This window comes from Haemaphysalis longicornis, unplaced genomic scaffold, assembly GCF_048455015.1.
Source record: "Haemaphysalis longicornis isolate Haplotype H1 unplaced genomic scaffold, Haemaphysalis longicornis Haplotype H1 scaffold_7, whole genome shotgun sequence".
NCBI classification, from domain to species: Eukaryota; Metazoa; Arthropoda; class Arachnida; order Ixodida; family Ixodidae; genus Haemaphysalis; species Haemaphysalis longicornis.
The window spans coordinates 59,098,139-59,242,317 of NW_027526422.1; the positions used below are offsets into that span (position 1 = coordinate 59,098,139).

The 144,179-nt window shown below is 47.4% G+C and overlaps 2 protein-coding genes across 3 annotated transcripts; both read right to left on the bottom strand.

Moving 5' to 3' along the window:
• Window positions 1–3,881: 3,881 nt before the first annotated feature.
• Window positions 3,882–61,396, bottom strand: LOC144146302 (uncharacterized). The gene is made up of 10 exons (XM_077678264.1): window positions 61,336–61,396; window positions 56,307–56,369; window positions 41,658–41,861; window positions 28,474–28,720; window positions 15,666–15,831; window positions 14,958–15,097; window positions 14,360–14,498; window positions 10,205–10,366; window positions 6,822–6,953; window positions 3,882–4,276 (listed from the first exon to the last, which is right to left on the bottom strand). Exons 2-10 carry the CDS (start codon window positions 56,353–56,355, stop codon window positions 4,058–4,060), a joined length of 1,458 nt encoding a protein of 485 aa, XP_077534390.1. The 5' UTR covers window positions 56,356–56,369; window positions 61,336–61,396; the 3' UTR covers window positions 3,882–4,057.
• Window positions 61,397–100,723: 39,327 nt separating this feature from the next.
• Window positions 100,724–124,306, bottom strand: LOC144144354 (uncharacterized). 2 transcript variants are annotated; one of them, XM_077675768.1, is made up of 7 exons: window positions 124,250–124,306; window positions 122,175–122,306; window positions 117,767–117,817; window positions 114,486–114,542; window positions 114,045–114,119; window positions 102,538–102,626; window positions 100,724–101,061 (listed from the first exon to the last, which is right to left on the bottom strand). In XM_077675768.1, the coding sequence occupies exons 4-7, from the start codon at window positions 114,521–114,523 to the stop codon at window positions 100,877–100,879; spliced, it is 387 nt and encodes a 128-aa protein (XP_077531894.1). In that variant the 5' UTR covers window positions 114,524–114,542; window positions 117,767–117,817; window positions 122,175–122,306; window positions 124,250–124,306; the 3' UTR covers window positions 100,724–100,876. The 2 variants fall into 2 exon arrangements, 1 of the variants encoding a protein (XP_077531894.1); XR_013317225.1 differs by lacking the exons at window positions 117,767–117,817; window positions 122,175–122,306; window positions 124,250–124,306 and adding an exon at window positions 111,214–111,276 and having other exon boundaries at window positions 101,015–101,061; window positions 114,486–114,544.
• Window positions 124,307–144,179: the final 19,873 nt, after the last annotated feature.

The following is a 144,179-nucleotide window of genomic DNA, read 5'->3' on the forward strand; positions in this document are numbered from 1 at the left end:
GCACAGCGGTCAGCAGCACGACCACGCATCTGCGAACGCTTTTCCGTCTAAGAAATGCAATTGCTAGACGTGAGATATTGTGGAAATTCGGGGGACGCTTACTGCACGAGCGCTATACAACAAATAGTCCCCTAAGGTGCTTGAAATGCTGTAACTAAATAAAAGTGTAAACTGGTTATACATTATATACCTTATATTTCCAACGCTGGCAGCGCTGGCCCGTGGCTTTTTTTCTAACCTTGATGTGTGCCACGTGAAATAACGCGTGAGTAAGGCGGGATGTGCATCTCTTTCTAAGTCAGTAAATAAAAAAAAAGCCCGTGGCAGAGTGGTTTGGAGCACTGGTATGTTATTTTGCAAGTCACAAGTTAAAATCCACGAGGGTATGTTCTTTTTTTTTTGTAAGTTGACTTTTTCGTTTTCGGCCGATGTTTTCTATACTGAGTTCACCATTTTTGGGCCGTAACGTTCACTGCTCCACGAACTAGTTCACAGAACGCGCGCAGGCTGACACTTACGTGCTAGCGAGTTCTCGTGGGCGTGCTGTTGCCATAAGCACAGACTGCTTGTGGGCAGTGGGCACAGGCCAGAATCAAGATACTCTTGGACTGGTGCGAACACGCTTTTTACGATATAGGCATGAGTGAGGCAAGCTCCAAATATGGGGGAAAAGGGCATGGCATTTTAGCGTCTGCGGGGACCCGGAGGGCGTTCATCCACTGCGTAGGCCTCGGCTAGTGATTGCTAAGATTCCAAGCCGTCTTGTAAGGAATGCCGACAACATGGCAGAAGCGTGGGACGACGATTACTGAGATATCGAGAATGCCCACCCAACAATGCCGTCGGATGTCAAGCATGTTGTTTTACAGAACCGAAACCGAAACTTGTTTGAATGCTACTCTTGGACAACGTTCAATCACAGTGCATCTCCTCCCGTCGTCACATCCTTTAGTTGGTGCCACCGCCGCAGACTGCGCATGGTAGTTTTTCTTCTTTCGCGCTTTATAAAATAATTACCGACTTATCAACCAGATAAATGATGAAAAGTGTGTTAACTTGAGCCAGTCTACGCAGTGCAACCAAAAACGGGAGCTTGACAAATTCACTTCTGTCTCCCTTTAAGATCATCCTGCCACTCCTCCTCTCTCAGCACCCCTGTTTAGCTTTCAAGATGTACTAACTTACTACAAGGACACTAGACACATTATCCACACCCGAACAGCTCACTCACTCGATACCAAGCGACCGTATTACGGCAAATCCAGACCAACACCCTCTCTTCCGTAGCACTGTGCAGCAGAATACACCCTACCTTATACAGCCCTCTCTGTCTTTCTTGCGTAGTCTGGGTCAACACGCAACAATTTTATTCCCGACGAATCAGACTGGGAGGCTCCACTGTTCAGCCCCAAGAAGGACATCCAAACGGTTCTCGTGGCTCTGGCTATCCTTGCGTGTTCTCCAGTGCTTCAGTGAGACCGTCCACATCATTCACCTCCATGAACGGCCTGGCCACAGGCGCCGCCGTCGGGTCCAAGCAAGACTCGGCCGCCGACCCTGTGAGAAACTATCGGGCCACTGAATAATGTTTCTTTTCTCTTTCTCTTTCCTCGCAGTGGTTACGACTAGCGGCATTACGAGCTGCTGTCGCCTCTTCCGCCTGGGCGTATTTTCTCGCGCTCTTTCCCACCCGCGACTGGGGCCTGGTGCGTCGTCACCCATAGCAATATGCAACGAAGATGTGGCGACGTTTCAACAGCGGAACTGTTGTAGAAGCCGTAAGTTCGCGTTGCAGGAAAACATACCAAGCACATGCGAACGCTCGTGAGTCCCCGGCTCGCGCAGTGGCTTCAGAAAAAACACCACCACCACCACCAACAACAAAAAAAACTCCAGCGCTGTCATTAGGTGCTACCGCGTATGTGAAAAAAAAGAACTACTCCAGCGCTTAAGCTAAAGGTGAAAAGACACCATGCTTGGGAGAGACCACCGCAGCCGCTGCATTCACTAGAAGCAAGCAATTATGGATAATCGGAGACATGGCTACGTGTGTGCCACTCGTTCCGGAGACGACTTGCAGATCCCGCCACCGGTGCCTGGACTCAATTAAGAAGAGCTGGTCGAAGACTACTATGCTGAGGATGACTTTAAATCCACCACTAGCCGAGAAGACGACGACGACCTCCTCGATGCATATGACGACGATTACTAGCACCGCAACCATGAAAATAAACAATGATACTAAAAAGTAACTATATGTCTGTAAATGCTCACCTGCAACAGCTTCGCCATTCAAGTCTTGCGCGTGAATGCAAGCTTCCCCGATTGGATTATGACGTTTAACGCGCCGACGCTACGCAGGCGATGAGGCTCGCTGTTGTGAAGGGCTCCGGATTAATTTTGCCCACCTGGGGATCTTTAACGTGCGCAAGCTTCCCTGATTTTTTTTTAAGTGATCCAGCACGCTTTACGGTTAGTCGCCCTTTAAAGCTAACGAGAAGGACGTAGGACATAGAAAATGTCTTAAACAGTGCCACTTTTGTACGGAACATTATTTATGGATATTTTAAGCACAAATCTGACGCATTGAAGGACCATGGAATATAGACTTGGCGCTCTTTGGTCGTAAATACCATTGCGCCAATAAACACGAACACACTACTACTACGGAACATTGTCTTTCGTTTTTTATGGATTCATAAAAGGCAAAAAGGCACAAAAATGTAGGGGCGGCCTCAGCGAAATTCTGGGTGTTCCAGTGTCAAATTAACTTGTTTTAAATTTAACCATTCGTCAATTGAAATACAAGATTGATCGTCTGACTCTGATTGAAATCATGAACAAGTTATCGCAATCAGCCTTTATATCTAGACATGGTCAATCCCCCTCTTCGCGGGTGCGCTACTCATTTTTTAGTCCGCGAGATCAACTTTTCTGGAACCATCACCTATACATTAGGGATATGTGAAGTCAGCACTGACATCTCACGCTGTAGAAAAAAATTAGTTTTCAGTCGGAGAAATCTGGAGGACACTAAAGGCAGAAGGAATACGTAATAATGTCAAATTCAGATACCTTTGAAACCAAATGTACGACTTCCGCAATTGTGTGATTTTTTCCTACATATATATATTTTTATCCCGTAGTCGTAAGGCTTTTGAGATAATGCTTCTCTATTATTACGCATTGTGAACATTTTAAACTTTCTTGGAGATATCCGCAACTTTCTTCAAACCTGACCCGGACACAAATAACGAAATCTGCACGCTCATCATACGGACACAACGCTGCAGGTGTCCACCTTAGTTAAATGAACTGTGCGAGCTCTTGACGAGCAAGCTTTTTATCAGAGCTAGCGAACGGGCCTGTACTAACCGCAGAAGAACGTTGACTGAAACTTTGACACAGCAAGCTTTCAGGGCAAGAGCCGTATCCGCCTACCTCACTTAGTCTTAACCACGTGGCCGCTGACGACATCTGTTAAAGAACACCGATCCGTTCAGGAACTTGAGACAATAGGTCACATTTGTTTGGCTACATTGGCTGCAGTGTTTCGGTGGCTACAACGGGATGTCAGCTCGCCGGGAAAAGGCGGCGGCGCAAAACGCGTGCAACCCAATTTCCTAGCGGTAATTGGCCCTTATTTAGTATCTAAGGCGGCTGCCAGAAGCGGAATTTGGGCATCGTTTCGCCCTCTCCAATCTGCATACAAAATATTTGGAGCGTATAAGAGACCTTTATTATCACAAAATTGTAGAGTAACCATAAATACACAAGCGCAGTCTAGTAATCGACAAATACACACCAACAGCGTGCCACCACAAATACATATCGAGGTGTGTAAAAACTCAAGTTGCACACCTGTTCAGAAGCCTGCGAAAGTTCTTTCCCTGCACGTGTAATTACAGTTTGTTGCGAGGTGTCCAGATGTCTCCGCATGCACTACGAGTTCGTTCCAATCATGGACAGTTTAGCACACAGCTGCGCAAAATGTCTTGCGCTTCATTTTTTGCGCTAATCATTAAAATCTACGCCTTGGGGGGTGCACGTTGAACAATCACGTGCATGATACGGCTCCGTTGATCATTTCGGAAGCCAAGGAGTGGTAGTATTTGGCGCTTCTGTCAAACCGGGCGTGACCACGGAGTTCCGCCACCGAGGAGTCGTTGCCGCCGCGGCTCACGGAGACGCACTCTTCGCTCCAGTCCTCGCACTCAATATCGAACATGGCGAGGGCGATGTCCAAGGTGTAGAATTCTTTCATGATTAGGCATATCTGAAGACAGGTTAACAATAACAACAACAAAAAAGAAAGAGTTCGTGTAAGTAGCATGCAAATACCAGGAACCGAGGGGGCGGGGTTTTGCGAAGCTCGCCTCCTAAATCACCCTACCCAATTCCAGTCGACTTGGTCTGGACCACGGCCCACGCTGTGGTGGGAGGCAATGAGGCGGCCCACCAAGCAACACGAGAACTTAGTAGCCATGCTGGGCTCACTCCCGATCCCAACGGTGGTGCTCGGTCAGCTAGCTGTCGACTGCTCTCGTACCAAGAGGTAACTGAGCATTACCGTCTCTCCCGCCGCCGCTATCCCCCTGCCCACATATACCCCACCAGCGCTCAGAAGCGCCTACGGCGACTCCTCCATGCCAATTTCTTCGCCAGTCGCTGCCTCCTCCACAAGATCTACTCATCTCACTTTCCTTACTCCAACTGTCCCCGCAGTGACTCCCTTGACACTTTCACTCATACCATGTAGGCCTGTCCTTTCAACCCATTCCTCCTTCTCCAGCACCGAGCAGTGGGAGGACTCGCTAGGAAGCCGGCCACCAGGTGGGCAACTATACTTCTGGTTGACCAAGCCGCCATCTTCACCGCTAGCTTTTGGCTGGTGCATACCATGTGTTCCTAAGCGAACTTGGTTGCAAAATCAAGCGATTTATCCCTCTCTTTCTCCCCCAACCTCCGCCAGTTGAAAATCGCTGAAATCGACGAAAAACGCCGCATGAGTGGTAATTGGTATAATCAATCAATCAATCAATCAATCAATCAATCAATCAATCAATCAATCAATCAATCAATCAATCAATCAATCAATCAATCAATCAATCAATCAATCAATCAATCAATCAATCAATCAATCAATCAATGAGTTTTATTACATTTTACGAGAATATGAGGAGTTTAGACAAAAGCTGTTCTAATAGCTTGACGGAGGCCCTGAACTCCTGATGTGCGCTGGTTCAGCACAGCAGCGGTGGAGTTGGAATTTGATACAATTTGAACACATTTTCAATACCAAGTAAGCGAGAAGGCTGGTCTGGTGAAACTATTGCCATTATGGCGATCCGTCCGTAGCTATGCTAGCCTTGGTGGTTGTTATGATAGTAAAGCCGCGGTTGTTGTTATCACTGTCACAGACACACAAGCCGAGGTAGCCATTAGACACTATAGCACTTTCTCACCGAGCTGCTTCCTGACGCAGTTTTGGTCTGCCGCGCGAAGATGTGTAGTCGGGTTGGCAACTTTTCAATGCTGATTGAGCGTCAAATGCCATACAAATATCGGCCCACCAAGCTTTTCAATACCCTTCCGTAACTTTCACCGCAATCGCGCACCTCTCGCCCTGTACACTGTACCTGTTTCCCAGCATGACACTAAGATTTCTTGATGATAGGGCTACGGATTTAAGTGTTTGTAATTACTCGAGTCATGCCATCGGTAGCGCGACACATCTCAGTTTCGTTAGTATTTTTAAAGCGGAGCTCTTTTACACTATCTTAGAGGAACTCGATGAGGGCGTTGACCGAGCACATAGACCAGAAAGCCTCGTGGTGTCTACACAGCTACAGCTGCGGCGCACATTTTCGAGTCACCACCTGCGCGTCGTCAGGGTGCCATTCACAGCTTCGGCGTACCCTTCCCTTGTCACTGGTGTGTATAGTCCACAGATGGCGCCACAACCAAACCTACGCACAAACGAAATAATAAACCATAGATAAAACTTGAAATTGACGATTCGTGTCTCCATGGCTAGTGACGCCATGAACTGCATAGCTCCGCTGGCGATCCTTCACAAGGGGGAATGACACTGATTTGTTAATGATTTGCCTGTGCGCGCGCGCGCCGGTTTTCTGGCATTGCTGAGTCCCGGATTCATTCTTTCTCATCACAAATGAGTCGTCCATCTTGTGCACCTAATTACCACTGCGTGGGTCAAATCTGGGTTCGTCGTATTTATGAATATTACTTTACGATCAAGGAACTAATTATTCTAAAGTTCCTTGTTGTGCTTCCTGCAAAGTTTTGCAGGACAGCTTGTATTGAAATTAAATTTTGCTCTGTGATCAATATCAGGTGCGAGAGAAGGTTCGCTAGCTTTTAGGGGTATGGAAGCCATACGGCCTAACTCTATGGTTCAGCAACTTCTTATGTCTAATTGCCCAAAGCATTCGGAGATTCCTACAGCGTAATCTTGCGGAGTTAGCATTGAGGTAGTATTGATGTATGCCGAAAACCACTTTTACAAAAGTGTTCTCCTAATAGGAGCTCCTAATGTGCGAAATAGCCGATTATGTGTGCACCATGCAAAAAATAACGCGCGAAAGAGGCATGAAAAAAAAATGAGTACACACAACCGGAGCTTGCCCTGAGTTTTTTTTTTTTTTGTAACAACGCAGGGAGAACCATCTGTTCTTCCGTGACCACGCTTCTTGAGCTGCTCATGACAAGAACCAATTTGTTCATTTCCACACCTCGAAGATGAAATCGCAATCGCTGTTTAGATGTTGCGTATCCATCGTAAAAAAAATGTTCCTCACCTTTTTTGATATAGACATGTACATTTCAAAGGTGGCCAAAAGTGACTTGCTTCCCAAAGCTTTAGAAACCATCGTGATCTGCTCTTGGTCGACTTTTGTGTCTGCATATACGTCGAAACGGTTCTTGCAAAACTGCAAGGAGATCAGAGTGGAAAATGAGGCATGATAAGCGCGAAGCAACGTGTGGGTTAGCCACCATATGGTGGTGAGGTCTTAAGGGGAGAACACGATATTAAGTCATTAGTGCATACAGCCTAGCCCGCCTATGACCGCTCCACTTACGTCAAACGAAGGTCAAGTGACCGTCTGTGTACTATAGCGGTTTAAGGTCATCGAATTTCACAGATTGCAAACTTCAGTTTCTGACGAATAGACCCGACACGGCAGGTAAACCTGAGCGTGCTGGAAAATGCGCGCGAAAAATCCAAAATAACACAATGTATAATATGCGTGACCATGCAGGATTTGATCCGAACACTTTACTGCAATTACGGTTCCTTTCTTCTTTTTTGTAACGTTAACTAAGTGAGTCTTCAATATAACGAGTTGTATATACTTCTCAGGATTCGCGCACTGCCTTGCAATCCATGCCCTGGGAATTTATACAACCATCGGAGCGCTAAGAGGCTACAGCATAAAACTAAATTTTGGCAAATCAGACGTAGTTGTCAGCCGCACAAGTATAGCTTGCATCGCTTATGAATAGATGCGCAATACAGTTTTTTCGTTCCACTATATGCCTTAACGACGATAAATCGAAGGTGACGTTTAGAAGCGATGTCTGCCTCAACTGCTTACGTCATCTTTCACTCTGCATCAACTGGACTAGTTTCGCTCACAGAATGAGGCTACCAGTGTAGTCCAAGTTTCAAGGGCCTAACAACTATCACGTTTTCTTGGCGGTAGTTTTATTAGGCGGCTGCCAATCACGCAAGGAAGTCCCTATGACGTCATATCGCCCGGCAATAAAATGGAAGGTATGCCGCCATTGCAAAGGAAAGTTTGACATCCACCTGAATGCAGCCGTACGGCTACAAAGGAAAGCTATACAGCTTCCTCAGAAACTTCGCAGTTGAAGAAAAAGGTCCAGGACGAATTTTTCTTCAACTGGGAAATTTCTGATGAAGCTATATAGCTTTCCTTTGTAGCCGTACGGCTGCATTTAGGTGGATGTCAAACTTTCCTTTGCAGAAAATTACTCCACCTTGGGGATTTCCCATAAATCTGGTCGATTAAGCCGCCATTGCTTTGCCTGTTTATCCTAATAAGCTTTTTTGTTGAAAGTTGCACTTATAGTTAGAATCATTGTTATTGGGTCACTGCAACCTTTTGAAGAAACTGAACGTGTATTTTGTCTTCACGGCAGCTTTACAGTGAGGTTTTTATGAATATCCCCGCATCACGCAGATAATGTGATTTGGGCACGTGTTGGCTTGTTTGCAGTCCACCGTGCCTTCCCAACTCAATGACAAAACGAGCGAGACTGAGGATGAAAACTAACCGTTAGACGGTTGCGCACAGCCTCTTAACAGAATGACTACTCCGCGCACGTTGCAGAGAATTGAGGCCCAGCGCCTAAAAACGATAAACCAGATCACACATTAGCGCATCTAAGTTAAGTTACGGGAATCTTTTCCCGGTAAAATGTGTGGGATTGTTTTGTTCTCGGCGAACGGCATCGGTGCTACTGCCTGTTTTCTATTCTGGTATGGGTACTACACTACAACTACTACTACTACTGCACACTGTTTGGCATTCGTCAAACATCCACTTTACTGTACACTACACTCAAACGCGTAGAGGTAATTCAAGATGATCAATAACCTAGCATTTTCTTTTCAACTCAAGGTCGCTCTCAAATTATGCTGGGAAAATTCTGAAAAGTTTTCATTACGGTAGGGCATCTTACCGTAAGGAGCGTCACCTATATTACAATTCGTCGGAACAACTCTGTGACGTCACAGCAAGTTGAACATCCGCCATGGAAGAAGATTCACGAATAAATTGCAATCGTCTGCTCCGAGGAGCAAAACGCAGACGACGCGTCCCGAAGCTAATTTCTTCCGCGAGTGTTCAGCGCGTTCTGATTGGTTGTTTCACACTGCCCAAATAACTCCAAGTAGCGCCCTCGCAGTACACAGTTTCTCAGTGGCTAAGGCGTTGTTCAGCTAGCCCAAGGACGCGGGTTTAATCCCTGCCGCGGAGGCTGATACCCTGGCGAACGCGAAAAGCAGAAATGCCTGCGTGTCGAGATTTCGGCGCACGTTAAAGATCAATAGGTAGTCAAAAATATTCCGGAGCACTCCACTACGGCGCTGCTCATAGCCCAGGGGTATCTTCGGGGCGTTAAACCACAGTATCAATCAATCAACAATTGCAGTACAATGTATACACGAAGAAAAAAAAAAAGGCCGGGTTTCTGCTTGCTTCGCTGCAACTGTTGTCGAAAGACGATAGCATTCTGACTCCCCTTCCGCGTAACTCTTTCGCTCATCTCTTCCCTTCCCACCTCTCAAGCTCTTGCCCTACTCTCTCGCACACCCGATGGCGAATGAGATTGGCGCTTACTCAATTCAATCAAATTTCCCACGTTTGCACTGCTCGTGCACCATCTGCCAGGGGCCTTTTGTTTCTGCTCGTGAAACCGCTCGAGCCCACGTTCTCTTCTCTCTTCTGTTTGACATTATTTCTGTTTGACGTCTCTCTTTTACACCGCTATAACATGTTTTTTTATTTGCCATCGTAAAGCCAATCCAGCGTCTATTTTTAACTAAAAGAACACTGAAACTCGTAATTATGTATTTATATTTAGCCCCAGTATACGCGAGGTTACCCATGCGCTGAATAAAATGTGAACATGTTTCAGCCATGGCAGCAGGTTTAGTAGTTTGGGACGGTTTCACTTCGTGCTCACGTAATCTTTCACCTGTTTTTTTGGGCGTGGTGGTTGTGACAGACAGGCAGACAGACAGACAGACAGAAAGACAGACAGACAGACAGACAGACAGACAGCGAGCTAGCAAGCCAGTTAGCCGCCAGCCAACCAGACGGACGGAAGGACGGACGGACGGTCAGGCAGGCAGGCAGACAGACAGACAGACAGACAGACAGACAGACAGACAGACAGACAGACAGACAGACAGACAGACAGACAGACAGACAGACAAAAATTTTCGTGCTTAGGTATCCCAAGAAAGACTATCGTCCCACACGGAGCTGTTCTAGGACAGTTCTAGTGCAGTTCGAATTGACAGATCGAGTACACCAATTGCTGCATGCTTTGTGCAGCTTGCAGCCAAGAGCTCCCCACGAAAAGCTTGTTCGAAGGAGTACGCAAGGGTGGCGGCCCCATGCTATTTATTCCCAGCCCCGTCGAGACCCACCTCGGCCGTGGTGCTAGGCGGCTGGTGGTGATCCAGGCACGGCGCGTACAGTTCCCTCAGCGAGGCCGTCATGTACAGTCGGGTGCACATGGTGACGGACACGGCCAGTGTCGGGATCCGATTCCACTTGGTCATGCCGCTTACCGCCTCCATGGTCTTCCTCTGAGTCGTTGCATACGAGTGTCGAAAGAGGACACAGGGTTCAGTAGGTTGCGTTTGAGTGCCATAACCTCAATCCTCCGCGAGAACACATATGAAATACGTCGGGCATAAGCCACTTTCGAATCTATAGAAGTCTACGGAAAGCAACTGGGATACCACGTCGGAATTAATGTACTCGAGAGCGCAACAATAATCGTAGAACGGCCGCGCAGTACACTTGCGAACAATATAAGCAACTATTTCCACCATGTATAGGTTGCATTCACTGGCGGGGTGCGGATGCGGGCAACCATGCGTGTGTGTTGCCACGCCCGTGCCCACGCGTCCCCGTTGCTGAGGCGACGGTCGTAAGCTGGGCCACTTGCCGATAGATGTCGCTAGTCTCTCAGCTAACAAGGTACTCGCTGCGTCGCTATCATTGTATCTCAATCGGCGTGTGTGAAAGTTCAAAATGGCTCTGGTAATATTAGGTGGCCCTTGCACTGATCGAGACATCCGTGTCTGCAGGTAACTGCCCCGCAGCGAATGCATTTCGTGCGTTGGTTGCGCTTTTGTGCTTCGTGCAGCGATGCCGCTTCCGGAACCGGGGTACCGCGACTCCATTCTCCGGTGCTGATGCGGAGTTCTCAAGGGCAAGTGGAGCTGAACACGCAATGTCACTGTGGATTACTCATATCTGTTGACGCCCCTACACAGAATCGGGTAATTACGGCGCTGGCGCCGGACGCCGGGACCTGCACTTTTTTGGTTTAGCGAGATGCGGACGTATGCGCATACACGGCAGACACTGTCATGGCGGTTTTCAGTGTTGCCAAGAGCAGAAATTACCCATAAGCCTTAATGTGAATACCATCTATACCGACCGCAACTCCTTCATAGACGCCCATTCGTCGTTGTTTGCAGTAAACCCGCCCGCGAAGTTCTGAAGCTCATGACCCTCTCCTACATTTTGCGATATATACAGGTTATACGCAATGCGTCCGGAGGTTATCTGAAAATTTTAAATTATTTTACTTAAGGTCTCGCTTCCTTTGAAAGCAGTATGTTTGGGAGCGCACGCCCTGTGGAACTTGTGTCCCTTAAGACGAGTCGGTCTTGGGCTACCCAAACGCGAACGTTTCGGTGAAGGAAAGAGGAGTGCACAGAAGAGGAAGAGAAGGAGCAATAGTGGGATAACGAGAGTGAGTGGATAAGGGCGAGGGAGGGAAGTGAGGATGAGACAAAGAGTGCAGAAGGAAGGAAGCAGGAAGGGGAGGACTCGGAAAGGAATGAGGAAGTGGAGGGGGTGGGGTGCGATTGGAGTGGGGATGATATGGGGAGGAAGAAAATGAGAATTAATGGGGGTGATGTTATTGGAGGAAGGGGAGAGAGAGAAAAAGAGACGCTGAACGAAAGCGGAGAGCGGAGGTGTGACGGTGGGATAGAGAGAGAATTTAATGAAAAAAGAACTTGAAAGGGTGTAGTCAAGGGAGGGAGAGGATGATGAGAAAAACATTAGCGGGAAATGGATAGAGAAATAGCAATCGAAAGAGATTGAATTGGAGGGAGAGAAGAACGATTGTAGGGGGAGAATGTGATGGGAGGAGAAGTGTGAAGAGGAGGAAAGTTGGGGATGGTGATGGATTAGAAAAGAGAGAGCAGGAGGGGAGCTGTGCGTTGGAAGGAAAGGAAGAGTGGGTTATAGAGGGAGGGAGATGAGGGTGAAAAAACTCTGGCGGGACAGGATGCGGTCGGGAGAAGAGAATGGTGAGGGGAACGTGGACAGGTAGGAACGTATAAGACAATATAACGATAAGGAGGAAGGAAACAGAAAGAGGTGGAGAGCAAGAGGAAGTAGAATAATGCCAAGTGCGAGGAGCTGAGAATGAAGAACGTCAATAGAAGAGGGCGTACGGAATATGAGGCCCAGGTAAGGGATTACTGCACAAAGGGGAAGGGCGAAAAACGAGGGGGGAAAAGGATACTCAGCCCTTCAGGAGATTGACGATCGAGGTTGGATATGGTAAAGGTACGGGTGAGATGGGGTTAGACGAAGTGAAGTGGCCAGGGAAAAGCAAACCGCGAGGGTGGAAAGAGGGAAAGGAGTGATGCGCGAGGCGGAGGGAAAATTTAGGAGGATTGGAGGAGTGCAGGGCGGGAAATGTAGGATTGAGTCAAGGGTAGTAAACACAGGCGGGAAAAGGGTCAGAATGGAGGTGATTAGGAGGAGGTTGTGGAAGATTTTTTCCACGGCATTTGCATTGAAGTGAGCAGATACGCGGCCAATTTTCTCTTCTGGAAGAACACTGCAAATCCCGCTTTTCTGCAGCCCTTAGATGATGGCTTGGCGTTGTTTTTAGTCCCTCAAATCTCTTGCCTTTCAATTGTATCTAGCTTTGTAACCATACCTGTTAAAACCAAAATCCTTGGTAATGCCAGAACCGCCGCAAAAACACTCCTTATTAGCAGTCTTGTGCAACTTGTCGGTCCGACATCACTTAGAGGTAGATGGGAAGGAACGTGACCACAACTCGCCTCATGCCCACACCATGCTTTAGAATTTCAGAAGCAACAATTCGTGGGGTACAGAGTTCTTCATTTTCCAGACTTCTCACAACAGGCAGCAAATTGCTATTCTTTGCGGCCGTCCCTGAGCTGACGGTTATCAGAATTTTGTCTGCCTTTCGTTTACTGAACTTTATACGAAAACTTTACGCGACTAGCCAGAATTTCCATCGACTAGTGTCCGAGGCGAACGCAGAACTGAGCTAATGCATGCATGTACACCAAATGTGCACGCATTCTAAATACTAAGTTGGGCCGTGTTTTCCTGTCGAGAAATCAGACGAAGACTAGAACAAAAACGAAAACTCAAGCATGTGCAATGGAATGCAGAGAAATGAGGTTGAACGCCGAGAAACGGTATTTCGATGTGCGAAATAATTCGGACAAGGCCATATTTAGCAGAAATTGGGAGAATTAAACGTTAACTGAACTGCGAATGGCTGATGGCAAGCAAAGCTAACCAATAACAACTTTTGCAGTATGACGCAGAAATAAGTTCGATGTCGGAAATGGCACTTTAGGGGCCATACCTTCCGCACTTCCTGGATGTCGCCATATTACCATGACAACCCAATGACGTATCTGATTGGTTTTTAGTTTCCATGGCGGAATCAGAAACCAATCAGAACGTAACTCTGGAATGCCACCAGGAATAGTCAAGAGAAGGCCCCTGGTCCTGATATTTGGGGACAGAACTCAGAAGAAGTGAAAGCGGGATAATCCGAATTCGGACACTGAAATAAATATTGTAATAAATAATTAATGAGATATTTTGCTGAAAATGGCATACATGAAAATGCTCCATCATTCCTCAAACATATTTAGGTTGACCCTAAAATACCTCTAGGTTACATATTCGTCCCGCCGTACGGTGTGCGTGATCTAATCTCGGGAAGCGAAGTTCCTGACGATTGTCCACGAGCTAAATCTAGAGGGCGTTGCAAGAGAAGACAGGGATCATGATCATGTGCGAGATTACAAGGGAAAACTAAAATAATTGCACTAATGAGGGTGAGTTGCTTCTTGAAGCCGGGCGGGCTGCACGCGAACATAGACGCTTCTCCGTGAACAGGCACAGAAAAAAGAACCGTGAAGAGAGACCAGTAGCCATGCGACATTTTCCAAAGAAGTGGAATGGCCTCAGTCCTCAAGGAGAAGTGCGTCCTTATAGAAAGACGCGTGCAGCTTGTGAAAGCTCTGGGCATTACGCGTACGGGAAAAGTAAATTGCAGAGGGCCAGGGGTTATTATAAGGAGATTATGTTGTTGGTGGGGAAAAATGCGGAGAAGAAACCACACAGGCAGAAATCGGAGGAAAGCATAAAATGGAGGCAAAACATTTTTAAGGCGATGTGAAGGTACAGCGGCTTCTTAACAAACGGGAAGTCACGAAACATCACGATAATCTTTTCCCTTACAGTAACGAGCGCATGGTGACGTAAGCACTCACCATGCCCACCAGTGTAACCTGGTAGTTGGGCAACACCTCGTACGGTGCGGGACCCGTGATCAGGCACTCAGGGTAGTGAGCTTCGAACTCGTCCTCCGATATGTGGGTACGCGGAATCACGCCGTCCACCATAAATTCCCTGCAGAGAAAAGCGCACAAGTTGGCCGCTCAGTTGTAACGTACGAGGTGGACCAGCGGCCATCCTCGGCGTGCCAGGGGTCCTTAACATGGATGCGCAGTAGCGACTGGGGAAGGGCAGGGAGAGCTGGAAGGTTGCGGTTGCATGAATATTATCGGCTGACATGACAGGCAATGGTACACAGGCAGCGTTTGCTAACTCTGCGGCCTCCGTGGCACCACTGCTCATGAATAAGAAAGGGCGCAGTGTGCGTCTCTGTGGGCCGCCCGTGGAAATTAGGTGGCGCCGATGCTCCGCCCGTTTTATCGATCTTCTGCACGATAAAGCGTGACGTGGCAGGCCGTACCATTCAACTTTTAATCGAATGGCCGCACACCCTTATCCCCAATTGCCCTCCAAGAAGACAAAAATGTCAAGTCACTCTAACGACACGCAAGACCTGTGAAGCTCCACACTCACTCCAGTGCCGTGCCGATCTCCGAAAGCAGGTCCATCATGTTCTTCGGCCAGACACGGAATCCCAACACTACGAAACCGCGTTGGCCGCCCGGATTCGTTGACTGGTCGTTCTCGATGTCGCGCTGCATGTTCCTGAAAACCTGCCGACGAGATTTCCAATGAGACCGTTGTAAACAAAGCAAAATATTGTTCGGCGGCACTTCACACATTCCTCATCACCGGTGACACTTCACTGAAAGCCTTCTAAGGTAGGCCTTCCAATCACGGCGTGAAGCCTACAGTTACCTATTTCGCGCAGAGCAATGGTATTTGTTTTTTTGGGGGGGCCTCCACCCCATCACAGGCAACCTTAGTACGAGACGACTTGGTCTATCTGGCTGGACATGCGGGCCCACTCCTCCAGTCGTTGCTAGAACGAGGGATGGAGCTGGTCAGCTGCTCCGCCCAGAGCTCATAAGTAGGGTTGGGATACTAAGCTGCATGCATTCCTGGCCTATGGAATCACCTTTATGCCACTCACATCTTAGGCACTTCCCCAACGGAACTCATTATGGATCCCCGGCTCTGATTGGTGGATGAGTCACGCATCAGTGGCGCGGACAGATTTTGCGCCAGAGAACCAACGGCCCAGCCGAGCAAATATTACTGATACGTGCGTATGCATGGTGTTGCTTGAGACATTCTCGCATAGTTGAGCGAATTTCGCACCTTGAGTACGTCGAAGGCCGTCTGTACCAAAATGGGGATTTCATCTTCAGGTCTCGCTTCCAGATCGAGGATGCCATAGTGGTAGACTTTGTTTGTGGTCCAGTATTCTCGAAGCTTTTGAGCGCCTTCCGACGTAGTTAGGTCATGCAGAACGTCCAGGTGTCTCCTGTGGGTCCACAAACAGTTAATCTCTTACCAAGCGCATGAAGTTTCACCTCACAAAAGCAGCATGCAACCTTCACTTCTCCTTCTCCTTCACTTCTTTCTCCTTCACTTTCGCAACCTTCTCCTTCACTTTCTGGGCTATTTATATTTACTAGAAGTGTATCTGACGCTTGAGGGTGGTAGCCAGCGCCACTCTGACTACACGGGGAGAAGGGGACCTTCTTTTCAACCCCCGGGGCGTGACTCGAGCGTCTACAGCCTGTCATGAGCGGGCAACTGGCGGGAAGCCCTCTTATGCTACCTAGGCATCAAGGCTGCCAGAACCGAGACCCTCGCAAGGCTTTCGCAGAATAATATAGTAAGGAAATGAGGGGCTCGTTGAGGAAAATACAGAAAGATAGGGCAGCAGTCTACAACGCCAAAGGAGGCATAGGGGTGTGGTTAGGCGCTTTTCTTTTTCACTACGGTTAATGAAATAAACATTTTTTTTAATATACAGAAGAAAGAAAGAAAGAAAAACACGCGCCCAGAGTGGGGACCGAACCCACGCCTTTCGATTACATGTCGAATGCCTTACCAATTCGGCTATCTGGACGACTGTGTTCTCCTTCACTTTCTGGGCTATTTATATTTACTAGAAGTGTATCTGACGCTTGAGGGTGGTAGCCAGCGCCACTCTGACTACACGGGGAGAAGGGGACCTTCTTTTCAACCCCCGGGGCGTGACTCGAGCGTGACTGCCCTATCTTTCTGTATTTTCCTCAACGAGCCCCTCATTTCCTTACTATATTATTCTGCGAAAGCCTTGCGAGGGTCTCGGTTCTGGCAGCCTTGATGCCTAGGTAGCATAAGAGGGCTTCCCGCCAGCACAGCAAAATCATGTAACTGTACTCTGATGAAGGCAAGTCCCGTTGCCGCTACGTAAGTAAACCTTGTTTGTTATTGTTCTTGCTGTGTATCCGACTCTTTACTTATACTATTTCTGCGCGCTGTGTGAGTTTTATCTTTCTCTAGATTTATATATATATATATATATATATATATATATATATATATATATATATATATATATATATATATATATATATATATATATATATATATATATATATCTACCCGGCGGGAATTTTTTCTCCACTTTCTTCCTGTCTTTCCAAAATTCCTTATCGGTTTCAATTACCTACCACATCCTCCTCTTTGCTTTCCGAGGTTTTCTTGACCGTTAATCCTTATTTCTGTCTTAATTCAACAAGACCCTCAATTCCCATTCTGATTCGCTACATGCATAGCGAGGGCCTCTGTTCTGGCAGTCTTGGTGCCATAGGAAGCTTATGAGGGTTCAACGCTGGTCGACCACTCTCGACATGTCGTAGGCACTCGAGTCACGGCGCGGGGGGTTAAAAAGAAGGTCCCCTTCACCCCGAGTAGTCAGAGTGGCGCTGGCTGACACCCCCAAGCACAGGAAACAAAAATACCTAAACGTAAATACCCCAGAAAGTGGAGGGGAAAATCACCCCGCCGGTGGCGTAGTGGTTATCACACCAGACCGGTATTCTGAAGGTCGTGGGTTCGGATCCCACCTGGCGGGCATTTTTTCTCCACTTTCTTTCTTTCTTTCCAAATTCTTTATCTGTTTCAATGACCTACCACATCCTCCCCTTTACTTTCCGAGGTTTTCTTGACTGCCAACTCTTATTTCTGTATATATATATATATATATATATATATATATATATATATATATATATATATATATATATATATATATATATATATATATATATATATATGTGTGTGTGTGTGTGTGTGTAATACACTGAGCTTCAAATATAAAGCGGAGTATGATATTGAGACTGCGGATTTTGGAAAAAAGCCTCGTCTTATGTTGGAATAAATACGGTAGTTTCTTTTGTGCCACTGCCTTAAGTTCCCGCCAGGCCACTACACGGGAGGAATTCGTTATACAACAAATGCGGAATGACAAGAAAAATATAACGCTGAAAAGTGCAAATCGTAATACATAAAAAAACATACCAACATAAAATTACAAAAACAGCTGAATAAATAACAGTTTTACCACATTTGGCTGGAATAAAACAATCAAGGCTGCGTCGTCTAAAGAGAAAATGGTCTAAACGCGAAGTTTTCTTGCTTCGTAATCCGTGGTGAATCAAAGACTAATGTTGTGAGGAATCGGTTCGCTGTCTTCCGAATTCGGACTTTGATGATGATGATTCCCGTGAAGTGTCTCGTACGTACCACCTTGGGAAATGGGCCAGGTATAAAGTGCTGCCTGCACACATGCAGTCGGTGTGCCTCTGTGGAAACCCGTTCTGTAGGTTGGTTTTCCAGCAGTGCTCATAACAAAGTTGCGGCCACTGACCAAGTCAATTGAAAAATGTATACGTTTCGAATTCCATACGGAATTCTTGATCTCAATGAGGTGAGGCAAGACGTGGCGGTTTTCATGCTTTCAAAAGATGACTTAATGATTGAGCGTAGATACCGGGCATGTTACCCTCGGTCCTGTTGAGGTATCTATGTCGTTTGTATAACAAGCGATTCAACGAGAAGCCTGGTCATCGCGTTTTTTTTTTCGGTGATTGTGGCATTGCCCCAGTCAATGTTGTGGTTATGAGCTTCCATGTGTTAGGGCGAATGGATTTGCGGTGACGTTTTATTTGTTTACATCACGCTGGTGAAATTCCTTCAGGCTTCTCGGGAACTTTCCAGTTTCACCGACGTACACGCAGTCGCAGTCTCCCCACGGTATTTTGTAGACGACACCAGGATATCTTTCTTTTGGGAGCTTGTCCTTCGCGTTCACTAGCTTGCCGCAAAGTTTCGCGCAGGGCACGTGGGCAACCCGCATGCCATGGAAAATAGCCTGGAAAGGGCTTCGCTGACGCCGGTGACGTAAGGATGGCGGCCCGGAAGTGGAATGTTGGGTTCTGTGCAGTGTCAGCCGAAGACAAAATTCGCTGCTCAATTTTCTTAGTGAAGTTCCTCGGATACCCGTTCTGACATAATTCTTGTGGCACCACTTTAGGTTCTCTTGCCAGTTGTTCCTCACCAGTGCAGATGCGCTTGCGCGGGTTCATCATCATCATCATCACCAGCCTATCTACGCCCACTGCAGGGCAAAGGCCTCTCCCATTATTCTCCAATTATCTCGGTCCTGTGCCAACTGTGACCAATTTATCCCCGCAAACTTCTTGATCTCATCTGCCCATCTAACTTTCTGCCGCCCCCTGCAACGCTTGCCTTCTCTAGGGATCCACTCTGTTACCCTTAATGACCAGCGGTTATCTTGCCTTCGCATTACATGCCTTGCCCTCGTCCATTTCTTTTTCTTAATTTCTACTAATATGTCTTTAACACCAGTTTGCTCTCTGACCCACTCCGCTCTCTTCTTGTCCCTTAATGTTACACCTATCATTTTCCGCTCCATTGCCCGCTGAGTCGTTCTCAATTTAAGTTGAACCCTCTTAGTGAGCCTCCAAGTTTCTGCCCCGTAGGTGAGTGCCGGTAAGATGCAGCTGTCATACACTTTCTTCTTCAGCGACAATGGTAGGCTGCTATTCATTATCTGAGAATGTCTGCCATATGCACCCCACCCCATTCTGATCCTTCTAATTATCTCTTCCTCATGGTTCGGATCTGGGGTCACAACTTGGCCTAAGTAGATATATTCGCTTACCACTTCCACTTCCTCGCCACCTATCTCAAACTGCTGTGCTGTCCCGAGGTTATTGATCATTACTTTAGTTTTCTGCATATTAATTTTCAGGCCCACGGTTCTACTCTGTTCGCCCAGTGCGGAAAGCATGCTTTGCAATTCGTCACCCGAGTTACTTAGCAAGGCAACGTCATCAGCAAATCTGAGGTTACTGAGGTATTCTCCATTAACCCTTACCCCCACCTGTTCCCAATCCAACGTTCTGAATACTTCTTGTAAGCATGCTGTGAAGAACATTGGAGAGATTGTGCCTCTTGTCTGACACCCTTCCTTATAGGTATTTTACTGCTCTCCCTCTGGAGGATGATGGTAGCTGTAGACCCATTGTAGATATCCCCTAGTATTCTTGCATAATGCTCATCTACCCCCTGGTTCCGTAATGCCTGAATGACTGCTAGGGTTTCGACCGAGTCAAATGCTTTCTCATAGTCTATGAAGGCTATATATAGGGCTTCAGTATACTCAGCGCACTTCTCTATCACCTGATTGATCGTGTGAATATGGTCCATTGTTGAATAACCTTTACGGAACCCTGCTTGTTCTTTAGGTTGACTGAAATCTAACGTTGCAGAGATTCGGTTAGCGATTACCTTGGTAAATACCTTGTAGACGACTGACAGTAAGCTGATCGGCCTGTAATTTTTCAAGTCCTTCATGTCGCCTTTCGTATGGATTAGGATGATGTTCGCGTTCTTCCAAGATTCCGGTACCATTGCGGTCATTAGGCATTGCGTATACAGGTTTGCCAGTTTTTCAAGTACAATTTCTCCGCCATCCTTCAAGAGGTCTACTGTTATCTGATCCTCACCAGGTGCTTTGCCCCCTTTCATTTCTTTCAAAGCCTTCCTTACTTCTTCGGTCGCTACTGATGGGATGTCTATCTCCTCTGAACTACTGCCTCGTTCGGCATTATCCTGTATGTCCCGGCTACTGTACAGATCCCTAAAGAACTCCTCGGCCACTGTGACTATTTTGCGCGGGTTAAATGGGAGGAAAAACAGATGTCGTGTGGCCAATGGTGTGGCAGGAGGCGAAGTTAAGGTCGTGGGACGTGTGGGTCGCCTTCCTCTACACAGAAAAGGCGAGGCCATTATCTGCGCGCCTCACGAGCACGTCAAGAAAGGGCAGGCAGCCGTTTTATTCCTGTTCAACAGCGAACTGCATACTGGGTTGCTTAGCGTTTGTCCACGGTACTCTAGTGAGCGAAAGAACCTTGAGGAACAATTACTGTGCTTGCACACAAAGACTTCGTCCCAACAAAAGATTTTGGGCTCGTGGGCTGACAACAGGAAACAAAGCCGAGCCGTTAGTGCCCTGCTTATTTTCCTTATTGACTTCTCTCTGGAGTCTCGGCTCTAGATTTCGACAAATTTAAACAGACTGCGGAATAATGTCATATTTTTTATAGGGACGATAGTTCATGTGCTGAAAAATACACTATGATAATCTGATTCAGCGCCCAGTTGTATGTGAGACGTTTATTGGTCTTACTACATAGTTCATTCGTTGGTTTCAATGTCATTAAGTTGATTCCTTTCTCTTTTTGCCCTCCGTACCTTCACACCAGTGGGAAGTAGTAGGCCCAAAATCAGTTTCTCAGGCCGACCTCTTCTTCTTTCCTATAGACATTTACTCTGTCTCTCTCTTTCTCTTTCTCTCGCTCATTCATTTATTCCCATTGGCCCGAGAATCCCCCTCTCGTCTACAGCAAAATCGCCACCTTGCCAATTAGGACGTGCTTCCGCAACACAGATACACTCACGGTGCTCACCCATGCCATGAAAGGCCAGCACCGCCGACTACAAACTCAGTTCCTCCTCACTCCGAGGATAGCTATCCTTTACCACCACCACCACAACCACCATCATCCGCAGCAGCATCATCATATTCATAATCATCAGCCCGCTACACCCACTGCAGGGCAAACGCCTCTCGCACAGATCTCCAATTATCCCGGTCCTGTGCTAACTCCGACCAATCTACCCCCGCAAACTTCTTGATCTCATTTGCCCACATAACTTTCTGCCGCCCGTGCCGTGGCTGCCTTCTCCTGGGACATCCTACGGGCACGCCCATCTACCCCCTCTACGAGTATGCGCCTTCACCCCTTCATCAGCGGCATCAGGTAAACCTTTTCATAGGAGGCCTCAGGACCTGATCCAGCTCCCTGCCTACTAGGGTGGCTGGATGTACCTTCTCAGGCACACTATCCGATGACATATCCCAACTAGAACTGTGCCGTCTGGCGGAAAACATCTAATTGCCCCAGTGCGATGCGCTTCATCGACCATGAATACTGACCCAGAGACCCTTGCGCAGTGGGCGATTTCGTGTAAAGCTTCTGGGCTGGTATTTCCTGGGACGCCGCCACCGTGCTGCGGCCAAGTGATAAGAAGGCGAGGTGGATGCAACTCCTGGATCTCATCTTTCGTTACGTGGTAAGAGGCGGGAAACATAAAAAATTCCTGGGAAGCTCCTATCCTACCGCAGTTACTTGATAGCCGCGCGGTGCAGACATCAGGACTTCCTAGGGTGTGTCTGTCCTCCTTTAAAAGGGTCGAAAGTTGGGCGAGTTGGTATTGACGCATCTTAAAAATCCAACTGCGCGCAAATTAACGAGGACGTGAACACACTGAAGACACCACAAGCGCAGACTCACAACTGGTTTATTGTTACAAAAATCAGAACACTAAATACCCAGGCGCCCACATACGTCACATTCTCAGCGCTATCGGCTGCACAAAAAATAAAAATAAAAAACTCAGAAGCACACGAATGACAGATAATTCCGCGGCGATAACACCATCACACATGAAATATCCTCCCCCTCTTCACCACGCATGCCCTGAAGAGGCTTCAAATTCTTGTTTAGTGCCCATCTATGTAGGCGACTTCGCGACTAAGCAAGGCAATAGATGGGTGACTAATACAATCTGAACCAGCTTTTAAAATGTGTCTGGCTTCGACAATTTCTCTTGTCTGCTGATTCTTATGCCTGAATAAAATGGTTGTGCGCTCAAACAAAGGGGTACATTCCGGGGTACATTCAGGAACGCATGCGCGGCAATGGGAAGACATGTGGCTCAGGTCCCGTTTTTCTTTCGAATAGTTATGTTCCTTAAGTCTTGTATTTAAACAACGCCCGGTTTGACCAATGTATACCCTACCACATACAAGTGGTATGGAATAAACAACCCCCGTAGCACATTGGACGAACTTCTTTTTGTGATTAATACCACATGCTCCTTGTCGTTTTCCTGCCCTTTTGTTCACTTTTGGGCAGATCTTACTTAACTTATTAGGAGCTGAAAACACTATTTGTACGTCATACCGCCCGGCTACTCGTTTTATACCGTGTGACATCTTGTGAACATAGGGCACCACAGCAAAGTTTTTCGGCTTTTCTTTTGGTGGTATGGCCTCCCTATCCGACTTTACCCACTTTACCAGCTTTTCACTTGCTCTAGAAATAACATGATCAGGGTACCCGGATTTTTTTAGCTTCTCCACCTGCTGTAAGACACTATCGGGCATTGAATGCTCACACGATTTTGAAATGGCCGACTTCAAGCAGGAAAGTGTAATACCCTGCTTCACCACTTTCGAGTGCGCCGACTCAAAGCTTAAAAGGGCTTTTACAGACCTGGGAGCGTACGCGTAGCACATGTGCCCTTCTCCGAAAGTCATACTTAAATCCAAAAACTGGAGCATTCTATCTCTAGGTAATTCGAAGGTAAATCGAAGACCCTGACCGCACTCTTTGAAAACCTTTAGTACATCGGGGCAAATTCTGCAGGAGGGCCTGTCTACCACCACCAGAAAATCATCCACATACCGGAACACTTTTACAACAAGCCCCTCAAGCTTCTCATTCAGACACCTATCCACACCTCCCAAAAAGATATTGCTGAGAACAGGGGCCACTCGGGACCCTATGCACACGCCACTCCTCTGAATAAATGCTCCTCCTTTCCACTCGACCACAGTGGAGGCCAGGTAGAAGGACAACAGTTCTAAAAAGGAATTCAGCGACATCCCGCACCTACCAATGAATGCACATGAATGCGAGTGGCCCCTGTTCTCAGCAATATCTTTTTGGGAGGTGTGGATAGGTGTCTGAATGAGAAGCTTGAGGGGCTTGTTGTAAAAGTGTTCCGGTATGTGGATGATTTTCTGGTGGTGGTAGACAGGCCCTCCTGCAGAATTTGCCCCGATGTACTAAAGGTTTTCAAAGAGTGCGGTCAGGGTCTTCGATTTACCTTCGAATTACCTAGAGATAGAATGCTCCAGTTTTTGGATTTAAGTATGACTTTCGGAGAAGGGCACATGTGCTACGCGTACGCTCCCAGGTCTGTAAAAGCCCTTTTAAGCTTTGAGTCGGCGCACTCGAAAGTGGTGAAGCAGGGTATTGCACTTTCCTGCTTGAAGTCGGCCATTTCAAAATCGTGTGAGCATTCAATGCCCGATAGTGTCTTACAGCAGGTGGAGAAGCTAAAAAAATCCGGGTACCCTGATCATGTTATTTCTAGAGCAAGTGAAAAGCTGGTAAAGTGGGTAAAGTCGGATAGGGAGGCCATACCACCAAAAGAAAAGCCGAAAAACTTTGCTGTGGTGCCCTATGTTCACAAGATGTCACACGGTATAAAACGAGTAGCCGGGCGGTATGACGTACAAATAGTGTTTTCAGCTCCTAATAAGTTAAGTAAGATCTGCCCAAAAGTGAACAAAAGGGCAGGAAAACGACAAGGAGCATGTGGTATTAATCACAAAAAGAAGTTCGTCCAATGTGCTACGGGGGTTGTTTATTCCATACCACTTGTATGTGGTAGGGTATACATTGGTCAAACCGGGCGTTGTTTAAATACAAGACTTAAGGAACATAACTATTCGAAAGAAAAACGGGACCTGAGCCACATGTCTTCCCATTGCCGCGCATGCGTTCCTGAATGTACCCCGGAATGTACCCCTTTGTTTGAGCGCACAACCATTTTATTCAGGCATAAGAATCAGCAGACAAGAGAAATTGTCGAAGCCAGACACATTTTAAAAGCTGGTTCAGATTGTATTAGTCACCCATCTATTGCCTTGCTTAGTCGCGAAGTCGCCTACATAGATGGGCACTAAACAAGAATTTGAAACCTCTTCAGGGCATGCGTGGTGAAGAGGGGGAGGATATTTCATGTGTGATGGTGTTATCGCCGCGGAATTATCTGTCATTCGTGTGCTTCTGAGTTTTTTATTTTTATTTTTTGTGCAGCCGATAGCGCTGAGAATGTGACGTATGTGGGCGCCTGGGTATTTAGTGTTCTGATTTTTGTAACAATAAACCAGTCGTGAGTCTGCGCTTGTGGTGTCTTCAGTGTGTTCACGTCCTCGTTAATTTGCGCGCAGTTGGATTTTTAAAGGGGTCCTGAAATACCTTCCGCCGATGCATGGATGTACATGCACCCAAATAAAGCAATGTATTTGCAATCTCCTCCCGCAAGAATTTTGTTAAAGCGATGAGTATTAGCTGAGAAATCGTAAATAAAAAACCGCGCATTATCGTCGCTCCGAGTTTCCTCCTCCTTTCGACTTACTTTCCGCTGTTGACGGCGCGCGAGCCTTGCCTCCCATGATGCTGCGCTCCGCAGCGGTGACGTACTTCCGCTATTGCGCTGCTCAGACCGTCGTCTGCTACGGGCAAGCTTTGTTGACACCATGAATCCCGCACGCACTCCGCTCAAGGCTGGAAAAGCGAACGAAAAATCTGGCCGCATGTATGCGGCGGCCTGGCCTTGCCCTTTCGCGGTGTACGTTGCTGGCGGCACATGACTTTTTATCGGCGGCGAACTCGCAGCCGCACGGGGAGGGTCGTGCGCTCGTTCCCTTGATGCACCGCGCACTGTTTATCCAAAAAGCGCCGTATCAGATGTGGCCCCGCTGGTGCCGGGTCTTATTTTGCGGCGGTGGTAATTCCTGCCGGCACAATGTGAAAAAGACATTTTGAACCGATACAGAACCCGTGCACAAAACGCTTCAATCATGTGACCAGTTCAGCTTGGGGCGACGCGTGGTGGAGAGCGGCAACGTTGGCAAAACATTCTCCGCCGCGGCTCTGAGCTTTCTAGCGCTGGAGCGAGCGCCATTTCTTTGACAATCTCAAACATCGGTTGCCTTGGCAACAAGGCACAAACCGCTCCAGAAGTCAGTTACGGTTCCGTGATCCCGGTTCAGCTTGGGGCCCCACCTCGCGACATGTGGGCACTGCAGGCGTACCACCCACTCCTATTGGGAAGTGCGAGATGCGTTTGGCATTACAGGAGGCGATGGTGTGTGTGTTGTGGACGCCTTTGTTTCGCGATGAAATGCGACGTTGTGCTTCTGCGGGTGGATAGTTCTTCCCATGGTCTGGATAATCTTTCTCGAGCGACGTACGACTCAACCTCGCATGGGGTATGTGCAGTGTGCGTGGCTAAAAGCCATCGGCTTGTGCGCCAGAGTTAAGTGACTTGCTGTTCGTCCCCGCAAACCGCGCGCGAGGTGAGTACCGAATTTACGACGGGCAGGAGGCAACCCATCCTCTGTCAATCGTGGTTCAGACTTTCAACGCATGTTGTGACGTTTTATTCGTTAGAAACGCATCTCTGGATTGTTTTGAAGCTGAATAAAATGTATGCGTCAAACCCGGGCATTCAGCTCAGGGCGTTCTCTGCGATTGCACGAAAGAAGTGCCACGGGGCTTGAACGCTTTCTTTATGGAACGTACTCAGGTAAGAGAATATCGATGTCGTGTTATGGCCGTGTTGCATTCAATACAAACGGTTAAGCGTTTGTTTTACACTTGTTTCGTTTGTCGTAAAATGCCCAAGCACTCCGGCACTCCGCTGGCAGATCAGCCGGTGAGCCGACGCTGAGCAGACGACTCATCTCTTTGCCGGAAGTGCGTGAAAAAGCCGCCCAATAGCAGGATGTCTAGCTCATGACGAACATCTGGGAATCGATGATGTAGACATGTGAAGATGGCGGCGTCCAAAAACACGAAGGAAAGGGTGAGAAAAAAGCGACAAACTTTGCAACAAAAGTGTGAGCTTTCCGCTGCGCGTAAAAGAGTAATACTTGGCACAGAGGACGTTGACGACCCAATCTAACGGTTGCGCTAGTTCATTTAGTGTGCTCAAAATGCCTTTCAGGGCCCCTTTAAGATGTGTCCTCCTTTAGCTACGTGAGGGGTTTCGGAGCGGATATTCTGGGTGATCGCACTTGCGGCTAACGCTGATAAGGGATGTAGTAGATAGTTCAGGCATAGCGGCTATCGTACGCTGCACTATGGCGGGGGTGGGTAGCAGGACCCGACTGCGCATGCGCACGCTGTCACGACGGACGGCCGCCCGTCGCCGAAACGAATGCGCGCATGCGCACTCGGGTCCCGATGCCCACCACCGCTATAGCGTAGCGTACGCAAGCCGCTATGCTAGAACTCTATTATTACGACATTACTATCACCTGACGGAGCACCTCAGCACTCATTAAGGCATTGCGGAATCAGGGTGTAGACGAGCATTACGTAAGAATACTAGAGGGTATCTACAACGGGTCCACCGTTACCATCTTCCTCCGTAAAGAGAGCAGTAAAATACCTATAAGGGCGTCAGACGAGGAGAAATTATCGCCAATGTTATTCACAGCAGGTTTCAAGGGTTATTCAGAATATTGGATTTTGAGCAGGTGGGTATAAGGGTTAATCGAGAATACCTGATTAATCTCAGATTTGATGATGACATTGCCTTGCTAAGTAACTCGGGGGACGAATTGCAAAGCGTGGTTACCGCGCTGGACGAGCAGATTAGAATCATCATCATCATCATCATCATCACCAGCCTATCTACGCCCACTGCAGGGCAAAGGCCTCTCCCATTATTCTCCAATTGCCTCGGTCCTGTGCCAACTGTGACCAATTTATCCCCGCAAACTTCTTTATCTCATCTGCCCATCTAACTTTCTGCCGCCCCCTGCAACGCTTGCCTTCTCTAGGAATCCACTCTGTTACCCTTAATGACCAGCGGTTATCTTGCCTTCGCATTACATGTCCTGCCCACGTCCATTTCTTCTTCTTAATTTCTACTAATATGTCTTTAACACCAGTTTGCTCCCTGACCCACTCCGCTCTCTTCCTGTCCCTTAATGTTACACCTATCATTTTCCGCTCCATTGCCCGCTGAGTTGTTCTCAATTTAAGTTGAACCCTCTTAGTGAGCCTGAATAGATAGTGAGTGAGTAGATTAGAATAGTGGGCCTGAAAATTTATATGCAGAAAACTACAGTAAAGCTCAAAAGCCTCAAGAGAACACAGCGGTTTGAGATAGGTGGCTAGGCAGTGGACGTGGTAAGCTAAAGTATCTACTAAGGCAAAGTAGTGACCCCGGGTCCAAACCATGAGGCAGAAATAAACAGAAGAATAAGAATGGGGTGGGGTGGGGTGGAGCTGCATCTTACCGGTACTCACTTACGGGGCAGAAACTTGGAGGATCAGTAAAAGGGTTCAACTTAAATTGATGACGACTCAACAAACAACATAACGGAAGATGATACGTGTAACGTTAAGGGACAACGCGAGAGCAGAGTGAGTCAGGGAATAATCGCGTGTTAAGGACATACTAGTAGAAGATAACAGTGAGTCGTTAAAGTTAACAGAGTGGACCCCTAGAGAAGGCAAGCGTGTCAGGGGAAGGCAGAAATTTCGATGGGCAGATGCGATCAAGAAGATTGCGGAGGTAACTTGTTCACGGTTAGCACGGGACCGGGGTAATTTGAGATCTATGGGAGAGGCCTTTGCCGTGCAGTGGGTATAGATAGGGAGATTATGATGAGGCAGCAACCACTCTTGCGACACGCACAGGGTCGGCAGACAGCGCGTGCACTTGCCGGTGGGGCACGTTGATGGCGTAGAAAGTCTGGTGCGCCCCGGCTGCCTTCGCAAGCATCTTCTGGGTTGTTGAGTGGGCGTCGTTCAGAAAGGTGTCCTCGTTGGTATGCACGTAGAACGGCATGAAGGCGTAGTCGCACACTCCGTCGATGTTTACCTTGTCCAGGTCCTGCTGGAAAGTGCCGAATGTGCAGAACAAGGGGTTTCTGCCCATCGGCCTCTCACGGATCGTCTCACGGATCGTCTCTGAAAGAGGGAGGGGAGGAGGAGTCGCTTTAATTTTATTCACTAAAGCTCACCCCCAAATTTCGGGTACGTGCTTGTGCGAACACATTATAATGAGAAGAATTAAAATATAAAATGCATATAGACGTTCCACACGGAATAGTTGAGAAATCAAAGTCGTACTTTTCTACTCCGCAAGGGCTCCGTCAAGTTAGCGCATGGATTAAAGGAAACTCCCGCGAAGTATCAGGGTTGACCTATAATAGAGCATTTACAAGGATATTAAGTGGCATTAAGCCGACGTTACAGCCTTTCAGAGCACATCGTGAAATGCCGAAATATGTTTTCCAGCCTCCTACGAGGAGTCCATGGTAGAAAAAAGTTCGCAAATGTGCCACGCTAGTTTGGGGAGGAAAACAACAAAACCTCCCAAGTGTGTAATCTGCTGACACGGCGGAGCTGTGGTTCTCTTCTGTCGGCTCGAACGCAAACGGGCACTCGCCCTAGAACGGCAGCGCCATTGCCGCGCAATGTCTATGGTTCGTGCTAGCGTCGCTAGGTGTGGCATCAGAGTACCGTCATTGAGGCACGCAAGTCAACAACGGCGACCTTTTTGGTGTTTATCGGTGATGCGAGATTGCCGCTTCTACGGTTTCGCCGCTCACTTCGACCGGGTGATTTGTTAACAAAACTGCCTAAGGTGCAGCAAAACAGCATCTTCGGACACAATTCAGGGGTGCTATTCCAGAAGGCCCGAGATTAAGCGAAACTCGGGAAACACGAGCTCTAGCGACGCCCACATAACGTAATGATAATATTTCGAGCCGGAGTTCAAGCGCTTTAAAAATGCAATTCACGCTATTTGCTGATATTTTGGGGTGGCGTAACCGGTCCACGGCAGCGCGTTCCAAGGGGGCGCGACTAGGGCGTGGCGCGTTTTTCACTGCTGTGTCTCGTTCCACTGCTGCACTGGTGGCTAGTGGGGGCAAGCAAATCCAACTACATTACTTTATCGCGTTTTTATTTGATTAATATGTATTTCACTAGAGGCGTTCTGATGAGCTTTTTGGTTTGAAATTCGCCGCCCTAAGAAGCAGTTTCTGCCCATTTATGCCGTAGTTGGCAGACAATGCAATCACGTGACTAAGGCCGACTGGAAAAAAAAAGAAAGCGCGTCGTGGAAACGCGCCACAATCAAAGTAATTGCTGCTCGATGTTATCGAAACGCTCCGCCCGCTTTCAGATACGCAATTTCCTAGAAGCACTTCAGCCTACTAACGTGATTTGAAGGCGAAAGCTTGGCGATTCTTAATAACGACTGATACATTGTACTTGCGATACTTATTAACAACTGATGATTGTACTTGCGATAATTCTTAACTGATATATTGCACTTGCGTATGTTTCCTCGCTTTTATTTCTTAGTCTTTCGGCATGAATTTTGGCATTACTTCGGGCTACTTCTTTTCTGCTATACTGTGTTTCCGTCAGTTTCTTCTCTTTCATTTCGTAGTGAACTCGACAGGAAGAAGACTGCCACAGTGCAGCCTCCCTACGATCGTGGTTCTGCGCGGCTGGTGTGCACCTGTCATTCTCATGTGCCATCATGTTCACGTGGCACGCATTATTCTACGACTTTTACTTTTCCAATTTACAGTTTTGTAAATTTTCGAAACCGAGCCCACTCGCTCTTCTCAATTGCGGGCAAGTCAGCTTTTGAAATTTGTTTCCTTTATTTCATTCTGCTCTTCACAGCTCTTGTGCGACGAAGCTATCCAGTCTTTCGTTTTTTTTATAAGCGACCCCAAACCATCCACCGCCGGCGTCGGCGGCGGCGGCGTCGGCGTCCGCAGTGCTCCTCTATAAAGAAACAGCATCCGGCGCCAGGTTTCGATCCGCGGACTTTGCGGCCGCAGCGCGACGCTCTACCGACCAAGCCACGGACGCGACGTGATATCAGCGTTAGTGACGCGCCTTATATCTTTAACGCATTCAAACTACGTCGTCAGCGGCGTGCGTTGGTGACTCAGCGGCGTTATAGCGGCTTGATAACTGCGTGGTGTACACGTAATACTACAAACCCGATGGAAGAGATGGAAGAGAAGGCGGCGAGGCGGTGGGCTGCGGGGGCCGAGCGCAAGCGCCGCAAGCGGGCCGACAACCGTGCATTCGCACTTTCACATTCTCCCCCTCGGGGAAATGCGGGGGAATTTTTTAGATGCGGAGCATCTCATGCTCGGGGCTGTGTCCCTCCCTTCCTTGTCGTCCGCCGTCTGCACTCTACTGCGCATGCGCGTCTCTTCAGCCCCGTCAGTGTTGGGGCTGACGTCAGCGCAGTCCACTATAAAAAGAAATAGTAAGGCGGCGCCGGGTTTCGATCCCACGACTCTCTGGCCGCAACGAGAGGTACGTGGCACTCTTCCCACTGCGCTACTAAAAACCATGACGGGAGCATGTGCTACGAACGCGCCTTATGTATTACACTCATTCAAACTACGTCAAGAAGCTGCTGATACAACGAAGGCACGCGAAGCTGAACGTCACCGGAAACGACGAATTGAAAACTAATGGGAACTTCAGTCGATCCCATGGCTGCTTCGCGTACTACTCAGGGTTACCCTACGGGAAGATGGTGTAATTTTTTTATGGACTCTATACCTTCACCCTCCATCTCGCGTCGCGCTATTTGTTACGGTCTCAATGTTCCCTTCAAAAATTTTGCATGATCCGCTTCCTGCCAGACTACAAAGACTCTTGACAACACCCGTTGAAATGCGTAAAGATCGCCTCTGGTAATAGGCACACGCCGTTGATTATATACTATCCAGTGACTAAAGTTTTCGAAAGAATGGTGCGACACGAAGCGCCCGAACAGAAACCGTCTGCCGATAAATGAAGCGCTCGGTCGTGCAACGCCACATTGGAAAGTTTTGCTAGCAGAAGATAACTGAAGCACGGCCACTCGATGGAAACCTTTATTCCATCGAGTAGTCGCGACTGAACGGTACGGTCTGGCTGCAGACGGATAAACGCATGGTAGAACCTGCTGAAGCCATGTACGGTTAGCCATCTAAAAAAAAGGCGAAAAACTTGTCTGCAGTAATCCTATTGCGCACACATTGGCTGACTGTCGACTGAGGGCGGTCGCTTGTGCGGTCGCTACCAATGCTTCCGTGGAAGGTGTCCGTCGTGTAAAACCGCAGCGCACGCAACACTCGCTCCTTGGCAGCCATGAAGCTAAAGCCGCCTCAAAGTCGTCGCAAAGGGGTTCGGGCCTCAGATGGCTGCACAGCCAATGCATAGTACTTTCGAGAGCCGAAAAAGGGCTTGAAATTCCTCCTCCGCTAAAGAAAAAACTGCCGGGATAGATATATGGTGGTACGGCGACTGTGAACAATGAACAACGCCGCAGCAGCCGCCAACACGAGCGTCACGAGTTCAACTCGGCCATGCAATATATCTCCCGAGTTTCGTCCGAGTTCTCGTGTCAATCACACACACCCAGCCCATTCGTGGGCGCGGCGTAGCGACCGAAGCCCCACCCAACTATGGCTGCCATGGCGTCCATATCGCCGGTGGGGTAGCGTCGGAGCCACGAAGTAACTTGCAATTGATGCTCCGTCAGCAAAGCTTAGCAGAAAACAATGAACGAATGAAGTCCTCAGGCCACCATCAGCAAAATACTTCGCCAGTCGCAGGGGCGAGGGAGGGGGGGGGGGGGGGGGGGGGGGGGTGAAAGTTCGGTAAGAACTAAGTGCTCGCTCTAGTCCGGACGATAGGAGCGGCCAAGACGACAACATTTTCCCACGGCAGCCGTATTCATACACAGAAAAAACACAATCGACGACAGATGACACACCTTGGACGTCTAAAACGCATTCGTAAGATGTTGAAACAAGCTTATGACACGCTAAATTGGGGCGATGTCTGATTCTACGCCTGCCGTCCGCACGTAAACAAAGCCGGTCACGTTTGACAGTCGGGAGAAGGGCGCGTTCCTTTCGCTACAGTGAAGTGCTTCGCTTATTTGGTTTGGGCTTGCACTGAGCTGCACTGGAGCCACCCTCAAACCCCGTAGCACAGGCGGGTAAAGCTGGCTTAAAAATGTGTCTAAACACGAATGCCGCCATGATGCCACGCTGTAGTTGCCAGATCAGTAGTTTAAGATATGGCTAACAATTTTTATTAAAAATGAGGCACAAATTTAGGGCCCTAAGCTAAAATTAGGCAACTTTTATGGCAATAACTGAGTTTCTTTACGAGTTTGTATGCTTTTATTAGTTTTCTTGAAGTATTCATGCTTGACGAACAAAAATAAATGAAATTATAAGCAAAAAGAAGACGTCGGGCTGAGGCGCCAAATTCAGTTTCGGGGCGTCAGTCGTGTGGGGCTAATTTACAAAGGTTGACTCCAACACGCCTTAGTGTCTGCTGTGTCACTTCGTTGCTTGCGAAGACACGCTTGCGAAGACTGCCGACGATACGGAATAAAGCCGCCGCTGCCTATCTTCAAGGACACCTTCTCTACATGTCCGACTCCGTAGTGGCTGCTGCCGATTTGAACTCGCCGTCAGCCGGTCATATCATGTTACGCGAAACATGTCGGGGCAGATCGGCTCCTTTTAATCGTATATGATTCGTAAATTAAAAACAAACAAATGTACGAACCATTTTACCACGCCTAGCGATAACTAGGCTCTTGTTTACGGGTGCTGTTATACTTTCACTGAACGGTTTTTTACTTGAGTCAGATAAAACAACCGCCAACTAATAATAATAATGGTAACTTTATTTGCACGATAAGGTGGTTTTCTAGAGGAGGACAAGGCGAAGCCGAAAGATAATCCCGAATGTAGGTTCAGAAATCTCCTGTATGGGTGTGTGCGATTGGTGCATGCTCCTTCGATCGCTGAAACACGCAATCTGAAATTTTCGAGAATATATTTGATGCTTTGCATGACACATTTCTCAAATTCGGCGGATCAGCGACGTTGTTTAATTACGTATACTTGCACCTCTGCTCTCATATGGCCCATGTATATACCTGCACAGAGGAGGTGGGGGAGGAGTAAACTTCGTTCATGTGAGATGGGCACCCGTGTTGTGGGGGGTTAAGAAAAATTATTCTGTCCTTCCCTGGGTGCCTTCGCCAATGAACGGAAACGGCCACTTCTGTTCACGCCCAATTATCAGGACCACCCCGCCTGCAGGCGGTTTTGCCTGAAATGCCTGCGGGTTCGGCCGGAAATCTGTCTGTCAACAGAGACCGCCTAGGAAGCATGTTGAGGTACACACATATGCGCTTTCTTGGGTCGCGATGGGACCCTCATGTATTTTGTGCAAGGCGAAGTCGACGAAGGATATACGTCTCCCTTGAAAAGTAAATTAATTTGAGTGCACCTATAAATTGTTATTGCCGCTCATTAGTTCAATCATAGTGGTTAATTTTGAAACAGCTGCCAAGCATAACTATAGCAGGTGAATCAGACTGCCTAGCATGAGACTATCAATCGCTAATATAGAGTATTCAGACACTTAGGGCCGTATTCTGAGTTCCTCCTCCACTCTATTTGCTCCCTCCAGTCGGCTGAGAGGATTCCGGCAGTGCTTATGCATGGGGAAATCGATTTCAAGGCTCTCCTCCACTGAAGGCTCGAGTGGAGGAAGGACTCAGAATACCAGAGTTAATGTGCATTCCATATGGCAGTCATTAAGAAAGCCGACAATAAATTGAACTCTCAATTTTATTATTTGCGACAGTTACATCTGCACGTATCGGTTCAGCCAGGGCCATCTGGAGACTTTCTTCAGCTGTATACACTAGATAAAAGGAAGGAATGTGATATGCGAATGCGATACGCAATAGAACGAAGGAATTCGATATGTGTAGCACAGCCTTCTCATTTATGCCAACATCAAACCGGTGGCCACAAAGGGGCCACACCAGACCTTGTAGAATTTCCACGCTTCCATTCCAGCGTGCTCACAGCAACAAGTATGATGACGAAGTTGCATTACCGAAGCTGGGTTCCAGTAATGCTGTAGCTGATTATGAAAGTTCTGGCTAATGCTCATTCAGATTGTGGTCATCAGCATTCTTATTTTCATAAAAAATAATGGACCATCGCAATGCCATCAGTCCGTGTATCAGAAGCAAAAATAAACACAGAAAAAGCAAGAGGGTCATATGAACAAGCAATTCTCATCCAACAAATTTTATTTCACCACCAGTAATACCACCAGACCTCTAGGGAAGTTTGTGATGGTAAGAGCAAGGCTAAGATGACCTAATGTGCGACTTCAAAGAAAGGAAGAAACTGTAGAAGAAAGCTAGGGAGGTTAACCAAGGAAAGAAGAAGAACTGTCCAGCTGGCTGTGCTACATGTGGAAATGGGAACAGTAAACTTGAAACGAAAGGACTGGCATAAAATAAAGGATAAAAATTTCGGGAGAAAAAAAAAAAACATGGCGAGGAAATGGCCAGTACAAAGACAGCACCATGGGCGAAAAAAAGATAGGCATAAAAGAAGCAGGCAAAATGACAAAATGGGCAAACGAAGGATGCTGCATGCTGGTAACACCCCTACACAACCTGTGACTGTTTTTCTCTCTTAATCACTGAAATCTGCTTCTTCAAGGCAAGAACTGATTTGGCTACTTCAGCTCCATCTTGTCTAAAACCACTGAAATATGTCTGATTTTCTGTGTACATAATGTAAATAGGGTACATAATTTCTAATTTTTTAAAATTTCTCCTGAAGTGTCTGCTCCTTCGTGGAAGCTTTCGTGACTAACTGCCTCGTAGAATTGCATTTGCTTTGTTGATTTTTTGCTCTTTTATGCTGCCTCTGCTTGTATTTGTTTATTTCGTTCTTCTCCTCGTCCACAGTGCTTAGGTTTTTTATCATGAAATTGTTTTTTCTTCAAAAAGGTTTTTTGGCTTTTAACCCTTTAAACCTGCCATAGCTTTGCTGGAAATAGTTCCTCACACAATTTTCCTCTTTCTTTATTCTGGGAGAGGGGGCATGAAATTTTAAAAGGTAAAGAGCCCTGCAGTGACTAATGAACACTTGCACTACTTTCTTTGTAGTTGGAAGTACTGAAAGCTATAGTTCCACAAACCCAGAATGGAAATGCGCGTTCTACATGATATCTTCTAGTCTCTGGTTTGCTTTTGTCGAGATTTTGTTTAAGCTGCTATTAAATAGAATTATTGCGACCTAATGTAACCTGACAATATTAATCATGTACCTTGTGTGACGTCCCCAAGTATACAATCAATGACAAATCCTCTAAGCGTACCTAGAAAAACGGAAAATCTCTTGAGAGAGTTTCAGTAATATTAGGCTTGGGTATTTCTAAGCTAATGCAAGGGCCACTACCTAAAAGCATTTTAACTGGAGAAAAAAGTTGACACACGTGCTGCAGGGGCCTAGTAAACAGGCACAGGAACAGGCACAGAAAGAATGTTTGTTTAGCATAAAGTGCAGTCACAAATACGATTTCCATTTACATGCATTTCTTGGAAGCGTTGTCCAGTTCGAACTTCCATTCGCTAGAAAAACAAGTAGTTGTGAAGAGCACCTCAATAGATTGCGAAAACAATCAGCTGGCGCATACAGGGGGGGGGGGGGGAGGAGGCGTGTGAAACATGTTAAAATAGCGCTGTACAGACGGGACAACAAAGAAAAGACTACACAGGACTAGCGCTGCATATCAACTGAACTCGTTTAGCACACAAAATGATATATACAGAAACAGCGCATGCGCGAATACAGGGGAAGCCACCAGGAAAAAAATCAGGGGAAAAAAGCAATCAGGGGGAAGTGATTTCTTTTTAAAGGAAGCAGGGAAATAAATGGACTGGGGATATTATTAAGCTCTCATGGGAGCTCACCTGCATTTAACACAGTCCGCAAGCGGGAATAGTTGGGGAAATAGGATAGGAGAAAGAAAAGTAAAGATTAGAAAGGTGAGGAAAGAGTAGCGAAGAGTAGTTCCACTGTGGTCGATTCCGTCGCACACAACACACCACAAACACTGTTGGCTGGCGTAATGCTGCGTCCGGGAGACGAGAAACGTCGAAGGGAACAGTGAAGCGTGGAGGCGAGCATGGTGCGATGAAGAGCGAAGTCTGCGGCGGTCCCGACCGCTTTGGAGACGGGTACTGGGAAGGGGGGGGGTGGCGGGAGCTGGCACTCGACCGCCCACACCAGCAGAGCGAAAGCCAGGCGACGTCCAACGGCCCGCGCTTGCAACGGGCCGCCGAAATGAAGCCCCTCCGAAGCACAGGAGCACGAAAAAACACGTCCGCTCAACTCCGAAGCGACGACCGAACTCCCGTGACGCACCCGCAAAAGCTACCTCTCCGACCGTACGAAGTACCCGCTAATCTAGGCGCTACCCTTCTCAGTTGCGGAGAATGCAAAACTGCATCTAACGCGGCAGCATGGCACAAAAGTTCGCTACCTACCACAGGAAAAACTTCACACAACGTTTCTGCACAGCAAAGTTTTCACGGCGCACTCACAGCAACGGTGGCTGCCATGATGGAATGCGTTGGTTACTAGGTGAATACCGACTACTGCCGCCAACTCTAGTAGGCAAAAAGGCAGCGGGCAACGCTGTGAGGGTGGCATCATGTCAGCGCCCGGGTGTAGCACGGTTTCAATGCACGGGCTGGCCGGGCAGCTTTTGCTCTAGAGTCAGTAGTATTAACTCTATGCCGTAGCAAACACATTTCAGTGGAAGAACACAACACCGAGGAAATCAGAGCTGCCCCGCGCCGCTTTTAGAGGGCGGAGCTTGTAAAGAAGGCTGGGGCCAGGCCGGAGTTTTTAAAGGAATAGCTGGGTTATCTACTTTGCATAACGGAGGGCATATTGCAACTCGATTCAAGACAGCGCTGCACGCGCATGTTCGTACAAGCCGTGCTTTTTCAACGTGAGCGGCCTCAACTGGGCGCGCTGATAATACCAAGCGGGCGCCGCGCGTTTGCGCCGGTGTCGTTTGGGGTTTATCGGATGCTGTACTATCACTACTTTGTTTGCTCGAGCAGCTGGAAACTCGGGACCGAGCTATCTCGGGCCTTCTGTAATAGCGCTACTGCTGCTGAAATGCTGCTACACGCGTTATCTTTGATTCGCGTTCGGAGCGACGTCATTCGCGCGCAGCCGCAGAGCAGGGAGGACAAGCTACGTCTACCGCAGTTGACAGACTAAATCGCATAAACAAAAAATTGCGGGGCCCATGAACCGTCGCCGTGTAAGTAACTGTCACGTGATGCGAACTGACCAATGATCATGGCCGCGGTACGCAACAATGGGATAAAAGAGTGCCGATACTCTGTAACCTAATCTAGTGACACTAGTTCGCGCCAAGGAATAGGAAGCTAAACGTCAGCTGCGGGAGGACACCACCCGTCTCGCTCCCATATCGGAGGGAGAGGAACCTGGAACTGCGAGACCAATGCGCGCTCTATAGGTGGGTCTGGGAACCAGTATTCGCGAGGCCGTCTGTGTCATAGAGTTTCATACTAATATACACTAGAGGGAAATGTGGCGCCACCGTCTAGGGGAGCCGCGCTTCGGCGAGCGTGCCGTCATGTACCGGGCAGGCACGTTCCACTTGTCCTTGGCATGGCTCACGAACAGGCTGAAAAGTTGGCTTTGGCTGCAAAAATGCAACAATATTACTGCAGAAAATTAATCGAATTTGTTCTGTTATCAAAAAATAATAGCTCCATAAAGATTGATTTGCCAGGGATTATTTAGAAGCTTTGTGAAAGATGAACAGAAAAACAATGTTACCCCTTTTGGCTTCAAGACGAAAAAGAAGCCATGTGGCTAACCAAGCCAAGGAGGCGAGGAACGTCGCTAGCTGCAATGGCGCCACCCACGGCGGCACGCGAATGCAGCGCCAGATTTCCCTCTAGTATATATTAGTATGAAACTCTATGGTCTGTGTGACGCGCGACCTACAGCAGACTTACGAAAAGGCTGGACGAAAAGGGGAATAAGATGATGTTCTGTTCACTGCGAGAGTTATTCGCTACATCATGATGTAGCGTATCGCTCACATGCATGTGAGCGATTCGCTGTAACACTCCGCATAGCGTGCAGTGTTAATAATTATTGTATATTTTATACATACGAAAAATAACCTGCCGCGGGCCCACCCATGTCGCGACATCAAGCTAAGTGACGGCTCCAGTTTTTATTTCCCTACCTTTATTCCCCAATATTGGTACTCATTCAGCAATTGTTGTTCCAGATAAACATTTGTCGCCATATTCAGCCTGCATTCGGTGACAAATTTTGACAGCTTGGTGCCCTTGACGTGTTAGAAAATTGGTCGCCGCTCGGTGATTCCCCTGGTACGGATTCCTTGATGCACTAGCCACGTTGCACTAGCCACGTTGTAGATGGCGTCCAAAAACAAAAAAACAAAAAAAAAAAACAAGACGCCCCTAAGCACTTTCTGCACTGACCTAACGTATTGCGATGTGTTTTTGGAGCCCGCCCGGCCCAACTGCTTTCTGCCAGAAGAGCCGCAGCTCCAACATTTTCATGTATTCGAAAGCTCTCCTGTCGACAGCAATAGAAAATGTTGTGAAACTCTCGGCTGTTTATATATGCAGTGCCTTGAGATCAGCTAAAGGTCGCACTCCTAGAACGCGCGCCTATAGCGTCGACGCATTAAACCCTACAATCAATGAAAGCGCTCGAACAGCGCGCAGTTGCTTCGGGAAGGACGCACATTCAGCGCCCTGTTCCATACAGAGAATATTAACCCACGATAGTACGCTGTGTGCCCGCAAGGCACGAACAGTCAGACAAGGTCAAGTCACGAGCCAGTGTGTTTGCGCGAAAAGAGTTTTCGAACGCCGAAATCGACTATTACGCGCAGTACTGCACTATGTTACAAGAACATTGGTAGTCCTACCTGTAGCAATAGTTAAGAGAAATGCGGTCACTGTACCCTACGCGTGAGTGGGACCCATTACTGATGCATTTTTGTGCCCGGCGTGGGCAACAAGTACGAATGGATGGTCAAGGTGAGGAAACAGTATCCAAAAGACCATTGATTTCAGCCCGTATCACTTGGACTGGGGCTACAGCACGGTCGACGCGCAATGTACTGCATCGTAGGAGACCGGCTAAGCGTCCTGCCTCACTCTCGTCAACTGACGTGGAGTACCCCACAAGGCGCGGACAGCGCAAAAGGATACTGTCGTGGAACTCGTGTAGGCAGACCCGGACCTTGTGAGAGAGTGGCAACGTTGCAATGATCTCCGACCACTGCCCCGTATAAATGCAATATTCTGTGGCCAAGTTGATATTGGACGCAAGCTTCAGGAAACGCAAGAGTTGAAAATGAGCGGTTGACCAGCGCGCCTCTCGTACTGCTACCACTCAGTACGAGACATCACTTGGCATCACTGCAGTCTTGTTTACAGGGCCTCGATAGAGCCGCATATTCGCGACCGAGAGCAGCGAAGCTTACAAAAGAACGAACCAAGCTTCACTGTGGGTCGCAGCTGAAAGATACAACTAACTGGTCAGCTTGGGCTCCAGCGCCACCCGGAATCTCCCCGGCTGTCTCTGCCTTCTCGTACGTCACGATTTTGGACGATACAGGGGTTGCAAAGAGCCGCGTTATCCTCCTTAGACATGCAGACACCATCGGACACTTTATGCGTGTGCCGGCGAATAGTTAGCTTTGCTGAAACACGAGTTTTAACCCATCCTACTCTAATGGTACTACTCTGACCTCAGTTACCACTCTGACCCCAGAGCCACCGCTAGACGAGTGTTCAAGAATTCTTTGGGAGTCTGAAAAGGTCCCTATCCATGACCTTTCTCGTGCAGCCCAAGCGCTCATCGATGACGTGTTGGTCAAGTCGCCTGCTTACGTGCCGAAATGCCACCGGCATGCCGACCATGCGGGACCCAACGGCCTCCACCTGTCATCACCTTTACTTACTGACGCACACCGGTTAGTCCGATGGCGCATACTATGCTGTCAGAGTGTCTGAGATTACAGGCACAACGTCTGAAGTGTCTTCCGTCTGGATTCCCGCGACTTTGTGATCGTCCCGCTCCTATTCAAGCCGGAGCTGTGCGGCAGACTCTCCGAGTTCGCGCTTCGCAGGCGTTGACAAGTTTTAACCCATGTTTTAATGTACATCAACATGTTTACATGTTGATCAACAGGCTTCAACATGTACATCATGTACATCAACAGGCGTCAAAATGTTTTGAGTTAACCCATGTTTTAATGTACATGTTTTAACCCGTAACGTGTCCCGTCCCCATGAGTCCGATGTGTCGCTTCGTTACTCATAAAGCTATAATGTTCGTTGTGCAACAATCTTTCGTTCGAATTCTGTGGCTGCAGAGGGTTTGGCCTTGCACCACGTGTTCACCTTTATACCGTCCCTACAATTAGGCATCATTTCCACGCAGATGCTTCGGAACTGTTTCGAGATGATCGATGATGATGATGGTGTCTGTGGTAGTGGTGATGAGAATTATGTATTTAAAGCTTTACGAGGCCGATAATGTTTCTGAAGCTTAAAACTACCGTTTAATCGCTACAGCTTTTCGGTGCTCAGATTTTATGCAAGTCAGCCATCCGTCGTTTTGCATTCGGTGGTTCTAGAAGCCAGAGTGCTTCTTTTTTGGCGCCCGAATCGATTTTCCCAGAGGCAGATCAGTTCTTCCAACAGAGACTTGGAAGAAGTTGGCTTTACTAACTGACCCTTTCATCAAACCCATTGTATTTTAAATATAAGCTTTTTATCCACCCCAAATATGGTACATAGTCACTTGTTTTCAAACTATGTCTTGTGTACTCTTGCCAATATCAGTGGGGCTGGGCCCCTTCGTTTTCGTAACAGCAGGGGCTCGAGCTCCCCCTGACCCCGCTATTCCACCACCCCTCTTTCCACGCATACCGTATGTGGGAATGGTATCTCGGACGTCCGGTGTATCAGTTACGACCGGTGGGCTGGTTTCTGTTGGCGTGGTGTCGTCACCGTCTCCGTCAGTTGTGGTCGAGGGCGTCGTGGAAATTTCCGGCGATGGCAGGTCGACAACAATAACAGAAGGACATGAAGTGCACTTGCTGCCGCCCTGTTGTCTTCCTGGCGTCGGTGGCCCTGACAGTCGAAATAGGCGATAAAAATACAACCCTCTTAACCTTAGTGTGCTCCGGTCAAAGCTCCAACGTACTGGCATTATTGAGCGAAATTGTGACTATTGTTACAGCTGCCGGTTACAGTTACGCGGGCCTTACAAATCATCGTAGCGTTTGGGATCAATTAATCCTTCGCGATACATTACGTGACTTCGACTAAAGTTCGACCTGAAAGGTGCGAAATGTTCCTCTAGCTTCGACGCATAACGCAAAAATGTCAGTCAAGTCTCTGAAGGAGGGATTGCAAGCCACCACGCTTAGCAGAGACCCACACAAGGAAAATTCTAGTCATTTTATTACTTTGGTCAAGGAAATGTTAGTTGCGAAACACGCCAGTCCTGCAAGCTTCTTTCAGCAGAGCTGCAACTGGAATCGACAGTTCCGTAGCGGGTCAGTTGCAGTACGGTTACTGAACGTAGACCCCCCCCCCCCCCCTTGCATTTCACAAATGTGCAGTCTACAGCAGTTATAGAGTTAGGAGGGAAGGTCCATGTATCATTTATAATAGTTCAACCTATCCCGATAAGCTCCGGGTGACTGTGACAAAGAAACTCCTGCAAAAGCAACAAGCAGACCTGTGTGATTAGCAAGAGAGGATTCAATAAACACTTGCAGAGATGGGGTAAATGTGCATGCGAACGTTTGATATTCGTTAAGTCAGTCATAAAACTTCGCAGTTAGGAGTAATAACCTCTGTGCATAGATCTAGTTTACGCATAAAAATTACTAGTTTCAAAGAAGGCATTGGATTTCAGAAGTGTTGCATAATATATAATATAATGACTAATTCGAAATGTCGAAGGGGCCACAAGAAATATTGTGGGTTTTTGGAACAATATAATGCGTAAGTCGAAATGTAGAAATACACAACAAAGTTTGTAGGTTTTTGAATGCGGCGCGTGGGATGCGAGCGTAGTTTACGGTGCTCTTTTTTACGTCTGAGCCTTGACATCAATAAAAGAGGGGCCGCAAGAGGGCGTTGAAAAACAAAAAGCCCCTTCCGTGCACCGAGCACGCGTCTTGAGTGCATACCGAACGCGCGCCTTCCGATGCCTTTCCTCAACTTCGGAAGTCGTGGGTTCGGTCCCCAGCGTGCACGCGTGTTTACCTCCACTCTTTCCTATCATAAAATAAAAAAAGGTTAACTCCAGGAACCATATAAATAAAGGCAGAAAAAATTCTGCGGAAATTCACAAAATTATCTACTAATGCGTAGCATTGTTATGCCGCCTGTGTAGAGTGTGAGTTTTGTGCATCCAATTTTTTTGTTTTTTTGTTCTGAATCCTGTCCGACCGAGTAACTGCAATTAGGCTATTACAGGTAAACCTGGATATAAGGAAGTTGACAAATGTTCCCAATGTATCGTTACATGCAGGTTTTCGCTACATAGGTTTCGAGTTAAGACATGACTGAAGCAGAAAGGGAACTAAGATGCCATACATAAGTGATGGTAAACTCACCTTTAAATGATTTTGTTTCACAGCGAAAAACCGCGTGATTTTTCTCACGAACTTAGTCACTACTCGGCCTTTCAAAGGAGCAAGGTCTTTTAGCCCCGTATGCTGACTATCGCATTCACCTTTTCACATTTTTCTTTGCTTACTTGAACGCAGTATCAAGGAACAAACTTATGCTGAAATGTGCCTTTTTTGCGAACTTGACGCTTTTTGCCAACCTCAGAATTGTTGAGAGAGTGCCAAATGGGACACAGTACTGGGGGGCGACGTTATCCGTTTTCGCAGCCGAGACGGCAGTTAAAATGGCGAGCTTGTCTTGAAAAGACAAAACTTTTCGTTTTCTGGCAGGAGAACGCATCGCCGACGGACCGACACCACACATGTCAGTGGAGACGCGCGAGTAGACGCCGACAAGCAAGCCTCGCACCTAACCGACACCGCACCCACACGTGCTGTAAACGCGCGGCAACTTGCCGTGCGGGCGAAGGTTTCGTGTCTTCCTCCAGCCGATGTTTCAGAAGGTGTGTAAAATAAATGTGGTTGATCTTTCTTTCATAGGCATCGGTAAAACATGAAATTGAAATGTGCCTTCACGTGAGCATTTGAATGCTTATGGTGCATCGATAAGAACTTGCACATCGCTATTTATATTTCGTCGGTATGGCACCGTTAGACGCATCAACATTATACACTGGATTACACTCGCCGGATTATTGCGTAAATCCGATTGACACCCCAGGCGCTCGCAAACCATGCGAACGAAACCGAACGGGTTGTCAGCGAATCGTTTGGCGAAGTCACAGTACGCTACAGCGAAAGGAGCATGATTTGCGGGTCGGCAGCTGTCTTGTGGGTGTGCTTGGTGAGCGACGTCTTGCTGGTGGGTTCCTAATGCGAAGGTGGGACCACATTGGTCCTGCTCCGTGGCGTGTACACCAGACGCTTGGGTTGCGACGACGTCAGCTTGTAGAACACGGCGGCGGCGTTCCACAAGCTGAGCGGCGTTCCACATAGACGCCGGACGGATAAACACAGCAGCTTCCGCTGCTACAGGCTACCGTATCGATACACCAACTATCGGTGCTCATTAGTGTCGTGACGCACTACTTCGCTTCCCTCTCCTAGACGGCAGCACCATCTTAATGGATAAGTCACAGGGAAGGACATAAGTCGTGTTCGTACAGCCATGCGGGCATGACTTCAAGGCTCAGTCGGTCGAGCCTTTCACACCTCCCGTTGCGGCCAGATTGGTCGTGGGCTTGAAATCCAGCGCCGTATTAACACTTTCTGGTTAATACAATGGCTCATGAGAGTAGCGAATTCGTTACATCGAGGTTAACCTTCGCAGCGCCTTCGTTACATAGAGGTCGCAAATACATGGGTTCCAATGGGGCTGGAAATGGGGAATTGAAAAACTTTGTTAAATACAGAAATTCGTTACAGAGATGTTCGTTACATCCAGGTTCAACTGTATAGCGATTGCAGGTGAAACGTTTGCCAAACCTTCATTATTTGGTAAATGAGGGCGTTACACCGATCGCCATTTTCTGTAATTTTATTATATTTTTCTTATTTTTCTAGTTTTTCAAAATTAAGTACGACCAATTCTGTCCATGTACGTTATTACAACGATTACAGGTGGACCTTTCCCCAAATCTGCATTAGGGGGAGAATGCCCTGCGGTATACGTTTAGAAATTTCCCGTAATTATTTTATAGTTTATTCTTTTTTATTTTTCCGCAATTTCGTTCGACCAATTATCTGCATTTAGATTATTACAATGATTACACCTGGAACATTTGCGAAATCTGCATTATTGTGGAAAGGCGGGGCGTTGCACGGTTCGCCATTTTGCGCAATTAAATTATATTTTCCTATTTTTTTAGATTTTCAAAATGTCGTTCGGTCAATTATGTCCATTTACGCTATTATAACCACTACAGGTGGAACTTTCCCGAAATCTGCATGATTGTGGAAATGGCATGCGGTATAGGTTTTGACATCCTCCGTATTTTAATAATATTTTTATTATGTTTTAGTTTTTCAAAATAATCGTTCAACCAATTATCTCCATTTACGTTATTACAACAATTACATTTGCGACTTTCGCGAAATCTGCAGTATTGTGGAAATGCAGGGCGTTACATGGCTAACAATTTCTCGTAATTATAATATATTTTTCTTATTTTTTTAGTTTCTCAAAATTTTCTTTGACCAATTAGGTCAATTTACGCTATTGTGGCGATTACAGGTAGAACTTTCGCGAGAACTGCATCATTGTGGGAATGCAAGGTGTTACACGTTTCGCCATTTTCGTACTTTTTATATATTTTTTAGTTTTTGCAAATTTCGTGCAGCCTGTTATCTCCATTTATGCCATTATACCGATTACAGGCGGACCTTCCGCGGTATCTGCATTTTGGTAGAAATGCAGGGCGATACACGGTCCTGGCTGGGGGGTACTCGCGAAAAAATGCTACGCATTAAAATACAGTCCAGCTAATCCTCTATGCTTTCCTTGGTTTTCTATAAACCGCTGGCTTGATCTCCTGAATTTATTCCCCCCTTTCCCTTCCCCCCTCGGACCCCTTTTTAGCCAGCGTGACTTACTTTTAAATAAATTATTTTACGACAGCAACAAGCTTAACTAATTATATCTTAAGTATTCAGAATGTAGCTATACGGTGTGATGGTGTGTACCCCTGGTTAATTAATAACATTTGCTTCATTCGTGGCAGAATCCACAATTGAACGTTCTATTCGTGTAGTCGTTCGAGCTACGCGAAGTCAAAAGAGTAGAGCGGAAGGAAAAGGCACGCGGCTCACTCGTCAAAAATTTGAAGAAGACGAAAGAGAGCACGGCCAGCACGACGACGAGGAATAGGAACAGTGACGCCAGCACGATCCGGGCTTGCCTGCAGAAGAACAAAAAAATGGCCGCGTATCTCCAAAAACGGTTTTGCACGTTGTTGCGAATGTCCCGGTGTACTTTTCTTGCCCACCTTTATTTTGCACGTATAATGTAGCGCCTGGTGATGAGACTTATGATTACCGCCTATGCAAAGAGTATAAACAATACCTGAAAAAAAATACCGGGTTTTTGGGCCAGATTGGAAACCTAAAAGAACAGTCCACCCCATATAGCACGTGACATTTGGAGAGATTGGAAGTTGACTCATGTAGGACAACACACGGACTACAAATGTTAGAAATTGTTCTTCATGCATTGCTTCAGGAAAAGATCGAACCCGGGAAGATTACTTTCAGGAAACTTCGCGCGTATTTTAGCAACTAAAAAAGGAAACAGAGAAACCGCCTCACTAACACTGTCTTTTTGCTACGATATGTATGCACCTCTAGCTGTATAACTTTTATCTATATAACTCTCGTCAGAGTGAAACTGTCTTTCTGAACGAAAAATTTGTGTACCTAGCTCTGTTACCTGCATAATTTGTTGTGAACTGTTTGTTATGATGTTATGTATATGTGTGTGATGATGCTTCGACACATGTGGCTTGTATTCCCGAGTTTTGTAATGCCATACTGTTAAATATGAATGTGTTGCTTCACTTTATGTCAGCCCATTTTTCATTCGAGTGCGTTTTATATTGTTTATACTTTTTATGTACTATTTTATGACTTCATTGACCCCTGCCTCAAGTCGCCAATGCGGGGGACTGCGGCCTTATCAAGCTGCCTTTATGACAGCTTTTTACGAGGGCCTCCAGCGTCATATATGTGTTATGTGATGCAAATAAAGGCTTAATAATAATAATAATATTATCCCAGATGGCGCCGAGCACGGAAGCATGTTCCCTCTTCTCGCAGTGCTTCTGCGGAAACGAAAGTTTCCTCGTTGCGCTGACTGTCGGAAACGTGTTCATGTGAAGTGTGTTACCTGGCCCGATGAAGTATGGGGAGCGGCAGTTTACCTGCAATAAGTGTGAGTGTGCCGCCGCTTCGCCTAGGCCTACCTGCGACATCGTCTTGACAGACGGAGCGGAAACAGAAAAAATGGTCCCGGAAAAAATGGTCCCAGCGACCATTTAGGAAAAAATGGTTCCATGGCCCAGTGAACGTGTTTCTCTTCAAGTTAGTCGGATGTGAACTTTTTGCGGTTTTATTTTGTCCCTTTGCGTTTTAGCTAAAGGGTTGATAAAGAGATGAAATGCTTTAATATTCCCATAAGGGGCCGAAATTAACGCCTTTGGAGGCTAAAATCTAACAAAGAAAATTGGGCAGACAGACATACGGACGGACGGATGGTTTGACGAATGGATGGATGGATGGATGGATGGATGGATGGATGGATGGATGGATGGATGGATGGATGGATGGATGGATGGATGGATGGATGGATGGATGGATGGATGGATGGATGGATGGATGGATGGGCTGAGCATGGATTAAAAATTTTAGTGGAAGTAATTGGATTAAAACCGCACAAACATCTGCGTGGCCTGGAACCGTCCATACACGCTTTAGCAAAATTTAAGAGAGATAGAAGCTGCATCTGTCTTTAAAAAGGCCCATTCTTCCATCACGACGATATTCTAGACTCAGTAAGAAAAAGCTGCCGACAACAGTATTTGCAAGTTTATTTTAGCGTCACAGCGCTGCCGGCATGAAACACTTCATATTTTCTGAATTTTGGGAGCAACAGAATGTTTGTAAAGGTGCTGTCTTGCGATAGTGGGAGTGTGCCTTTTATTTAAAGAAAATTACTTGCAAAATACATCGTAAACATCGGCTGATTTCCTTAGCTGATGTGCATGCGCCAAAAAAGAGCGAATCTATATTAGAAAGTGCTGTAATAAATAAAAGGGCCTGCGAAAGGATTTAATTAGATGGCTACGTAATAAATGTTTCCTGAACAAGTTATAAACAGAAATATTAAAATGCTCAATTTATTCAAATAACTGGCGCCAATAAAAATGGCATCAATGTAAATGTGCAAGCACTGCAGTAGATTATTGGGCTCCATAACCCAAGTTACGCGGAAATATTGAATGACTGTTTAAAACAAATAAGCACCAGATAATTCGTTTCCCGGAAATCTTGCGCACCGAAACTTGCATGCGCCCAAATGTCCGTACACCGAACTGTCCGCGCACCGAACGTCCCAGACCCGAGCTGAGAGGAATCGAGGAAGGGGGGGGGGGGGGGGGGGGGGAGAACGTTTACCGCCATCGCACTTTGAACCCTCATGTAAATTTTCGCAGCTAACGTAAGAAGGAATAACGCCCCAGTGCTACTTCGGGAAAGCGGCAGACCCAATCTCCTTTTTGAGAAAATAGTCCAACCTTACTTTACTCTAATTACAAAAATTATACTCACTGAAAAGAAAATGAGGCGCCATAATATCACCCCGGGAGAATGCGTCGGGGAAACTGGCATCGTGGCAAATGGCACGCGGGGATACTGCACGCGGGGCAAATTAGCGTTACTAAATAAGCTACGCTTAAGAGTACCGCCACTTCGTGCACCCGGAAGCGTCTCGGGGCCATTTTGTTTCTGGCTTGCAGTGTTGCCATGTCTCCCAACGAAACCGCCACCGGTTGTGACGGGCAAGGTGGGACCGGCCACTCTGCAGTGTCCGTGCAGCAGAGAGCGAGAGAGAGAGAGAGAGGAGGGAAGAGGCACATAGAAACAAAATGGCTGCGCACATAAGTAAACAAATATCACGCGGTGCCGACCAACCAATGAAAAACCTGGCGGCACATAACAATGAGATAAAAGAGTGCCGATACTCTAAAAACCTTTATTTAGTGACGCTAGGGCAAAGGAGGCCCGGGGCCTGTCGTCGCGGCATATTTCCCAGCTGTCGGCATATTTTTCCAGCGCGGCTATCGCACCGTTAGTATGCAAACGACTGAAAACCAAGTATGAATCCTGCGCCTCCTTTTACGTTACAGTTGACGACGAAACTTTTTGGAAGCTGCAGGACCTGGGCCTATGGCCGACAAACTGCCTCTTTAAACCCTTTCGGAGAATTCTGCGTGATCGTTATCTGCACGCATCTGAGACAGAAAATGAACAGGTCACTTACGAATAGTTCTCTTAGCGTTTTGTATCAAAATGTTCGTGGTTTAAGGACTAAAACATATGAGTTTTTTACAATGTATCTTCTTGAATTTTCTCTTTGGTTGTTCTTACGGAGACCTGGTTCTTACCCAGTATCTCGCCAAAGTTTATTTTACGTCTTCTACAACGTGTTCCGCAGTGAGTGTAACACACCTGGGCTTAAACGCACGGGAGGGGGAGCTTTGATAGCCGTCAATAACTCATTCAGATGCGTGAGGCGCGCAGACCTGGAGACAGAAGATGAGTCTGTCTGATTTGAGTTGTATTGCATCGGTGGCGAACGCGTCCTGCTTGGAGCATTTTACTTAGCTCCTAACATTGCTGCGGGTTCTTGTCAAAATTGTTTAACATATAGTATTTCTCATTACAATACCTACGTTGTTCAAAAGGCCTCAGCCTTACTGGACTTCATTTCATTTACTTGTCTTGAACAGTGCAAGCACGTTGTGAACTCTGCTGGGAGCTTACATGACCTTTGCTTTTCAAACATCGAGAAGTTCAGTGTAAACACAAGCCCTACTGGTTTGGTTACCCCGGGCAATTACCACATTTATTTATAGTACTACCTATTCAAAGTGATATGCAAAAGGCCAAACCACGTGTTTTCGAATTCCCCAACTATTATTTTGCTGCAGATGACTACATCAGTTTTTACCAGTACTTTTAGAATTTTGATTGGTCGGCGATCCTCATGTCACATGACCCAAATTATCAGGCCAATGAATTAACCTAAATACTTCAAGAAGGTGGGCGCAGAAGCTTCGAAGTACCCTTTCTGGTTCTCAAGTGAAATCCGGTCAGCACTAAAAGGCAAAGAGTGTGCCCACAGAAAGCTCATAAGAGTGGGGAGACAAAATTGAGGTTAAAGTTTAAAGAATACCGCTCAATCTGTAAAAAACAGTATGATCGTGATCGGGTTGCATACATTACGTCCATAGAAAGCAATCTTAAAAGGAGCCCCAAAGACTTAAGGACATATGTCCGCAGTAGATCATCCCAGCATAAAACTGAATGCATTAATCTTTTTTACTCTGAAGGAGTAATCATCGACAACGTCCCTGCCGCATTCGCTGAGCAGTTTAAAACGGTGTATAGAGATACCTGCGAAGGTTCCGTCAGCTCCCATCCCCAATTGTCGCACCGAGCACGGCATTTGTAATGGAGGAGAGAGTGATGAAAAGCCTCCGAGACGCGAAGCCCTCGCTAGCGTGTCGTCCAGATGGCATTCCCATGGCTCTACTCAAGGCTTTCACTCCTATCCCCGCTCCAGTGCTTGTATGAGTGTTTAATAACTGTATCGGTACTGGCACGTTTCCTGACTGCTGAAAAATTGCTAAAGATGTACCTGTACACAAATGCGGGTCAAAACATATGTAAAAAATTATGGACCAATTTCCCTTCTATGCAGTGCATCAAAAATTTTTGAATCTATCATTAATTCCGTCGTTACATCCAGAGTAAGAAATAAAATTATTCCAAATGAACATGTTTTTATGCGGGGTCGCCTTCGACAACTACAATCTTAATTGCTTTTATGGAACTCGTGTCAAAGGCAGTCGAAGACCGAGGTCCACTTGACGTGGTTTACTGTGACTTTAGCAAGGCGTTCAATGTGGTTTCCACTCCATTGTTGTGTAAAAACTTTCCCACCTTGACATTCCTGATCCGTTGCTTGATGTGCTTCGTGACTACCTTACCAATCGTCACTGCTACGTTCACTGTAGTGGGCAAGCACTCCGGCACGTACTCGGCCACCAGCGGTGTGCCTCAAGGCTCCGTCCTTGGACCTCTTTTGTTTTCACTCTTTGTCAATGATGTTTCGACAGTACTTCAGTACTCATTTTTCTTGCTATACGCAGATGATATTAGAATATTCAGTGGTTGGCAACATCTCAGACTGTGCACAACTGCAATGTGATATCGCCGCGTTTTCTGACAGGTGCAACAAAAATAAGTTGATACTTAACAGTGCAGAAGCCAAATTGGTGTCGATACCCGTAAAACAGGTGCCATCAATTCCACCTATCGTATATGTGAAGAAGATCTGAATCGGGTGTGTCTAATAAGAGTCTAGGGAGTTTTGGTTGACTCTAATTTAACAGTTACAGCCCATAGTAATGAGATTACCCGTCGTGCTTGGCGAACAATAGGTGCAACTTGTCGTGTCTCCAGAGAATTCAACTATCCAGACAGATTTCTTAAGCTCTATACTTCTATGTGTCGCCCTGTATTGGAATACGCACCCGTGGTCTGGAATGCAACGTGTTGGTCCAACGCGGCGGGCATTGAGCGAGTGCAAACTAAATTTTCCTCAATACTAAAACATAGGTACGCTACGGCGAAGGGTAAAGATAATTTTGGTGTTGCCGCCAGCTTGCTTGTAATGAACCCATTACACAGCCGGAGGGCCAAGGCTCACCTACTATTCTTGTACAAACTGGTCCACAGCCTGATTGACTGTTCAGAGTTGTTTGGTTCCATCAATTTAAGAACCCCGACAGGCAACACCATAGTGCCTAGACCGTTTCATGTCTCCGCATGTGCCAATAGTCCCATGGGACGCATTCAGCATCTGTACAATATGCTCGTAGAAAGGTTGAACGTATTTCATCGTCCCTTTCCAGCTTTTTGTAAGAAACTGCGTAGCTTGAGAAATCAGAAGTAGCTTGCTTGCCCTAGTATGTAACTTCCATTCACACACTTTATGCTGGCAGGGTTAGTTTTATCTAGATGTGCTAATTGTGTCGATGATTCGCTTGCGTATGCAAGTTTTATGCCTTCATTGTGGCGTGATTTTAAATGCGAAGCATCTCATGCTCGGGGCTGGGTCCCTCCCTCCCTTGTCCACCGTCCGCACTCTACTGCGCATGCTCGACTCGTCTCGTGCCGGCCCAGGAAGACACCGGCAACACTGTCGCTGAAGGAGCCCTGTCCGCGCTCCATTGCGCATGCTCGGCTCGTCTCGTGCCGGCCCAGAAAGACACCAGCAGCACTGTCGCTCCAGGAGCCTTCTCATGGTCGGGGCTATGCCCCTCCCTTGTTGTTGCGCCGTCCACACCCCCACTGCGCATGCGCGTCTCTCCTCCATTTTCCTCTCCTCCAGCTGTATAAAAGCAGGTGCGCGCGCTGCGCGGCGTTCAGTCTGCTCCGAGACACCGCCTGCGCCGGTTCTGCTCCGGTGTGGAACCTACTCGGAACCCCCACGATGCTTCGCATCCTCCTCATGGTTTCCCACGGGAAGATGGCGTAACTTTTTAGCAAAAATATTTTTACAATTTACATGGTTCAGTGTACAGTGGTTTAAATCGTGCCTTGTTGTCTTGAATTGTAGTCTCCAGAGTAGTCTGCCGTGCCTTGTTGCTATGCAGTGTTTGCAATGCCTTGTTTGCATATGTGTGTGGGTCAGGTGTGTGTGTGTCGGTGTGTGTGTATTTCAAAGTGTCTCATTCTCGTTCAGGCTAACCAATGCAATTTTCTATATTTCTCGGAGATATGCACTTTTCTTTTCTGTCCGCGCCAGCACATAGCTCTTGGACACACTAATAAACAATTGATTGATCCATTTATTCATCATTATTATTATTTCTGCGATTTGTTGGTCTGACCATTTATGTCTATAGTCCTTGCATTGTTTCTTTTGATATTTTTCTGTCAAAATTTTGCTATTTTTGTTATGTAGTCTCGACAAGATGGGGCATCGCGAAAGCATCGCTCGTTGCTTTTCGGTAATTCTTTATATCAGTGTAAATTTTCAAAAACCCAAACTATCGTTTGTATGTATTCTCTGTCTCGATCATGTGCATTGTGTATTTTTATGTACACTTCTTTTTTCTCAAGTGCCTCGAACATTTCGCTGGTCGAGTGCAAATGTCCTCGAAATCTTCTGCCCTCGAGCCGCGTAAAACCCTCTCCTTTCTACCCCTCTCATTCCTCACACTGTTCATGTCCTCTCCCTCTTCTCTGATGCTTAACGGAATAGAGGTTCGTTCAAATAAGGAAAACCCAAGCCCGTGTTTATTTTCGAATAAAAGAACGCTGCTTGGGTCAGCTAAATGTACTACGTTCGGCTTCAAATAAACTTATGTTTTCGTTCGCTGAACAACATCGACAGTTTTATTAGTTTGAAAAGTTTTGGTGCATATATGTTTCTTGCACAGGCATTCTATCAATTCTTGAACGTCCGGCTAAATCGAGTGACAGACAGACAGAGAAAGAGAGACCAAAATTTTGGCGTTTAGGTAGCCCTTCAAAAAATTATCGTCTTTGAAACGAGGTTATGAGAGGAACCGGGTGACAAAGGTAGCAAACCGCGACGGCTCATGTTGTGAAGGTAGAAGGGGTGGGGGGCGAAATTCTCGTAACCCTATCGAAAATGGACGCTTCGGTATAGAAGCGTGATTAAACAAATTTTCTTCAAGTTGCAGTCTCGGACCCACCCCAGAAGTAGTCCGGCATTCGTTTTTCACCTATATTTCTGTGGCGTGGGAAATCCTCGGACTACCCACGGGCTATATTTGTGCTGAGTCGGAGACTATAAATCGAATAGCGGCAGTAAGTAATCCAGTCGAATTGCCTCTGCCCTAGGACTTCGCATTCATCTGGAGATGCTTCAGGAGGAGGCTGATCCATACACACATGCCGCGCTGGATACCATTCTGGGTGGGGGCGAACTATTTTAAGCGAAGCTTACAGGCTATATGGTTACATACATATTCCATATCTGCAAAGAACACGATATTCCATATCTGCAAAGAACAAGTCACATGTCTTCGAAGCGCCAGGCGTTGAAAAACGAACGTCGTAATCTTTGGGCTATTAGTCACGCAGCATTCGAATCAATGATTTGAACGTCGAGCTTATACACCTCTTTACTTTGGTATGTATTTCGAGTAGATTAGTTAATAACAGGCACCATTTTCAAAATGTAGATGTTTTAGACAGTTTGAGTATATTGCTTTACAAAAGGCGCCATCTTTCTTTGTTTTCTGAAGACAATGCGCCTCTGCAGTAGCCTGTTCTAGTACGCGTACAGCATAAATTGTAGACTTTTCTTGCATTATGAGGTGTAACGGATGCCGCAGACAAAGATGGCTGATCGAGTCCGTCAGTGTACGCCATAGTTAGTTGGGAACGAAGCACTAAATTAAGAACAAAAGGAAAACATGGCTTTCAAATTAAACGGTACCGAATTTAATTGTGGAATGAAAACACCCTCTTCTAAGTGGAGCTGTAAAGCATCTATCGACCATCCGTCTGTGTCTGCAAAAAGCAACCCTGGTGTTGCTCGTACCACCTGCACGCCGTGGTCTGCGTCATACGCAAATGGCTAGGACGTGTTTATGTCGCTGTAAAGTAAGAAAATACTGTTTTTCCCGTGATTTTCTTCTCAGCTGTTCCGTTTACAATCCTTTTTTTTTCTGGAATGTTTGATACTTACATATCCACATCAGCTAAAAAAAGACAGGAGTAGATAGCACACATGCGTTATTACATCAGTTACACGGCACTCACGCAACAACATTCGAGTGCTCTATGTGGCTTAACTTCGTAGCAAACACGCGATGTCCTGACCCCCGACCAAGCTGTTCTCGCACACCCTGTAGTCTAAAATCTTTGAACTAGCTCTTAGGACGTCTCCATAAATTTTCTGTAAGCAATTATGTGAGTACGTAAGCACCCTTTATAGTGTAGGGATTGCAGTAGCATGAGTGTCGAATTGCTGAATGTGTACTCTCATTGTTACCATCAACATCATCTTTCATTCATGCTTCCTTTCATCTTCCTTTCTTCTTTACCATGCTCAAATTATTCATGCGGACCTCACTGCATGTCCCTCCAAGCGTTTCTTATTTAAATGCTACGACGCGTTTACTAGGTCCAACTTTAGCCAACCAGAGTCACCGAGCTGTCGGGGTGTATGGTATACGTGACCTAGCAATCCGTAGGTGGTTGCTTGAGATCTTTCCCCAGACCTAAATTGACCCAATTTTCTTTGCAATCGAGTCACTTACTTAACCTTGCTTACAGGAGCTTCCCCGAGAAATTTTGCTTGAATATGAACATTGCTTTATATGTTTTTCATTATTTGAGCGGGAGACCATTTTGTATGCTGTCTGTGGGCCGGGGATTTTCTATCTGCCAAGTTAACTAATGCGTTTGCCTTAAAGAAAAGTGTATAGCGGTCTCTGACTAAACGATGGTCCACCAAAACTGACCCTCGTTTGATCGAAGAAGCAAAACAATCTAATGGGAATGACAATCTTTTTCTGATCAGGGATTTGCCATGACACTGATTCCTCCTAAAGGTGAAGAGTGGATTGGTGAGAGTTGCCTGACTTTTTTTCGGCCTACATGCCACAGTCTTGTAGGAGTACGACCACCGGAGCTTCCTACAGTACCATCTAAAGAGTAATCTGGCGCCGAAATCGTGTGCCATCACGGCAATCATACGTGGTGTGTGAATCAGATTGAGAGCTAGTGGTTTCTTGTTCTGAAATCTTACTTCTCCACGCTGAACTGTTTCTTAGTTCAGTCTTCGGGCTGCGCCCGCTTTGCATAAGCTGTGGTACACTAGCGAAATGCAGTAGCGACAGGGCGAGAGGCTAATTCCGACGAACGTACCAGTCGCAGCTTCGCCGTAAGCAGACCCTTAGTGAGCTAGCTCAAGAGGTGTTATATCACCGCGCTTTTTCCAGCTCTACACAACCGAGGCAATAAAACCAAAGACTCAGCGAAAAAATACGCTTTCATTTTTTTGTCTTGCTTAACTGAATACCTCAACAAGCGGGCAATTGGTATATATAAATACGAAAGGATTAGCTGCTCGGCAAAAAAAAAAAAAACAGGATGAAATTAAGTTGCATACCTCTTCCTCTTTGTAAGTCAAGAGTTGGCATGCGGACTGTTGTATACATAGTCGTATCCCGGGCTGAAAATGAAGGTACAGTTGCAAGCTTTATATTGAAACCTGCTTACACATTACACATTTGGGTTACACTTTGCAGGTTACGGATCTGGGTTACACATCATCTAGGAAGACCATACTGCAAGGCTCCGCGTTTAAAACAAGAGAACAATCCTCGCTTTAGAGAACGCCAGCGTGCGAAGCAAAGTTTGCAGAACAGCGGAAAGAACCAATGTTTCTATGTTGAGATGAGAGAAAATGACACAAGTGGAAGCAGTTACACTCAACGGGAAAGCTGTCAAGTGCGGAGCAGGGATTCGTTAGGGGGGCTGCGGCGCCGTTCTGGGCTCATTAATATTACCCCTCACGCATTTCCCTGCGTCTTCTCATTCTTCTCTTAAAGATTTGGACAGAGGCGTGTACAATGCGATTCAATCGTCCTGCCTTCGTAGTAGTGCTCGCGCGCCTTCTCCTTGGACAGCTCGCATCCTTTAATTTATCTTTCCTTGCTTGCTCTCCCTGAAACAGCACGAGCGCGAGTTCTGTTCGTTTTATGCTTGCTTTCATCTCGCACATGGTGGAGTCTTTCCGCGGCATTTTGAATACGTCGCATCTAGGACCGAAGCACCTTAGGGGCGCTGGCTGTAGGCGTCTCATGTAATCGCGGTACTAAAACACTGGGACACTCGTTTTCCAAGGCCTCCAGCTAGAACGTTTCATCTCCATGGGAAAAAAACGCGCACTAAAATAACACACCGGGCAATTTGTTTTTCAACCCGTCGCGCTAGAACGCACAGTGCTTTTAACACGCGAAACGTTTTACAGCAGAGCTGTATTCCTACGCCCCCAACGGTTCCATTTTCGTGTGCAAAACCGCCAAGGAGCCAAGGCCTAAGACGCTGAGCGCAAAGCCTCGAAAACACCTATACACTTCATCATACCTTCGAAACCGCATCATACATCGAAACCGAATAGTCGAAACCGCGTCATCGAAACAACATCATACACAAATACACTGGATGCTTCGCCCCTTTCCAGGTTTCACGTTAGTGGATATAGCCGTTTTTTTCTTCCGCGGCCACTTTTTTTGTGCTTACTATAGCAAAAACCAACGCAACGAGTATTCCTGTCTAAATGAACACGGGTACTTCCGCTAAGTACATAGATTTTGCCTCAAATATACCTGCAGCTTTCTTTGCGCCCAATAATGGCCAGCGGTTCCAACAGTTTCGAATGGTTCTGCCAATATAAACATCTTGTTTAAGTATCCTCTTAGCCTATGGCCGGAAAATGCCGAATCGAGGGACAAGCGGGTATCTTCGGAAGAGTCTGATTGGGTGCATGACTTCGTGTGACTGTGGTGGCTAGATAGCGTTACCATGGCAGAGCTACAACGAAACTCCGGGCTCCTGAAGTGCTCCGCACTTAGAACAGTGGCGCAATTGAATCACGTGGGGTTGGTAGTCTCGTGGCGGGCCCCTTCGGCCAGCTTCCCCGCACGGACGCGCGGCTGTAGCCATCACGTCCGCTCTGCCAGGGGAAAGATGTGGTTTAAGCCAGAATCGGTTTTAAAGAACATGGTATTTCGCGGACTTAAACTCGAAAATATTGGTCTGTCTGTTTGTATATCCGTCTGTATGCGTGTCTGTCTGTCCCTCGATTGAGCCATTCACCTAAAAGTTGATTGTTGAACAAGAAATTTGTATAACCAAAACTTTTGGAAATTGCCAAATCTGGAGACGCACTTCACAATTATGGAGCGAAATGAGAACAGTAGGCATGTTTGAGGGATAACATCAATGCAGAACTACAACTGACCGTGTTCTTTTAATTGAACATAAATGTGTATAGGATAGTTGTTATTGCAAACAAAAATACGCGTTGAAAAAAATATTCTAACTAAAAATTCAGCGAATGCAGTCTAATCGAAGACATTTCCCATCTGTTTTGTGATCAGCGAGCTTAATAGTGCCCGAACGTGCGGCGACCTGCTGCCCGGCAATCCACTGGAGTGTCGAACTATCTCCATCTCCTAGTGCTTTTAACAGTGAAGCTGCACAGGTCGAGCCTTTCGTCTGTCTGCTGAAGGTCGTGCGTGACGCATGGGGTTGCAGCATGTTCCCAGACCCGCTGGCGGCTTCGCAGAAAGGGGTTACCAGACCAGCCCATAGAGGGCGCAGTGGTCTCGCTGGTGTGGGAAGGGAGTAAGTCTCTTGTCGCTGACGTTTAGCTTCTGATTCCTTTGCCCGAACTGTAAAATTTGCGCCGCGACGGCACTGCCGTTCTCAGGCGAGCGCCCGTTGACGTTCCAGCTAACACAAGAGAACCCCAGCTCGGCTTCTACAGTCGATTCCAGACTAGGCGGAACCGGGTTTAGTTTTTTATGCATCACTATCACGCTACCGTTTCAGCCTACGAATGTATACGCAGTATCTTTGATTTCACGCCCAATATACGCTGCCCGCTTTATTTGACCCTGTCGCGTCCTGCCTCCTTTACCGCCTTGAACAACGAACCTGCCGCGCTTAGTGCACACACGGCATATTTGCTCTGCGCGGATGACCGCATAGCAGGACTAACGAATGGGAATAACCGCTTCGCAACTCCACGCCACATTTAAGCGACCACCTAAAAGAGCATAGGCCCCGCCAGCTCACCTTTGTGAAGCATTCGCTTTCAATCGTACAACGGGTGCGTTTTGAGGCTGCTGGGGCTATGTAGCGAGTTCCGTTTAGGGTTGTTGAATGCAACAAAAATTTTCGCATAAGTGCCCGCTTCCATGTTAGAAAGCATTAGGGTCGGAAGCGATACCAGCCACCACTGTAAGCTAAACAGACAGACTTAAGAGAGGTGGCAGGACTGCTGCCTGTTTAGTGCCCGAACAACATCACAAGCTATACGACTAGCCCAGCAACAAGTTCTTCAGACACATCGACACCTGCCATCAGTAGCCGTCAGTGTTCGGAATAGGGTTATGCAGCGAGGTTGATAATGTAAATTTCAGCCACATTCCCAGAAACTATCGCTGATAGAAAAAAATTGCCGCCGTACCGCACTGCGAAGCGGATGTCCAGCGAAGCTTTTGTAATTAGCCGAGTATTGGTTTGAGCGAGTTGGTACATAGCGAAGTATCGAAGCTGTGTATCGAAGTATCGAAGACAGAAACACTGAAGCCGACACATAGATCGTTCTGTCTGTCGTCTTCAGTGTTTCTGTCCCTCGTCTTGGGCTGCGCTGCGATACTTCGTTTTGAAATTAGCCAGTACACATGCTGATGCGGGAGGGTATGAAATGTTCCCCGTCGTCTCGGGAAAAAGGGGGGGGGGGGTTATGTTACATCGTCTCGCCTTCTCTATGGCACAACTTGGCACAAGCTCTCGCCCTCCTTTTCGCGAGCAGCTGCAGACCTAGCCTTTACCAAGAACACATAGGGGGCCACGTGCTCACGGGTGCCTTATCAGAAAAGGTGCGGTGCTTGCATTGTGTGTTTTTAAAGGAATACTGAACTCTAAGCTGTATGCCTGATTGCAAAGAAACATTGCCCTGGGATTCTCTGGCAGCAAATGTTGGGTTCTGTATAGACCCCGAGCAAGCGCTCGGCGTATTGGTCAAGAACTGATCCTGCCTGATATTTTTGTTTACGACACGAAATTTTCCGACCAACGAAAGGCTAACAGCTTCACTCTAAAATATATGTAAGCGCATATGTTCAGGGAATATCCGCAGAAAGAAAAAAAATGGCTCACGATTAGAATACTTTCTAATGCGAAATTTGAACGCAGCGGGAACTGTAGTCCTCGGCGGAGGTGCATAGCTTCTGCGTCTCACGTTACCGCTTCATCGGTGAACGCATGACGGCGCGCGCTTCTCTGGCGGTATTTCGCAGCGCGACGCCGCCGCAGAGCATGCCTCGGCCTCGGCATACAGCCCTCTATCTCGCACTCTCGCCATACTTCAATCCTCCGATTTCCTGCTCGCTCTATCGCACCTATCTCCACTGTTGTCTTTGCTCGCTCGGTTGCAATGAGGCGGACAGCGACGCGAAACCACAGGAGCGGGCGCTTAGGCGGGACTCACCTGATTACATTCCTGTGGGGATAACCAATTCATGCCCATGCGCTTAAAAACATCGTGTACCAATACGAAATGTTTTGCGTAGCATGTAAATGTTCATAACGGCCTAATTTGCTTCGTTTAGAAATATACGACATCTTCGCTGAGATCAAAAGTAAACAAGAAACGCATTTTAGTTTGTTCAATTTTCGCTATACGGCACTAGTTGTCTAGCAAGCAGGACTACTATTTTCTATTTCAGTAAAGAGGTGCTGCAGCTCTAAAATATCCAAACGAGGCCGCTGTGAACGTTGATATGTATTTGTAAAACGTTTCGTATTGTTGCACGATGGTTTTTAATACCGTGGGCCATGAAGTAGTGATTCTCATAGGAATGCTAAATCAGCGCAAATACCCAGAAACTTTCTAGTCGAATGTACGTCGCGCGGAATCGTACTGTGAACGCCTACTAACACGGCAAAGATACTTCGGAAAACGCGCTGGAATTGGGCCATCCTCATCAGCTGGAGGCAGTTACACCTGATGCCTCTGTGTTCCTCGGAATACCGTACTCGCATACTTCAAACCTGATAGAGAGGACGAGGCACGCTAAACCTTTCATAGCATCTAAGCGGAACCGCTACCCGAAATAAGCGAAAATGTCCAATAGCTTTTGAGTGTTTCGTCGTGAGAGTCGTTTTATGTATTTAAACGCTACAGTCGAAGGCTACTCCTCTGTGGTGTTCCCAATGTGATGCACGCATCCTCGCCTTTTGGTGCCTAAGCGTTGACCGCGACTTCGGGGACGAGAGCGACAACCCTACAAAAGCCTAGACTCTTGAGATTATCGGCGACTTCCTCAAGGATATGTAAGATAAACGGAACGACTAAAGAAAACAAGTGAATCGTGAACAAGCCGAGATAAAAGTAGACTCACGAGAGCCGGGCCTCGATCGTGAATGACTGCGAGACGATCGTGAGGACTCCGACCGAGTCCTTCTGGAGCTTCCACCTGTTGAAAGAAACCGAAGTACCAATGACATATCATGGAGAGCGAGAAAGAGAGAGAAAAAGGGCGAGAGAGAGAAAGAGAGGAAAGAGAGAGAGAGACATAGATAGAGACATGGAGAGAGATGGATGAATGGACATGACAGACAGGGGTCGATAAGCAGATGACGACAGCTTTTAGCGCGATATCGCGGCAGCCAAGATTAACAATATTTCTTTCGTGCTCTGCAACGTATTCCGCGAAAGTAACCTGCTTACAGCCGGGAGATTTGTCTTGTGCTTTTTTCTGGCTATCTCTTTATTTTTAACCTGTTTACTGTCTCGAGATTTGTCTTGTGCTTTTTTGTGGCTATCTCTTTATCTATAGGAGAAATTACAAAAAGCAATACATAGTACGACATGAGGTTCGCACAAACTTATACATTCCACGGAAATAACAGCGTATTTCATTAACATCGGGGCTGTCATTTCACCTTACCATGCCGCTTGTGCCGGTGTCGGCTGTGCTCGCGCCGTTTCCGTTCCCCCGACCCGTCTGTATGAACAAGAAAAGAAAAAGTGAGATTTATGGGAAAAATTGGAGGATGTATCGCGATGTTTTTACGCATGCGCAAATTATAGCTAGTTGTGTTTTTCTGCATGACACGCAACAGGAACTTAGCCGTAGCCTGCAGCATGCGCCCCGTCGAGGCGCCGACACAGTGCCTTGTTGGTCACGAGACTGGCGTCGCAGGCGTTAAATGCACCATTCCGCATCTTGGGCCGGCTCGCCTGCTCGCATGCCATTGTTTTACAGATCGCTTTACGAACCCGGAGGTTCAACTTCACCAGTTAGATACGAGTATTTAGCCACTAAATACAAATATATTGACAAAAATATTTACCCATTTTTAATACGAAAACGGAAATTTACCAATTTCTCAACCATGTTTCAGAAACCAGCATGACTTCTCAAACACGACGACATTGTAGAAAAAGGTGACATGTAACCACTTAGTTCAGTTGGAGTGCCCACTCGTCAATGTGCCACCACATGACACGCCATGCCCAACGTGATGATGGGATCATAATTCAGCTCCCTATCACACTAGATGACACGATATCACTGCCCTTTGTGAGCGGAGTGATCGCGATTCCGCTCCGTCAGAGGCCGCTACGTTGTACTCTTTGCTCAATGACTCATCCGCCGCTGTCTCCCAATGAGCAGCGGTTCCAAACGGCCCAGCTGCTCCTCCATTCGCCGAAGTGCGGGATAGCTCCTCACCTGCTCCACAACCTGAGACACAGTGGCGGATCAGTAGGCAGTAGATATCACCGACACGATGACGGCGGTGAGGCTTTAACGCACGTCCAGTTTTCGTCGAATTTTTTTAGGCTAAGTTTAAGGTCTCTGCGTGGGCCACAGAGAAGTGAAAGGACAAGCTCAACGTTCGAGTCTGACCTAAGCACTTCCTGACAGTAAGAACTGTGCTTTCGCCAGCTTGGGGCATAAACAATTTAGTCTCACTCCTCGAGAGGTCAGCCTGTGTAGTTTGAATTCTTTGTGGCCTAATAAGGCTTGACGTGGCCTAGAAACTTTTGACAAAGAGTGTATGTATGAGACTGTACAAGGTTTTGTTTGTGGCAAGGCATACATCGTGTTATGTGGTCAAGGTGGGATCGTGTTGCGTGGTAAATGCGGGTCGACTTAGAATCATGTGAATACAGTACCAGGACGGCGCTCTTTTATTTGACCTCGATCAAAAATGACCGACAAAATTCACAAATAAGTTTGGATATTTATATTGTGGTAGTAATTTTCTGGCTGACTAATACTTCTTTGTTCCGCCTTTAAATGATACCGCGTGGTTTCTGAGCATAATATCTGCATTAAGTGGGCCAGAACGGAGGCAACTACTCTAGTGGTGGTCCAGCGAAGCTTGCAGAAAATTGTACAGGTAGACAAGCTGCTGTCAGCAGTCTCGCGTATTCGAAGGGGCGTTATACGACCGGAGATGCCAAGCATGCTTGTAACTCGGCGGCCGAAAACCAGAGTTTCTCACCTTTGCTACGCGATACTGAGGGCCATGATCGTGATCGTGAACGGGATGGGCCTGCAAGTGCAGTGAATATCATCTGTGAAAATCGACTTTTTATTTTCGCAGGAGTGCGTGGGCATTTAGGCAGTGACGTAAGCAGGATCTCATTTAGAAATCAGCAAAATATGTTCAGCTCGTTGAGATGGCTTATTGGTTTTCGCATACAAAGGTTACCCATACACATCCCCCAAAATCGTATTAAAATATGTTGACCTAACAAACCTGTAAAAGGACGAGTAGGATTTTTGAAATTAAAATCTTGAGGATGCAAACTCGGGTAAGTTTCTATATCAACGCCCAGCCTAAAGCACTGAGCCTAAACTTTTAAAATTGTGGAATGATATTCCTAATATGGCGTACTTCTATGAAGGTTCATTTTGTCTGCACTTTAAAAAAGTAAAAAGAGGCTACCACTACAGATTGAGAGCTTCAGAGCTTTCGCGCAAAACCCTTTGTGGGTACTTTATTTTGCGAAAGCCGTGCACGATAGCGCTCCTGAGGTGAGGCGTGCAGTTTGTCTGTAAAAGGTTCAAATATTCTTTCAGGAATTATGCATCATCCTGGTTCATTAACAACACTTTTTCTCATACGTGTAAAGCTTAGAAATGTCTATAAAAATATTTCAGGTTTTGTCCCAAATATTACGCAAAAAGGCGAATTTCGGATTTGAGGCAAATATGAGCTGCACGGTTGACTCAATATGCGTTATACTCGTTGTGTTACTAACACAGCCGGGCATCACCAGGCACTACCGGCATAGTTCGAAACTAAAACAAGAAGTTCAGGACGCTGCGGGAGTGTCTACACAATCTTCCAACTGTTTCATTTCCTTTGGTTAAACATTATGAGATTGGTGAAGTTACCGATCGTTCTTGTAAGAGTTGATGTGAAAAGTCTGCAAGTTTGCTATATCGATAGCTGGCTAGACAGTAATAATCTGGCGTTGTTTTGTGAAAGGAGGCAGAGTTAATAACCTCATCCGTTCTCTCCTTCCCAAGCATCCCCATAACTTCGCGATGATTGTTGTGAACCCTTAAAAGTTCCTAACACATTGTGCACGCAAACGGCACGGTGTTATTGCGAAAAAAATTCATGGAAGTTCACACTGTCGCTGTCCCCCTATAAGAAGCGGCTTCAAACGGCCCAGCTGCTTTTCTTTTGGTGGAGGGGCGGTATTGCTCCTCTTCTGCTCCCCACCATGAGACAAAGTGACGGATCTGTAGGGAAGTGTATTACACCGACACGATGACGGCGGTGAGTCTTTGACGCACGTCCAGTTTTCGTCGAATTTTTTTAGGCTACGTTTAAGGTCTCTGCGTGGGCCACAGAGAAGTGAAAGGACAAGCTCAACGTTCGAGTCTGACCTAAGCACTTTCTGACAGTAAGAACTGTGCTTTCCCCAGCTTGCGGGCATAAACATTTCAGTCTCGCTCCTTTAGAGGTAAGCCAATGTAGTTGGAATTCTTTGTGGCCTAATAAGTCTTGACTTGGCCTAGAAACGTTTAACAAAGAGTGTATGTATTTGACTGTACAAGGTTTTGTTTGTGGCAAGGCATACATCGTATTACGTGCTCAACTCGGGATAGTGTTGCGTGGTAAATGCGGGTCCACATAGAATCGTGTGAATAAAGTACCAGGACTGCGATTTTATTTGACGGCCATCAAATATGACCGCCAAAATTCCCAAATTAAGTTTGGATATTTTTCTTGTGGTAGTAATTTTGTTGCTGACTTTTAATTCTTTATTTCGCCTTTAAATTATTCCGTGTGGTTTCTGAGCATAATATCTGCATTAAGTGGGCCAGAACGGAGGCAACTACTCTAGTGGTGGTCCAGGGAAGCTTGCAGAAAAGTGTAAAGGCAGAATAGCGCCTGTCAGCAGTCCCACTTATTCGAAGGGACGTTATACGACCGGAGATGCCAAGAATGCTTGTAGCTCGGCCCCCGAAAACCAGTGTTTCTCACCTTTTCTAGGCGATACTGAGGGCCATGATCGGGATCGTGAACGGGATGGGCCTGCAAGTGCAGTGAATATTGTTTGTGAAAACCGACTGTTTAGTTGCGTGGGAGTGCATGAGCACTGAGGCAGGGACGTACGCAGGACCTCATTTAAGAAATCAGCAAAATATGTTCAGCTCGTTGAGATGGCTTATTTATTTTCGCACACACATTCCCCAAAACGTATTAAAATATATTCACCTAACAAACCTCTAAAAGGACGAGTAGGGGTTTTTAAATTACAATCCTAAGGAGCAAACTCAGAGAAGTTTCTATATCAACGCCCAGCCTAAAGCACTAGGCCTAACTTTTATAATTGTGGAATGATATTCATAATATGGCGTAGCTCTATGAAGGTTCATTTTATCTGCACTTTAAAAAAGGTGAAAAAAAGGCTACCATTACAGATTGAGAGCTTCACAGCTTTCGCGAGAAAGTGGGCTTTGTCGCAAAACGCTTTTTGGGTACTTTATTTTCGATAGCACCCCTGAGATGAGGCGTGCAGTTTGTCTGTAAATGGTTGAAATGTTCTTTCAGAAATATACATCATCCTGGTTCATTAAACACACTTTTTTCCCATACGTGTAAAGCTTAGCAATGTCTATAAAACATTTCAGGGTTTGTCCCAAATATTACCCAAAAAGGCGAATTTCAGATTTGGGGCAAATATGAGCTGCATGGTTGACTCAATATGCGTTATACTCGTTGTGTTACTAACACAGCCGGGCATCACCAAGTACTACCGGTATAGTTCGAAACTAAAACAAACAAAGTATGCAAAATTATTAAAGAAAAATTGTTGAGGCAAATAAAAATTACCGGTGACTGCAGTTGTTAGCGCTCTAACTTTTTCACTTTCCAGTGCCTGAAAGATGTGTGCATTGTGATTGCTTTGTTTCTTGTTTTGTTGGTTCCGATTTCAGTTGTGTGCTCACATTTTGTTCTGGCATGATTACGCCAGTGCGCACCTTTTATTTTATTTTGGCGAACGGATGTAACTCGCTTTTTGTATTTTTTTTGTTTGATTATTTTTGTTATCTTCTTTCTCTAATTGTTGTTCCTTGTGATCCCGCTGCTCCTCTGATTGTTACGGGTGGCAGGGCTCCGTCAGGCAGTTTTGTTTGCCTTTTGCCATGCCATCCAAGGCAGTTTTGAATTGTCTAAAATAAACGGATGCAACAACAACAACAACAACAACAGAAGTTCAGCACGTTGTGGGAGTGTCTACACAATCTTCCAACGGTTTCATTTCTTTTGGTCAAACATCATGAGATTGGTGAAGTTACCGATCGTTCTTGTAGGAATTGATGTGAAAAGTTTACAAGCTTGCTACATCGATAGCTGGCTAGACAGTCATTAAATGGCGCTGTTTTTTAAAGGAGGCAGAGTGAATAACCTCATCCGTTCTCTCCTTCCCAAGCAACCCCATAACGTCGCGATAATTGTTAAAACCCCTTAAAACCCCCCAACACATTGCTCACGCTGACTGCACGGTATTATTGCGAAAGAAATTCAGGGGAGTTGACGCACTCGAGAAATACTTGAATGGCGAAGCTGTTGTGGGTAATCATTGACGGACACAAAACTGAATTTTAGTGTCGTGGTGGTGTCGAGGTTGACGTCGGTGGCATTGCATTTCAGTGACCTTATATTAAGCAAGGCCACAGTGATCTCGTCGTTTTGGACGGTGGGCCTGTACGCCACTCTGAAAACGCGACTTTTCGTCCCTAGCGGATGATTTTCACCCCGAGCCTCTCGAAGCGCGGCGGCCTCGTCCTCAGCCGTGCGAGCTATTCGGGGCCGGGCCATGTGGAGTCAATGACCAGCAACAGCAGCTTCGACATTCAAGTCGCGGCTCTTATATGGCATTCAGCGCAAGCGCACGACAGCACGAGGACGAACTAACGTGGTGCGTATGCTGTGGCGTATCTTTCTCGTTCCGAGCAAGTGTTGTGTTATTATACCGTGAACTACAGCGAATTTTTCGGCCAATATTGGCTAATCTCCCTAAGTGGGTATGCTTAGCTTAACGAACGTACGCTCAAGGCACACGTTCGTGAAATGTTGAAAATGTTGTAATTTTAACTGCGGGCAGCATACACAAACTATTTGCCCAATAGCTTCCCTGTTAGGGAAAGGGTGCCTTGGTGTCATTTCAATGACAGAATACATAGGTTGGAAAAGACGCATGTCCGCACACTTCTCGTACTCCGAGTACCGGTTTGTCTGCCGGGAAATTCCCGGATTGGCTGCTCTCACGTGTGTCTAAGATAGATATTGCCGCGCCGCGTTGGAAACCAGATTTCTCAAACTCACATGTGTCTGCTGCTTCACACTGCACATTTTTCGCACAGCAACACATACAACTGCCGTACGTAACATATCACTGGGGCGATGCCGTCCATGTGGGAAGCACTGTATATCACCTTCGTTCGGTTATATATAGAGGCGGAAACGCATACTGCTTGCCTTCCTTTTGCAGTGCGGCTCCGATTGTATTTCGATGTCAACCTCACCTACGCTGATCGGGGCGACGTTATGTAGGAGTACATGCAGCACAGACGGTATTTATTGCGCGGCCAGCAATACAATCATTGGGCGTAGCCCAAGAGCATGCCACTCTTCACCTCTGCTGTGCTCCCGCGGTGACTTGGGCTTGTATTTGGAGCGCGATGACTTAGTCTTGGATTTCGAGCGCGATGACTTGGTGTTGGACTTGGAGCGCGACGACTTGGTCTTGGATTTTGAAGGCGATGAACCTGGAAGTACATAGGGAAGATCTCAGAATGCTTAAAATGCGTGCAAAAATTCGAAACAAATGTTTGTACTGCCGTGATTGCGTTTTACCTTAGACGCACTGCAGCATTTGAAGCAAATATACTCTGTACTGCGTAGCTGGTGAGATATATACTTATGAGGTCGTGAATGTGGGATGCTCTCAGCTTTCTTTCAGCTTTCTGCTAGCTCCTGTAGACGTCGCGAGGCCATGGCTGGACAACGAGGACCTCACCCTGTAGACACGTTTTGCTGCAGCGATTTCACTGCTACTTATTCGCGATTGTTCTACACACGTAACGGGTGCGCCTAGCCATGTCCAAAGGCCTGTATTGTACTTCAGCACTACTATATTCTTTGCCGTCACCTTGATACCTGGATTAATATTCTCTCCCTTTTTTCGCTCTCAACATTTTGCTCTACCCCCTGACACGAGGTACGTTGAGCAACGAGACTTTCAAAAGACATACTCGAAAATATATGTCTGTGTTGCAGTCTTCCAGTCTCGGTCCGTTCGTCCTACTGTCTGTCTGTCTGTCTGTCTGTCTGTCTGTCTGTCTGTCTGTCTGTCTGTCTGTCTGTCTGTCGGTCCGTCCGTCCGTCCGTCCGTCCGTCCGTCCGTCCGTCCGTCCGTCCGTCCGTCCGTCTGTCTTTCTGTCTGTCTGTCTGTCTGTCTGTCTGTCTGTCTGTCTGTCTGTCTGTCTGTCTGTCTGTCTATCTGTCTGTCTGTCTGTCTGTCTGTCTACTGTCTGGTGAAACAATTTCACTCGGGAATGTTTAGGTGTTGACATTGAAACTCGAAGAAAAAACACACCAAGACAGACTGCGTATCGCATCCGCCGATGCGGAAAGGTTTGTCTAATTTTCTATTTTCTGAGTCCTTAACGATCATAGACGACAGCTGTCGCATCTTGGTGTGTGTTCCTGAGCATTCAAACAGCGCAGTTCAACAAACGTGTTCCCTGAAGCTTATCCGTAGAAAAAACGGCACCCATGAAACTGAGCTATCCGAAAGAATCTCGTGAGCCAGTTGCCCGTACCGATAAAAAGGGACGGAAAACGCCGAACGTGTTTCCACAAAGAAACAAAACACTAACAAGTAAGCGACATATGAATGGCAAATGCTAGATTCAGAGGCAGGTATTCTGCGGTCACCAACACTGTGTCGCCTAGATAAAAAGGGAGCAACAAATTAACGCTAGGCCCTCAAAAACCAAGGCAAGACTGTAGTATAAGCAGAAACGAAGAAAAATGTGCCCATTTGAAAAATTGGCCGCGTATCTGCTCCTTTTGTTGCAAATGTCAAAAGACGATAGTCTTTATCGACATTTTCCAAGTAAATGCCTCCCTTCGCTTTCCCGCTCACCTCTCATGTTGTTCCTCTTGCGTCGCACTCCTCCCAAGGTAAAGACGGCAAAGGTTTGTTTAAATCATTATAAATTTCCTGCGTTCCACTGCTCCAAGCCCGGTGCCTCGATGCCAACGCTGCCGTACGGCGAGGAGGCGCGTGAATCGAGGCGCCCTACTTCAACGTTTATGGAACCGCGTTTTCCTACTCCACGTGCGTTGTAAGCAGAACGTGGAACCTATCTAATGGAACCTTTCGTAACTGTTGCAGGTTGATTTCTTAAAATGGCGCCAGAAGCTATAGTGGCATCTCAAAATGCGGTGTTAGGCCTACTGTCCTCCGGCTAACAGCCTCACGGCATGTTGAGCTCTGTCATGGTCATCGTACATCGAGCCACGTCCACGGGATTTGGAGGACGCTGTGGCCGTGGTCTAGCAGTGGTTAACGGCTGTCGACGCTCAGCTCAGAACGGGACGTTAGGCATACTATATTCCTCGTGCCGTCGCCTGCCTGCGTCACCTCCTGCCTGTGCTTCACATGCAACCTTTAGCAGAGGGGGCCTAACGGAGCTGTAGCCAAGCTTTCGTAGGGAAGCATTTTTATTTTTCGAATTTTTCTCACTCGAATTGCGCCTCCTAAAAATAAAGTTTTAACGTACATTATTGTATTTTGCTACTATGTTATTATTATTCGCCCGTAAAACTTGTGAAATTATGTTTTCAATAATGAAATGATGAGCGGTATCAACAATTTTTCGAGGAGGAAATAGTGACGATGCTGTTTGAAGAAGGATGGTGCCTTCAAGCCTGCACGTGAATTTCGATCTTGAACCCTTGCATTCTGTAGTCTGCGCACATCCCACGTGACCTATACGCCTCGAGCGCGGCCTGTCTGGGCACCACTGAAATCCCCCGAGCGGCCCATTTCGAAAGCAGCCACGGGAGTCCGCGCCCCGCTCCCCAGTGCCAACGCTGCTTTTGCGGCACGTTCACGACTGAGATTAGAGAGTTTTAGTATAGCGGAAAGCACCACTTTAACGCGCCCATAGCGTTAGCGGGCACGCTAACCGTAGCATAACGAGGCGCTATCCGTTCGCGATTGCGGCCCGCAAAACGTTAACGCTACAGCTAAAACGCTATACTAAAACTCCCTATTTACTGTTTGCGGGCGTTTGAAATCCATGTTTATGTGGATCAGTCACTCTGTTCGCAAATGGGGTGTGTTTACGAGAGTTTAAATGTTTCTGACGCGATCTTAGTGGGGTATATTCGGTCCGTATAAGCACCAGGTGTGTGTCACAGGGCAGCGTCGCGGAACCGGCGTATGATGGAGCCGATTGTAGTTACACTGATCTGAATTTACTAGCCGTGTCTCCGTAACCACCGGTTCCTAAGATGTTCTTGCTACGGCTATACACTACGATTTAAATCGGTTTTGTGCGCCTACATATTCAGCGGAGCACTCATACCTGACCGCACGCCAATTACGTTTGCCAATATTATACCTCAGATATTGACCACCACCATTTACAAGCTAGTCTGTGTTAATTTCGGGAATATTCAACAAAAGTACGATGAACAATGCATAATTATGCTCGGGGATCAGCAAACGACAGAGTCGTCTGTCGTGGCCCGGGTGAGCGCCCGCAAACATTCATCTGCTACATATATCCTCTGCGAGCAGCGCGCAGACGGGCTTACAATTTAATCCGCGTCCGCGACTAAGTGCTGCTTCGAAATATCATCATATGGCACAGGGAGCCTGCAGAATCAAGCAGAAACTGAAATCAGAAGGCCTTATCACATACCACACTCTTCCAACGACACCTTTCATCGCTTGTTGAACAGCAGCCCACCCTGTATACTTACAAAAATGCGTCCGCCATACGATCAGCTCTTTGTTGAAGTAGAAAAACAAAAGGAAAGTGAACGCGAAATTTCTGTGTGGGATTACTAAAACGTTCGTTGTTTGATTCCGCGCCGCATTTGTATACAGCGTGCCCCCCCCCCACCGATGTCTCGCGAAATAGCAGTGCATTTCGCGTATAGTTGGTCTAGTGAACCCTACCTGGCTTAAGTTTTGACGAACGTCTTTAGCATGTCAGAAGCTACACTGTTTTTTTTTTCATTTCCGTTAGAGCTATTTTCCTAATTCCTCACTTGCACAGCATTTATTTTTCCGTGGTTTCGTTAACTTGCCTTGGTTCTTGCTATATGGCGTGTGTGGGCACATATTGAACGACGCACAGGCCTGGAATATACTTAAAATTTTCGCATGGTTTATATTCTTATAAAAGGCATAAGTTATTGTCCGGGTTTGGGTAATCACATCCCCGAAACATATTTTTTTTTGCGACGTATATATTCGAAACGAAGCCGCATTCGTTGTCCACGCTGCAAAATGAAGCCAACCTCTCATTGTGCCAGTATCAGGTCTAAACGAGGCTACAGTAGAATTCATTTGCGCCTGATGTTTTGGAGATGACATGGCTGATATGTTGCTGCCGCCGCCGACGCCCGGAAGAGCGGCGACGAAGCGCGCAGAACCGCGTCCCCGGGTAGCTCTTGCAGGCGATCGCGTACTCTACGAAGATGCAGCTGTTTTTTAAGTGACCTAAACGTACTCTTTGCCTATAGACGTCATTATAACGAGTTTTTTTTAGGGCGCGGAAGAGCGAAAAGAAGCGCAACAGAACCAAAAGGCTGCACGAGCCCCTATCAGCCACGCAGCGCAAATCCCGTCAATGCCGTGGAGAAGCGGCGGCAGGCGGAGCAGCGATCGCGAATCTCGAGGCGTATAGGCGTGTTCATAAACTCGCGTGACCGCTCAGTATTCCGCCTTGAAGGACGGGAGAGAAATTAAGCATGCTCTGCTGGGCCTGGACCTTGCAGATACCTGGACAGCAACTTCTGCGTGCTTGCCGACCTGACCGGCAGGCTCGGAGCGTACCTCGGAAATGAAGGTGTTCCGTCTACCCTTAATATGCACGGTGCGGGACCCGACTGCGAAATGCGATATTCATAAAACTTAAAAGGCAGTGACAGGTTACAACTAGAGGTTTTTATTGTTTCGTGCCGCTAGGGGGTTTGAGTAGTTTGCATATAATCGGCAAGATAGAGAACAGCTAACAATTTAAGGGTGGCCCCGACGAATTGGTATAGGTGCCCCGCTATGGGTTTGGAATCCCTGCTCTCAATTTCATTTGCTTGTTGAAGCGCCGCAACGAGGAATCGATGCCTGGCGTAGTTGCCTTAAATCGCTTCTTCCAATGGCGAGCGCAGGGAACAGGGTACCGTGGGTGCATATGGAGAGCATTCACTAATTTCTCTCGCCCCACCACTCATATTGGCTCCACAAAACGAAATCGATTGAAGTTATACAATCCCTTTGAAAGTTAAAAAGCAGACACCAGGTACTTGCAACTAACTCCCGTCGTTCCATTGAACAGTATGCGTAACATTCGGTCTCCCCTTTGACAACGTCTGTTAGAGGTTGTTTTGTCACGGGCTGTCAGATGCACAAATGAAGCTTCGCGTAACCAAGTAGTACAGACCAGGAGGGAGACCTTCGGGCTTTTTTAATTTTGGAGAGTCACGGGGTGCGATAGATTCATCGCGTACTCGTTTGTTTGAGCATTCACAGTTTGTTTGAGCATTCACAGTTAGACAAAGAATGCTCTAAGCACACCTTGTGGGTTAGTCATAGTTGGTTTTTGGTAGAGGGGTAGGAACACTAAACAAACGCCGGGAATTTGGTTACTTCGTTGATAATGTCGTTGAAAAACTATCCTCTTCTGCCGCTCCTGGCGCGTAAGTTTTTCTCCTGTCTCTCCTCCAACCCTCCTCATTTGCTCCTCGCACGATTTATGAAATCCAGTTTTTTTAACAGCGGAGTTGTTTGAGCTTGAGTTCCATCTGTGCCCGGCATCGCTCAAAACTTGCGTAGCCACCTGCTCTCTTCCAGGAATAAACCTCCGCATACACCACTGGAGCTTCCCTATGTGTGGAGCCAATGGGTTTCAGGGGAAGTGAAAAATCTGTAAGTGACTTGTTGCGCTGCCCCTCGAAGTCAGGACTAGTTTTCGCTCTTGTCTTTTGGCGAAATACAGACGACCTTCCAAGGGGCACGCAATTCAGCTTACATCAAGACGATAAACGAAACTCCGACTGAATCATAGACGCCAACTTCTGCCAACGCTTTGGTCTTTGAATTCTCCGCATAGGAAAAGACACCTCAATTTCAAAACAGATGTCATTTCCAATTCCAGGTGAATATCAAGGACTGCTGAAATCTAACATTGAGTGTCAGAGCAAATACTACCATCTTCTTTATTTATCGTTAGTTCTACCAGATGTTGCTTCTTTACTGTCTGATATTGGTAGGAGTGACAATAAGGTTAGTATATCCTATATCCAGTGTTTATGTTTTAGGGACGATGCACCTTGGGCGCTCAGGCTGTCGGCATCTCCTGTCGTCGTCTCCTGTAGTCACGGTACTAAAACACCGGAACAATCGTTTTTCAACGCATCGTGCTAGAACGTAACCGGTACCAGAGTCCCAGGATACTAGTTTTCCAACGCCTCGCGCTAGGACGCTTGGTGCTTCTAAAATACCAAACTTTTACAAGAAGCTGTACACCTCGACACTCCAAGGATTTCATCTTCATGGCCAAAATGACATCCAGTCTAATTCTTATTTATTTGCTTAAATCCGGTTCAACGCAAGAGACGTCGCCATCGCCTCAGTAAGCGCGCGCTTGGTCCTTTTAACGACGCTCTCCGGGTCTCAATGAACGCGTGCCTTGTATTCTGCTTGTACCTTGTATTCTGCTTGTATTTTGTCGTGTTATAAATATTGTCTCGTTGATAATTCAGGGTTCTGACTCTTCGCATCCCTACTACCGCTGGTGGATGGGTATCAAAGCCCATACACTTCTTGTCACTGGTTATTGGCAAAGAATTCGTAATTCCGCCAATACAGCGCAGCCTAGGGCATTGCTGCACTACTTTAGCATACAGTACCTCTGGAGTGTTGCCGGGAAGGCCTCTTCTTCGTCTCAGACAGCCTCTCTTTCGATGCCGAACGTGATTCATCTGAAAAGGAAGGGCGTCCTTGTGACCTCGGTTGAAAGCTGGCTCCAAACTGTACGCTTGTAAGCATGATGAAAGAGGAAAGCATCAACCGTTCCGTCATAACCTGGAGCGTGAAATATAATAAATTGACCTACTTTGGGTTTTTGCCTCCAGGGAAGTGTTTGTGGAGGTCGCCGAACCCTTCATCCGGAGAGTGTCGCCTGCCAGTAAGAACGAAACTAACCATTAAGAACAGTAATTCCCCAATCACAGCTTACATTGGTGTTTGCTACCAAATTAACAGATGTAAAGTGACTTCTGCGAAAAGAAGGCAGGGCAAGAAAGAAGAGGCACACACAGAACACCGAACGACTAGCAACTACTGGTACAGCGGTGTTGTGTTGGAGCCTGCGCTATCTCGTCCTGCGTTGTATTCGCTGGTTTTACCATGTGTACAGCGAGAACCAACTAGCCCAGGAATGAACGATATTGAAAGACGTATGTTGTTGTCAATGCAAGATCAGTGCTCTGTGTGACCGTGCGGCCACCCTACCGCAGCAGTACAACAGTGCCCATGTCCAAGACGCACTTCGCTATGCGTCCATATTTGAACATAGTGAATAAGATGTCACCACAGGAGCAGTTCCTAGTTACTAGCTGATAGATAGATAGATAGATAGATAGATAGATAGATAGATAGATAGATAGATAGATAGATAGATAGACAGATAGACAGATAGATAGATAGATAGATAGATAGATAGATAGATAGATAGATAGATAGATAGATAGATAGATAGATAGATAGATAGATAGATAGATAGATAGATAGATAGATAGATAGATAGATAGATAGATAGATAGATGGACAGACAGACAGACAGACAGATAGATAGATAGATAGATAGATAGATAGATAGATAGATAGATAGATAGATAGATAGATAGATAGATAGATAGATAGATAGATAGATAGATAGATAGATAGATAGGTAGATAGATAGATTAGATAGATAGATAGATAGATAGATAGATAGATAGATAGATAGATAGATAGATAGATAGATAGATAGATAAATAGATAGATAGATAGATAGATAGATAGATAGATAGATAGATAGATAGATAGATAGATAGATAGATAGATAGATAGATAGATAGATAGATAGATAGATAGATAGATAGATAGATAGATACCGTTAAAACTGGATGTAATGAAGTTGACAAAAGTTTTAAAGCAAAGCTTTCCAGCTCTACTAGCCAAAGGGTCTGTCGTGGAGTGCGGGACAGCAAACTCCCAACGCGGAGGAGGCGCCGGCAGGAGAATGGGAGGACGGGGGGCGGAGAATTTAACTCACGGAGCAGATCGGAGATGCCGTGGTGAATTTAGCCGGCGTACACCGCGCGAAAGCGCCTGCTCGCCGTCGGTGGCGTCGGCGGTACGACTTTGTCGTGTGCTTTAGTGGCGGTTGCTTTGGCGCAGCTTCGCGTCCATTGCGCGCAGCATTCGCACATCTGTATTGACCATTATTCGACAGCACCCCCAGGGTAACCCGCACCCGAAAAAATTAAGTGGTCGTACGGCAAATATACGTTAAGGATTGGTTTTCAGGACGGGAAAACAAAATCTACAAACCACATACCGACATCTGGCCGATAGAGAAACGCTACCTTTTGCGCACTGCTTGCCATGAATAAGTCTTCATTTTCTTAATTGGTGGATACCATTCGGTTGTGTTTTAACAGTTATTACGAAAGGCGAAAGTAGCAACTGGTTCTGATAAAAAGCGAACATAAAAGTTCCCTCTGCTTTCTTGCAATTCACAAACTTACTAAAGTAACTAGTTGAAATCGGCATAAATGGGAATCACTAAGCTCACACGCCGAATTGTTTTGCTGTTAGCGCTAGTGTCGCGCGGTGGCGTAGCTCAAAGTTAGCACATCAGGATGGCTAGGTTTCGCTGTCTCATCCTTCGAAAGGCGCTCCTCTCCGTTTTCTTTCTCCCGACTTATGGCCGGGCTATAGCGGCGGCATCCGCATTTCATAGCCGGCCGTGGATGACGCTTTTGCTGCGATCAAGACGCTGCCACTGCGAATTCCAGTTAACGGCTGGCAGAATCTCTGGCTTCATTCTTTGTAGAGCCACGTGTGCGAATTCAAGTCACTTCGCATGGGCAATTGTTGTGGGTGTTGTTTAAACTTTGCTTTCCAACCACCTTCACAGCGTGGATTGGAGCCAATTTTTTTCGTTGCATCGAGGTTTTCGTTACCACAGGTTTTGAGTTAAAGGCCAACTGCACTCAAAGTTCACCTCGACCAATTTTATTTTTAATGCGTACTAAGTACCCCCAAATCAGCTGGGAAACAAGTGGTAGCCCCGTGAAACGCCTCGTTAATCAGTTAGAAGCGTTTAAAAAAATCAAAACATCCCCCTCGCGAGGGGCACGATCAAATGCAGAGTATTTCCGCGGGAATCCAACGCGGCGAGAGGGTGTTGTGCACGTCCCCACTTGTTGTGCGCCCGAACCGAACGCGGCGAGAGAGGGTGTTGCGAGCGGAGAGAAGGCGAGGAGGACGCGGGGGAGAGGGCGCACCTGTGGCCGACGGTTGATTGAGTCAAGGATATAAGGCGCGTGCGTAACCTTCCATTCTGTGTCGGCATTGTGGAGCGGTCGGTAGAGCGCCGTGTACCTTGCGTTGCGCCCCCAGAGTCGTGGGATCGAAACCTGGCGCCGGAAGGCATTATTTTTTTATATAGTGTAGGGGGAGCGATGCGGACTGCGGGATGCGGACTACGGACGCCAACGCGGGTGACATCGTGAGTTACTGAAATGCTCTGCATTTAAAAGCTCCGCCGCAGAGCACGCTGCACCTGCCGGCGGATCGGGTAAACAGCCACGACGCGCCTGTGACGTTCCAGCCGACAGGGGATTCTTCCTCTGGCCAGCCACGTAGCTGGAGAACCGGTCGAGCTCTGCTGCGCCCGCTTCACCCATTCGCTGCTCCGTGCGCGCGTGGAGCTTGCGCGCAGACATTCGCCCGAGCTGGTGACCGTCCGGCCGCTCGCTGGACGGCTGCAACGTCACTGCAATGGCCGCGCTCTCCTCGGTTTCGGTTTCAAAATCACCGATTTTTGCTGGCAGTGTGCGGCGCCAACGCGCGTATTTCATCTGTTGTGTTTGGCCTGTTGGTTCCTTTTTAAGCAGACTATGAGAAAATAGGGTTTTCAAGAGGTCGAAATTTTGAGTGCAGTTGGCCTTAAGGCTGGCAAAAATGAAGCAGAAACGAAGTCAAAATGCTAGACATCAGTGAAGGTGTATCCACCCTTCTGGAATCAGTTTCACAGCGAGAAATTGTGCGAGCAGCACCTCCTGGTTTCGCACGAGCTTAGGCACAACACGGCGCTCTAAAGAAGCAAGGACACCTACTCCCGTATTAGCAAACGTAACGTGAGTATCACTTTTGATTTTTGACACTTTTCGGCGCCTTAACACGTCACAAGAACCAAACTTATGCTGAAGGGGTGTCCTTTAGCGAAGTTTATGGTCTTTACCGCACTCAAGATTGTTGAGAGGGGGCTAGCTGGAAGAAGGCATATCGGGCGGTTTTCTTGAAAAGACGCAACTTTTCATTTTCTAGCATCAACACTCATCACCAACGAAACGATACGACAGACAGAAGTGGATACACGTGACTACATGCCGACAGGGCCGCCTAGCACTTAAGAACTTAAGAATTGGACCCGAACCACACTTACACATTGAAACGCACTGTAGCTAGTGCTGCGGGTGAAAAAAAAACTTACAGTACAGTTACTCTTGCTAGTTGGTGCAGTGTCACGCCGCACAAGCAAAACCAGAAGTCATAGTTACATTAGCAACGGGATGAAGCTAGCCCCTCCGGTTACCACCACCACCACCAGCAATGTCGCCGCCGCCACCACCACCACCACCACCACCACCACCACCATCATCATCATCATCATCATCATCATCATCATCAAAATTATTATAATTGTTATCATAATCATGATGGCGGATTTCGTGTTTACGCGATTGCAGATTATCATTTCTACTGGCTCCTTACGGTAGTGCTGGTGTTCGTTTTAATTAGTTCATTTCTCGGGGGGATTTTTTAGTAAAAGTGCAAAATTTGTCTGGTCAGCTCGCCGATTTCGTTACTCGAAGGATAACGGACGCGACGTTTTGTTACACATAGGTCGCAAGCACATGAGCTTTAATGGGGGCTGGCGATGGGGAACTGAAAAACTTTGATAAATCCAGGTCTTCGTCACATAGAGGTTCGTTGCATCCAGGTTTAACTGTTGATGCATAGATGGATAGTTATTTTGATAGATAGATAAATAGATAGATGGATATATAGATAGATGAATGGATAGATAGATGGAGAGAGATAGAGAGTGAGAGAGAGAGAGCGAGAGGGAGCATTTTAAATGGAAATTGGGGGGTTTAACGCACCAAAGCTTCACCTAGGCCGTGAGCTGTGCCGTAACGGAGACCTCCGGATTACTTTTGACCACATGGGGATTCCGGTTACAACAACGAAGCTTAACTTCAATTTAAAAAGCCCGCTTCACTTCATAACACAAATGCATTGCTAAGAAGACATGTCTCCAGCGGCGGTCTAGGCCGGTTTTAATCAAGCGCTGTGTCTAGAGTGCCATCCGGTGTTACGGCGAGAATTCCCCTCTATCGAAGTCCACCGGAGTTTCGGAACAAAAAAACAGGAAGCTGCATCTGGCACAACATCGCCCTCCTAAATGCAACGTAAGGTAACCTAACCTAACAGAAGCTAATGAACAGAAATCACCTATTTAATATTGTCACGAAGTCAAAGACGACGCAGATGACTCCAAGGAAAACAAGTTTATTGGAGCGAACTTGTGCTCCCCTAACAACTCAAAGAGTGCACAGGCGGCGAAGCAGCATCAACAAAGTGACATGTGCAGGCGAGCTCCGGAGATTCGAATGCCGCGGTGTCTGCTCTGCAGACTTTTATCTTTCGGCGCGAGTGTTTCTGGAACCGTGGATTTACATCCAGAACATTGTAGATCAAAGAAGATCATTCTGGGCTAGTGACGTTAGGGCGAAACAGTCTGCTTATCTGAATGAGATAGCCCGTGCGGGATAAAAATAAACGAATGGAAGACGCACTTCGCTTGGGACACAGATAACAGAGCCGAACGTGGCCGGGCAGTAAACAAACAATAAATAAACAAACACAACATGGTTCGCGGCAATATACTAACAATTATCCGAACCAGGAAAATTGTAACAATCTATACCAGAGGTAAAAAAATACACAAGGCAAGAGGTGGTCTCGCACCGGCGTTATTGGCATTACGAAGCTATACGAAGCGTCTGCACCACAATGACAGACGCTTTGTGCTGTGCCAGCCTAGTCTTAAATAGTCGAATGTCGTAGGACGGCACTCTAGCCATGGCTGCAACATGGAGCTAGATCGCCGTCGAACGGCACTATAAATTCTGCATTTATTGTTGTAAGCTTCGCTCCATGTAATCTGACCTGTTGAAGCTGCATTAATGTCCGCTTCACTTCTAAACACAAGTGTATTGCCAGAAAGACAGTTGCCAGAAAGACCATACAGTAACTATTTGCTCAATAGATTCGCTGTTAAGAAAAGGGTGCCTTGTTGTCGGTTCAAGGGCGGGATACACTGGCGGGAAAAGACGCATGTTCGAACACTTCTACCCCTCTGAGTACCAGTTTGGCGGTCGGGAAAGACCCATGATTAGCTGCTCTCACGCGCTTCTTAGATAATGCCACGCCGCATCTGAAACCGGATTTCTCAAACTCACACTCACAGGTGTCTGCTGCTTCATACTGCACATTTTTGCAGACAGCGACGCATACAACTGCAGTAGGTAACATATCACTGGGGCGATGCCGTCCACGTGTGCAGTACGGTATATCACCTTCGTTCGGATATATATTGAGGCGGAAACGCATACCGTTCTCCTTCCTTTTGCAGTGCAGCCCCGAGTTTATTTCGATGTCAACTGCACCTACGCTGATCGGGGCGACGTTATGTAGGACTACATGCCGCACAGACGGTATTTATTGCGCGGCCAACAACCACATTCACTGGGTGGAGGGCAAGAAGAATGCCACTCTTCACCTCTGCTGTGCTCCCGCGGTGACTTGGGCTTGGATTTGGAGCGCGATGACTTGGTGTTGGACTTGGAGGGCGGCGACTTGGTGTTGGACTTGGAGGGCGGCGACTTGGTCTTGGATTTGGAAGGCGATGAACCTTGACGTATATAGGGGAGATATCAGGATGCTCAAAATGCATTCAAAAATTAGAAACAAATGTTATAGTACTGTCGTGATTGCGTTTTACCTTAGACACACTGCAGCATTTGAAGCAAGCGCACTCTGTACTGCGTAGCTGCGGAGATGTATACTTATCATGTCGTGAATGTGGGATGCTGTCAGCTTTCTTGCAAAGCGAACGGCACTCCGCAAAGCACACTGCTAACTCCTGCAGACGTCGCGATGGTCTCACTCTGTAGGGACGTTGTGGTGCAGCGATTTCACTCCTACTTATTCGCGATTGTTCTACACACGTAACGGGTGAGCCTAGCCATGTATGATGGCCTATAGCGTATGGAAGCCCTTCTATATTCTTTCGCGTCACATTGATAGCTGGATTAATAGTCTCCCTTTTTTCGCGCTGAACATTTCGCTCTACCCCCCTGCCGCGAGGTACGTTCAACAATGAGAATGTTAAAAGACATACTCGAAAATATACAGTAAAGCCCGCTTACATCGAACACGGATATATCGAAATATTGCCTATATCGAACCCTTGTATAATTCTGGTAAAAATGACATGCATTTAAAACATTTTATATCGAACGCGATTTTGCTCACAACGGATATATCGAACTCTACCGCGCGGGATTTTAGATGCGACTGCATCTCATTCACTCGCCTTGTCCCTGCATCCGGCGTCGTCGGCGTTGTTGTCGGCGTCCGCCCCTCCCCCATTCTCCTCGCCGCGCGAGCTACGCTCTCCGCCACTCACCCCCTCTTCTCTCCGATAGCGAACACTCTCTCGCGAGGGGCATTTTGGATTGGATTCGATTGGCTTGGCTAGGCTTGGCTTGGCTTGGCTTGGCTTGGCTTGGCTTGGCTTGGCTTGGCTTGGCTTGGATTGGATTGGATTGGATTTGAATTTGGATTTGGATTGGATTGGATTAAAGTGGATTGTGTTGGATTGTGTTGCGTCATAGCCGCGGCAGACGCACTGGCGCCGGCGCGTCCCCTCAACGTTATGCGCGCTATAAAACGCGGTGCCTGCGCCGCTCCGCTCCATCGTTCGAGCGCCGTTCCTCCGCTGTCCAACGCTGCAACGTGAACCCCCTATGCGTCGCATCTACACAGGGGTTCCCGCGAGGGGAGGTGGGAGTTTTTTTCACTCTCCTTAGGCATGCGCCAGGCTTTCTCGCAATACATCGGCGCACAGTGGTTGCGCGGGTGTGGCTTGCGACTCCCGCGCGAGCTCGGGCGCGTCCAAACCGGCCGTAACAGAGTGGACCAGCCATAGGGACCAGCTCCATGCATCCATGACGTTGGAGCCGTGAGCGCCACATTGGGCGCTGCGGGCTGCGGTGTCACCGAACCTCAAGTCCGCGCCACTCGCTGCCCGCACTTGCTCGGGTCGCTGGGTTAGCCGATATTCGCTTGTATCCATGCTTGTCTCCGCTCTGTCAAAGACGCCGAGGACTCCATACCGCTTCCGCGCACGAGTGAAGCCGTCGCTGGCGTGGCCCTGCTAGGCGATACTGCACTGCACTGAGGCCAGCGGTCTTGTGCTTGTCGGCTGTTTAGATACCGTGGAGCAAGCAGTAACCAGCAAGGCGTTGCGTTCCAAGGAGCAGGCTACACTCACGCAGTTCTTTCGCCCCAATAAATGATTGTTTTCTTTCCGAGAAAGTGTCGTATCAATAGTGAACTGCAGGGTGGTAAGAGCTCAGCGTTATTTCGTGACTCCACCGGCAAGATTGCTCTAATGTAAGTTTTTTTTGCTTCACTTTCTCTATGGAATTTTTGCTATATCGAAATATTTTACAGTCCTCGCGCTGTTCGATATAAGCGTGCTTTACTGTATGTCTGTGCTGCAGTCTTGCATTTTCGGTTCGTCCGTCCGTCCGTCCGTCCGTCCGTCCGTCCGTCCGTCCGTCCGTCCGTCTGTCTGTCTGTCTGTCTGTCTGTCTGTCTGTCTGTCTGTCTGTCTGTCTATCTGTCTGTCTGTCTGTCTGTCTGTCTGTCTGTCTGTCTGTCTGTCTGTCTGTCTGTCTGTCTGTCTGTCTGTGAAAACAATGGTACTCGGGAAAGTTTATCTGTTGAAATTCAAACTACAAGAAAAAACGCATCATGACAGACTGTGTATGCTGAAAGGTTTTTTTTAAGTCGCTGAGTCTTTAACGATCATAGACGACTGCTGTCGTGTCTTGGTCTGTGTTTCTGAACATTTGAACAGCGCAAGTTCAACAAACGTGTTCTCTGAAGCTTATCCCGTAGCAAAGGCGGGACACATGAAACTGAGCAATCCGAAAGGATCTCGCGAGACAGTTGCTCGTGGCGAGAAAAATGGATGGAACATGCAGAACGTGTTTCCACACAGAAACAAAACACTAACAAGTAAACGACATGTAAAGGGGAAATGCTAGATTCAGAGGCAGGTATTGTTGGTTGTACAGTGAGCCCTCTCCTGGTGATGCTGAAAGGTAGCCACCCCGTCATCGAGCTCGCACCTCGGTTGAATATCTAAAGCACTATTTCGGTTGATATCTGCCACACGCCTTCCGAAAAAAAGGTATCGCTCCAGCGCGGGTTATATGCGTAGTTTACCGAATACGCCAGTGAAAAGGAACCAAAACAAAGAAAAGAGCGGACTATAGACATTACACTGCACTGGGAGCCACAGTATCAGCCAGCGCCACGGAGTGAATAAAACAATAGCAAAATTACGCCACCGCCAAAGGGCTTCTCCGACCGAACCTGGTGCGGGCGGCAACACTGTGTCGCCTAGATAAAAAAGGGGGCAACAAATTAACGCTAGGCCCTCAAAAACCAAGGCAAGACTGCAGCATAATCAGAAACGAACAAAAATGTGACCCATTTTAAAAAAACCATGCGCCACTCCATCTAGCTTCGACCGATGGTTGAACGCGAAGTTTTCTCGTGATTGATTTCTTGGTGTGCCAATCCCACGCTGCGGCTATGTGCTACCCTGGGAGGTATGCACCAGGTATCTAGGATAATCTCAGCAGCTCTCGGGTATGCACTCCGTAGGCCTAACATTTGGGCTTGGGGTCTACGGCGTGGATCGGTACATGCCGCTTGGTGTACAGTGAGCAATTTTTCGAGTAGGAGCTGGTTCATGGCGTCATACCTCAAAATTTTACGTTTTCCCTATTGTTCTAAATCTCAAAATGCCGCGTTAGGCCTTTTTCCTCCGGCTAACAGCCTTACGGCATGTTGAGCAATATCATGTTCATCGTACATGGAGACACGTCCACTGGATTCGGAGATGCAATAGCCGTGGTCTAGCAGCGGACAACGGCTGTTTCGTTTGAAAATTTCGTTTGAACGTACAGTATGTTGTATATTACAACTAAGTTATTAATATTCGGCTGTAAAACTTGTAAAATTATGTTTTCAATAATGCAATGCTGCGCGGTATCAACAATTTTGAGAGGAGAAAATTGCGACGATGGTGTTTGAACAACGATGGTACCTTCAAGGCTACACGTGAATTTTAATCTTGAACCCCCGCATTCTGTAGTCGTCGCACATTACAGGAGACTTATAGGCGTGTTCATAAACTCGCGTGACCCCTCAGTACTCCGCTGTGAAGGACGGGCGAGAAATTAAGCATGCTCTGCTGGGCGGGGACCTTGCAGATACCTGGACAGCAACTTCTGCGTGCTTGCCCACCTGGCCGGCAGGCTCGGAGCGTACCTCGGAAATGAAGGTGTTCCGTCTACCCTTAATATGAACGGTACGGGACCCGACTGCGAAATGCGATATCCATAAACCTTAAAAGGCAGTGACAGGTAACAATGCGAGGTTTTCATTGTAACGGCACGCTCGAGCATCCCAGTAGTTTGCATATAATCGGCAAGATAGAGTGCAGTTAACAATTTAAGGGTGGTCCCGATGAATAGGTATGGGTGCACCACTATGGGTTTGAAATTCCTGCTCCCACGGTTATTTGCTTGTTGAAGTCCCGCCACGAGGAATCGATGGCTGGTATAGTTGCCGAAAATTGATTCTTCCAATGGTAAACCCAGGGAACACGATTCCATGCGTGCATATGGAGAGCATTCACTAATTTCTTTTTCCCCGCCGCTCACACTGGCTGCTCAGAAATATCTACGGCTGAAGTTATGCAATTGCTGTGAAAGTTAAAAAGCATACAGTTTTTCAAGGCACCGGGTACTTGCAACTAACTTCCGTCGTTACATTGAACAATATGTGTAATATTGGGTCTCCCCTGCTACCACGTCTGTTAGAAGTTGCTTTGCCCAGTCTTTACGGGCTGTCAGGTGCTCAGATGGAGCTCCTGGTAACCAAGCAGTACAGACCAGGGGCGGTATTCTCGTAACTGTCCCTTTTGAAAACGTCCCTTTTGAGTCCCTTTCATCGTGACGTACTTCCGGTTAAGCAGTGGGCGTTGGCAGTAGGTTTGTTGCGCTTGCGTTACGTCACTTCCGCTTGTTTGCTTTTAGCCAATCAGGGCTCACCAAAAGGGACACTTGTGAAAGGGACGCAAAAGGGACAAAATTCGAGAATACCGCCCCAGGAGGGAGAGCTTCGGTCTCTTTTAATATTGGAGAACCACTGTGGGCGATAGATTCATTGCGTACTCGTTTTCTTTGAACGTTCACAGTTAGGAAACGAATGTTCTGAGCACACCTTGTGCGTTAATAATCGTTGGTTCATGTCTACAGGTGTAGCAAAAGGAAACAAATGGCTCGAATTTGGTTACTTCGTTGAAAATGTCGTCGAAAAACTATCCTCTTCTGCCGGCCCTGCCGCGTAAGTTTTAAATGCGAATGCATTTCTTAGTCGGGGGTTGTCGTGCTCCGTCGGCGTGCGCCTGCATTGCTCCAGCGCGAGCGCACGTGAGCGCGCGCCTCGTAGTTCTGCCTTCGTCGTCGTCGTCGTCGTCGTCTCGGCGCGGCGGGGGGGTTGTCGTGCTCCGTCGGCGTGCGCCCGCAGGTGTTATCTCTCCGCGCTCCTCCTCGCCCCTAGCAACAGCTGTGGCGCGCCTAGCAACCGGAGCAGGTGGTAGCTCGGGCAGGAGTAGCGGAGGGCAAGGGGAGAGGAGGAGCGCGCTCGGGCGTGTGAGGGCGCTCGCATCGCGGAGCTCGGGCGGAGTAGCAGAGAGTGAGTGGAGAGGAGGAGCGCGCTCGGGCGTGTGAGGGCGCTCGCATCGCGGAGCTCGGCGGGAGAGAGAGCTCGCGCGCGGGGCGGGCGTGTTGGGCGGGTCTCTCTCTCCTCTCCACGTACCCTCTCTCCGCTCGCTGCCCTCGGAAAATGTATATAAATGCAGTGGAGCGCACGCCTCTCTCCGTTACTGCTTGCCGCAGCGCACTCATCGGTGCACCCAATGCATTCGCATTTCCGCACGATCCCCTTCGGGGAGGGGGGGGGGAGTTTTTTTCTCCTGTCTCCCCTCAACCCTCCCCTGTTGCTCCTCGCACCATTTATGCAATCGAGGTTTTTAACAGCACTGTTGTTTAAAGGAGCCATGAAGACAAAATACAAGTTGGGTTTATTAGAAAGACTGCTTAGGCCCGATAACAATGATGCCAATATCATCGCAATCTTTGAACAAATAACGGAGATATTAAAGAAAACGTGTGAAGCCAAGGCGACCCCCTAGCCAATTTCCCGCAACTTTTCTATGACGTCACGGAACCTTGTTTGTGCGATTGGCGGCCGCCTAACTGACCTGTCGCGACGACACATGACTGGACGTCTGTAATGGGGCCTCTAGTTCCATTTGACCGCATCACTTGAATGCTAACGTGCAGTTAACGCACTGAAAATTATGTTTTATTGTTTGTCCGTATGACGTCATTCTTGCTCATAACACGTCACTGTGGCGCAAAATTTGAAAGTTTTTAAATACTTCTTGCTTTTTTTTCGTTAAAAAAACATCTTTTGTGGCTCTAATGGAGCTGAGTGAGATACTGAATCCTAGTTCTTTCAAATTAAATGAAGTTGTATTTTCTCTTCATGGCTCCTTTAAGCTTGAGTCCCATCCATGCCTGGCATCGCTCAAAACTGGCGCAGCACGCTGCCCTCTTCCAGGAATAAACCTCCGTATATACCACTGGAGCTTTCTTATCTGTGTGGCCCAGGGGTTTAAGTAGAATTGCAAAATTGACAAGTGACTTGGTGCGCTGCCCTTAGAAGTCAGGACCAGTTTTCACTCTTGTCTGGTGTCAAAAGGCAGATGCGCTTTCAAGGGGCACGCGATTCAGCTTACATCAAGACAATAAACGAAGCTCCAAGCGAATCACAGACGCCAACTATTGCCAACGCTCCGCTTTTTAGATCCTCCGAGCAGGAAGACGCACCTCAATTTCGAAACAGATGTCATTACCGGTTCCGGGTAACTATTAAGGACTTTTGCAATCTGACTTTAAGTGCCAGCGCAAGGACTAGCATCCTCTTTAGTTATAGTTAGTTCTGCCAGGCGTTGCATTCTTTCCTGTCTGATATTGATAAGAGTGTAAATAATGTTAGTATATACAGTGGAAACGCGATTTTGCGAATTTCCCTATTTAACGAACAAATTCGTATTCTCCCCCGCAGTTGCCCATAGGCTTAATGCTTTTACGAACTCGAAATAACGAAACAAACTTTCCCACCAAACCCTATTTAACGAAACAATCGAGAAAAAACATGTACAGAAAAGACGTTTTTTCCACGTTTGTGGCGTCTAGAATGTCAGACAGTGAGCTGTAAGCTTAGGAGCAGTAGCACACTGCCTCCACACTTCCAAAGGAGCTTGCACACTACTCTAGAGGCTGCGTCGGGCTCCACAAGCCCGCAACATGAGATGGAAATGACATCGCGCAGTTGGGAAGAACTTAGTCAGCGTGACGAGGTGGCCGCAGATCAGAACTTCGACAACTTCATGAACGCCGAGTCTTGGGCAGTAACTAGATACTAGTAACACGTTACCGGTAAGTAGTTACTTTTGTCAGTAACTTGTAACTGTAACTAGTTACGTTCAAGTTAGAGGAACTTGTAACTGTAACACTGTTACTTTTTTGTGGAGTAACTGTAACGAGAAATATCGTTACAGTTACTTTATTTCAATAAAAAATTATCCAACAAACACTCATTAACGACCGATGTACAGTTTGCACGTTTCACTTTTTCGGCCTTTCTTCCACAAAACCTTCGTCTACTTCATCTATGCCAGCTTACTCCCTTTGCATGGGTGAAAAACATCTGGACTAGAAATGTTTAGGCGTACACGTGTGCGTGGTGTCCCACGCAGTCTACTAAGGGCTCAAAGTTTCCAAGTCTAAACTACAGTATTTTCCTCGGCAGTGCGACATCGCTCTCACCCAGGCCATAAATTACGCTGCGACACGCGCCTGAGCGCACATGGATGCATGTTGACGCGCCAGAACCTCTAGTCCGACGCGCGGCTGCACCATTTTCGCCACATCTTGAGTGCAGTAAAAGTGTTTGACACAAAGGCGAACAGGAAAACAAACACCCACAAACGCCGCACAACGCACTGAAACCTTTGCACTTTCGCGGAAGCCTGGAAAACTCCGGTCAGGGCGTCACTTTTTCATTAGCGACGTGCAGCCCCGTTTTCAGGGTCACAAAACGGCGCGGGGAGTCTCTCGGCGGCCTCGCGCTCGTCCAGCCCTGTGCGCAATGTAGAGTGTTCGATTCACAAGTCGCAGTTGCTTGCGACCATTGTGCACTTTAGAGACCCCTGGCCGTATTTGGGACCACCCGCTTGGGACCCCTGGTCTAGAGGCTTCGTCGAGCTGTCAACAGTGCTCGAACATGGTCGAGGAAGTAATAAATTTCATGCCCGTCCACACATACGATGACCCCAGCGATGGTGGCGCCCGAGTGCCCTCACACCAGCCAGCATCTTGGCCGGCAGACGTCTGACCACACCGCCACTGCACGAAGAAATGTTGTTGGAAAGCCTTGCGACTTCGTTTCGAGGGCTGTGGCCGAAACAAAAAGAAAAAGAGTAGCTACATCTGCTTGTGAATGTTGGGTGCAAGGAATACTTGGGCGAGCTTCGTTCTGCCTACGTCTCAAAGCAAACGAAGGGAGGGGGTTCCTGGGATGGGCGACGTGATTGCTGTGGAAGTCTGGGATTGTGAGAGCGGTTTTTTCCGGTCGAGACGGCAAAATCCGCCTTTGTGAGGACAGTGGGGAGGATGAGGAGGGGGAAAACAGTAAAGCGTTCATTTCTTGTCTCATTCCGGGGATGGGGGTGGCTGGGGGTTGAGGCGGGAGAACAACTCCGTGGGCTCACGGACAAACGTCGCTTCGGCAATGGCTCAAATTGGTCTCCGTCTCCGACTACAAGTACGAAATAAAAAGTTAACGGAGCGGTTTTTTTAGTATCTTTCAAAAACACCTCGAACACCGATGTACTCCCACGTCCGTTTCCCCTTTCCTCCAATGGCCTCACGTCGATCCGCCACCTCCGGCCCCTTTTTTCCATTCTCTCTCACTACGTGGGGCGGTCAAGCAACGGCATTTTAGGCGAAAATACATTAAGTTGACATTGAAAGATTGTTTCGGCTGTGTTGTCCTCCAGCTCGGTATAGTATAAGTTCGGCCTCTCTGATTCCAACTTTGAAAAACAACTAATTCTATGTTGCAGTGATGTTTGCAAATAAATTTCTTACAGCGAGAGTGCAGCAACAAAAAATAAAGTTCCTTATGATGGATAAGAAAACTTCCGTAATAAAAAAAAAATGAGGCGTACACAACGATTGTTGGTTAGGGCATGAGTGTGCGTGATTTTAGGTTCCCCTCGTGCAGGCTTTACTACGTGTAATGTCTACTACCTGCATGCCTTCGTACGTTTCTACTGAATAAGCCAAATCTTTTTAGCTATTACTTAGTTTTATACAGTAACGGAAAAGTAACGACGTTACTTGTTTTGCAGAAACTGTAACTGTAGCTAGTTGCTTTTGGAAAAGTCGTAACTGTAACTGTAACAGAGTTACTTTTTTGGGTTAGGTAACTGTAACTGTAACACTCTTACTTTTTTTCGGTAACGTGCCCATGACTGACGCCGACTCAGACGCGGACACTCACCCAACAGAACTTCTCGACGACGAGGATAGTGCAGCTTGTTTCTGGCGCACAAAAGGAGTCTGAAGATGCAATCGATTAGGAAACTTTCGAAGCTCCCGTGCCCACACCAAGCCAGGTGATGGACCCTGTCGACCTTCTGACGCGGCTTGCTGGGGCACACGAGGGTGCCGACGACGCTTTCATTTTACTGGCCAGTTACAAGAAGAATGTGCTCCCGCAGTTCACGAAGTGCGCCCACGAAAATCACCAGCTTTTTCACTTGGCAATAAATTTGTCGTTCTCTTGGATGAAATTTGTCGTTGTCTCGATTTTACGAAGTTCCCTATTTACAGCAAAGCTGTACAGCTCGCCCACCAAACGGTTTCATCTCCGTGGGCAAAATCACAGCCAGACTGTCTCTCATAAATTCAATAAATCAGGCTCAACGCCTGAGAGGGCGCCACCGCCTCAGTAAGCACACGATTGCTCCTCCTACCGGCGCTTTCCGGCGCCCAATCAGCGTGCACCGTGTGGCAAGAGAGACAATGTTTGAATACACCTATACGCCTCGAGCGCGGCCTGTAGGGGCGCCACTGAAATCCCCCTAGCGGCCCGTTTCGAAAGCAGGCGCGGGAGTCCCCGGCCCGCTCCCCCACGTCGCCGTTGCTTTTGGGGCTCGTTCAAGACAGCGATTTACCGTTTGTCCGCGTTCGAAATACCGAATAACGTGGAGCAGGCACTCCGTTTGCAAGTGTAGTATGTTCACGAGAGTATAAACGTTTATGACGCGATCTTAGTGAGATCTATATGAGCGCCGCGCGTGTGTCACAGGCCGGCGTCCCGAAGCCAGCATTTGCATGCAGCTGATTGCAATTCCGCTGCCCTGAAATTTAGTGACTGTGTCTCCGTAAGCAGTGTTCCTTCCGATGGTCATGTTGCGGCCATACACACTATGATGTAAATCGACTTTGTGCACTTACAAAATCGAGCGGAGCACTCATACCTGACAGCACGCAAGTTACGCCTGCCAATATCACATATCAGATATTGATCAGTACCATGAACAAGTCAATGGGGCATAAATTTCACAAACATTGTACCAAAGAAGTACGATGGATAATGCAAAATTACACTCCATAGTCAGAACACGACGACAAATTTAATGCTGGGTCGTCTTGTCCCGATGTGAGCGCTCGCAAAGATTCATCTGTTACATTTATCCTCCACGAGAAGCGCGAAGATGGGCTTATAGAGTAATCCGCGTCCGTGACCAAACTCTTCTTCGAAACATCGTCATATGAGTCATGACACAGGGAGACTGCAGATCTAGCATAAACCGAAATCAGAGACCCTTATCAGATACGACACTCTTCCAACGAGCCCGTGTGTACGAGATTTCGGCGCGCGTTAAGGCTCTAGGTGGTCAAAATTAATCCGGAGCCCTCCACTACGGCGTGCATCATCGTCTCCGTTGCGTCGGTGCCTTAAACCCTGCAATCAATCAATCAACTCTTCCAACGACACCTCGTATCGCTTGTGAACTGCCTACCCTGTATTCTTCAAAAAATGAGTCCGCCGAGTGATAAGCCGTTTTTCAAGGCGAAAAACAAACGAAAAGTGAACACGCAGCTTGTGTGTGTGATTACTAGAACGTTCATTCGTTGATTTCGCTCCGCATTTGTAAACAACGATAGTTAAGCGTCCTCCTCCTCATCGCCCCCCCCCCCCCCCCCCATGTCTAGCGAAATATCAGTGCATTTCGCATCTAGTTGGTCTGGTGAATACTACCTTGCTCAAACAAACGTCTTTAGCATTTCAGAAGCTGCACTCTTTTTTTTTTTTCATTCCCGTACGACTATTCTATTTATTCCTTACTTGCAGACCATTCATTTTCCCGTGATTTCATTAACATATACCTTGGTGCTTACTATAAGGCATGAGTGGGCACATATCTGACTTAACATTTTCTTTTCTGTACTTAACATTTTCGCGTGGCTTATATTCCCATAAAAGGCACAAGTTTTTGTCAGCTATTGGGTTATCACGTCCCCGAAATATATTTTTCTACGACGTACATATTCGAAGCAAAGCCGCATTTGTTGTCTGCGCTGCAAAACGAACCAACCTCTTACAGTGCCAATATCAGGTCTAAACGAGGCGACAATAAATAGAATTCACTTGTGCTGACGTGTTCGAAGGTGACAGCGGTGATATGCTGCTGCCATCGCCGACGCCCGCAAGAGCGGCCAATATGCGCGCAGAACCGCCTCCCCGGGTAGCTCTTGTTGGCGTTAGAGCGGTCTACTAAGACGCAGCTGTTTTTTTTTTAAGTGCCTAAACGTGCAGTTAGCTTACAGACGTCACCATAACAAGTTGTTTAGAGCGCGGAAAGGCAAAGAGAAGCGAAAGAAAACCAAAACACTGCATGACCACCTATCAGCCACGCAGCGCTAATCCCGCAAACGCCGCGGAGAAGCGGCGGCAGGCGGCGCAGCGATCGCGAATCTCGAGGCGTATACACTGCATTCTTTGCCCCTCGCCAGGTTTCACGTTAGTGGTGATGGCCTGGGATATTTTGTTAATGTAGGCAAGAATTATGATGGGATATGACTGAAACCTTGCCTTGCACTTGAATTTTGTCGTGTTATAAATATTGTGTTGTTGACAAGTCAAGGTGCTGACTCTGTGCATCTCTACTGCCGGTGGTGGATAGGTACTAAAGCCATACCCCTCTTCTCACTGGTTATCGGCAGGGAACTCGTTCTTTCGCTAATACAGCGGAGCCGAGGGCATCCACTGCGCTAGTTTAGCATACCGTACCTCTGGAGTGTTGCCGGGGAGGGTTCTTCTTCTTCTGAGACAGCCTCTCTTTCGATGCCGAACGCGATTCATCTGAAATGGAAGGGCATCCTTGTGATCTCGGTTGAAAGCTGCCTCGAAACTGTACGCTTGCAAGAATGATGAAACAGGAAAGCATCAACAGTTTCGTCATATTCTGGAGCGTGAAATATTATAAATTAACCTACTTTGTGTTTTTGTCTCCAGGGAAGTGTTTGTGGAGGTCGCCGAACCCTTCATCCGGAGAGTGTCGCCTGCCAGTAAGAACGAAACTAACCATTAAGAACAGTAATTCCCCAATCACAGCTTACATTGGTGTTTGCTACGAAATTAAAAGGTGTAAAGTGACTGGTGCGAAAAGAACGCTGGGACAAGAAAGAAGAGGGACACACAGAACACCGAACGACTAGCATTTACTGGTACAGCGGTGTTGTGTTGGAGCCTGCATTATCTCGTCCTGCGTTGTATTCGCTGGTTTTACCTTTGTACAGTATGAACCAACTAGCCCAGCAATGAACGATATTGAAAAACGTATTTTGTTTTCAAGGCGAGATCAATGATCTGTGTGACCGTGTGGCCACTTTACCGCCTAGTACTCTCAGTCCAACAGTGCCCTTGAACAAGACGCACTTGGGTATGCATCCATGTTTCAATATAGTGAATAAAACGTCACAAGGGTACAGTGGCTAGAATTCTAGCCACTGTAACAAGAGGAACAGTTCCCATTCACTAGTTTGAAATTGAGATAGATAGATAGATAGATAAATAGATAGATAGATAGATAGATAGACAGACAGACAGACAGACGGACAGACAGACAGACAGACAGACAGACAGACAGACAGACAGATAGACAGATAGATAGATAGATAGATAGATAGATAGATAGATAGACAGACAGACAGACAGACAGACAGACAGACAGACAGACAGACAGATAGATAGATAGATAGATAGATAGATAGATAGATAGATAGATAGATAGATAGATAGATAGATAGATAGATAGATAGATAGATAGATAGATAGAGAGTGAGAGAGAGAGACGTTTCTTCAGTGGCCCGGGCGGTGGTGCTCCCGTTCTACAAGTACGTGTATACTCAACGGCTGGTTAGATATCAGGCGTGCATTTAAAGCACCAGTGTATGACTCCCGCTAACGCGTACAAATAAATCCGTTCAACTCGACGACTCGGCCGCTGTTTGCTTCGTAATGTTCGGCATACATAGGAGATGCCACGCGTACGTCTGTGTGTTTATGTACCTCTTTCCAGAGAGAGAGAGAGAGAGAGAGAGAGAGAGAGAGAGAGAGAGAGAGAGAGAGAGAGAGAGAGAGAGAGAGAGAGAGAGAGAGAGAGAGAGAATTTTAAATATAAATTTTGTGGGTTCAGCGCATCAGAGCTGCACACGGGGTTTGAGGCTTGCCATAACGGAGCGCTCTGGATTACTTTTGATCACCTGGGGATGAATAGCCAGGTTACAACAACCAAGCTTATCTAGAATTGTAAAAGCCGGCTTCGCTTCATAACACAAACCCATTGCTAAGACGACACATCTCCAGGGGCTGTCTAGGCCGCTTTTTATCTAAGGCTGTGTGTGTCTAGAGTGCCGTCCGACGGTACGGCAAGCATTCAACTAATCGGCGCAAACCATGGTTTCCGGAAATAAAACATGCTGCGTGTGGCACTACATCGCCCTCCCAAATGTACCATAAAGTAACCCAACTTAACCTAACATAACCTAACGAACAGAAAACAATCATTTAAAATACGAAAATTAGCCAAAACGGGAAAATTCTAACAATCTAAAACTGAGAAAAAAATACATAAGGCAAGAGGCGAGCTTAATCCGCCGTCATTTGCACTAGGAGGATAGTCGGAACTTCTTCACCACAGCGACAGACGCTTTTTGCTGTGCCTGCCTAGTCTTAAATAGCCGAATGTCGTCGGACGGAACTCTAGCCATGGCTGCAGCGTGGAGCTAGATCGGCGTCGGCCGGAACTAAAAATTCTGCGTTTATCAAAATATAAAACCCCTAGGGTCTTGTCGTTGTGAGCTTGCTGCTGTAAGCTTGTAATTTCTAAACACAGGTGTATTGCCAGAAGGACTATTTTCAGGGAAACTTTACGCCTCTTTACGTCAAAATTTGGAGGCCCAAACCGGCTTTCTCACGCTGCGTTTTCCCGCCCGAATACCGTGAATTCCCGCGTCTTAGACCTAGAGAGCTTCGCAGTAAAAGAAAGGGTACCTTACCCATCGGTGCAGTAGTCGGGCCGTCGTCAGCGTTAACCGTGCACTGTCGCGGGACATAGATTGAAACGGGATGCGTCGGTATTCCTTTTCTTCTTCTCCTTCGTCGTCTCTTTCGGATCTCTGCTGGGGCAAGGTTCCTTTTCCTTGTGGACGCAGTACCTTCTGTCCCTGTACGCGGCTAGTGCCACCTACTGGTTACTTCCAACAACTCCCACTGTTTAGAGCAAAAGCTCAAAGAATCCCGCTGTTCGGGCTGAAGCCCTTTCGTACTGGTCTCAGACACCCCGGCGGTGAAAGCTATGGAGGGTATTTAGTAGGCCTCGGGATGTGTGAAAAGTAGTAGTTTCTTGGCTGGTCGTAAGACCAGGGTGCCTAACCGGGTGGAAGATTGGGCAAGACGCCGTCTACCAAATTAGGCTCACTGCATGCGTCATCCTCTTCTTCCTTACTTTAACTACGAGTCACTAAGCACCAGTTGTTCGATGGTTTGACGGGCTATGAACTCTGGTCTCAGTAGCCTAGGGGTCTCAGTAGCGTAGCCTAGGGATAGAATCAGGAACTCTGGCGCGAAGGGCTTTTCAACATTTTCAAGGACGCGTGATTTCTTTTACTGTAAAGTGTTCTATTCGCTCACTTCTACGCATTGTTTTCGTTAAAAAGAGGTATATTTTAAGTTGGCTTAGGGGCGGGGTGCTCCCTATTAGCATGTTTAATTAACCTTCCACCCCTCACTGGAGGTTCCTGGACTAATTGCTTAAGTTTAAAAAATGCTCCCGGGCACATGCGACCGTGCACCTACGCTGGCCAATTCGTTCCTTCAACAGCCCGTGGACAACACAGTAATAATAAATGAAAAAGAGAGGAAGAGAGAGAGAGAGAGAGAGAGAGAGAGAGAGAGAGTGAGAGTAAAAGTTTATTGAAAAAGAAAAGAGGTCGGCCTGAGAAACTTACCACTGGGGCGAGGGTACGGGGTGCAAGAACAGAAAGGAATCAATATGGAAGGGACGAGAAATGAAAGTGAAGCCGGCAAATGAGAGAGAGAGAGAGAGAGAGAGAGAGAGAGAGAGAGAGAGAGAGAGAGAGAGAGAGAGAGAGAGAGATTTTATTATACAATAATGTGAGAGTGGATCCTCAGTTCGGGAGCCCATGTGCTGTCCGGACTGCCATAGCCGGGGCCACAAGCAGAGATGATCTTCAGGTCGACAGCAGTATCTCCCACTGCTCAGGGGGAAGGGTTCAGGGGCGGAAGGCCTGAGTTTCTTGTGCAGTCGAATAATATGTGTGTTATAGTTCCAGCTTCCTCCCAGAATTTACGCTTATCAGAGTATTGTTTAGAAAAGAGTAAATGCCATCGGACTGGGGTGAGAAAAGTACTTCCTTGAATTTCAGTGTGATTTCTCGGCTTTTCGTCAAAGATATGTGAGGACGGGGGAATGTCTGTCTCATGGTTTGATAATATTTGGCGATTTCTTGGTGAAGGAGGAGAGATACGGAAACAACCCCGGTCTCAGCTGCTTGGTGAGATAGGTTGCCTGTCGATAAGCAAAATTGTTGCCCGTCATTGAGAGAGGGCGGGAGTCCACACATTGTCCACCCAATAGACAGGGGGATGTTGTTTCAGAAGTCGCCGTGTGGCGGGGGCCACCCGCCCTGGTAGAAGCCTGTGGCAGGCTGCTGTGAATCAGGCCAGTATAATCTTGGAGGTGGTTTGGGCAAGGGTGAGCGCAATAGATAATTATTCAGCGTCCAGGGAGGAGATTGTCGGGATTGACGCGCTGGTGATGAGGGCGTTCGTAGAGGTTGCCACTGCTACGATAATTTGGTGAACTGGGTAACGAGCCGCATCTGTGTAGATTACCTCGGAGCGCTGCTGTAAAGTTTTTCTTGGGCTTTGCTTCTGGCTTCTGTACAACCAGGGTGGTGGTCCGGGGACCGGGTGGATATTTCTCGGAAGGGGACGCACAAAGATGGACTGTCGCCAAGCGTCGGGGATGGTGACCAGTTGGGTCTTTTCAAGGCATGACCATTAAACATTTCGAAGGACAGCATGGTCTGCTTTGGTTTGGGCAAGTCGAATGTGTTGACTGGAAAGGTGTCATTCAAGTAGTTCCTCTATGGTACTGTGGAGCCCCATGCTGAGTAGTTTGGCCGTAGCCGTACTCTTCGGGAGACCTAAATCTTGTTTGGTTGCTTTCCGGATGAGGTGAGTGAGTTTTTCGTTTCGGTTTGAGTTGTGACAATATGTGACGCGTCGTAAGTGAGGCCACAGATGACAAAAGCCTGAAGGAACCGAGGAGTACCTTTTTCTATTTGCGTTGGTGCTGGGTGGTGACGCGGCAAATCATTTGTATTACCTTCACTCGCTTTACTGAGGTTGTAAAAGTTTGGTCATTTTTGGTGTTGGGTTGGATAGTAAGACCCAGGATTTCAAGGGCTCGAGCCGGTTGGATAGTATGCCCATCAAGAGTAATCGAGATTTTGTCACAGTGAGAGTTGACGCTGTGCTTACAAACTATGATTAATTCTGACTTTCGAGGAGAACAGCGGAGGCCATTGGCTTGGGTATGCGCGTTCACTGTGTCCGCAGCACCTTGGACAGTTTCTTGAATGCCCCCGAGAGAATCGGTGTCTGTCCACAGGGTGGTACCAACCGCATAAAGGGCATATAGAAGGTCGGGTAAATGCTTTAGGGCAACGGGAAGGCCAATTGGGCGATGTTAAACAGGAGAGGAGACAGTACAGATCCCTGGGGCGTTCCACAACTGCCGAGTTGGATTGGTTCAGAGGTGAGGTCCCCTAGTGTGAGAAAAGCTTGAGGATCTGTGAAGTTGCTGTAGGTTTGTTCTCCGCAGCCAGTTTGATTACGCCGACCAATAATCGCCGCGTGGGTCACATTATCAAATTTATCAAATGCCCCTTTAACATGCAAGGAAAGGATGGCTCGAGGGGAGTGAGGGAGGCTGGTGCAAATATTTTTTCCTTCACTTGAAGGAGCGCGCTCTTTTCCTTGAGATGAAGGAGCACGTTTTAGTGCTGAGGTGTTGACGTGGTGTTGTCTGGCATCTGCCGCGTATCTTTAAGTGTTCCTGGAGTCTCTTGTGGATAATGCGCTGTAGTACTTTTCCAATGCAGGAGGTGAGTGAAATTGGTCCGATGTTATCTATGTGTGCGGATTTGCCTGGCATGCGGATGAAATGTACCTCAACTGTTTTCAATTGCGTGGAAAGCTTCCCAGGTGACCAGAACGCATTGTAATGGGTAAGTAGGGTTCCTTGTGCTTCATCCCCAAGGTTGGCGATGACCTTTTAAGTAACCTCGCTGGTTCCACCAGGGGCGCTGTTTTTCTTGCATTCTGCCAAGGCAGCCATGAGTTCATCGAACTGGCTATTCCGATCGAAGGACTCGTTGGGGGTGCCTGTGTAGGGTAGCGGAAGTTCAGTTGTATCTGCTTGTTGAAGGTCTTGGATGAGTACGCCTGCATGGTGTGGCCACGTTTCGGTTAGATTCTCTTTTGCTGGTGAGGGAATTAAGGAGGTGGCGTAGTATGTACCATGTCTTGAGGCTAGTAAAAGTGCCTTGCAAGCTGTCGCACACCTGGAGCCAGTTTTCTCTGCTCAAACACTGGGCGTACGCTGTGGTTTGTTGCGAGAAGAGCGAAATCTTCTTACGAAGCTTTCTATTATGACCCTGGCGCTTCTATCTGCGGTTAATTCCATGGCGCGTCTACCATATGCGGATGAGCTTTGCGTCGTCAATTGAGGTTCGGGTAGGATGTGGCTACAGTCTGTGTGTGAGCTTTACCTTCATGAATCAGGTCTTTTATCCATTCCACGAAGGGTTGGTGAGGGCCTGATGACCAAATTAGGTGGGATTTCCGAAATGAATGTCCGACAAATGAACTATGTACATGCTGTAAGACCAATAAATATCTCACATGTAACGGGGCGCCGAATCGGATTATCACAGTCCAATCGTCCTCACATTATTATAGTCCACGTAAAAAAATATATGAGAAATTATTCCGCCGTCTCTTAAGTTACGATAATCCAGAGAGGGGTCACTAAGAGATATAAGCAGGGATTTAAAGGGGCCCTTGGAATGATTTCAAAGTGGTTTTGTTTGTGTCAGAAATCAATAGATTTGTAGAAGCAAATCCAAAAAAAGTAAGCATATTCGCTCACGATAACAAAAGTTATAACCCCGACGACACAGAACTATTTGTTGGCTAGGTGGCTTGCGATGACGCAGAAGGCCGACGTCGTCCGAGGCGGAACACCCATTTCATGGTTGGCCGCCTGGAATTCGCTTCTATGTCGGCGATTTTTGACGGCAATTTTTGACGATTTTGACGGCAATTTTTGACCCTCCCGTGTTTTTGTTTCTTGCGTGTCGGTGTCACTTCGTCTGGAGGGGTCAGGTTCGCGAACCCTTCGCACAATAAGGAAATTCCTTCAGCATTCAACTGTTCCTGTGAAGGCCCCTTCTACTTTTGTGTTTGCCGATTCCTATGAAAGAGGGATCAACATTTTTTTAAAGATAGCTTCCCAGCCCTTACGGACTCTGAGCAGGAGGTACAGAGTCGACTTTGCATGCGGGAGAGTTACAGTGAACGGTAAATTACTTTTACCGTCGCTACATAGTGATACGCTGACTAAAATTTCTAGCGACTGTAATAGCGAGCCCCCCCCCCCCCTTGCGCCGCGAAATGTACGCTCCCGTCTTGATTAGATTACCGTAAAGCTCTCACACGACTCCCACCCCCGAAACAGAGCCCACCCCCATTTACGGGCGAAGTATTTCATTTACTGAAAGAGCCCAAATATCGCCCACCCGCTTTATCGATGACTTTAGCGCCGCTGAGGAACAAAATAAACGCGAATCAACTATTCATGTGTTGATGCGGTCCTTCCCGCCCTCGACCGAAAGTTCGCCCGTCTCGAGTTTCTTCTTGATATCTCCGCAGTTTTGGTTGGCGGGACGGCCACCTTCTCGTAGTTCGCGCATCGCAGGCGTCAACCGCAGAATGTACATGTTTGAACCCGCAACCTGTACCATCACCAGGAGACCAATGGGTCACCCGTTACTTACAAAGCTCTTAGGTTGCTCGTGCATCAACCTTTCGTTCCGATTCAGTGGCTACAGAGGGTTTGGCTTTGCATCCGTGTTCACCATTATATGGCGCTCCTGTAATTCGGCATTATTTCCACGCAGAGTCTTCGTAACTGTTTCTAAATGAGAAGGGGGAGGGGGCTCGAGACGATAGATGATGATGATGGTGTTTGTGGTAGTGGGGATGAGAATGATACTTTCAAACCTTTCCGAGGCCGATAAATTTTCTGAAGCTTAAAACCAATATTTGTTCGTACAGCTTTTCTATAGTCAGATGTTATGCACGCCACCCTTCGGTTTTTTTTTTTTTTTTTTCATTTTGTGGTTCTGGAAGCCACAGTGCTTTTTCGGCGCCCTACTCGATTTTCCCACACGCAAATCAGTTCTTCCAACAGACTTGGAAGAAGTCGGCTTTACTAACTGAATCTTTATTCAAACACCCTTTCTTTTAAATAGTATCTTTGTATCCACTCCAAATATGGTACATAGTCGCTTGTTTTGGAACCATGACTTGAGTAATCTTCCAAGACCAGGGGAGTTGAACCCCATCGTTTTGACACAGTGGGGGGCTCGAGCACCCCCTCACCCTGCTATTCCGCCGCCCCTGTTTCCACGCATAACTGTTGTGGAAACGATACTTCAGACGTCTGGTGAACCAGTTACAGCCGGTGGGTTGCTTTCCGGCGGCGTAGTGGGGTCATCGCCTCCGTGAGGTGTGGTGGAGGGCGTCGTGGAAGTTTGTGGCGAGGCTACCTCGACGACAATAACAGAAGGACATGAAGAGCACTTGCTGCCGCCCTCTTGCTTTCCTGGCGTCGGTGGTGCTGAAATTCAAAATACACGATGCAGATGAGACCTCCATCGCCTTAGTGCGCTCCGCTCAAAACTCCAACGTACTGGCATTATTGAGAGAAATTGTGACTACCGTTACAGTTACCGGTGTCACATTGGTGAAAACGCGGGCCTTACAAAGTATCGTGGCGTTTTAATTAATTTATCCTTCGCGATACATTACATGGCTCTCGCTGAAAGCTACCTGAAAAATGAGAAATGTTCCTTGCGCTTCGATACATTACGCAAAAATGTCAGTGAAGTCTCTGAAGAAGCAAGCCACGCTTACCGCAGACACAGACTAGAAAAACTTTAGTCGTGGTATTACTTTGGTCGACGGAAACATTAGTTTCCATCCGCGCCGGCCTTGCCAGCTCCTTTTGGCACAGCTCTAACTGGAATCGAAAGTTACGTCATGACGTCAGTTGCACTACTGTTACTCAACGTAGCGTCCTCCCCATTTCACAAACGTGCAGTCTGCAAAAGGTATAGGGTAAGGAGGGAAGGCCCACGTATTGTTTATTATAGTGTCACTTCTCCCGATAAACACCGGGTGACTCTGAGAAAGAAATTCCTCCAAAAGCAAGAAGCAGCCCGGTGCAATAAGCAATAGCGAATCCAAGTAAACGACGGCACGAAATGGGCTAAATGTGCATGCGAACGTTTGATAATCGTCAAGGCAGTCATGAGACTTCGAAGGTTGGAGGAATCACCCCCGTGTATGCATTTAGTTTACACGTCAAAATTCCTGGTTACAAGAAAGGCAGTGCATTTTAGCAGTATTGCATAATAAACGATTTAATGGCTAATTCGAAGTGTCGAAGCGGCCACAACAAATATTGTAGGTTTTTAATGTGGCGCGTGTGATGCGAGCGTAGTGATAGGGTGCTCTCTTTTTGCGTCTGACCCTTGAAATCAACAAAAGAGGGGCCGGAGGAGGACGTTGAAAAAAACCGCCTGTGTGCATCGTGCACGCGTCCACATTTCAGACTGAATCCACGCCTTCGGATGCTTTCCCACACCTTCGGAAGGCGTGGGTTCGGTCCCCGGCCAGGACGAATGTTTACGTTCACTCTATCCTAACATAAAATAAGAAAGGTTAACTCCAGGAACAATATTAATAAATGGAAAAATTACAGTAATGATAATCCTCTATACTTTCCTTGGTTTACTCTAAAGTGCTGGCTTGCTCTACTTATTTTTCCCACGTTTTACCTGCCTCTCGGACCCCTTTTGGCCAACGTGACTTGCTTTTACAAAAAAAAAAAGTTTTACAACAACAACAAGCTTAACTAATATCTTAAGTAATCCGAATGTATACCTGCACGGTGTGATGATCAAAGCCACTGGGAAGGGATCGCAGTTGCTTCATTCTTGGCAGAATCCACAATTTCAGCTTTTAGGCCGACAGTGGTTCGAGTTACGCGAAAGCAAAAGAGGGGAGCGGAAGGAAGAGGGACGTGGCTCACCTGTCACAAATTTGAACAAGACGAAAGACAGCAGGGTCAGCACGATGACGAGGAAGAAGAACAGCAACGCCAGCACGAGCCTGGCTTGCCTGCGGAAAAACAAAAAAAATGGCCGGTTATCTGCTTCCTTTTCTGCAAATGTTGTCACAACCTTTTGCCACTCGAGCCGCGTAACACTCTCTGCTTGCTACATCGTAGATTCCTCACGCAGTTCACCTTCTCTCTCACTCCTCTGATGCTAGACGCAATAGATTTTTTTTCAATTCAAATTTCCCGCGTCCCCACTGCTCGCGCGCCATCTTTGAAAACTCGATCTATTTTTATCTCACCGATGGTATTTATATAGTAAAATCAAGCACAGTGAATGCTGCTAGTGACAGGTAAATGTACTACGTGTTGGTTCGGATAAACGTTAATGTCCTTCGGCAGAACAATATTGACAGTTTGAAGAGGTTTGGTCTCTATATTTTTCTTGCACAAGCATTCTATGTTTAGAGGATCGAAGGAGCTTCGCATCGGTTGTGGTTGAAGGATCAAACTCTTGCGGAAATCAACCCCAGAGCTCTGACACAACGCTATTATCGAGTTCCTTAAGTCCCCAGGGGCCCGTCGATACCCAACCCGATGCCGTAAGTGTGTCGGGTACCGCGGGGTCGCAGCGCAGCGCAAGAGAAAGTACCAGCGTGGCAGGCTTTCAGAATCGAACTGCCTGTGCCGTGCTGGCGCACCAAGCACGCGCCGCTCGTTTCTTTATTCTCATCTTTCATAGCCGGCGCCAAGGCGCCGGATAAGAGCGCCAACCAGAGGGCGCTACAAGTGCATTGTTTGGCACCTTTTTCACCTTGCACCTCAGGTCCGGCATAAGCCGCACCACTACGACCTGAACACTCATGTCGTACCAGCTGGCGAGTGCGCCATCGTGCAGTGTCTCTCAAGGAGCCCACCTGTCATCACACAGCGGCTCGGAGGATGAAGAGATGGAAACCCGTGACAACCAAGACACTACACCACCTTCAGAGGAAGATGCAACAGCTACTGCGCCCTGGATTCTCGTCGCCCGCCGCGCGAAGCGCCGCCGAGACCAGCGACTCCTTACCGCTCAACAGCGGTTGGCCCAAACGCAGAGGAGCCCGCCCTTCGCCAAAGACGGCCCGCATCTCGTAGGCCCCGACAGCCGCAACTCCCTGCAGAAGATCTGAAGCCACATTTAGGCCACGAAATGGTCTCCGCCTTGCCAGGGTGAGCCCAGAAAAATTACTAATGGCTATAGCCACTGAAGTAAAGCTGCCAGTTGGAGCATTCAACATCAAGATGCCGTTGACGGGGACCAAACGGTCCCTATCGCGAGCACCCCTTGTGAAACTACAGCTGTGAACCTAAGCAAGAGCAATAAATTAACAATTGATGGGAACTCCTACGAGGTTGCGTCATACGCTCCATCTCCAGACAATTTCTGCAAAGGGGTTATTCATAACATCGACCTTGATGCAACCCCTGACACAGTCCTTAAACACATTGAGAATCCAAGTTATAAAGTTCTAACATGTAGAAAGCTTGGGAACACGGAAACCACGGTTATCACATCCTGCGGCAAACGCGTTCCTTATTATGTCAACTACAGTGGTGTCCCGGTTCGCTGCTACCTCTGCAAAGGAACGGTATCTTATTGCTGCAAATGCAACGAAACTGGTCACAGAGAGGATGTTTGCCCACAACCCCCTAAAACGCTGAGGTGCGGAAAATGTGGGCTCTCTTTAACAACGGAACCACATGAGTGCCCCCCCCCCCCCCCGTGCATCTGTGGGGGGCACCCAGCAGACGGCCGACAAGTCTTGCGCTAAAAGCTACCGGCGGCCTGTGAATCGTACAAAGCCTCAGCTGCATCAGCAGCAGTCCTCCCGACAGGCCCGCTCTCCGTTTCCTGAACTCCGTGGTGGTCGTTCACGCTTCCGTCAATCTCGCTCATCAACAAGGCGCAACGCCAGTCAGAGAAGGGAGCATCTCGAAGCATCGTTCCGGATCCACAATGATGACTTCACCAAGGAAGCGGACGCCCTGCCGCGGGAGAACTCCAAGTGAAGGCTGATCGAGGTCCTATTCCAGCCGGTCAACGCTTCTTTTCAAGAACAAGCAAAGTGCCTGGCAGGTTCCAACCCATTCATCATTGTGGGTGACTTTAACGCTGCTCCCTCTGAATGGCGATACACGTACGTCACCAAACGGGGCAAAGAACTGTCGAAAATAATGGATGAGGAAAACCTCACTCTTCTCACGGAGCCAAGTGCCCCAACTCGTATAGGCATGAGCACCGCCCAGGATACTAGCCCTGACCTTACGCTCCTTGCACACGCCCCAAATGACTCCTGAGCAATACGGGGGACAACCTCGGGAGTGATCACAGGATACTACAGTCGAAAATCCTAGGGCCTCAGTTTCATACAGTCATCGGGGTAGCAAAACTTACTGATTGGCCTGCACTTCACTCTCATAGAAGAGGTGAAGCAGAAGAAAAAAAATTACACTATCTTCCCGTGTGGAACCCTGATGAGGATTCGAAGCATCATGGGGGTTCCGTGTGGTTCCATTGTGTGACCGTTATGTTGAGTGATCTGGTGTTTAGTAGCGCCAGAGTGAATTCTGCGTCCGGGTCTACACCGGTGGCAAAGGCACAAGTACTATTGTGTGACGGTGAGTAGGCGGTGGTTCTCGAGGCGCCGAAACTCGTCCATCATGTTCTTGTCGATGTTGTCGTCTCTGGGGTAGAAGCGGTAGTCTCCGTCAGCGTTGGTGAGGTAAAGGTTGTTAACTTTGGTGCACCGGCTGAGAGCAACGTACACGCCCTCCTCTTCGCAGCTTTGTCTTCTTCTCCTTCTTCTTCTTCAGTGGTTCCCATACGGGAAGATGACGACGGTGGTTGAACGCGAAGCTATCTCGTGATGGATTCTTTGGTTGGCCAATCCCTAGGGGCATCCTGCCGCAATCTTCATCAGAGGCGCTGCGGACGGTGCGAGAGCAACGTACACGCCCTCCTCTTCGCAGCTTTGTCTTCTTCTTCTTCTTCAGTGGTTCCCATACGGGAAGATGACGACGGTGGTTGAACGCGAAGCTATCTCGTGATGGATTTTTTGGTTGGCCAATCCCTAGGGGCATCCTGCCGCAATCTTCATCAGAGGCGCTGCGGACGGTGCGAGAGCAACGTACACGTCCTCCTCTTCGCAGCTTTGTCTCCTTCTCCTTCTTCTTCTTCAGCGGTTCCCCTACAGGAAGATGATGATGGTGGTTGAACGCGAGTCTATCTCGTGATGGACTCTTTGGTTGGCCAATTCCTAGGGGCATCCTGCCACAATCATCATCAGCGGCGCTGCGGACGGGGCACGGACGCGGGACATCCCCCGAGCAAGAGATGCTTCGCATCTAAAAATAGAAGACATCATTCACTGGGCGAAGACACTCGTGGAAGAAATCACGCACCATACGAAGAAACTCAGCCTCTCCGATGACATTCCAGCGGTCGATTCACACATCCTTAATTTATGGGAGTCAAGGCGCAGCGTTCTTCGCACATGGAAGGTGCAAAGGCACAACAAGAGACTATGAAAACGAATAGCACTGCTGAACAAAGAGGCGTCAGCGTACGCGGCCGAGCTCTGTAGGCAGAACTGGCTTCAGATGTGCGATGCTCTGCAAGGAAGACTAAGTACATCCAAGACGTGAAACATCCTCCGCTACCTCATCGACACTACTAACAGTCGCAGTGAAACAAGTAAGACGATGCAAGCCATCATTCACCAATTTCCTGGCATTCCAGATATTTTCCGCCTACGCCCAGGGTGCAGCTACCAGAGTACGGGGGACGTCCCAATGCAGATCTCGATAGCCTAATAACATCAGCCGAAGTGAGGGCGGCTTTGCTTTAGGTCCGCAGGAACACATCCCCTGGCATGGACCGTGTGTCGAACAATGCCCTAACAAACCTGGACGACGGCTCCGTGGAGGATTTGACCCCCTACATGAAAGAGTGTTAGGAGAAAGGGGCGGTGCTACCCGCCTAGAAAGAAGCCGAGATTCGTCTCCTTCCAAAACCGGGCAAAACACCTTGCACGGATAACCTTCTCCCTATCTCCCTCACTTCGTGCATCGGAAAGCTTATGGAACACGTCGTTCTTAAAGGAGCCATGAAGAGAAAATACAACTTCGTGTAATTTGAAAGAACTAGGAATCAGTATCTCACTCAGCACCATTACAGCCCCAAAAGATGTTTTTTAACGAAAAAAGAGCAAGAAGTATTTAAAAACTTTGAAATTTTGCACTACAGTGACGTGTTCTAAGCAAGAATGACGTCATACAGGCCAAAAATAAAACAATTTTCAGTGCGTTAACTGCACGTTAGCATTCAAGTGATGCGGTCAAATGGAACTAGAGGCCCCATTACACACGTCCAGTCATGTGTCGTCGCGACATGTCAGTTAGGCGGCCGCCAATCGCCAAACAAGGTTCTGTGACGTCATAGAAAATTTGCGGGAAATTGGCTAGGGACGTCACGACTGCTTCACATGATTTTTTAATATATCCGTTAATTGTTCGAAGATTGCGATGATATTGGTATCATTGTTATCGGGACTAAGCCGTTTTTCTAATAAACACAACTTGTATTTTGTCTTCATGGCTCTTTTAACCGTGTACAAAGGTTTGTTGAAACGACGGACCAAATGCCTCACTCGTTCTTCAGGTTATGCCCGCACCTCTCAGCTCAGGACGTACTACTGCAGCTGAAGAAGGACATTATTGAGGCAGCCAGTCGCACCACACCCAAAGTGATCCCGCCTTTAGACTTGAAGGATGCGTTCGACAATGTAACACACGAATCAATCCTCACAAATCTTGGCAACCTGGGTTGCGGGGGAAAGACGTACTGCTTCATCAAGAATTTCCTGTCCGATAGAACTGTGATCATTCAAATTGGTGACATCCAGTCTTCCTCTATAAAGTGTGGCAGTCGTGGTACACCACAAGGGGCAGTGCTATCGCCTCTACTTTTAAAAATAGCCATGATAGGCCTTCCCCGACAATTAGAGAAAATACCGAACATTAAGCATACCCTCTGTGCGGACGATATAATGATTTGGATTGCCAAAGGTTCTCCCGGAGTTATGCAAGACAGCTTACAAACGGCAGCGGACGTCGTTCGTACCTACGCCTGCCGATGTGGTTTAACTTGTGCTCCGCAGAAGTCAGAACTCATAATAGTACAAAAATGCCGCCGGGACCCTTCAGACAGCATCAAAATTTGGCTCGACGGCATACTCATCAAACCGACATCCTCAATCAAGGTATTAGGAATGATGTACCAGGAAAACTACAAAAAAAAAACCCTGCTTTTCAACAGGCTTCAAGAAACCACGGCTCAATGTGCGGATGCTGTGTAGGAGAGCGAACAGGAGCAATGGACTAAAATTAAATGACATGGTCCGTCTTGTGCTGGCCTTTGTTGTCTCCAGAATCGTTTACGGGGCTCCTTATGCAGTTTTGGGGGAATCGGAGCGCGAAAAGCTAGACGTACTTCTTAGAAAGGCATACAAACAAGCCCTGGCACTTCCTGTGAGGACCTCTACGCTACGACTCACGACTTTGGTACTGCATAACACCATCTAAGAGCTCAGAAAGGCCCAGCTAGCGGCGCAGAAATTAAGATTCTGCGCAAGCCCAACGGGTAGGGAAACGCTAACTAAGCTTGGTTACACGGCGCCGCACATCACGGAAAACGCAGTGGACATCCCGCCTGAACTCAGGACCAGAATTCTTGTCCGTCCAATACACCGGAGCATCCCCTCAACATCATGAGGGAAGACGCATAGCAAGAGCTACTGCCCTAGAAAAACAGTACGGAGGACAAGACCACGTCGTCTATACAGACGCGGCGGAATGCGCGAGGTACGGGGTAAGATCGGCGGCCGTTACCTCCACCACCGACCTCCTTTCCAGTCGGACGCTTCGGTCTTTTAATACCCAGCAGGCTGAAGAGACGGCTATCGCCCTTGCCCTCTCCGAGACAAAGGCCAAAGCAATTATTACGGACAGCTAAGCCGCCTGCCGAGAACACCAAGCAGGTAGGATTTCAAGACAAGCGCTTCGGGTTCTCCTTCAACGACCACCACAGAAGCAGGTCAGAATCATTTGGACCCCGGCCCACTCTGCTCCTCCCGGCAACCAGACGGCACACGTCCTTGCCCGAGAACTCGCCCACCGGGCACTGCAAGAAGAGTACGAGCGAACCTGGAAACCGCTCCTCACATACGCCGACGTCACCCAACATTACCGACTAGCGAGACAACTCTATCCACCAGTCACCGATCAGGCCGCTAAAAAACAGGAAGTCATCCTGAGGCAACTGCAAACTAATACGCACCCACACCCAACAAGACTACACGCCAACCATCCTACTCTAGGCACACTCTACCATATTGTCTGGGAATATACCAACTAAACCCAGGTCTTGTCCCCATCCCAAACCCCTCATGCGAGCAGTGGGAGAGTGCGCTGGCCAGCTCCCGCCCTGAAGCGCAGCTTTTGCTAACGGAAAGGGCGAAGACAGCCGGCCGTACCAACGGAATCTTGAACTGAAGACCCCGACCGCAAATATGCTCACTTCAACTGTGATTAAAGTTTCTCTCTCTCTCTCTCTCTCTCTCTCTCTCTCTCTCTCTCTCTCTCTCTCTCTCTCTCTCTCTCTCTCTCTCTCTCTCTCTCTCTCTCTCTCTCAACTTTCAGAGTGTAGACAGAGACAGGCTGACAAAAATTTTGGCATTTAGGGCCCCTCCAAAAAACTACAGTCTCTGAAACAAGATTTAGGAGAATCCGGGTGACAAAGATTGCAAAGTTCGAAGACTCCTGGCGTGAATTGGGAAGGGGGCCAAAATTCTCGCAACCCACGCCCGGTACAGAAGCAGGATTCTAACAGGTTCTCTTCGATTTAGAGTCTGCAACATTACCGCGGAGTCCCCGAGTTGAAGTCCGGCATTCGTTTTTAATGTATATTTCTGCGGCGTGGGCAATCCTCGGACTACCCGCGGGCTATATCTGCGCTGAGTTCGAGACTTTAAATAAAGGCCTCAGTAAGTTATCCGGTCGAATTGTCTTTTGGAGAGGCTTCACGAGGAGGCTGATCCAGGAATTCATGGTGCGCTTGATACCGTGCTTGGGTCAAAGTATTTCAAGCGAAGTTTATATTGCTACGGTTGCATTCATATTTCATATCTACAAACGAAACGTCACGCGTGTTTGAAGGGGCAGGTGTTGAAAAACGAACGGCGTCATCTCTGGGATATTATAAGCCCTGTGGTAACCATAAAAGCCGTGCGGTATTCGAAACATTGATTTGAACATCAAGCTTATACATCTCATCGCTTGGATATGTCTTTCGAGCAGATTAGTTAATAACGGGAACCATTCTAAAGATGTAGATGATGTAGACCGTTTGAGAAGTTTGCCTTACAAAAGGCGCCATTCTTCTGTATTCTCAGAAGACAACGCGCCTCTGCAGTAGCCTGTTCTAGCACGCGTAAAGCGTACATTGTAGACTGGGGAATGAAGCACTTAGGAAAAAGGAGGCGTTGGTGTTATAATTAAATTTTACCGAAATGTAATTGTAGAATTGAAACACTCTCTTGTAAGTGGAGCTGTAAACTATCTAACGACCATCCGTCTGCGTCTCCAAAAAGCAACCCTTCTGTTGCTTTGTACCACCTGCACGGCGTAGTCTGCGGCATGCGCAAATGGCTCCGAGTGTTTGTGTCACAGTAAAGTGAAAAACTAACAGCTCTATATGTGATTTTCCTCTAAGCTGTGCCGTGTACAATGCTTCTTTTGCTGTATTGTTTAATACTTACATGTCCACAGCATCTAAAAAGAAACAGGAGTAGATAGCGCATATGCATTAGGGTATTACATCAGTACACGGCACTGACCCGACAACATTCAAGCCCCCTATGCGGCTTAACTTCGTAGAAAACACGCTATGTCCTAATCGCCGACCAAGCTGTCCTCGCAGAGTCTCTTGTCGAAAATTTTTGTACTAGCACTTGGGACGCCTCCATCAATTTTCTGCAAGCAAATTATGTCATTTTCCTTTCGTGCTTCCTTTCATCCTCATTTCTTCATTACCATGCTCAAATTATTCATGCGGACCTCACGACATGTCCCTAACACGCGTCTCTAAATTAAAAGCTTCGACGCGCTTTCTAGGTGCACCTTTAGCCAGCTACAGACGTCGAGCTGTCGGGGTGTTAGGTATACATGAACTCGCAAACCAAAGGCACTTGTTTGAGATCCTTCCCCAGACCTAAATTGACCGAATTTTTTTTTGCAACTGAGTCAGTAACTTAACCTCGCTTACATGAGCTTCACTGAGAAATTTGGCTTCACTACGAACATTCTTTGGTGTTTTTCATTATTTGAGCCGTAAGCAGACCCTCAGTGAGCTTGCTCAAGAAGGGTGATATGACCCCCTCTTTCCCGGCCTATACACCTGAGGCGGTAAAACCAAAGACCCAGCTAAACAATATACGCTTTCATGTTTTTTTCTTGCATAAATGAATACCTCAAGCAGTGGGAAATTGGTATACATAAATGCGGGAGGATTAGCTGCCCGGCAAAAAAAGCAAAAAGAAAGTTCAATACCTCTTCGTCTTTGTAAGTCAAGAGTTGGCATGCGGACAGTTGTATACATAGTCGTATCCCGGGCTGAAAATGAAGACACAGTTACAAATTTTATATTGAAACGTGCTTACACGTTACTCATTTGGGTTCCACTTTGCAGGTTACGCATGTGGTAACACATCAGCGTTTCGTAGAACACGAAGACCATACTGATGTTCCGCGTTTTAAAACAAAAGAACCGCGCTCGCTTTAGAGAACGCCAGCATGCGAAGCAAAGTTTACAAAACTGTGGAAAGAACCAATGTTAGTACGTTGAGGCATGAGAAAATGAAACAAGTTAAAGCAGTTCCACTCAATTGGAAAGCAGTCAAGTGCGGAGCAGGGATTCATCAGGGGGGCTGCGGCGCCATTGTCCTTTTTTTGCTGCTATCCCCCACGCTCTTCCCCGCCTTGTGTCACTGCTATCTTAAAGAATTGGACAGATGTCTTTTCAATGCACTTCAGCAATTCAATTTTATTGTCTTCGCAGTGCTTTGGGTACGGAGCGAGTTCCCTTTAAGGTTGTTCAATGCACCAAAAGTCTTCAAAAAAAAAATGCCCGCTGCTATGTTAAGATTCATTAGCGCCGGAAGTTGTACTAGCCCCGCTGTGAGCTAAACAGACAGACAGCTGACGGGACTGCCGCCTGTTTAGTGCTCCAACAACATCGTAAAGCTATATGGCTAGCCTAGCAACAAGTTATTCAGACACATCGACACCTACCATCAGTAGTCGTCAGTGTTCCAAATAGGGTTATGCAGGGAGATTGGTTATAATAACTTCAGCGGATATTCCCAAAAACTTTCGCCGATAGAACAAGAATGCCGCAGACCCGCCCTGCAAAAGTCGATGTCCAGCGAAGCTTTTGTGATTAGAAGAGTATTGGTTTGGACGAGGTGGTACATAGCGAAGTATGGAAGTGCATCCCAAGACGAGGGATAGAAACACTGAAGACGACACACCGACCGCCCTGCGTGTCGTGTTCAGTGTTTCTGTGCCTCGTCTTGGGCTGCGCTTCGATATTTTGTTTTGTACTTAACCACTACACATGCGGATGCGGAAGGATATGAAGTGTTCCTCGTCGTCTCGGGGGCTTATCACTTGCGCTCGCCTTCTCTAGTGGCACAACCTGGCGCATGCGCTCTCCCTCGAATGACGTCAACCTCCCTTTTCGCGAGCAGATGCAAACCTAGTCTTTAGCAGAACACATAGGGAGTCCCAGTTCTCACAGGCGCCTTGGCATCAATTGTGCGGTTTCGGTGCTTGTTTTTTTAACTCTATGCTGAACTTTATGCTGTATGGCTGATTGCAAGGAAGCATTCCGCTGGTATTCTCTTGCAGCAGATGCTGATTGGTTCCTAGAAGCCGAGCATGTGCTTGGCGTCTTGGTCGAGAACTGATGGGTGCTGCCTGAGGTTTTTGTGAAGTTTTCCGAGCAACGAGAGGCAAGCAGTGTCGCTGTGAAATATATGTAAGCGCATATGTGCGGGGAATATGCGCTAAAAGAAAAAAATATTTGGCTGCCGATTGCAATAGTTCCTAATGCGAAATTTGAGTGCAGAATGAACTGCAGTCTTCTCGGCGGTGGTGCTTAGCTTCTGATTCTCACAAGTGATCGCTTCATCAGCGAACGCATGACGGCCACACTTCTCTTTCGTTATCTTGCAGCGCACTGCTGCCGCAGAGCATGTCTCGCGCGGCCTCGGCATACCGCCCTTCGTAACGCACTCTCGCCAAACTTCTGTCCTCCACTTTCCTGCTCGCTCTATCATGCCTATTTTCAGTGTCCTCTTTGCTCGCTTGGTTACAATGAGGCCGACAGTATTCGAAAACACAGGAGCGGGTGCTTAAGCGGGACTCACCTGATCACATTCCTATCGGGCTTGTTAAATCATGACCCATGGTCTTAGAAGCATCGTGTACCAATACGAAATGTTTTGCGTACACGTATAATTGTTCTTAACGGCCTATAGGCTGCTTTTGGAAATATACGACAGCTTTAATGAGATCAAAAGTAAACAAGAAACGCATTTTAGTTTGTCCAATTCTCACTATATGGCCCTACTTGTCTAGCAAGCAAGTGTATTATTTTTTATTTCAGTACAGAAGTGGCACATATATAAAATATACAAACAAGGCCGTTGTGAACGTGTATATGTATTTTCAAAGCTTTTTGTATCGTTGCACGATGGTTTTTAATTCCGTGGGTCATAAAGTTGTGATTCTCGTGGGAATGCTAACAGGTGAGTCCCCCTTAAGTGCTGCGCTCCAAAATCAGCTCAAATACCAAAAAACTTTCTAGTCAAAAGTACGCCGTGCGGAAACCTATCGTGAAAGCCTACTAAAACAACAAAGATACTTCGTAAAACGCGTGGAATTGTTGTACCATCCTCATCAGCTGAAGGTAGTTAGACCTGATGCCTCTGTGTTCCTAGGAATACCGTACACGCATACTTCCAAGTCTGATAGGGAGGACAAGGCACGCAAATCATTAAATAGCATCTAAGCGGAAACACTGCCCGAAATAAGGGAAATTGCGCATTAGTTTTTGAGTGTTTGGTCGTGGGAGTCATGTTATGTATAGAAACACAACAGTGAACGGCTACTCCTCTGTGCTGTTCTCATGGTGACGCACGCATCCCCACAGTGTGGTGCCTACAGCGTTGCCCGTAACTTCGGTGACGAAAGCGACCAGCCTACAAAAAGTTACTTTCTTAAGATTATCGTCGATTTCCTCAAGGATATGTAAACTAGACGGAACGTCTGAAGAAAACTAGTGCGTCGTGAAAGAGCCCAGATAAAAGTGGACTCACGAGAGCCGGGCCTCGATCGTGAAAGACTGTGAGACGATCGTGAGGACCGCGACCGAGTACTTCCGGAGCTTCGACCTGTTGAAAAGAACCGAAGTACCAATGGCATATCACGGAGAAAGAAAGACTGAGAGAGAGTTGTGAATGGATGGATAAACGGGCATGACAGATAGGGGTTGTTAAGGAGATGACGAAATGTTTTAGGGCGATATCGGGGCAGCCAAGGTTAACAGTATTTTTTTCTTCTGCTCTACAAAGCATCCCACGAAAGTAACCTATGTACTGTCGCGATATTTTTCTTGGCCATTTTTGTTGTCATCTCTTTATCTTTAGGACAATTCAAAAAAGCAATTCGTAGTACCACATCAGCTTCTCACAAACGTATACGTTCCACGCCAAATAACGGCATATTTTATTATAATCTGGGCAACCATTTCACCTTACCGCGCCGCTTTTGCCGGTGTCCGCTGTGCCCGCTCCATTTCCGTTCACTCGACCCGTCTGTACAACAAGAAAAGAAAAAAAAGTGAGATTTAGGGGAACAATTGGAGGGAGTATCTCACTGCTTTACGCATGCTCAAGTTATAGCTAGTTGTGGTTTTCTGCATGGCGCGAAGCAACGACCTAGCCGTAGCCTGCAGCATGCACCCCGTCGAGCAGCCAGCACAGTGCATAGGCGACGAGAGTGGCGGCGTCGGCGTTGAATGCAGCATGCGGCATCTCGCGCCGGCTTGCCTGCTAGCATACCATCTGCTTACACATCGCCTTACGATCCCTGGGGTTCAACTTCACCGCCTAGATACGAGTATTTAGCCACTGAATGTGAATATGTTGACAGAAATATGTTGACAGAAAAAATATTGCCGTTTTCAATACGAAAACGGAAATATACCAATTTTAAAACCGATCTTCAGTATCTAGCATGTAGGAAAATAAGTCATTTCACCCTTTCAACTCTGGCGTATGATTAAAGTACATTACGCAAAATTCCCCTAGCACATAGATAACAAAACCAAAACCACCAGTTTTCAGGGAAATAATTCTTCAATAATGCCTCTCATCAGCATCCTTCATTGAACGTTACAAAAAAGTAGGGCATCGCATTGAAGAGTAAGGTGACGTCAGTGTGACCCCAAGGACCGAAGTCCTAATTTGACGACCTGGCTGTAAATCTACAAATATTTGCCCTGCCAAAATAAATTTTTATCGGGGATACGTGCTTTCTAAAACTGAGAAAAACAAGCTAAAATCTGTCAAAATACAATACGCTGCTGAGCACGTGGTCGCGGGTTCGATTCCCGACCGCGGCGGTCGCTTTTATGATGGAGGCGAAAAGCAAAAACGCCCGTGTGTACGAGATTTCGGCGCACGTAAAGATCCCCAGGTGGTCAAAATTAATCCGGAGCCCTCCACTACGGCGCGCCTCATCGCCTGCGTTGCGTCGGCGCGTTAAACCTTACAATCAATCAATCAAATCAAAATACAATAAAAGTTTACTTAACTGATTAGCTGATTAGATTTTATGCCTGTAAACTGTATACTTGTATCGCAAGCTTAATTGTTCGCTTGCAAGCTCATAGGGATGAAAAGTTAAGGAAAGCACATAGAAATATTTATGCGTGAACTAAAATAAAAAAAAATCCGAGGCTCAAATGGTTTAATTGATTCCAACATTTTCAATGGAACAAAACAGACATGCAGAACTTAGCCTAGGGCTTTTAGCTTCTTTGGCAATACCATATTTTATGTGGGGCAACTTTCATTTAATGTAGTGACTACAACCTCAAGTGCTTCTTCATTGGTCTTTTTGTGGTATATTTTAAGACAAGGTGACATTAACGCATTTCTCTTAATAAACGTAACCGGGAGTTCTAGGGTCGTTCATGTCCGTTTTGTAAAAGAGATATAAGCCTTGTTTAGTAAACGGACCTTGCGTCGCTCTTTGCTACGTCACAATGTTCGCCAGCGTATGCATCCCACAGCGAAAAACAGTGTATTGTAAAATGCGGGCTTTGCTCTCCTCTTACCGTGCGGCTTGCGCTTGTCCCGTTTGCTCTCATGGAACTTATCTGGGGGGCAGAAATAGACAAGTAGAAATTTTGTATTGTGCGTTATGCTTGTACTGCGCTGTTATTAGGAATGTCTGCACACAAGCCCGATTTTAAACGAATTTTTTTTTTTTTTTGCGAGTCGGATGCACACAAGAAGGGGGCTCTGTTTATGTCTAAATGGCGAAACAATGGCGGCCAAGAACCGAGAACGTGAACAGATGGCCAGCGCCCTTCTTGTCCTTCCTACCTGCGTGTTTCACATCACACGGCTTTCCGCGGATGGTAAGAGATATTACGTCCTCACTACGTCCTCATAATTTCTGGGGACTTGGGACCTGCAGAGGACTCCTTTAAACCGTCCACAAGCATGACTTCTCAAACACGAAGACCATGTAGCATATGGTGACATGTAACCATTGAGTTCAGTAGCATTGCGTCTCCTCGGTGTACTTCTAGATGACATTCCATGCCCAGCTTGGCGATAGGATCATAATGCAGCTCCCTATCACAGTCGATAACACGATATCACTGTTCCTTGTGAGCAGAGTGATCACGATGCCGCTCCGTCAGAGCGCGCTGCATTGTACTTTTTGCTCGTTGACTCATCCGTCGATTTCTCCACACGGTGAGTGGTTCCAAACGGCCCAGCTGATGTTCCATTCGCCGAATGGCGGGACAGCTCCTGCCCTGTTACCCACCAGGAGACACAGTGGCGGGTCAGTATGGCAGTAGATTACAGCTACACGATGACGACAGTGAAACTTTGACACACATCCGGTTTTTGTCGTAATTTTGTAGGCCACTCCTGAGGTCTCGGTATTGACCACGGAGAAGTGAAAGGAAAATGTCAACGTTCGAGTGCGACCTAACTACTTTGTAACAGTGAGAAGGGGGCTTTGCCAGCTTGCGGGCATAAAACCTTTCAGTCTCACTCGAGACGCAAGCCTGCATAGTGTGAGCGTCGTTTACTATTTTGCAAGTGGTGACGCACGAGTGGACCATGTACAGATTACTAGCGCTTCGCCTTCATCTGTGCATAATCAGCAGCACTACCTCTTATGCCAGCTCTTTTTCATCTTCACTCCCCTACATAATCATTATCATGGTGTGTCGGCCATTCTAGCGTCTGAACTTCTACAATAGACGTCGCGCCGGACCTCTGTCGCTCAATAGTTTGAACTCTTTGTGGCCTAAAAAGTATTGGCTTGGCCTAGAAGCTTTTGACTAAGACTGTACGTACACGACTGTACACGGTTTTGTTTTTGCAAGGCATACGCGTGTTTCGTGGTAAAGCCAGGTAAAGCCGGGTCGACTTAGAATCGTGTGACTACGGTACCAGGACTCACTTTTATTTGACCTCCACTTAATGCGACTGCCAAAATTCACCCATAAGCTTGAATCTTTTTCTTGTGGTAATACTCTCGTTGCTGACTTTTACTTCTTTGTTCCGCCTTTGGACGATTCCGCGCGGAAGCTCGCGTATTTGCGAGCGTACAATCTGCATCAAGCCGGCCAGCACGGAGCAAATACATCGGTTGTGGTCCAGCGAAGCTTACAGAAAACTGCAAAGGTACATGTATACTGTCAGCAGTCTCGGTTATTCGAAGGTACGTTCTACAACCGATGATGCCAACCATACGTGCTGCACGGCGCCTGAAAACCAGTGCTTCTCACCTTTGCTACGCGATTGTGAGGACCGTGATCCGGACCGTGAATGGGATGGGCCTGCAAGTGCAGTGAATATCATCTGAGAAAACCGAATGTTTGGTTGTGTGGGAGCACGTGGGCTTTTACAGAGTGGCGTACGGGGGATCTAATTTGAGAAATCATCAAAATGTGTTCAGGCGGTTGATATAGCTTATTGGTTTTCGCTTACAAGTATTATACACACACATTCCTCGAAAACCTATCTCCAGATATTGACCTGACAAATATGTAAAAGGCCGAGTAGGATTTTTGAAATTATCCCTTAAGGATCTGAAACCAGGTAAGATTCTATATCAACGCCAGCCTAAAGTGCTGGACCTATTTTATAAAATTCTGGAATGACATTCCTAATACGGCGTAGCTCTATAAAGGTCCATTTTATTGGAACTTTCAAAAAAGTGAAAAAAAGACCAGCATTACAGATTGAGAGCTTCACAGCCTTCGCGAGAAAGTTGGCTTTGCCGCAAATGTTTTTCTGGATATAGTTCTTTTAGATGCAAAGCATCTCTTAGTCGACCCTCCGTCGTCCGGCGTCCGCAGCTCTCCCCCTCTCCACACCACTCTCTCCCCTCCCCCTCTCCACACCACCTGTGCGGTAGCGCGTGCCGCTCCTCCTCTCCACACCACCTGTGCGTAACGCGCGCTGCTCCTCCTCTCCCTTCTCCCCACCAGCTGTCCAATCACGCGCATGCGCACCGATCCTCCTCTCCACTCCCTCTGCTCTTCAAATAAACCCGGTCAGCGCTCCGCTCAGTTGCTTCTTCGGTACTGCGCCGTCCGATGACTGGAAATGGACGCCAAGGATTCCGTCACCGACCTGGCTGGCACACCTTCAACTAGCGCCAGCCAGCACACTGTCAGAACCGCGAGCACCTCCGAAGACAAGGCTGCACAGAGGAGAGCTCGCGACGCCGAACTTAAACGGCAACGTCGAGCAGCGGATTCCTCGCTTCAAGAACGAGAAGCCGCTTTGAAACGCCAGAGGCGAGTAGCTGATCCAGATTGCACGGCTTTGCATCCCATCAGGGTTCCCACGTGGGAAGATGGTGTAATTTTTTTTACGGGTGCCGTGCACGATAGCACTCTTGGGGTGAGGTGTGCAGTTTGTCTGTAAGTGTCTGAAATTTTATATAAAAAATTATACGTTATTCTGGTTCACTAACCACACTTTCTTTCTCATATGTGTAAAGCTTAGCAATGCCTATAAAATATTTTAAGGGTTTGTCCAAAATATTACTCAAACAGTCAAACTTGATCTTTGGGGCAAATTGGTGCTGTACGGTTACCTTAATATGGGCTATACCCGTTGTTGTACTAACACAGCCGAGCATTACCAGGTTCTACCGATATACTTCATAGCTAAAACAAGAACTTCAGGATGGCGTGTCTGCACAATCTCCCAACTCTTTCATTTCCTTTGGTTGTGAGATTGTGAAACATCATGAGATTCGCGACGTTACCAATCGCTTTTGTAAAAATTGATTGCTACATCGATCACTTGCTAGACAAAAATAATAATCTGGCAGTGTTATTTGAAAGGACGCAGAGTTACTGACCTCCCCCGTTCTCGCCTTTCCAAGGAACCCTATAATTCCGCGACGATCGCTGTAGATACCTTAAACCCCTAACCCATCGCGCCCACTAGCTGAAAGTTGTGATGTCGAAAAAAATCAGGGAAGATTGCACTCACGTGAAAGACTAGAATTGCGAAGCTGTCGTAGGTGAGCATTGACAGGCACAAAATTTAGTTTTAGTGTCATTGTGGTGTCGTGGTTCACATGAGCGGCATGGTATTTCAATGACCTTATGTTGAGCAGGGCCAGAGTGAGCACGACGTTTCGGTCGACTTTTTGCACGCTACACTGCAAGCATGTCTTATCGTCTCTAGCGGATGATTTGCACACCGAGCCTCAATCCGTGGCCTGGCCGGAATCAATGATTACCTATACAGCACGCTTATAGGCGTTTCGTAGTCAGCACAGCCGAGCAACACATGGCGCCATATAGGGGCCTGTTTGAAGCTATGTGCATGTGCATGTGACCCTCAATTTAATTGCTTAGAACCGTTTGATCTCGTAGTGTAGTAGTTCCGCTCCTGCGATGTGATCACCCTAAGACGGGTTCAAATCCAACTGCCGCTTTTTTTCTTTTTCAAGGGTTTGTCATACCTGAATATGAACATTTGTTATCGCGTATATAGTCTATTTATGACTTCTTTAGCATTATAAATGGGATTTAGGGTGTTTTCGTTGCCTTTTGGTCACTTTCAGCTTCTGCGTCTAGTGCGTTTTTGCGGGGTTTCCCCTTTTAGGCCGGTTGCGGCTATTTCTGTTGAATATTTTTCTACACCGTGGTTTCCAACCATTGCAGGCCCCTTTTGGCTGCTATTTATTTCAGTTCGGGTGGTTTTGCGCGCTTTAGGTACGTTTATGCTGTGATATAACCCCCATAAGCAAGCTCAGGTGACGGCTGGCTGTACTGACTAGGAAACGCATGTACGCCCCACAGCACCTTCGACATTCATGTCGCGGATCTTATACGACACAGAGCGCATGTGCACGACGGCGCGAGGACAAAGGAACGAAGGGTGTTCGCTGCGATGTATCTGTCTGGTTCCGAGCAAGTCTTGCCATGGTACCACGAATGCTGGAGTTTTTGTGTGGTCAACGTTGCCAGTCTCCCTAAGTTGACATGTCTGGCTTGACAAAGTGCGATCGAGGCACACAGCATATTCTGGAGTTTTTTGGCCAATATTGGCCAAACTCTTGAAGTGGGTATGCTTAGCATGACGAACATGCGCTCCAAGCACGCGTGCAAGAGCGCTCGGCATTTTATTTCTAACTACGGACACCATACACAAACGATTTACTGAACAGCTTTGCAGTGGTAACCTCAAATAACGCCTTAATCACCACGCTTCAATCCGGACAACGTCCTCCCTGGACGGTGAAGAATTAGCTATTGCGCTCGCCCTTACCCAAACCACCTCCGAGATTATATTGACCGATTCGCAAGCTGCCTGCCGCAGGCTCTTGTCGGGACGGGTGACCCCCGCCACATGCCGACTTCTGAAAGAACATCCGCCTGCCCATCGGGTGGACATTGTGTGGACTCCCGCCCACTCTGCACTGACGGGCAACAATTTTGCTCATCGACAGGCTCGAGACCTCACTCACCGAGCCGCTGAAACCGGGGCTGTTTCCGCACCTCTCCTCACCTACCAAGAAATGGCCCAATACTACCGAACCACGAGACAGACCTTCCCCAGTCTTCACACATCTTTGAACAAAAGCCAAGAAATCACACTCAGGCATACTCAAGGAAGCACTTTTCCCCACCCTATCCGTATGCATTTACTCTTTCCTACACAGTACTCTGATAAGTGTAAATTCTGCCAGGAACCAGGAACTTTGACACACATATTATTCGACTGCACAAATAACTCAGACCTTCCGCCCCTGAACCCGTCCCCTTCCCCTGAGCAGTGGGAGATACTGCTGTCCAGCTGTCGACCTGAGGACCAGCTCCTGCTTGTGACCAGGGCTACGGCAGCCTGGACATCACATCGGCTCCTGGACTGAGGAACCACTCTCACATTATTGCGTAATAAAGTTCCTCTCTCTATCTCTCTTTGCTGTTACCCGCCGCGGTGGCTCAGTGGCTAAGGCGTTGCGATGCTGTGCACGAGGTCGGGGGTTCAATTCCCGAACGCGGCGGCCGCTTTTCTGATGTAGGTGAAAAGCAAAAACGCCCGTGTGTCGGCGCATGTTAAAGATACCCAGGCGGTCAAAATTAATCCGTACCCCTTCACTACGGAGCGCCTCATCGCCTGCGTTGCGTCGGCGCGTTAAACACCACAATCAATCAAATCGAATCAAGCTTTGCAGTTAAAAAAAGGGCGCCTTGATGTCCGTTCAAGGACATAATTTATGAGTTGAAAAGGATACCTGTGCGCACACGTCTCCCGCTCCGAGTACCGGTTTTGCTGCCGGGAAACCCCCGAATTGGCTGCTCCCGCGCGCGTCCAAGATAGATACTGCTGGGCCGCGTCGGAAATGGGATTGCTCATACTCACATGTGTCTGCTGCTTCACATTACACATTTTTCCCGACAGCGACACATACAATATTAATGGGCGATGCCGTCCATGTGAGAAATACTTATTATCACCTCCGTTCGGAGGTATATATAGGCGGGAGCGCATACTGCCTGCCTCGCGTTAGACGTGTGGCTCCGATTTTAATTCGATGGCAACTGCAACGAAGCTGATTGGGACGACGTTACATAGGAGTACATGCCGCGCTGTGACGGTATCCATTGCGCGGCCAACAATAACATTCATGCGGTGTAGAGGAAAAAGGATGCAACTCCTCACCACTGCTGTGCTGCCGTGGTGACTTGGTCTTGGATTTGGAGGGCGATGACTTGTTCTTGGATTTCGAGCGCGATGACTTGGTGTTGGTCTTCGAGCGCGTCAAGTTGGTGTTGGATTGCAGGTGTGATGAACCTGGCAATATATATGGGAGATCAAAGGATGGTTAAAATGCGTTCGAAAATTACGAAAATGTTATACAGTTGTTTCCCGAATTTAGCGAATTAATGGACCTAACAAAGTTTTTCAATGAAAAACTTTTCAAAAGTTTTTCATTCTCCAACGCTGCTATAGTCGGTAGCGTCACTTCATACCTGGATTAATACAATCTTCTTACCACCCTGACGCAAAGTACGTTCAACAACGAGAATTGCAAAAGACGTACGCGACAATATATGCCTGTGCTGCATTCTTGCAGTTTCGGGTTTCCGTTGTCCTCAAAAGGAAAAAGAATGGGGCGTGTTGGTTTATCGTTACATAGAAAAAACGCGCAATAAAATACAGAGGACGAGGTGTAGACAGAACAAGTTCTTTTAGCACTTGTCCTCTCCACGCGCCGTCCTCTGTTTTTTTTCTGGGCTTGTTTTCTGTGTGTCCGTGTATTCTGTTGCACTCATAAAGATGATTGTGCCCGTCTGTCTGTCTGTCTGTCTGTCGGTCTGTCGAGAGAGAGAGAGAGAGAGAGAGAGAGAGAGAGAGAGAGAGAGAGAGAGAGAGAGAGAGAGAGAGAGAGAGAGAGAGAGAGAGAGAGAGAGAGAGAATAAACTTTATTTAATGAGAGGAGTCAAGCGGGCGGTTTCCTCAGTTCAGGACCCCGTTGGAGCGTCCAGCCGCCTCAGCCCGGTGGATAAGCCGAAGCTGCTTTTCGAGGCTAGAGCTGGCCAGCACTTCCTCCCCCTGCTCAATCGAGGGATAAGATATCGGGGAAAGTGAGGGGTTAAGCTGGCACTCCCACACCATGTTTTACAAGGTGCAGGGCGCATTGCAGAATTGGCACTGTGAGTAGTATATTGTTGGCCAGAATGAGTGGAGCTTGGTCGGGTGGGGGAACGTGTTGGTTTGGAGGAGACGCCAGGAGCGCACCTCTCCACGCGTCGTCCTCTGTTTTTTTTTTCTGGGCCTGCTTTCTGTGTGTCCGTGTATTCTGTTGCACTCATAAAGATGATTGTGCCCGTCTGTCTGTCTGTCCGTCTGTCTAGAACTCTGCCTGCCTGTGTGTCTGTCCGTCTGCCTGTCTGTCTGTTTGTCCGACCATTCACTAAGCTCGCGCCTCGGTTGACTATCTAAAGCACCTATTTGGTTGATATCTGCCCAGGCTTTTCAAAACAAAATAAAATCATCACTCCAGCTGGGTTTGCATACGAAGTTTACCTAATGCACCGGCGAAAAGAAACAAAAACAAAGAGGAGAGCCGACTAAAGCAACTACATTCCCCTACATAATCACCAGCATGATGGGTGGGCCATTCTATGGTGTGAACGTCTGCAATAAAGGTCGCGCTGGACCTCTGTCTCTCAATAGTTTTAACTCGTTTTGGCCTAAAAAGTATTGGCTTGGCCTAGAAACTTTTGACTAAGACTACACGTAGATGACTGCACAAGGTTTTGTTTTTGCGAGGCATACGTCATGTTTCGTGGAACTGTACGTACACGACTGTACAAGGTTTTGTTTGTGCAAGGCATACGTCGTGTTTCGTGGTAAATGGGGGTCGGCTTAGAATCGTATGACTATGGTACCAGGACTCGCTTTTATTTGACCTCCATCCAATACGACCCCCAAAATTCACCCATTAAGGTTGAATCTTTTTCTTGTGGTAATACATTCGTTGCTGAGTTTTACTTCTTTGTTCCGCCTTTGGATGGTGCGCGCGGAAGCGCGCGCGTTTCCGAGCGTATACAATCTGCATCAAGCGGGCCAGAACGGAGGCAAATACTTCAGTTGTGGTCCAGGAACCTTGCAGAAAACTGTAGAGGTACAGGGCTACTGTCAGCAGTCTCGCTTATTCGAAGAGACGTTATACGACCGATGATTCCAAGCATATACGTGTAGCACGGCGCCTGAAAACCAGTGCTTCTCACCTTCGCTACGCGATTGTGAGGACCGTGATCCGGACCTTGAATGGGATGGGCCTGCAAGTGCAGTGAATATCATCTGAGAAAACCAAATGTTTGGTTGTGTCGGAGCACGTGGGCTTTAACAGAGCGACGTACGCAGGATCTCATTTGAAAAATCATCAAAATGTGTTTAGCCGGTTGATATAGCTTATTGGTTTTTGCTTATAAGTTTTACCCATATACATTCCTCGAAAACCTACCTCAAGATATGGACCTGACATACATGGAAAAGGACCAGTAGGATTTCTGAAATTACCACTCTAAGGATGTAAACCCAGGTAAGAGTCTCTATCAACGCCAGCCTACAGTGCTGTACCTGAACTTTTAAAATTCTAGAATGATATTCGAATTACGGCGTAGCTATATAAAGGGTAACTTTATTTACACTTTCCAAAAAGTGAAAAAAAGGCTGCCATTACAGCTGGAGAGCTTCACAGACGTCGTGAGAAAGTTGGCTTTACCGCAAAATTTTTTTCTTGCTACTTTTTTTTACGGGCGCCGTGCACGATAGCGCTTTTGAGGTGAGGAGGTGCATGTTGTCTGTAAAGGGCTCAAATTATATATAAAATTATACGTTGTTCTGGTTCACTAACCACACTTTTTTCTGATACGTGCAAAGCTTAGCAATGTCGATAGAAATATTCTAGGGTTTGTCCAAAATATTAGTCAAGCAGTCGAATATGATCTTTGGGACAACTTGCACAGTACGGCTAAGTTAATATGGGTTATACCCGTTGTTATACTAACACAGCTAAGCGTTGCCAGGTAGTACCGATATACTTCAAAGCTAAGACAAGAACTTCAGGACAGAGTGTCTGCACAATCTCCCAACTCTTTCATTTCCTTTGGGTAAACATCATGAGATTGGCCACGTTACTAATCGCTGTTGTAACAATTGATTTGAAAACTTTACAAGCATGCTACATCGATCACTTGCTAGACAAAAATAATAATCTGGCCGTGTTATCTGAAAGGACGCAGAGTTACTGACCTCCCCCGTTCTCGCCTTTCCAAGTCCCCCTATAATTTCCCGACGATCGCTGTAGATACCTTAAACGGCTAACCCATCGCGCCGACTAGCTGAAAGTTGTGATTGCGAAAAAAATCAGGGAAGATTGCACTCACGTGAAAGACTAGAATTGCGAAGCTGTCGTAGGTGAGCATTGACAGGCACAAAATTTAGTTTTATTATCATTGTGGTGTCGTGGTTCACATCAGCGGCATGGTTTTTCAATGACCTTTATTGAGCAGGGCCAGAGTGAGCACGACGTTTTGGTCGACTTTTTGCACGCTACACTGCAAGCATGTCTTATCGTCTGTAGCGCATGCTTTGCACGCCGAGCCTCTATCAGTAGCCAGGCCGGAATCAATGATCGCCTACAGCAGCTTCGACATTAAAGTCGCGGCTCTTATACGACACAGAGCGCATGCGCATGACGGTGCGAGGACGAACGAACCAAGGGGGCGCGCTACGATGTATCTGTCTGGTTCCGAGCAAGTCTTGCCATGGTAGCGCGAACGCTGGAGTTTTTGTGTGGTCAATGTTGCCAATCTCCCTAAGTTGACATGCCTGGCTTGAGCAAGTGCGCTCGAGGCACACGGCGAATGCTGGAGTTTTTTTTTTTTTTTTTGTCCAATATTGGCGAATCTCCCGAAGGGGGTAGGCTTAGCTTGACGAACGTTCTCTCCAAGCACGCGTGCTAGAGCGCTCGGCATTTTATTTGTAACTGTGGATACCATACACAAGCGATGTAATCAACAGTTTTGCTGTTACCCGCCCCGGTGGCTCAGTGGCCAAGGCGTTGCACTGCTGAGCACGAGGTCGCGGGCTCGATTCCCGGCCGCGGCGGCCGCTTTTCTGATGGAGGTGAAAAGCAAAACCACCCGTGTGTACGAGATTTCGGCGCACGTTAAAGATCCTCAGGTGGTCAAAATTAATCCGTACCCCTTCACTACGGAGCCCTTAATTGCCTGCGTTGCGTCTGCGTGTTAAACACCACAATCAATCAAATCAAATTAAGCTTTGCAGTTAAAAAAGGGCGCCTTGATGTCCGTTCAAGGACATAATACATGAGTTGAAAAGGATACCTGTGCGCACACGTCTGCCGCTCCGAGTACCGGCTTTGCTGCCGGGAAAGCCCCCGAATCGGCTGCTCCCGCGCTCGTCCAAGATAGATACTGCTGGGCCGCGTCGGAAACGGGATTGCTCATACTCACATGTGTCTGCTGCTTCACATTGCACATTTTTCCCGACAGCGACACATACAATATTACTGGGGCGATGCCGTCCATGCGAGCAATACTTATTATCATCACCTCCGTTAGGAGATACATATAGGCAGGAGCGCATACTGCGTGCCTCGGATTAGACGTGCGGCCCCGATTTTATTTCGATGGCAACTGCAATGAAGCTGATTGGGACGACGTTATATAGGAGTACATGCCGCGCTGTGACGGTATCAATTGCTGGGCCAACAATCCCATTTATGCGGCGTAGAGGAAAAAGGATGCAACCCCTCACCTCTGCTGTGCTCCCGCCGTGACTTGGTCTTGGATTTGGAGGGCGATGACTGGTTCTTGGATTTTGAGCGCGATGACTTGGGGTTGGTTTTCGAGCGCGTCAAGTTGGTGTTCGATTGCGGGCTTGATGAACCTGGAAGTACATGGGGGAGACCACAGGATGCTTAAAATGCGTTTGAAAATTACGAAAATGTTATACCATTCTTTCTTGGATTTAGCGAATTCCTCGGCTTAAAGGGGCCCTGAAAAGCGTTTTGAGCACACTAAATTGGCTAGCGCAATCGTTAGATTGGGTCGTCAACATCATCTGTGCCAAGTATTACTCTTTTACGCGCAGCGGAAAGCTCACACGTTTGTTGCAAAGTTTGTCGCTTTTTTCTCACCCTTCCCTTCGTGTTTTTGGACGCCGCCATCTTCACATGTCTACGTCATTGATTCCCAGATGTTCGTCATGAGCTAGACATCCTGCTATTGGGCAGCTTTTTCACGCACTTCCGGCAAAGAGATGAGTCGTCTGCTCAGCGTCGGCTCGCCGGCTGATCTGCCAGCGGAGTGCCGGAGTGCTTGAACATTTTACGACAAACGAAACAAGTGTAAACAAACGCTTAACCGTTTCTATTGAATGCAACACGGCCATAACACGACATGGATATTGTCTTACTTGAGTACATTCCATAAAGAAAGCGTTGAAGCCCCGTGGCACTTCTTTCTTGCAATCGCAGAGAACGCCCTGAGCCGAATGCCCGGGTTTGACGCATACATTTTATTCAACTTCCAAACAATCCAGATATGCGTTTAGAACGAACACAACGTCGCAACATGCGTTGCAAGTCCGAACCGCGATTGACAGACGATGGGTTGCCTCCTCCTGCCCCTCGTAAATTCGGCACTCACCTCGCGCGCGGTTTGCGGGGACGAACAGCAAGTCACTTAACTCTCGCGCACAAGCCGAGAAGGCTTTTAGCCACGCACACTGCACATACCACATGCGAGGTTGAGTCGTACGCCGCTCGAGAAAGATAATCCAGACCATGCGAAGCCCTATCCACCCGCAGAAGCACAACGTCGCATTTCATCGCGAAACAAAGGCGTCCACAACACACACACCATCGCCTCCTGTAATGCCAAACGCATCTCGCACTTCCAAATGGGAGTGAGTAGTATGCCTGCAGTGCCCATATGCCGCGAGGTGGGCCCCAAGCTGGACCGGGATCACGCAACCGTAACTGACTTCTAGAGCGGTTTGTGCCTTGTTGCCAGGGCAACCGATCTTTGATATTGTCAAAGAAATGGTGCTCGCTCCAGCGCTAGAAAGCTCAGAGCCGCGGCGGAGCATGTTTTGCCAACGTTGCCGCTCTCCACCACGCGTCGCCCCAAGCTGAACTGGCGTTTTGTGCACGGGTTCTGTATCGGTTTAAAATGTCTTTTTCACATGCCGCTGGCAGGAATTACCACCGCCACAAAATAAGACCCGGCACCAGCGGGGCCACATCTGATACGGCGCTTTTTGGATAAACAGTGCGCTGTGCATCCAAGGGAGCGAGCGCACGATCTTCCCTGTGCGGCTGCGAGTTCGCCGCCGATAAAAAATGACGTGCCGCCGATAGCAAAGTCTGCAGCAACGTACACCGCGAAATGGCAAGGCCAGGCCGCCGCACACATGCGGCCAGATTTTTCGTTCGCTTTTCCAGCCTTGAGCGGAGTCCGGGATTCATGGTGTCAACAAAGCTTGCCCGTAGCAGACGGCAGTGTGAGCAGCGCAATAGCGGAAGTACGTTACCGCCGAGGAGCGCAGCATCATGGGAGGAAAGGCTCGCTCGCCGTCAACAGCGGAGAGTAAGTTGAAAGGAGGAGGAAACGCGGCGCGACGATAATGCGCGGTTTTTGATTCAGGATTTCTCAGCTAATACTCATCGCTTTAACAAAATTCTTGCGGGAGGAGATTGCTAATACATTGCTTTATTTGGTTACATGTACATCCACGCATCGACGGAAGGTATTTCAGGATCCCTTTAAGAAAGTTTTTGAAGTGCCCATTTCCAGCCCATTGAAACCCATGTTGTTGCGATCTCTCTGTAACGAAGACGTCGCAACGGTTGGCATTGATGTAACGACATTGCTGCGCTAATGAACCGTTGTTTTTTGTACTTTTTCTGAACATCGGCTGGAGAAATGCACTAATTTAACGAAGTTCGCCCGCACCGCAAACTACCGTGCGTTTTCACGTGTGAGGGAAGTGTCGGTTAGGTGCTAGGCGTGCCGGTCGGCGTGTAGTCGCACGTGTCCAATGCTATCTCTGTAGTCGGTTCGTCGGTGATGATTCCCGCTGCCAGGAAACGAACTTTTATGCTTTCCAAGCCAAGCTTGCAATTTTAAATGCCGTCTCCACCGGCGAGAAAGAAGCGTATCGCCGCCCGGCAAAGTATCCCAGGTAGCACCCTGTTACCAATTTTGAGTGTTGAAAAGCGCATCAAGCTCGAGAAGAGGCGTCCGCTGCGCAGCGCAAGTTTGATAATTGAAGCGAGTTAAGACACGGAGAAGTGTCTACGGGCAAAAGCGATACTAAAGTTACGTTTGTGAGTACGTAGGTGAGTGACCTTGCTTCTTTCGGGTGCCGTGTAGTGGCTAAGATCGTTTGGAAAGCGACCGGCCCGAAATAACGCAGTTCTTCAGACTAAGAAAATCCTTGAAGGGTGACTTCAACGTAACTGATGTTTAGCATTTTGGTTTCATTTCTATTTCATTCATGCAAGCCTTTACTCGAATCCTGCATATAACGAAAACTTGCACGTAACGAAAAATTAAGATTTCTTTCTCAGCTTCGTTATATCCATGTTTAACTGTACAGTCGTGCGTTCCACCTTAGACACAGTGCTGCATTTGAAGCAAACGTACTCTGCACTGCGCAGCTGCCGAGTTATACTTATCAGGTCGTGAATGTGGGAGGCTGTCAGCTCTCCTACTCAAAGTGACCGGTGCTCTGCGAAGCCCACTGCTAATTCCTGGAGGCGTCGCGAGGCCGTGGTTGGACAACGAGGCTCTCACCCTGTATGCACGCTTAGTCGCAGCGATTTCACTCCTACTTATTCGTGATTGTTCTACACACGTAACGGGCGCGCTTAGCCATGCCTGTGTGGCCTACAACGTGTGGCAACGCTGCTACAGTCTGTAGCGTCACTTCATACCAGGATTAATACAATCTTCTTTTTTTCTCTCTGAACGTTTCGCTCTACCACCATGACGCAAAGTACGTTCAACAACGAGAATTCCAAAACACGTACTAGAAAATATATTCCTGTGCTGCATTCTTGCTGTTTCGGGTTTCCGTTGTCTTCAGAAGGGAAAAGGTTTGGCCGTGTTGGTTCATCGTCTCACAGAACACAAGCGCAGTAAAAAACAGAGGACGAGGCGTCTACAGAACAAGTTGTTTTAGCACTTGTCCTGTCCACGCGTCGTTCTGTTTTTTTTGTTCGCTTGTTTTCTGTGTGTCCGTGTATTCTGTTGCACTCATAAAGATTATTGTGCCCGTCTGTCTGTCTGTCTGTCTGTCTGTCTGTCTGTCTGTCTGTCTGTCTGTCTGTCTGTCTATCTGTCTGTCTGTCTGTCTGTCTGTCTGTCTGTCTGTCTGTCTGTCTGTCTGTCTGTCTGTCTGTCTGTCTGTCTGTCCGATCTTTCATTATGCTCGCACCTCGGTTGAATATCTAAAGTACATTTTTGGTTGATATCTGCTACAGGCCTTGCAAAACAAAAAAACAACTCATCACTCCAGCTGGGTTTGCATACGAAGTTTACCTAATACGCCGGTGAAAAGAAGCAAAAACAAAGAGGAGAGCCGACTAAAGCAACTACACTGCGCTGGGAACCGGTGTATCAGCCGAAGCTGCGGAGTGAACAAAATCACAGCAAGAATTACGCCACCACCAAAGCGCTTCTCCGACATACAAAATCTGGTGCGAGCTCCAACATTGTGTCGCTACATAAAAAAGGCGGCAACATGTTAATGTGAGGCTCTCAAAAACCAAGGAAAGGATTCAGTATAAGCGTAAATGAACTAAAATGTGCCCCTTAATAAACATTATGCACCACTCCGTCTAAAGTCGACTGATCGTTGAATTGCGAAATTTTCTCGTGATGGATTTCTTGTTTGGCCAATCCCACACTGCGACCATGTGCTACCGTGCGAGGTGTGCACCGCCTTTATAGGATAAGCTCAGTCACCCTGAGGTACAGACTCCATAGGCTTTACGTTTGGTTTCGGGGTCCACAGCCCGAATCGGTGCCTCCTGCTTGGCGTACAGTGAGAAATGCTTCAAGTAGTTGCCGGTTCAAAGTCTAAAGCCTCAAAATTTCACGTTAGGCCTAATGTTGTAACACTTAAAATGCGCTCTTAGGTCTAACGTCCTCCGGCTAACCGCCTCATGGCATGTAGAGTAATACCATGCTCATAGTACGTCTAGGCACATCCACTGGATCGGGACGGAAGGAGTTTCCGTGATCGAGATGTGAGTAATGGCTGTCGGCATTTGTCTCAAAACATGACGTTAAGCCTACTATATACCTAGCGCCATCGCACGCCTGTGTCACCTCCTGCCTCTGCTGCACTTCCACCTTTAGCAGAGGGGGCGGAACGTAGCTGTCACCAAGCTTCACCGAAAAACATCTTAATTTTTCTACACTCCGCCCACGAATATGTTCTTCGTCGTTAGAGAAAACTGGCTTTCCTGCATATCATTTTCCCGCACGGACATCATAAGTGAGAGCCCGAAATCTTCGATTCAATAAACCCGCGTATAAGGCATGTGATTTTTCAAACACTTAGGGTGCAAATAAATTGCGATTCACCCAAATATATTCAAATTTATGGGAATCTCGTTTCCTTTGTTTGCAAAGCGTCCACTTCCGGTATGATTGATATATTACTTCTATAAAATAAAAACTGACTGCCGTGATATTTTACTACGTTCTGCTTTTCACTTTTCCTGCCGATCCCCGTGCTGTTGTGTTTTATTTCAGGTTTCGCCACTAATAAATTCGCCAATCACATCGCATATAGCAATAGAAGCAACAATGCCCTGCTTCTTGTGCGGCATTGTATCCGTCTTCTTCTTTGGGCAATAAATATGCAAGTTGTAACGCCAGAATACTACGCAGTAGCTTCAACGTTTCTCCATGTTTAGCGCGTCAACAAATTTCATAAGTGTTTGAGTACAGGCCAAACAGAATGTCTTATTCTCAGAAGTTGAGTCTAAACAGTTTTTCACAAGTAGTTTGAAGTGGGGAATTGGTTAAAAACCCATGTGCCAGCTCATATTTAATGGCTTAAAGGAAATAGTAAAAGTACAAATTTTATGGCAGACTTTATAGGCCAAAGGCACTCGAATTGCACCTCGGCCAAATTTGTTTTGAACGTACAGTACATTCTATTTGAACTATGTAATTAAAATGAGCCTGTAAAACTTTCGAAATTATGTTTTCAGTATAATGCAATGCTGCTAGGTATCAATAATTTTGCAAGGTAAAAATAGCGATGACGCTGTTGGAACAACGATGGTGCCTTCACGCCTACACGTGAATTTCGGTCATGAACCCTTGCATACTATAGTGTGCAAACATCCCACGTGACTTATAAGGCGTGTTCATACACTCGCGTGACCACTCAGTAATCCGCCACGAAGGACGGGCAAGAAATTAAGAATACTCTGCTGAGCTTCGACGTTGTAGATACCCGGTCAGACCCTTCTACGAGCTTGGCCAATCAACCGGCCGGAACAGAGCGTGCCTCGAAGATGAAGGTGTTCCGGCAACTCTTAATATGCACTTAAAAATGCTCTTAAAATGCGTTATCCGCAAACCTAAAGGGCATGGACAGGTAACAATGCGTGATTTTTATTGTAACGGCAAGCTCGGGGACATGATTAGTTTGTATATAATCGGCAAGACAGAGAACAGTTAACAACTTAAGGGTGGTCCATATACGTATAGGTATAGGTGCATGCACCGCTTTGGGTTTGGAACAGCTGCGCCCAATGTTATTTGGTGGCTCAAGCGCCCCCACGCGGAGTCGAGGGCTGACGTAGTTGCCATACATCGCTACTTCGGATGGTGAACGCAGGGAACACGATGCCGTGCGTGCATATGGAGAGCATTCACTAATTTCTTTTTCCCTGCCGCTCATACTGGCTGCTCAGAAATATCTACGGCTGAAGGTGAAAGCTAAATCGCTGTGAAAGCTAAAAAGCATACACTGTTTAAAGGCACCAGGTACTTGCAACTAACCTCCGTTGTTCCATTGAACAGTATGTGTAACATACGATCTCCCCTGCGACCACGTCTGTTAAGGTTGCTTTGCCAAGTTTTCACAGGCTGTGAGATGCTCGATATGGAGGTCCGGGTAACCAAGCAGTACAGACCAGAGGGAAGAGCTTCGGTCTCTTTTAATCTTCGAGAATCAAAGGGTGCGATAGATTCATCGCGTACTCGTTTTTTGAGCGCACACAGTTGGGCAAATAATGGCCTAAGCATGCCTTCTGCGTTTATAATTGTGCGTTTTCAGTACAGGTGTAGGAAAACTAAAAAAGAAATTGCGCGAATTTGTTTACTTCGTTGAAAGTGTCGTCGAGAAACTATACTTTTCTGCAGCCCCTGCAGCGTAAGTTTTTCTCCTGTCTCCCCTCAATCCTGCCCTGTTGCTCCTCGCACCATTTATGCAATCGAGGCTTTTAACAGCGCAGTTGTTTAATGTTGAGTTCCATCCGTGCCTGGAATCGCTCAAAACTTGCGCAGCAACCTGCTCTCTTCCAGGAATAAACATGCGTGCACCACCGAAGATTCTCGACGTGTGAAATCAAGGGGTTTCAGGAGAATTGCAAAATATATGAGTGACGTGATGCGCTGCCCCTCGAAGTCAGAACAAGTTTTCACTCTTGTCCGGGGTCAAAAGACAGACGCGCTTTCAAGGGGCACGCGATTCAGCTTACATCAAGACGATAAACGCAACTCCCAGCGAATTACAGACGCCAACATCTGCCAACCTTCGCTCTTGTGATCCTCCGCATAGAAAGACACACCTCATTTTCGGATCATATGTCATTCCCTATTCCGGGTAACTATGAAGGACTTTTGCAATCTACACTAAGTACCACCGCAAATACTAGCATCATCTTCAGTTATCGGTAGTTCTGCGATGCTTTGTATTACTTACTGTCTGATATTGATAGAAGTGTAAATAGTGTTAGTATATGCTATCTCCTGTGCTGATATTTTACGGACGAAGCGCCTTGGGGACTCGTGCTGTCGGCGTCTCCTGTCGTCGTCTCCTCTAGTCACGATACTAAAACACCGCACTCGTTTTTCAACGCCTCCCACTAGAACATAACGCGTACTGAAAGAACACACCGGGACATTCGTTTTCCAATGCCTCGTGCTACAACGATTTATTCCCGTTGGCCAGAGCGCGTATCAAACGAACACGCCAGGACACTCGTTTTGTAACTCCTAGTGCGAGAACGCTGGTGCTTCAAAGACAGAAGACTTTTACAGCAAAGCTGTACAGCTCGACCCCCCAATGCTTTCATCTCCGTGGGCAGAGTCACAGCGAGCCTCTCTCTCATTTAATTGCTTAAATCCGATTGAACGGAAGAGAGGATGCTACCGGCTCAGTAAGCGCGCGATTGCTCCTACTACCGGCGCTTTCCGGCGCCCAATGAGCGTCCGCCGTATGGCAAGAGAGAAACTTACAATCTTTCAATACACTTATACACGGCGTGCTTTGCCCGTCCCCCAGTTTCACATTAGTGGAGATGGCCTGGGATATTTTGTTAATGCAGCCAAGAATTATGACGAGATATGAGTGCAACCTTGTATTCTAATTGTATTTTGTCCTGCTATAAATATTGTCTATTTTCTTGTGCACTTTCTTTTGCGAGAGTGATGACCCCGCCGTGTCGAAATGTTAACTACGAAGCACGCAGAACCACGATGGCCCGCGCAGAGGGGTTAAAAGCTAGCTCCGCAAACGGAATAAGTCAGTCGCGTTTCTCAAGGCTTCCCCCTGCCGATGCTACGTACTGGAAGAAAAGGGCGGCGGTATGTAGCTCGCGTTGCTTTCTATTTTCTTGTGCACTTTCTTTTGCGAGAGTGATGACCCCGCCGTGTCGAAATGTTAACTACGAAGCACGCAGAACCACGATGGCCCGCGCAGAGGGGTTAAAAGCTAGCTCCGCAAACGGAATAAGTCAGTCGCGTAAAAAAAAAAAAAAAATTGGAATTGCACATTAGGGCTTGGGGTGCGGCCTGATCCCGGCGACCATTGCCGGCAACGCACTCCCTCACCAGAGCAGGATTGGCCACCCTGGTGTAGTAACGGCCACAACCTCCCATGAATACGCCAATTGACCCTCGGCCCTCAGTCCCCAGCGGCTGCGAAGCAACTGACCACGGCGGCGGTCAGACCTGTGACGTAGCAGAGGGTGCTAAGAATCCCTGGACCCGGACAGGCCGCCAATGGAATCTGAACCTGGCAACGTTTAACGCGCGAACCTTATCTAGCGAAGCAAGTCTCGAGGTGTTGTTTGAGGAACTAGAGGGCATTAAATGGGATGTAATAGGGCTTAGCGAGGTTAGGAGGACGGGTGAAGCCTTTACGGTGCTGAAAAATGGACACGTCCTATGTTACCGTGGTCTAGAGGACAGAAGAGAACTGGGAGTGGGATTTCTAGTCAATAAAAGCATAGCTGGCAACATAGACGAATACTATAGCATTAACGAAAGGGCCGCAGGTCTTGTAATTAGGCTCAATAAGAGGTACAAGCTCAAGGTGGTGCAGGGCTACGCGCCCACATCCAGCCACGACGACCAAGTAGTGGAACGCTTCTATGAAGATGTGGAATCGGCAATGGCTAAAGTAAAAACACAGTATACCGTAGTTATGGGGGACTTCAATGCTAAAGTAGGCAAGAATCAGGCTGGAGACAAGGCAGTTGGCCACTATGGTCTGGGCTGTAGAAATAGCAGGGGGGACCTCCTAGTTGAGTTTGCAGAACGGAATAACCTACGGATAATGAATACCTTCTTCTGTAAACGGGAGAGTCGGAAGTGGACCTGGAGGAGCCCGAATGGGGAGCACAAAAATGAAATAGACTTGATATTATGCGATTACCCTGGCGTTGTGCAGGATGTGGAAGTTCTCGGAAGGGTAAGGTGTAGCGACCACCGTATGGTAAGATCTCGAGTTAGGCTAGATTTGAGGAGGGACCGCAACAAGCTAGCACGAAAGAAGCCAATAAATGAGCTAACAGTAAGACATAAAGTAGAAGAATTCAGGATCGCGCTGCAGAACCGATATTCCGCCCTTAACATGGAAGCCGAGCTTACGACACAGGAAGCCAGCGACAACCTTACACACATTATCACGGAATGTGCAGTAGAAGTCGGGGGCACTATGGCTAGACAGGATACTGGTAAACTTTCACAGGAGACGAAAGATCTAATCAGGAAACAGCAAACCATGAGAATCTCTACCGCAGCTGACAGAATAGAACTAGCCGAGCTCTCGAAGTTAATCAATAAGCGGAAGACAGCTGACACACGGAAGTATAATATGGAGAGGATCGAACACGTTGTAAAAAACGGAGGTAGCCTGAAAGCAGCGAAGAGACGTCTCGGCGTGGGGAAAAATCAGCTATATGCACTTAAGGATAAGCGAGGCAATGTCATCACAAATAGGGATAAAATAGTCACAGTGGCCGAGGAGTTCTATAGAGATCTGTACAGTAGCCGGGACATACAGGATTATGCCGAACGAGACACTAGTTCAGAGGAGATAGACATCCCACCAGTAACGACCGAAGAAGTAAAGAAGGCTTTGAAAGAAATGAAAGGGGGCAAAGCACCTGGTGAGGATCAGATAACAGCAGAGCTCTTGAAGGATGGCGGAGAAATTGTACTTGAAAAACTGGCAAACCTGTATACGCAATGCCTAATGACCGCAATGGTACCGGAATCTAGGAAGAACGCGAACATCATCCTAATCCATAAGAAAGGCGACATGATGGACTTGAAAAATTACAGGCCGATCAGCTTACTGTCAGTCGTCTACAAGGTATTTACCAAGGTAATCGCTAACCGAATCTCTGCAACCTTAGATTTCAGTCAACCTAAAGAACAAGCAGGGTTCCGCAAAGGTTACTCAACAATGGACCATATTCACACGATCAATCAGGTGATAGAGAAGTGCGCTAAGTATAATGAACCCCTATATTTAGCCTTCATAGATTATGAGAAAGCATTTGACTCGGTCGAAACCCTAGCAGTCATTCAGGCATTACGGAACCAGGGGGTAGATGAGCAGTACGTAAGAATACTAGAGGATATCTACAATGGGTCTACAGCTACCATCATCCTCCATAGGGAGAGCAGTAAAATACCTATAAGGAAGGGTGTCAGACAAGGAGACGCAATCTCTCCAATGTTATTCACAGCATGCTTACAAGAAATATTCAGAACGCTGGATTGGGAACAGGTGGGAGTAAGGGTTAATGGAGAATACCTCAGTAACCTCAGATTTGCTGACGACGTTGCGTTGCTAAGTAACTCGGGGGACGAATTGCAAAGCATGCTTTCTGCACTGGGCGAACAGAGTAGAACCGTGGGCCTGAAAATTAATATGCAGAAAACTAAAGTAATGATCAATAACCTCGGGACAGCACAGCAGTTTGAGATAGGTGGCGAGGCAGTGGAAGTGTTAAGCGAATATATCTACTTAGGCCAAGTTGTGACCCCAGATCCGAACCATGAGGCAGAGATAATTAGAAGAATCAGAATGGGGTGGGGTGCATATGGCAGACATTCCCAGATAATGAATAGCAGCCTACCATTGTCGCTGAAGAAGAAAGTGTATGACAGCTGCATATTACCGGTACTCACCTACGGGGCAGAAACTTGGAGGCTGACTAAGAGGGTTCAACTTAAATTGAGAACGACTCAGCGGGCAATGGAGCGGAAAATGCTAGGTGTAACATTAAGGGACAAGAAGAGAGCGGAGTGGGTCAGGGAGCAAACTGGTGTTAAAGACATATTGGTAGAAATTAAGAAGAGGAAATGGACGTGGGCAGGACATGTAATGCGAAGGCAAGATAACCGCTGGTCGTTAAGGGTAACAGAGTGGATCCCTAGAGAAGGCAAGCGCTGCAGGGGGCGGCAGAAAATTAGATGGGCAGATGAGATCAAGAAGTTTGCGGGGATAAATTGGTCACGGTTGGCACAGGACCGAGGTAATTGGAGAAGACTGGGAGAGGCCTTTGCCCTGCAGTGGGCTTAGATGGGCTGGTGATGATGAAATATTGTGTTGTTGACAATCCCAGGTTCTGACTCTGCATCTCTACTGCGGGTGGTGGATGGGTACTAAAGCTCATACCCTTCTTGTCACTGTTTATCGGCACAGAATTCGTTCTCCCGCGAATACAGCCTAGGCTAGGGCATCTAGTGTACTACTTTAGCATACCGTACCTCTGGAGTTCTGCTGGAAAGGCCCCTTCTCCTTCTGAGACAGCTTCTCTGTCGATGCCGACTGCGATTTTTCTGAAAAGGAAGGGCGTCCGTGTGACCTCTGTTGAAGGCTGGCTCGAAGCTGTACGCTTGTAAGAATGGTTAAACAGGGCAGGATCAAGCGTTTGTTATAACTCTGAAGTATTATGGATTGACCCACTCTGGGTTTCTGTCGCCAGGGGAAGGCTCGTGGAGGTAGCCGACCCTACCACCTGGAGAGTGTCACTTGTTAGGAAGAAAGAAACTATCGATTGAGGACAGTAATTCCCCAATCACAGCTTACGTTGGTGTTTGCTACCAAATTAACAGATGTAAAGTGACACCTGCGAGAAGAACGTAGGACAAGAAAGAAGAGGCACGCACACAACACCGAACGACTAACAAATATTGGTACAGCAGTGTTGTGTGTGTGCCTGCTGTATCTCGTTTTGCGTTCTATTCACTGGTTTTACCTTGTGAACACTATGAACCAACTAGCCCACCATTCATGATCTTGAAAGACGTATTTTATGGTCAAAGCAGGATCAATGCTCTGTTTGACAGTATGGCCACCTTTCCGCCTATTACTCACGATCTAACAGTGTCTATATCCAAGACGCAGTTGACGATGCGTCCATATTTTAACATAGTGAATAAAATGTCCCCACATGAGCAGTTCCAACTCACTAGCTGAGATAGATAGATAGATAGATAGATAGTCCGGCACAACATCGCCCTCCCAAATGCAACGTTAGGTAACCTGAGAGAACCTAATGAACAGGAATCAGCCATTTAAAATACCAAACATTATCCAAACTGGGAAAATTGCAAGTGAATCTAAAAGTGAGCCAAAAAATACAGAAGGCAAGAGGTGCGCTCGAACCGGCGTTATTGGCGTTAGGAAGCTATACGAACGTGTACAGCACAACAACAGACGCTTTGTGCTGTGACAGCCTTGTCTTAAACAGTCGAATGACGTCGGACGGCACTCTAGCCATGGCTGCAACGCGGAGCTAGATCGCCGTCGAACGGCACCATAAATTCTGCCTTTATCAAAATATAAAAACCCTAGGGTCTTACCGTTGCAAGCTTGCTCCTTGTAATCTGACCTGTTGAAGCCACGTTAATGTCGGCTTCACTTCTACACACGAGTGTATTGAACGACAGCTTTCAGAGGTAATTTATGCCTTCTTATCTCAAAATTTGAAGGCCCAAACCGGCTTTCCCGCGCTGCATTTTCCCGCGCGAACGCCTCAAATTGCTTCATCTTATTCCCAGAGAGCTGCGCAGTAAAATCAAGGGTACGTTACCCATTGGTAGAGTATTCGGGCCGTCGTCCGCGTTAACCTGCACCACTGTCGCAGGAACGAGATTGTAACGGGATGCGTTGCTATTCCTTTTCTTCTTCTTCTGCTTCGGTGTCTCTTTCGGATCTCTGCTGGGGGCGAGGTTCCTTTGCCTTGTGGGCACAGTCCTGTCATTCCCTGAGCGCGCCTAGCGCCACCTACTGCTTACTTCCGAACACTCCCACTGTTTAGAGCAACGGCTGAAAGAATCCTACTGTTCTGGTTAACCCCCTTCGTACTGCTCTCGGACGCCGCGCCGTGGTCGCGATGGAGGGTCTTTAGGAGGCCTCGGGATGTTGGAAAAAGTACGAGTTGGTTGGCTGGTCGCCAGACTCAGGTACATACCCGCGCGAAAGATTGGGCATGAAGCCATCTACCAAATTAGGCTGACCGCATGCTTGATCCCCTTCGTTTTTACTTATGGTACTTACGTGTCACTAAGCACCTGCTGTTCGATGGAGTGGCCAATGCCTCGAACGCCCTGGATTCGAGTCCCAGCTGTTCCAAAATGTTTTAGGACGCGTGATTTGTTTTTTATGTAAAGTGTTCGATTGGCTCACGTCTACGCATTGTTTTCGTAAATGAGGATAGTTGGGCATCTTTTAGGTCGGCTGAGAGGCAGGGCGCGGCCCATCAACGGGTTTAATTAACGCTCCACCCCCAACGGAGGTTCCTGGCTTAATAGTTTTAGTTTTAAAAATCCTCCCGGGCACTCATGACCGTGCACATACGCTGGCCAATTCCTCACGCGTGCGCCCGTTCAGTCCCTAAACTGCCCCCGGAAAACATAGTAATGATAAACGGAGAGAGAGGAAGAGGGAAAGTAAAAGTTTACGGAAATGGAGAAGATTTTTGGTCTGAGAAAGTGATCTTGGGCCTGCTACTTCCCTCTAAGGCGAGGGTACGAGGGACAAAATATGCGGAAGGTATGAAAAATGACAGTGAGATCTACAAATGACAGAGAGAGAGAGAGAGAGAGAGAGAGAGAGAGAGAGAGAGAGAGAGAGAGAGAGAGAGAGAGAGAGAGAGAGAGAGAGAGAGAGAGAGAGAGAGAGAGAGAGAGACTTTATTATACCATAATGTGAGGGTGGTACTCAGTCTAACAGGGCATGCGCTGTAGAGGCTTCCGTAGCCCTGGTGACAAGCAGGAAATGGTCCTCTGGTTGAAATCTGGTCAGCAGTATCTCCCACTGCTCAGGTGAAGAGACCGGTTCAAGGGCAGAGGGGGGGAGTTTTTTGTGCAGTCGAATAATATGTGTGTCAGGGTTCCAGGTTCCTGGCATAATTTACACATATCACCGTATTGTATAGGAAAGAGTAAATGCCTACGGACTGAAGGGGGAAAAGTGCCTCTGAATTTTTCTCACTGTGATTTCTTGGCTTTTGTTCAAAGATGTGTGAGCACTGGGGAAGGTTTGTCTCGTAGTTCGATAGTATTGGGGTGATTTCTTGGAAGGTGAGAAAAGCTACGGAACCCCCACCCGCCTGGTCTCAGGGGCTCGGTGAGAGAGTTCTCGAGCGTACTCCTCTTGGAAGCCGCGGCCGCGGATGCCATGGTGGGGATTTAAGTAGGCCTCGGGATGTTGGAAAAAGTAGTAGTTGGTTAGCCGGTCGTCAGACCAGGGTACATACCCGTGCGGAAGATTGGGCAAGAAGCTGTTTCTCAAACACCGGCTGTTAGATGGTGTACCTGACGGGATATGAACTCTTGTCTGTGCGAGAGGTTTTAATGTGTCGATGGTCAAAATTGTTGTCATTCAATGAGAGTGGGCGGGACTCCCCACAATCTCCACCTATTGGGCAGGCGGATGTTGTTTCCCGAGTCGTCGTGTGGCGGGGGTCACCCGTTCCGACAGGATCGTGCGGCAGGCGGCCTGTGAATCTGTCAATACAATCTTGGACGTGGTTTGGTAAGGGCGACCGCAATAGGTAACTCTTCAGTGTCCAGGGAGGGGGTTATCCAGATTGATGCGTTGGTGATGAGGGCATTCTTAGTGATTGCCACTGCTACAATAGTTTGGTTATCTGGATAAATGGCCGTATACGCTTAGATAACGTCTGAGCGGCTGTGGTATAGTTTTCGGGGCGAAGCTCCTCTTGCTCGGGCCCTGTCCCGGCCGCGTATTTCCAAACGCTTCGCTGCACAGAGCACCCACGTGACATGTCTGTTCTCGCGATGGAAAACAGTAATTCAACGTGGTCTATGGCTGCGCCCAAGCCTAAAGCGACCTAAAACATACCAAATCACCATTATTAACAAAATCAAAGCGCAGATTTGAGTTTAAAAAAAATTATATTTAGGAAAATACACGAAACAAAAAAAAAACCCACGAGATAGACCTGGTGGGGCTCGAACCCAAGCCGTCAGCGCCAGTACTCAGTGCTCTACGTCAAGGCTACAGAGCCAGAACGGTGGGTTTGTGTTAGCGGGAGCCTAAAAGAAAAGCGAGCGCAATGACATCCCACATGTCACGTGCGTGCTCTGTGCAGCGAAGCGTTTGGAAACACGCGTCCCCGGCCGTACACGGCAGAATGATGATGATTGTGGCAGGATCTTCATAGGGATTGGCCAACAAAGATTGGCCGAAGAGGTCAAAACGTTCAACGCGTTCGTTGCTACCCAACAAGGAGGAGAGGAAGAAGAAGAGGTTGTCGTTCGTCGCCTGCGAGCTCAAGACTCTTGCTCGGGCCCTGTACCGTCACTCGTTGCTGCCGTACACGGTGGAATGATGATGATTGTGGCAGGATCCCCCTAGGGATTGGCCAACCAAAGATTGGCCGAAGAGGTCAAAACGTTCAATGCGTTCGTTGCTACCCAACAAGGAGGAGAAGAAGAAGAGGTTGTCGTTCGTCGCCTGCGAGCTGAAGACACGTTCCGGGGGTACGCGACACAAGACGCTCTGCTAAGGCGACGGCCAAGGTGGCTAAAATGTCACACACCGAATTCGCCAACTTACCTATAGAGATTCTCATCGTCCCAAACAAGCCCTATATAATCACCACAAACATCGACGTCGTCGACGGGCTTGTCAACGGAGCGGTGGAAAGCTTGACGTGTCGAGTATTTATATGATGTATGGGCGAATGTTTCACGGTTTTACCAATAAGCATTTTAGCTTCGTCCCTCTCATCATCCTTCACTTCGTTTAGATGGCGGGATTTTTTCTTGGGCTTCGCCTCAGAATTCTTTACGACCAAAGTGGAGGTCCTTGTGCGTATTTCTCGGAAGGGGCACACAAAGATGGACTGTACTGGAGCTTGTAGCCCCTGATGTGCGCATGGCCAGGGACCCAAGCCAAACGTACCTGCTTCACGTGCCTTGGAAGAAAAAAACAATAGTGTGTGGTACAAGGGAGAGTCGGAAAAGGAAGTTAATGGAGATAAAACTGACGTTGAATCGGATAATATGATTATTTGTGATACATGTTGCGGTAGTTTACATAGAGCGAGAGATATTTTTAAAACGTCTGCTATAAAAATAGGTGTGTAATCCAGGATTCGCATCGAATAACTCCAGCCTAGAGATTATGAAAATATAGCAATTCCAGCTTTCTCGCTACTTTGAGATGCATCTGTATAAATCACAGAAGTAGGATACTTGAATAGGGACTCATTTATTATAGCGATTCATAGAGCGCGTGGGAGAAGTTTTGGAGCTGAGGGGAAGACATTCATTGAAAAACTTCCTATCACCGACGTGTGCGTGGTGCACAGCACAAAAGAAGAAAGCGCGTATCGTTCCATCCACATATTTTCTGCTTTCGGTCATGGCCATTACTATTATCTGCATAAAGGAGTTTTTTCGCGCACAACACTTGTCTGATATTTCAAAAAGTCTCTTCATTTAGGTGCAGGCAAGAAAAGAAGTAAAATAAAATCATCGGGGCGCTCAAGTCTGCTTGCGTGCTTTGAAGACAAAATCCTGGCGCCAGTTACATCAAAGACTTCTACACGGCTACATCGTGCATGTGTGGCGGTCCTCAATTTCGTTTCTTCTTCTTTTGGGGCACATGACGTGGACAGGTCCATTGGCGACGCTTCCTTCGCGGCGCAGCCTCCCCAGGATCAGGGCTTTCCGTGGGTGTGGTGCGCCTATCCTACTTACGCGCCATCCCGTTCACCTGTCACGCACCATGATGTCAACGCTTCACGCACTACGCTTACCCTTGTTCCCACGGTGGAATCTTGCTGCGTAGCGTGGTGGCATTGCACTCTACTTATGTCTACCCGGGCTCCACTCTCACGCGAAATCAAATCCGCTTTGTTTTTTCACGCGAGGTGTGTTGGCTGACTTGCGGTATCTTTTGTGGCGTGCCTCCAAACGTCTTGCGGCAAAACCAACTTGGTGCACCTGCTGTAATGAAGACGACGATGATGACCATGCCATTGGAGTGTTTAGACCGTACCTACCCGGAAGGATTGGGCAGGCACAAATTGTTTAGTGTGCCCATGATGGAACTTATAGGTTTATGTGATGTTCGGGTGTGCTCTCCCTCGTCGTTCGA

Excerpts from the sequence above, each read along its gene's own strand:
- LOC144146302 (XM_077678264.1), bottom strand. The coding sequence starts at position 56,355 with ATGTATACAACAGTCCGCATGCCAACTCTTGACTTACAAAGAGGAAGA. Across the intron at positions 28,721-41,657 it reads AGATACCATTCCCACATACG|AGACGATCCGTGAGACGATC; the intron begins GTATGCGTGGAA and ends TCCCTCTTTCAG. Across the intron at positions 10,367-14,359 it reads AGGTTACACTGGTGGGCATG|AGGAAGACCATGGAGGCGGT; the intron begins GTGAGTGCTTAC and ends GCAACGACTCAG.
- LOC144144354 (XM_077675768.1), bottom strand. The coding sequence starts at position 114,523 with ATGGAGCGGGCACAGCGGACACCGGCAAAAGCGGCGCG. Across the intron at positions 114,120-114,485 it reads ACACCGGCAAAAGCGGCGCG|GTCGAAGCTCCGGAAGTACT; the intron begins GTAAGGTGAAAT and ends TCTTTTCAACAG. Across the intron at positions 102,627-114,044 it reads ACGATCGAGGCCCGGCTCTC|GCAAGCCAGGCTCGTGCTGG; the intron begins GTGAGTCCACTT and ends GTTTTTCCGCAG.